Genomic DNA, 138,735 nt, shown 5'->3' on the forward strand with positions numbered 1-138,735 from the left:
CAGCTAAATGTTTGTTATTGCTTGAACATGTTAATATAATATAATTATTTATTTAATGTGGGAAAACAATACATTAAAATGACTGTGACTATAACCTCCTAGTATTTAAGTATAACATATTAATAAATATAATATTTCTTAGGATATAGCCATAAGAATGAGTACTGTAGGATTTTGTACAGCTGCTCAACCAACTCCAGTCACTGTGGCTCTCGAGCACAATAATAAACAGCAGAATCTTCAGTCTTCAGACTGTTCATCTGCAGATACAGCTGCTCTCTGCTGTTGTCTCTGGAGACGGTAAACCGGCCTTGGACTGACTGAGAGTAGTATTTGCCACTACTACCAGCTTCAGTAGCAATCCACTCCAGTCCTTTTCCAGGAGCCTGTCTGATCCAGGCCATCCAGCTGCTACTGAATGACAATCCAGATGTTGTACAGGTCAATCTGTGGGATTCTCCAGGCCTTTTAATCGCTGGTTCAGATTCTGTCAGAGTCTGACCATCAACACCTGTCAAACCAAAAACGATAAGTATGTCATGCATTACCTTGGTACAAAGATCAGAGAAAATCTTCATGTGAAATACGTCAGTAATACAAATGGGAATATCAAATCAACATCAGTGACAATCTTCACCTGCCCAGCAGATAGTTAAAAGCAGCAGTCCTGTCCTATAGTCCATCATGTTAAACTGTGTGTCCACTGTTCTCTGTCCTCCTCTCTGCACTCAGATAAGTAGAGGTGAAGATATCTGAGTTTTGCATTGACTCCTCCTCACAGGGAGGAAACATCTGGACTGGAATATAAAATCTTCTTTGATGAAACTAGAATACATTTTTATTGACTAGGAAGTGTCCATATTAGTTATAAATGCTATTTTAAAATGAGTAACTAGGTTATCAACTTTACCACAACAATAATAAAAAGCATAATTCATATCATCTGATTGACTGAAGCAGTGGTGCCCATCACACCTGGATGTGGCATTGTGATGGTTTATGGTCATTTCATGGCAGAAAAGTTTGTAACAGATTATCATACGGAGGAGAACAGGCGCTGAAAACAATTAAATAAAAGCATACTGCTTTACTTCCCTGTCTTTGTTCCTGTATATGGACGTCACTGGGATGCGTGTTAAAGTCAGTCCTTGTCTGCCCTCTAGAGTTTTAAAACAGGAATGGTAGCTACTTTTAAACAGAGAAAGATTACTCACTTGTGAAACCCAAAGAAATGTTTGTTATTGAAGATCTGTGCTTGTTCCATGCTTACCTTCCTTCCACCCAATGCATGCTGGGATATTGTCAAGCACCAACATGACAGTGAATGAAAAGCAGAAGATGCATTGTTGTAACTGATGTTTAGAGGACTAGAATTACTAAAAATACTTTATTTTTCATCATTACAGCTCAGAATGTTTTTTTTTACCTTTTATATATTTCCAGTTATATCAGTTTTTGACAAAAATCATTCCACCCATCATTTGTTTCTAATTTATTTTCATACATTACATTCATTTTGCACCTTATGAAGGAGTAAATTCTGAAGCATCAAAAGTTGTGAACATTTACTATCAACTTGTAAAGGTTAACCTTCAAAGATTAAGAATGTGAGACAGTTGTGCTCTATAAGTCCAGTAAGAATGAGTACTGTAGGATTTTGTACAGCTGCTCAAACAACTCCAGTCTCTCTGGCTCTCGAGCACAATAACAAACAGCAACTTTAGCCTTCAGACTTTTACGATCCAGCTTCTTCCATAATGGGAAGAGTTTTTGCTAAGATCTGTATACAGACATATAGTATTAAAACAAGTCAGTCAGATTATTCAGAGTAGATTTTAAAAATGACAGAGAAAAAATGGCAACAAGGTTTTGATCTACATGTCTCCTTTTTATGGCTGGAAAATGATTTACTTCCAGGATTTTGTGTAAATTTGGTATGAATAAGAAATTTATTTCATAAAATAACTTGTGTACGATCTGAAAATCATGTGGAAGCTTTTTAATTTTAAATGTTACCAAAATGTAGAATTTTGCATGATCTTCATGCATGTACTTATGAAGTGGACACAGTTTCACCACACTAATACAAGTGATACTAATACGTAGAACGTGTCGACAGTATGGCAAAAAAAAAGTGATACTGAGTCAACTATATGATCCCAGTGGTGATTTTAAATAGAGGAAGTAGTTTTTGTATGACTCTCCTATTATCGTCTCTCACTGTGTCTCTTCTTGCACAGTAATACACTGCTGTGTCCTCGGTCTTCAGACTGTTCATCTGCAGATAGAGTTTACTGCTGGAGTCATCTCTGGAGATGGTGAATCTCCCCTGGACTGACTGGGAGTAATAGATGGGAGAACTGCCTGTGTATATAAAAGCGATCCACTCCAGTCCTTTTCCAGGAGCCTGTCTGACCCAGTTCATAGGGTAGCTGCTGAATGTGAATCCAGATGTTGTACAGGTCAATCTGTGAGATTCTCCAGGTCTTTTAATCGCTGGTTCAGATTCTGTCAGAGTCTGACCATCACCACCTGTCAAGAGGATAAAAAACATCAAGTGAAATAAGCTGATGACACCAAATAAAAGCTATGTTAAATTAAGATCAGTGAAAATCTTCACCTGCCCAGCAGAGAGTTAAAAGCAGCAGTCCTGTCCTATAGTCCATCATGTTAAACTGTGTGTCCACTGTTCTCTGTCCTCCTCTCTGCACTCAGATAAGTAGAGGTGAAGATATCTGAGTTTTGCATCGACTCCTCCTCACAGGGAGGAAACATCTGGACTGGAGATATTTAATGAAACTGAGTCAGAGTCAACCCTCCAAGTCAGCTGTTTTGACCTTTGTCTGACATTTTATAATTTGTGTAAAATGTTTATTAATATGAACACCACAACCACAGTTATTATATTAATACACAAATGAGATCTGACACATTACAGTAAAATACAATGTTAATTCAAACTTCTTGAATCATAATTAATCTTGTTTTCAAGGCTCTGTTTCAATTACTTTATTGTCATTTCACCATTTAATACCATTATAACATCATGGCTTTTACCTATGAATATTACTTTTGCAATTTAGTTTTACAGTAGATAATGCTTTGAACGTTGAAGGAACTCTGTCTATTACTGTGAGGTATGTCACATCATGATGAAAAGAAATATGTACTCGTACAGTAAAATATTATGGAAATCTAATTTGGATATATATAATATATATATATATATATAAGTGCTTAGGTGGTAAAAAACTCAGATGCTTAAGATCACATTGCTGTTTTTTGTCTGTGGAGGTTTTTGTGCAGCTGCTCCACTGTCTTCAGTCACTGTGCCTTCTCGAGCACAGAAGTAAACAGCAGAATCTGCTGCTGTCAGGCTCTGGACCTCGAGGTACTGAGTGCTGCTGGGAACATCTTCAGTCATGATGAAACGGCTTTGAAAGGAGCTGCCATAGCTAGCAGAGTTTGAACCTGCATTCATCCTCCCAATCCACTCCAGAGCTTCTCCTGGTCTCTGTCGGATCCAGTGAATATAGTAGCTTGTCATGCTATAACCAGATATGATACATGACATCTTCACTGTCTCTCCAGGTCTTTTCACCTCAGAGGGAGACTGGTCATGTTTGATCTCACTCCAAACTCCTGTAAGTTGATTTAAAAAAAAGTGATCATCATCTAACAGACTTTTTACTAAGGAAGTATTGCAGAAATGATTTTCTCACCATGAATAGTAACTACAAATAATAAACTCCAGATAACGGTATTTTCCATTCTGTGAGAAACACTGTAGTTCAGTGCTTTCTGATCTGAGTGTTTCAGAAATACATTAAACTGCTCCGGTGTTCTGGCACAAATTGCTGATGGTGTGTTTATAAGAGAGGAAGAGTTTGCATAGACCTCCCTCTACAGGTTTAAAATGGGAACATGTCACACAGATACATTTCCATAAGTAGAGAATCTCTACAACAGAAGAGGAAACTGTGAAATATCAAAGTCCTGAAAACTAATTTCTGGACTGATAGAAAATAATGGGACATAAACTACAATGTTCTACCTTGACAGTCTTTAACCCACGGTTTAGCAGTTCAGAGCGTCTTTCATATTGGCCAAATTCCAGAAGGGAAATGTCTTCCTATTTGTGAAGAGATGTCTAGCTGCTGTTAAAATGTAGTTATCAGATGTTATTTTCTATCACATTGTATTGAACAGGAAAAATATCCCCATCTTTAGGCATCACAATACACAAAAATATACTACTATGAAAATGTGTTATATGCATCTTGTATTGAGAGAAAATCAAATTTCTCTAAGTCTCTTCTATATTGATATCTCCTGCAGTGGAAATCAAATGAGATTGACACTGATACATTAAAATTCTCAACTTTCCCTCCGTCTACCAGTAACAATAAATGCCTCTACCATTCAGGGAACTCCATAAACATACACTCACACAAAGAGAAGGGGGAATCTCTGACAAACACACTGGTAAAGAAAAGATAATTATGTTATTTTTTTGGTTTGACTAATTAACATCACACTGGAGTTGGCCAAAGACCAGTGATTTAGTTACTTATGCAGTTATGATTTCCATTTTTAAATAATATTATGAAGGAGAAACTGACTTTAAGGACTTATTTATACTGTAGTTAGATCACAACCTTTAAGAAGTTGTGAGCTGAATTTATTCCATCACTTGAAGATTATACATATAATGACGTAGCATTGATTGTAATTTCAAGGTATTTAAATTAATTGAAAACTGTGGATGTTAAATTAAATGTAGAACCATTTATAAAATCTAAAGAGATGTTTCTCTCTTTACTGTAACAGTGAGCTGGTGTTGAAACCATTAGTGGTCTGAGTGCTCCTCCTCTGGTGGCTTCATGTTACAAGTGTTCAGGCTCTGAGGGGTTTTTGTTCAGGTCTACTGATGGTTTGTGTTACTGTGGCTCTCTGGCACAGTAATATACAGCAGTGTCTTCAGGCTGCACATTCTGTCCATTTAGAGTCACTGTCTTGCTGGAAGAGTCAAAGCTGATACTGAACGTGTTCTTCAGTGAATCTTTGTAGTATGTGGTGCACCCAGCACAGCCATATCCAATCCACTCCGGTCCTTTCCCTGCAGGCTGTCTAATCCAAGCTGTGTAGTAGCTGCTCAGAGAATAAGAGACCTGACAGGTGATGGTCAGACGTTGACCTGGCTGCACAGTCACAGAGGCTGGCTGGGTCAACTGTTCACACTTCACACCTGTGGAGGAAAACATGTTGAGTATTGAATCAGTGTAATAACAGTGAACAGTGTGCTGTGATCATACTGTCAGTGTCTCTGCCTCAGTGAGACTCACAGGATCCAGCAGCCAGCAGCAGCAGCAGAGCTACAGAGAACATGGTTGCTATTGAAGGTGATCTGATGGGAGCTTCTCTTCTTCTGCTGCAACTGACAGCATGATATCAAGTCTTTATAGCAGACTGTGAGGAAGTTCACTTTGCATAGAGAAGGACACTGACAGGCTATACAAGAAGGATGGACTGTCCTGTCAAAACTTGTCAATGCTTGGAATTGTGTTATGAACATGTATGTTGACACTGTAACTAAATAATTTCCCTGAGTGGATCAATATAGTATTATGATTCTCATTCTGATTCTGGAAGACGAGGCAATTATTATCAAAACTTCTAATACAAGTCAGACATGTAAAACAAACAGAATTACATTTACACTCAGATCAACAGAAAATGTAATGTCTGCTTCAACAACATCTGGGGGAGCTGTAATAAAACATGTCTGAATGAAACAGTGTTATTGAGACTGTTTATCTGAGTGTGGTGATGATGTTGAACTAAAGCTTACTCTGTGAATGAGGTTTATCATAAAAACATCTATTGTTCTTACCTGCCCAGTTAAATGACAGGATGAGAAAAACAACCAAATAATCAGGTCTGATCATTGTTAAAGCCAGTTGTCTCTGTCCAGTCTACAGTGTGTATGTCAGTGATTTAGTGTCTGTCCTTCACTCTGCAACACATATGTAGAGATGGAAGAGGTCAGAGATTTGCATTGACTCCTCCTCCTCAAACAGAAACTCAACACATCTCTGGAAAATATGATTTATGTATCTTTCATAATATTGTTAATTTATGATTTTTCAAGTTATTCAATTCCACTTAGATGTATTCATTTATTCTGCTCAGTAGCATTTGGTGAGCCATCCATATACTGGATATTTCATGCATAAATGTCTAAATATATTCTCAACACCTGCTGTTTAAAAGAAAAAGCAAAAACATTATTAACCATCACAAAACAGGAAGTCACAAACCATGACATCAGCTGCTGCTTCCATTGTGGTCATGTATTTGTGGGTGCAATTGGTAATTAGAGACACTGTCATGTTCTCCTTTGTGTAATCTGACATATTATATTCTACTGCCACCTGGAGGTATTTGTGAAAATATATTGTATGAGGTTTTTGTCAAGCCTCTCTGCATCCTTAACCACTGTGTGTTTTGCACAGTAATACACAGCAGAGTCCTCTGGCTTTAAGTTGGACAGTCTCAGATACACCATGCTGTTGCTGTCATCTCTACTGATTTCTACACGGCCCTGAACACTGTTGGCATAAGTGTTACTACTTGAAGCAGATAAGCCTCTCCCTATCCATTCCAGTGCTTCTCCTGCAGGTTGTCTGATCCAGTGCATGCTGCAGCAGCTAAATGTGAAGCCAGATCCCCTGCAGGAGAGACTGAGAGTCTCCCCAGACATTTTCACTACTGAACTGGAAGGAATGGACTCCATACTCTGACCTGTACAACCTGATGAAATAAAAGGGAGAGAGGAAACACAGAAGATATAAATCATCTGGGAAGTTTTCTGGTGTCACTGACTGACCATCAGTCCATGTTGTCTGAGAAAAGATAACACAGCAAGAAGCAGGAGAACTCACAGGGCAGAGAGAGAGCAACCAGCAGAAGAGTGAGTGTGTTCATCATCCTGAGGCTGGAGATGTGACATCTGATGCTCCACACAAAGTACAAGAGCAGTCAGCAGGACAGAAGTACACTGCACAGACTGAAGATTTGCATCAGGACATAATGGGGAGGGAGTGGCTCCTAAACCAGCACTCTGTTATAGTTTGTATCATTTATTATTTGTTCATTTTTTAATTATAGTTGCTTGTCATTCTATGTTAGATACAATATCACATTCAGGACAAGAGCACTTTTTGTTTTGTATTGTTCTATTGGTTACACTTTATAATTATGGTACATGAATTATCGTGAATTCATGCATGACTTCATGCATGAAAAAGTAGTACTTCAGTAATGTACAAGGATTAATAGTATCTCATGCATGACTTATTGCAGGAACAATAGATTAATTAATGCATCAATTAAGGAATTTGAATCATCAAGATTTCTGATTTATTAATGATGTTCATGTCTTCTTTAAAGAACTGACCAGTCACAGCAGTGTACATATATTCAGAAAACCTGTAGTGTTGTAATTACTTCAACATTACTTCATCATGTTTGTGGCCCTTCAAAAAAAGTGCTGACCTGGTCCATCTTTAACATTGACAAATAATATATGATTAATGGTGGCATAAAATTAAATGTATTAAGAATTTCAGGAGTGGGTTGGCAAAATAATACTGAGGTCACTACATTTCTATGGTTGCTGTAATCACAATAAAATAAGGCCCTTAAACAGTAATTATGTATTGTGTATTGTGTCTTAATTTGTAGAAATTCAAAGTATTTGTAGAAGTTTAATTTCAGAAACCTGATTGTTGGGCTGTCTTTGGACCTCTTATCAAAAGGAGATTTTTTTTTTGGTGTTTTCCGAAATGTGTTTAATTCAGGGAGGATTGTTAATCTATTATATAACATACTGTATTTGAAAATTAGATTACAGAATATTAAACAAATTACCAACCTCAATACAACAAAAGCTAATATAAAAATAAATAAATACATAAATGTTGTGAAAAAAACTTCATGCTTGGGCTCTACCAGCCTGAAAGAATGAGTACTGTAGGATTTTGTACAGCTGCTCAACCAACTCCAGTCACTGTGGCTCTCGAGCACAATAATAAACAGCAGAATCTTCAGTCTTCAGACTGTTCATCTGCAGATACAGCTGCTTTCTGTTGTTGTCTCTGGAGATGGTAAACCGGCCTTGGACTGACTGAGAGTAATAGTTGGTGCTACCACTAGTATCAGTAGCAACCCATAAATAGAGGTGAAGATATCTTAGTTTTGCATTGACTCCTCCTCACAGGGAGGAAACATCTGGACTGGAGATATTTAATGAAACTGAGTCAGAGTCAAACCTCCAAGTCAGCTGTTTTAATGTTTGTCTGACATATTTTAATTTGTGTAAAATGTTAGCCGGCATTACCACCACAACCAGATTCATTCTAATGATACACAAATTACATCTGACACTTTAAAAAACAAGGGTTATTAAAATGACTTAAATTATGATTCATCTTGGAATGAATGCTCTGTTTCTCATTAGTCACTTTGAGCGTAATGGGCACCACATTAGATCATTTACAATAATATAAATAAACAAGTCTGATCACCAACATCTACAAGCATTTCTGAAATTTTTTTAATATCATCTAATTATGTCATTATAATATACATGCTTTGTACTTATGAATATTACTTTGTGTATTTGTGAAGAGATGTAGCTACTGTTTAAATGTAGTTAGTTATCAGATGTAATATGAAAACAGGAAAAATGTGTTTCTCATCTCCTATAGGCTTTACAACATGATAAATACCATTCATTGAATTCCATAAACATTAAATTTATCAACTCATTCAAGAGTGCTGTCTTTATTAATGTTCACATTTAGAACATGTGTGTGTGTGTTTGAGTCTTGCTGGTTGCTGGGTATTTGTGCAGGTCTGTTGGTGGTTTGTATCACTGTGTAGCTTACACGCACACAGTAATACACAGCTGTGTCCTCAGGCTTCACATTCTGTCCTTTTAGAGTCACTGTTAGAGCAGAAGTGTCTCTGCTGTAGCTGAACTTGTTCTTCAGAGCATTATTTTGACGAAGGCCACTTGTTCCCCACTGATGGGAAATCCAGTCCATTGGTTTTCCTTCACTCTGTCTGATCCAACCTGTTGCATAGCTGTCATCAGTCAAAGAATAACCAGAGACCTGACAGCTGATGGTCAGAGACTGTCCAAGCTGCACAACCATTGAGTCTGTCTGGATGAGATCAATACTGTTCACACCTGTGGAAACACAAATCAACATTATCTCCATCATTCATCTGACTATTCAGTGTTTCTAATGTGTGTATTAGAGTGAATCCACTGAAAGCTCCTCACAGGATCCAGCAGCCAGCAGCAGTATCAGAGCTACAGAGAACATGTTGATGTTGAAGCTGAACTGATGTCAGCTCTTCTGTCTCTCACTGACACACACACACTTCACTTCTTTATGAGGCTACGCACAAGGAGGCTGATTTACATACTGATGATAGTAAATCAGCTGACTAAAGTATATTTGAATAAATCAAAATGAAGATGAAATGTTCAGGTGTTCTCACATAAAGAGAAGGTGAAACCTGAATCTCTGACAAACATATGTTTGATTGTTAATGAAAAGTAAATAATGATATGACGGAAGAGACGCGATTCATTTATACCGTAGATAAATCACTGAATTTATTCCATCACTTGAAAAGTTATATATACATTCAATGATGTATCACTGATTGGTATGTAGTATTTAAATCGATTAATTGTACTGTGTTCAATTTAATTTCAGTAAGATTAATTTGTGTTGTGTCTGTTTCTCTCTTTACTGTAACAGTGAGCTGGTGTTGAAACCATTAGTGGTCTGAGGGCTCCTCCTCTGGTGGCTTCATGTTACAAGTGTTCAGGCTCTGAGGGGTTTTTGTTCAGGTCTACTGATGGTTTGTGTTACTGTGGCTCTCTGGCACAGTAATACACAGCAGTGTCTTCAGGCTGCACATTCTGTCCATTTAGAGTCACTGTGTTGCTGGAAGAGTCAAAGCTGATACTGAACTTGTTCTTCAGCGAATCTTTGTAATATGTGGTGTATCCAACACCTCCTATTACAATCCACTCCAGTCCTTTTCCTGCAGGCTGTCTGATCCAAGCTGTGCGATAGCTACCAACAGAATAAGAGACCTGACAGGTGATGGTCAGACGTTGACCTGGCTGCACAGTCACAGAGGCTGGCTGGGTCAGCTGTTCACACTTCACACCTGTGGAGGAAAACATGTTGAGTATTGAATCAGTGTAATAACAGTGAACAGTGTGCTGTGATCATACTGTCAGTGTCTTTGTCTCAGTGAGACTCACAGGATCCAGCAGCCAGCAGCAGCAGCAGAGCTACAGAGAACATGGTTGCTATTGAAGGTGATCTGATGGGAGCTTCTCTTCTTCTGCTGCAACTGACAGCATGATATCAAGTCTTTATAGCAGACTGTGAGGAAGTTCACTTTGCATAGAGAAGGACACTGACAGGCTATAAAATAAAGATGAACTGTCCCATAACACGTAGTCAAGACTATAATGACCATTTATTTTATTAAAGGAAAGAAAATGTAATACAGACACATATTAGAATTACATTTTCTCATCTGATTCTCAAACAAGCACAAAATGTCTATTAACTATTCAGTTAACGTGATAGTCGGCTGATTTTGTGATTGTCTTAATGTGGGTTTTAAATGTTTTCTCTGAGTCCATAAGTCAGACTGTTCTGGGATTGGCATTCTTTACTTAAGTGATTCAAGGTGAGCATTGATCTTTAATTGTTATTTGGCACTAAAAAATATTGTTTTAGATGTGTATTTAGTTATGTATATTTGTCTTGGGCATTTATTTTGCACATCAAGTAATTGATTTGTTCAATGCAATAATTGGCTGTTCGTTATGTACAATTGTGTCGTCCATATATATATATGTTGAGATATTCTATTGTTTCCATAATCTAAGTAGTGTGAGCATGTAAAAGCCCAATAAATTATACCTGGGAAACTTTGTGTCATTTTGATCATTCAAATGTGTGTGAATGACAACAAGTGCTACCCAGTTTACACACTGTATTACACAGTGGGTGATTTCTCACAATATGTTAAATTGAATGTTTGTATTCTTTGCAAACCTTATAACAGAGAAAAAATACATTCAGACTTCTCAATAAAACTATAACTCAGTCAGTTATTCATCATTACATTGTTGGTAAAAATAAAACCCCAAACTCATCTGCTGCTGTCATTGTGTGCCTCTTTGTTTTATACTCGTACTGCCATTATTATATTTTAGGTCTCCTACTGCCTCCTGTTGGTAGTGATGGTCAAATGAAGCTTTGCGAACCAGTGTCTTTACTTTCTGAGCTCACTAGATGGTGCTGTCTGTTCAACAAAGGGTTTGAAAACCCATTGAATTGCCATTCATTTAACCTTTTTCTTTGAACAGAGAGAGCCAACTAGTGAGCTCAGAAAGTAAAGACACTGGTTCGCGAAGCTTCATTCGACCATCACTACCTGTTGGTCTTTGTAAAAAAACATTTGAAACTGACGTGCTGTGAACTCCACTGACAGCCTGATGTGATGTTTTTATAGCTGAGAAACAAGGAAGGTCACTGAGTTTGCATATAATCAAACATATGAAGCATCAATGTTGGTCTAATTGGAGTCAATAGAAGAGTTTGTTCAGTGTTATTATATCTGTAGAGTGAAAATATATGCCTGGAATTTTTCATATCCACATACAGATAACTTTAAACTGTCAATATTATTTCCACATATTTTTCAGACTTTTTTCAAACATTAAAAATCGTTTAATATAAAATAGTTATCTCCATACATGATACAAGTAAATTCACTTTATATGTAAACAATAACGTTAAATGCTGTCACTCATCTCCACTTTCAGCTGTTTTCTCTTAGCAATGATTTTAATGAAACTACAGTACGTGATGGAAAGAGTGACATTTTCTTATATACCTATTGATTTTAGTTTTTCAGTTTTAATTTGAGTATCAGTCAGTTAAGATCAATGAGAACAGCAGATCTGAGTTTCTCCTTTTAGTAACAGAGGAGAGAGAAACTAGACACTGACTGTCCTCTATTGATTTTATGAAAGAAACAGCAACATTATTTGTTAACTCCCATATTATGACTCGCTTTAAGTCCACATCATTTACAGACAGTGTTAAATTTCTGTAGTAGTTTATTTGTAGTAGTTTAATTTCAGCAACCAGATTGTTGTGCTGTCTTTGGACCTTGTATCAATGAGTGATCTTTTTTCAGTTTTTAATGTGTTTTCAGGAATGTGTATAACGCAGGGAGAATTATTACTTTATTTTAAAAACATTTCAAGTAAATAACAGCATATTAGACAAATTAACAACCTCAAAACAACAAAAGCTAATATAAAAATAAATAAATACATAAATGTTATGAAAAATACTTCATGCTTGGGCTCTACCAGCCTGAAGGAATGAGTACTGTAGGATTTTGTACAGCTGCTCAACCAACTCCAGTCACTGTGGCTCTCGAGCACAATAATAAACAGCAGAATCTTCAGTCTTCAGACTGTTCATCTGCAGATACAGCTGCTTTCTGCTGTTGTCTCTGGAGATGGTAAACCGACCTTGGACTGACTGAGAGTAGTACATGTTGCTACTGGTATGAGTGATAGTAGCAACCCACTCCAGTCCTTTTCCAGCAGCCTGTCTGATCCAGTGCAACCAGTAGCCATTAACGTCCAACCCAGAGGCTGTACAGGTCAATCTGTGAGATTCTCCAGGTCTTTTAATCGCTGGTTCAGATTCAGTCAGAGTCTGACCATCAACACCTGTCAAGAGGAAAAAAAACATTGTATGGAAAAAAAAAGAAAAAAAAGATATATCAAGATATAAAAAACATCACATGAATTTAGTTGTTACACAATTCAAAACTATGTTTAATTAAGATCAATGAAAATCTTCACCTGCCCAGCAGAGAGTTAAAAGCAGCAGTCCTGTCCTATAGTCCATCATGTTAAACTGTGTGTCCACTGTTCTTTGTCCTCCTCTCTGCACTCAGATAAGTAGAGGTGGAAGATATCTGAGTTTTGCATCGACTCCTCCTCACAGGGAGGACACCACTAGATTAGGCTTGGCATTCAGTTTTTGTTTGGTGAAAATGTAATGTAAATGAGCCCTGTGATTGATTGGCGACCTGTCCACGATGTACGCCACCTCTCGCCCTAATGTCACCTGGGATTTGCTCCAGCCTCCAATGACTCTCAAGAATAAGAGGCTAGTTAATGGATGAATGAAAAGTGAATGTTTATTTTTTAAGTCAAAACAATGATTTCTTGTCTGACATATTTCAATTAAATTGAATATGTCTTATATTAAGATCCCAGCCATGTTCCTGTCCGAGAAGCAGAAATCATGTCAATATATATCAGCAACTGACAGGGGGTGATTGAATGCTCTAAACAGCTAATCTTTGGTTTTTGTCGGGCAATGCTGACAAGGTAGAGCAGAATTGTACCTTTTGTTGTACAGTAGTACAGTAGTACAGTAGTACAGAGTACAGGCACAATACAGGTACAAATTGTTCAGGTCAATTTTTGTACACCAGATCATTATAAACTAAATTCTAGTCATTATAAAAAAGGTTAGATCTTCTCTATTGGGCCATACTGGATTGCATTATATTAAAGAGATGATCCCAATAAACTGGTAACTATTTGTTGCAGTTTTAAAGTGTTATTATTTCCCAACAATCTGAAGACTTTGCTCCTTCTTCAAAACATGAGAAGTGGTAGCATTGATTTAAAGTTGCCACAGCATTGAAATAATTGGATAATGAATGATTACATGAAATTAGTAAATTGTCTTTGGTTCTTAAAAATCTATTCTAATAGTATGTTTATGCAGTATGTTGGATACACCCATATTATCAACTCAACCCAAAGCTTCTGCAGCTTGTTTCACTTTAAAAAATAAAACAAAATCTAAACGCCCATAATGTTTTAGGAAGAACAAAATACAATTTTATCCAAAATACTATTTTTTGCTGGTCAGCCACACACAAATTGTGTAAACACAGTAAATATTTGCAGACAATGTGTTATAATATATTTAATTTGTCTAAAATATAAACACATGTGATTAGAAAACCCAGATGTTATTATGATCACTATACATATCTGTGGAGGTTTTTGTGCAGCTGCTCCACTGTCTTCAGTCACTGTGTCTGTCGAGCACAGAAGTAAACGGCAGAATCTGCTGCTGTCAGGCTCTGGACCTCGAGGTACTGAGTGCTGCTGGGAACATCTTGAGTAAAACTGAAACGGCTCTGAAAGGAGCTGGCATAGCTCGGAGTGTTTCTATATGGGCTTATTCTCCCAATCCACTCCAGAGCTTCTTCTGGTCTCTGTCGGATCCAGTGAATATTCTTGCTTGTCATGCTATAACCAGATATGATAAATGACATCTTCACTGTCTCTCCAGGTCTTTTCACCTCAGAGGGAGACTGGTCCAGTTTGATCTCACTCCAAACTCCTGTAAGGAAAGAAATGATCATCATCCATCACACTTGAAAATATTAAGCCTTTAAAAAACAAATTGCTTTACTTTGTAACTGCATAAATGATTCCCTCACCATTAATAGCAAATACAAAAAATAAACACCAGACAATCATATTTCCCATCAAACTCTGCAATGAACTGATGTCTGATCAAAGTCTTTCTGATATGTATGAAACTGTCAGTTGTTCTGCCTCTAATGATTCTATAGTTGCTGTTGGTGTTTATAAAGAAGGAAGAGTTTGCATAGACCTCCCTCTACAGGTTTAAAAGGGAACATCATAGATGGACTTCACCTGCTGCTTGTGATGTGTGATTATTTTAAGAACAGAACAATTAAGAAAAATCACGAAAAGAACCATTGAAGGCCTGGAAACAAGGTATTTGACTGTAATCATCCTTCATACAATACATAAAAAATATATATGCGAATATTTCACTCACATTTGCCCCTAAAAATAAATGTGTGATCCAGAGATATCATTTACGAGCAGTGTGCGAGTAACTATTATGACCTACTGTGATCTTTTTTCTTCTCACTGCTCATTGTTCAAAAAAAGTCCCACAATTCCACAAGTCACAATGTCCAATCACAGAAGAGTTTTTTCTGACGGCACTTTCTGCGTGAGTGAGAGAACAACAATGAAGTATTGGTAGGCTGGTGAGTGTTTTCAAAAGTGAGTTTTGGGGACCCACAGGGGTCCATGAGGGTGTTTAAGGGGGTCCCCAGCAAAGAAGAAAGAAGTTCATACACAGTGACAGAATGTATGACTATTTGGGTCATGGGTTTAAACACTTTCTGTAGTAAAACATCAAAGAGAAGATCAGATGGGGGATCCGGGAACAAAATCTTATCAAATGGGGGTCAGTGGTCTAATTTGTGTCAGTGTAGGGGTCCTTGATGTGAAAAGGTTTGGGAACCACTGCAATAAGCCATAAGTTAACGTTATACATGTAGAAGTCACTAAAACTGAAGCCCATTCATTTTATTTGGATTGAGTGAAGATGTTTTTAAATACACTTAAATAAACCCTAAGAAATACAAAAACCCTACATTCTTTTTTGTAAGCTGTTCCAACATTTCAGCTGCTCAATGTGTCAAAAACTCTGTTACTTGAAAATTTTTCACGCATGCTCCTAATTGATTTTCATATTCCACTGCATGCAACAAAAAATTGTCTTTTCCCAGTGTACATCTTTTCAAAGCATTAGTCCCCAGAAAAAGAGGAATATATCTTTAAAAGGATGTATTTATTTATCATGACATCCTCCTTTCCTCAGATTCTGGTCATGTCAGCATTCTCATCCTTCTTGACCTCAATGCTGCTTTTGACACCATCAACCAAACCATTGGAGTAATCTTTGACACTGACTTCTTTAATTCCAATTCACATCTCCAACTGTTTAACATAGCGTGTTTCTGCTCATCTCTCTCCTTCTCTGCTGCTGAAACTCTAAACCATGCCTTCATCACATCCAGACTCCACTGCTGCAGTATAAGTCATTATAGTACACTGTAAACCTAGATGTAGTTGTAATTAAACAAAATTAGTGGTCACTACTTATACTTTCATGTTTTGTTAAAAACCCTATTCATTACTAAATCACATTAGTTGTTTGTAATAATCCGCTTAAGTATGCAGTGCACACAGATCATATCAAGCAGAGATAACTAAGGATGTTAAGTTCCTGTATGGGAGGGGCAGTTCATTTGAACTTCTCTGCACTGAAGCGATGCAAAGGCTCATGGGAGAAAAAAGAATTCTGAACTGTTTCTGTCCTAGTTTAGTAGATGCTAGTACTGTGGATACTCGCAACCCACTCCAGTCCTTTTCCAGGAGCCTGTCTGATCCAGGCCATAAAGTAGCTACTAAGTGACAATCCAGATGTTGTACAGGTCAATCTGTGGGATTCTCCAGGTCTTTTAACCGCTGGTTCAGATTCTGTCAGAGTCTGACCATCAACACCTGCCAAATAAAGAAATTAAAGGAATATTTCACTGCTGGAAAGCTGAATATATCTTTAAATTGGGTCACTTATGTAGTAGAAATGTGAAAAAAAAATTGAAATTGGTGCCTTTTAGGCCGAGAAAAGCCAGAAAATGTGTTTTGGTCTTATATGGATGAAAAACACCAAATCCCAGAATGCACCTGCTTCGTTGCTTTGAGTCCACTCCCAAGCCACGCCTACCGCTTGACAGACCGACAGAGGCATTCAACTCAACTCAAGCGTGTTTTATTGTCATTTCAACCATATACACGAAACAACATTTCATCGTGACTCAAGTGGTGTTACACATTTAACATATATAAAAACGACATACGAAACAGGCTACATTTAGTACACACACTTTATAGGCTCCGTAAGTTCAGCTAACCATACTAGCATTAGCGCTTGGTGGGCTGTAAACACCGAGCATAAAACACAGCGTTCATTTTTACGCCTAATTGCTCGTTAACACAGCCCACCTCTTTTACCTGGCGACAGAGCATCTCTAGCTCGGAGGGCTAGCAGGCCTGGTAGCTGGACAGTCCGGTACACTATTCAGGCAGGTTTCCACAACAACAAAAACACGGCAGTCTCAGAACTCACGTTGGGAGTGTCGTTGAAGTTGGATGTAGTCCAGTTTGTGGTCTAAATGAGCGGACACTTGCAAGCAGGATCCGTAAAGTTCAGCTAACACATACTAGCATTGGTGTAGCTAAACACAGAGTATAAACACAGCCGTGAATTAGCGTGGAATGTCGAATGGTCGGCATTTAACAGTCACAAGCTCCACCAGCAGTTAGCAGTAGCTAGTTGGATTTTATTTCTACACCAGTCCGTTTAACACAGCCCACCTCCACGGGCCGGCGAGAGCAGCCTGGTAGCTGGATAGTCCCGGTGCCGGTACACTGTTGTTCAGGCATGTTTCCACAACAACAAAAACACAGCAGTCACTGAACTCACGTTGGGATTTTCGTTGAAGGAGGATGTAGTCCAGCTTGTTGTTTAATGAGCAGACACTTGCAAGCAGGATGGCTGGGACAGGTGGACAGCTAGCGTTAGCTTTCCACCTAGCCGATGAGGATGTCCCCTAGCCGGCTAGCGGCATTGAGCAACACCGCTGGTCTCCGTGCAGGCGAAGCTCACGTAGTGTGCCGAGTATTGCGTCTGTAATAACGTTTCCTCCATATTCTCCGATCTGTACCGATGTATCCCGGTGGTAAACACGTCCGGTAGTTTGAATGCAGATAATTGTTGTAAATGTTTTCTGCTGAAAACCAAAAGCCTGTTTAGCGAAGATTCAAGATGGCTGACAGTCGTTTTCATTCGGAATACCTCGGCCAGACTCGGCAGTCCAACCCCCTGTGGGCGTGTTGAAAACATACGGAAGTAGATCCTACTACTGGCTGTAGTCCTTTGCCTCTGGCCCAAAAATCTTCCGATGACGCAAAAATCGTCATTTTACGTCATCGGAAGATTTTTTCCAGGCCCCAAATGCAGAGATCTCTCGTCTCAGGGGGACATGAGGGAGGGAAGCACGGTCATTCAGAAATACTATCGGGTTTCTACTGATACAAAGCTGAATGCTAAATCGGTGAAGTATCCCTTTAATCAGTTCCTTTTTTGTTTTGGTAATGTTTTAAAGACAACTTCAAATTAAGATCAGTGAAAATCTTCACCTGCCCAGCAGAGAGTTAAAAGCAGCAGTCCTGTCCTATAGTCCATCATGTTAAACTGTGTGTCCACTGTTCTCTGTCCTCCTCTCTGCACTCAGATAAGTAGAGGTGGAAGATATCTGAGTTTTGCATTGACTCCTCCTTATTTGGCTTTCTCCTAACTGTATTTTGTGTTTGCACAAATCATCTCACCATATCTCTTACCATTTTGATTTTGTTTCACATTTTTAACCAGATATTACCTAATCCTTTATTTTTATTTATTTTTACTTTAAGTCACTTTGTAACATTTGAATGTGTTTATTTGAGGATTAATTCATACTGTACTGTAGATAAATTACCATTTAAAAAAAATCTAAAGACTGTTTCATCCTTTACTGTAACAGTGAGCTGGTGTTGAAACCATTAGTGGTCTGAGGGCTCCTCCTCTGGTGGCTTCATGTTACAAGTGTTCAGGCTCTGAGGGGTTTTTGTTCAGGTCTACTGATGAGTCACTGGGAGAGTCTTAATTCGATACTGAACTTGTTCTTCAGTGAATCTTTGTAGTTTGGTGGATGCAACACCACCATGTACAATCACTCCAGTCCTTTCCCTGCATGCTGTCTGATCCAAGCGGTGTAGTAGCTGCTACCTGCATTTATTTTTTTGTATTTGCTGCAAATATAAATACATTGACAGCAGCCAGAATCATGTGAATAGTAATATATTTTGCAGCTTTTAATAAAAGACTTGTAATGGTTTTAGTGTTGGCAGATGTTTAAAGAAACAGACATACAGAGAAACTTGGAGCCTTTTAGAGGAAAACAGCTGCTCAGGAACTGAAACGTGACAAAATGCAAAAAACTATGTCCTTTAACATAGATAAAAACTATTGTAGTTCATCCATTTACAAGTCACTGTTGTGTAATACACAACATATTTTACCTTCATATGTGTGTAGTTATGTCAGAAATAAAATCTTATATCAAATATCATGCAGCATGATTTTTACTTGTTTTTATTCAGAGTTCTTAAAAGCCAGTCGTACAACAATCATACTCAAATGTCTGTGTTGTCTCATTTTGAATGACTTGACCTGAGGAGATTAGTCATGTGAGACAGTGCAGAGTTTATCAGCCCAGGGAGGATGAGGAAAGACAAGAAATGTTTCTTACTGCAGGAGTTGAGGTAGTTTAATTTAAGCAACCAGATCGTTTTGGCAATTTTGCCAACAAGTGATCTTTATTGTGTTTTGTGTGTTTAATGTTGAGTAATAATATTTCTCAGGAAAGCAGGATGTAATATAATATAGAGACAAAGGGTAATTTATTATCTAAAAATGATACATAATGTGAAATTTAGGGGAAAAAAACTTATAAACTATATAAAATATATGATATACATATTACATTCATATATCATACATCATCATATATCATCCTACTACTGTAGGATTTTGTACAGCTGCTCAACCAACTCCAGTCACTGTGGGTGTCGAGCACAATAATAAACAGCAGAATCTTCAGTCTTCAGACTGTTCATCTGCAGATACAGCTGCTCTCTGCTGTTGTCTCTGGAGACGGTAACCCGGCCTTGAACTGACTGAGAGTAGTAGATGCTACTGTGGATAATCGCAAGCCACTCCAGTCCTTTTCCAGGAGCCTGTCTGATCCAGTGCATCCTGTAGCTACTGAATATAAACCCAGAGGCTGTGCAGGTCAATCTGTGGGATTCTCCAGCTCCTTCTGCTGTGTGCTGCCATGTTCTAGATCCAGAAGAACACCAATATGAAACTATATGTGAAATAACAACTGTGCACCATACAGCTAAACAAAATAGGTACACAAATACATTTGAACTGTATCTCGTATTTCTGTACTCTGCATGTCTTGCATTTGCTGTTCTATTGTTTGATGAGCTTATGAAATTCTGTGTATTTGATATCTCTGCTGTACAGTGGCCGACAGGGGCAAACGCCCTGCAACTTAAGAAAACACATGCAAATAGACAAAACACAACCAAATACACAAACGCGCTGTAAATAAAAAACAATGCACTAAGAAAAGCACACAAAACCCGAAAAAAAAATCCAACAAAAAAAAGATGCATCCAGATTACACAACGGAAGTTCTCCAGACCTCTATAGGGAGCAGCTAGGTGGAACAGCTGGATTTTCGACCCCACGGGGAGAGAGCACGCTGCCTTTTTATTAGAGTCGGGTATGGCTGCATAGTAAAAAGAGAACTCCCGTCCATAGACTGTATATTAAATTATTATTATTATTATTATTATTATTATTATTATTATTATTATTATTATTAATAACATAATATAATATATTAGTAATATACAGTCTATGCTTCCGTCTCATGCCCGAGCTTCGACTTTTCTAAATAAAAGCTTGCGTCTGGTCTGCTCTTCTTCCTTTGGTGTTTTGGATGTTTTTGAACTAAACAGCACAGCAATCATGCTAATGAATAAAATAACTTTTTCAGCAGATGTCTTACTTACAACACGATGGAGCAAGCAAAGCAGTTTTGAGTTTATGTGCGGGTGGGATTTATTCAGTTTGATAAATCCAACGGTAAATTGGCTGGTTTACTAAACAGGGAGGGACTATAAATCCTGTCTGTTTTTTGTATATCAAGAGCGAATTGCTCCACAATATGAATACAGATTGGTCACTTTTTTTTGTTGTATAATCCCAATATTACACTTGAGGAGGCCTACACTTCAGTGATGCGCCTTCGGACCTGGAAATTAAACCCTCTCATGTAATGTGGCTTAAACAAACGTCAACGTTAAACGCTGATGCAGTTTTAAATGTTTTATTATCACGAGTTTACAGACGTCTCTGCTGATTGAGTATCACCTGTGACCTGAGCCGAGACACACCCACCAAACGAGAGAAAACATATCTCAAACATAGACTTAATATTTACAGTCTATGATCTCACCGTTGCACACCGTTCTGAGATTGAACGTTTCTCTCTCTCTCTCTCTCTCTCTCTCTCTCTCTCTCTCTCTCTCTCTCTCTCTGTAATCTGGATGCAGCGTTTTTTTGTTGCATTTGTTTTCGGGGTTTGTGTGCTTTTCTTTTTGCATCATTTTTTATTCGCAGCACGTTTGTGTATTTGGTTGTGTTGTGTGTATTTGCATGACGTTTACTGAATGCTGCACGTGTTGTCAAATTAATGAAGTTGTTTTCTTAATTTGCTTGTGTTTTGTCTATTTGCACGTGTTTTCTTAAGTTGCAGGTCGTTTGCCCCTGTCGGCCACCGTACTACTGTATGCATGTTAGCCGCTTCACGCCTGGACACGTGCTGATATGCAAATGTTCACAGAAAGATGGGCCTCTTGTTTTGAGGAAGTTTATTTGTAGCTCTGACGGTTTCCACCAAGTTTCACTACCACAGGTGTGGTCCCAAAGGTGCAGAGAGAGGGGGAAGTGACTCGCCAAAGATTATATGTTTAGAAACTGAAAAACCTACAGAGCTTAACTGCTAACAGAAGTTTCCATTATGTTGACTTGATGCGTTATTAGGGCTCGAGCGCCGACAGCGGCAAAGGCCCTATTGAAACTTAAGGAATTATTATTCCTTATTTTTCTTCCACGCAATTAATCGCCTTTTTGAGGGGCTTAACATTCTCAAAAACTACGTATTTTAAGGGTTTTGTGAATCGGAGCACAAAAATGGCTCACTAGCACCCCATACAAAATAAAAAAAATTGAGACCCTGCAGTACGTTTTATGTAGACTCACGAAACTTGGTACACATATGTAGCATGTCAAGACGTACAAAGAAGCTCATTGGAGCGGTCGGTACACGATCCGTGCTGCCTGCAAGATCCGTTCTGCGCATGTGCAAGACGTTAAGCGCATGCGCAGATGAAAAATCCTGTTTTACGAGGATTTACGACATTGCACTAGCGGTTAGCCGAATTAGCTGTTAGCTATATAAACTAACGTTAGCTTCCTAGTGGAGGGTAGCGGCAGACCGCTACAACTACGACCGGAAGCGTGGAACAAATCGTGCAGTGTCCACTATCCTCGGTAAAACCACGTGTAAAACAGGATTACACTGCACGATCTGTTCCACGCTTCCGGTCATTGGTTTAACCGTTAGTTTAGCTAGCTAGCTAACAGCTAATTCAGCTAACCGCTAGCTGAGACAGCATGTAATAATTTTAAAAGACCCTCAAAATAAAAACCTGAAAATACCCATTAAAATATATAACAGCTGTAACGTCAGTTCTACTTTACTTGTGCGCATTCATTTAAAATACAATCAAATCAATACTTGTCTTTATTGTTATTACTGTAAAGTCTTAATTTAGCTGTTGCCTGCTTTTCCCAGTGTTAAGCTTGAGTTAACGTTATTTTAGACTACGTTTAGCTTCCCGGTGGAGGCTAGCATGGAACAGATCATGAAGTTTAATCCTGTTTTACCGAGGATACTCAAGAGGATACTGGACACGATTTGTTCCACGCTTCCGGACGTAGTTGTAGCGGCCAGCCGTTAGTTTATATAGCTAACAGCTAATGTCTAATGTCGTAAATCCTCGTAAAACAGGATTTTCATCTGCGCATGCACTTAACGTCTTGCGCATGCACTTAACGTCTTGCACATGCGCAGAGTGGATCGTGCAGGCAGCACGGATCATGTACCGACAGGAGCCATACCCTAAACCCAACAGGAAGTCCACTATTTTGAATTGAATGTTCGAAATTAGTGTGATTTTTTCCATTTCCACATGTCGAACTTTAACGAACTCCTCCTAGAGATTTCATCCGCTCAACTTCAAATTCGGTCTGTGCCATCTTAAGACCTTAGAGATGAAAAGTTATTAAAAGAAAAACTTTTCGTCATATGGCATGGCCGTGGCGGGGCGGCCATTTTGTGTGTTTTCTAAGGAAAATTTCTGGGCAAAACTGACTCAAAAGCTTGCAGCTTTCATTATTTTAGATGTTCATAGATCCCTGTGTTGTGACTCTTAATGACAAAAAATTCCTCAAAGCTTTCCATGTTTATCACAAGCACATCACAATCCCTCATAGTCATTCTCCCTTTAATTTAATAATGTGACTGTCCAAATTTGATTTACTGTAATGTTACATTTATTGAATTAAAGATGAAAGCAAATATGATCAACAAATCTGACTTAAAGATGAAAGCAAATATGATCAACAAATCTGACTTAAAGATGAAAGCAAATATGATCAACAAAATGACCAAACATGAAAAGTGAAGATTTATTGTCAAACTACGAAATGCAAAGCCACATACAGAATGTCTATTTGTATATATTTGTTATTCACCTGTCAATGAAAAATCAATCACTACACTTCAATAATACATTTTAAGGACACTAAAAGTTTGAAAAAAAGTCAATAACTTCCTAATCATAATGAAACAACAGTACCCAATGCTGGAACATGTTTTCATGCAACGCATTCTAATGAACGTGTTCGTAGGATATCGTACAAAAATGTATGCACACCATGACATCCTATGAAATTAGGCGAGACACCGGCTACAGAGCTCTGTGAGCTGTCGCTCATATCAGTGGCCGCTGCTAGTTGAGTTTAGCCCATAGTCAAATATAATAGGGGACGTACCATCTGTGCCGTTATCCATTGGTTTATGAAGCCTCGAGTTTGGAGACACAAGCTCTTGTGTTTTTTGCAACCGGATGTGACAATTTTTGACAAGAGGGTAAGCGGGGAAGGATGACGCGGCCCAGCCAGTGATTTTTATTGTTGCAAGGGCGCTGCGCTAAGCTAAACACTAAAGAGGGAAAGTTGCTGATTTCCAACCCTTCTGAAGTGAGTCATCCAGTGGAGATCTACCAGCAGGTAAACAAGGACATCTGGGTAGGCAACTGCCGCCATCCATCTGCATGTAAGGCAGTACAGAAAACCGGCAAACTTTCCCTTAAGTTACTCCCTTAAGTAGATAGAATGCAGGTTTAAGGCACTTCTGCATTGGCTTCATTTTTTAGGCCTAGACAGTTTGTCCATTATTATTATAGAATATATGGTTTAGCCAACAAAAGGTTACTGGGAGCCAGCTACAGGGCACGCGAGATGATGGTCCTTTAAGGGGCCGTGGAAGTTAAGTTTAGCCAACAACAAGTGAGCTTAATGTGGCATCCACATTTAAGTTTGGGCAACAAAACCACTTGTTAAGTTTAGGAAAAAGATTCACATCCACTGGTTCCACAGCGCTCTTATACAGCAGCAGTCAATGTGGTGCATACAGCAAAACGTACGTGGAATACATTACAGTGTGTTACTTTTCGTAGCGAATGGTTCATGAGCCTGATTCATACACAGTAAATGATTAAGAGTTGCAATTGTAGCTATATATTATTTTTTCTACAGGTTACAGAGAAATCCATTTTCAATGACTTAATCATTATATATGACGACCATTTTATTTTGCAAATATACGGTAGATTATTGATTATGTACATGGTTTTAAAAATTAGATAAAAAAAGACAAAAAAACCAAGAAGACCTGTCGTCATCATGCTGTGCATCCATCTCATCCTTTATGTTCTCTTCATCTGAAAAAACAAACACACAAACAATTAAAAAATATGTATTCACTGCTCAAATACAGATAAATAGTGGTATGGTTTGATTGATCACTTCAATCTGGAGTTTAACCCAGCCTGAGAATTGACACTCATGATTTCTGTGTTTTCAATACTTCAATAATAATAGATAGTTGGCCAGCAGATTTGGTTACAGCATATAAACTATTGGACTAGATTATTGGTTCTCAATAAAATAAATTTAACAACTTTAACAGTAGCATAAAAAGGTTTATCCTCATACCAGTACCATTACCGGTATATAACTATGTACTTAAACTTACTTAAAGATGGCATTTCTTTTAATTTAATAAATTGCTAATATACTAGTATGGTTATTGCAGCATTTAAAAACACAGAAACCATTCTGTGTTTGGTGGGGCTCTTCATTCAGCTGATGCTCATTGTGATCAGTCACACCTGAGCTCATTGGCCATGCCTATTCTCTCCAATAAACTCTAAAAGGGATGCAGTTTTTACAGTGTAATTGTGTCCATTAAAATCAACACAATAAACCTTTAATATTACAGGTTTGTTATAGTCAGAGCAATTCACCAGCCAAAAAGAATCATTTGGTGTCCATTAACTTTCCAGATATTGCCTATAATTGATTACATATTTTATTTTATTTTTCTTTCTTATGTCCTATTTTATTTAGCAAAATGAGCGGACTCATTTGTATTACAGAGGAATCAAATATACTGATAATATCTGGGCAATTTAGAGTCTTTTCTTCTCTTGCACATTATTGTTTGTGAAGATGGAAATTAGCTACCGCAACCACAGAAAAACTGTTCAAAGATGAGTAGGTCAAAACTATTCTTTCCTTTATGTGCTTGAGTTTTATTTACATGACTGGGCTTTAACTTGTAAAGTACTTGGTCAAACTGTAATGTATAAATCCTGTATTACATTCAGTCTTTAGTCCTTGCAGAGGAAACCTGCATGTTTACCTTGACCAGGCTGGATAAAATGCTATAGAGAAGAGAGGATATGAAGAGGATTATGAAGGAGAAGGCTGTGGACCAAAGGCTGCTGTACTCTTCCTCCTCAAAGGCATCATCGGTGCAGCTCAAAGCAAAACTCAGATTTGATTCTGGAGTAAAATCTAAGAAGAGGAAGGCATAGGCAGTTAGGTGTGTGTGTGTGTGTGTGTGTGTGTGTGTGTGTGTGTGTGTGTGTGTGTGTGTGTGTGTGTGTGTGTGTGTGTGTGTGTGTGTGTGTGTGTGTGTGTGTGTGTGTGTGTGTGTGTGTGTGTGTGTGTGTGAGTGTGAGAGAGAAAGGTTTTTAATAAGATAGCACATAAGACATATTTTTCTCTCTTGAATTGTGCTCAGTAACTGAAATCAAGCATTATTCACCTTGATCACATATAAAGTGTGGATCCTAATCCACTTGAGCAGTGGAGCAGTGTAGTGTACAGTACTACTGTGAGATATTATTGAAAACTACTCGTACATAGATTGTTTTAAAATATTGAAGTCATTCATAAACGTGTAACAAAAGTGTCTCCATGCAACATTTATTTGAAACAGTCAGCACACTAGACAATGTGACGTAGACAGATTGAAACACAATATGACAAACAATAGTAAATTGACCGTTTTACAATCACAAAGACAGGTTCTCATGGCAGAGAGTACACACAGAGACAGAACAACACATTAGCACAAACTGCCACATTTAAAGCTGAATCTACTATTTCTCACATTCAATGGGGCTACTCATGGCCTTAGACACATCTCTGGATTTAATAGGCGTTTCGCCTCTACCAGGCCATACGTGGCAGGAGAACATGGTGGAGTTGTTCCACTTGTCTTTGGTGGTGGTGTAAATACTTGCAACTGAGTAGCCTTGTTGGGTCTTCACTTGGCTGAAGTTAATGCCATCAGTATAGATGGGGGGGTTTGTTCCAATATGTTCTGACCAGGCGATGTAGTAATCTTGCTGCACCGGATTGGACACCAGGCACACCAGAGTGACCTCATCGATGATGTCCTCATCTGGGAGGATGTGGACTGTTACTTTTGGCTCGCTCCCATCTGAAAGAGATACTTCATATTTAGGCTTTTACATTTGCTATACATCGATTATGACATGTGTGTAAATTGGGGCCACCCCAGACTTACAGGTCACTGTTCTACTAATCTGTCTCCATCAAAGACACTCAGTAACATACCTCCTTTGCGGAAAGTCAGATCTTGAATAACTGGTGTCATATCGTCTTTTGTGGCAGAACAGCCCACGTTGTTGACTTTGTACCACTCAGTGCGGGTAAGAGTCATTGTGCTGACTCCCGACTGTGTTGGTGTGATGTTGTTGGTCACAGGGGATCCATCGATATTCCAAGTGATTTGAATTTGATCTACAACATTCTGGTCCAGTCCAGTAACGATACACTTCAACTTTGCCTGGTTGTTGCTAAAGATTTCTTTGGGACTTGGTTGGTTCAGTTCCATTTTGACAGGCAATGAGGCCTCTGTGGGTGTGGAAGAAAGAGTTGAAATAAACATACCCATTTTCAAGCATCAGTCTAATTATTCATTTTAGAATTTTGAATGTAAAATACCGGATTGATGAGGGTAAACATGAGAAAAAGACATTATTATTGAACATTTTGTTATAAAAACAAGATTAATAAGATGATGCAGGTGGACCCATAGACATAAGAGAGTCATGATAAGTATAAAAAAAATCACATACTTTTTAACAGTGTCACGGGGGGGGGCGTTCCAGGGTGAGTCACAGAACAAGTAAAAGAGCTCCATGAATCCCATTCAGATTTTGATACAGTGAGCAAACTGACTCCTGTATATTTGTTGTTTTTCTCAGCTGGAGGATATTGTACAGCTGTAGCAAGGCTTTTCCCACTGGCATCGGTCCACTGTAAAGTAAGACTCTTTGGGTAGAAGTCTTGAGCAAGACAGCCAACAGTGATTGTATCTGCAGCCCCAGGTTTGCACTGAACCAAAGGGAACAGAGTCGGTGCAGTTGTAGTATCTGTGAAAAAGTAAAAAAACATGTAAATACCAATAAAGGTCAATTAAAGAACACAGAAGATCAAAATACTAAAGGTTAATTTTAAATATATTGCACAATATTGCATGATGAAACTGAGGACAAGAACAGCTGCCTAAAAAAATTATTTCAATGATTAAATGTTTTAATAAAATGTTAGGTTACCCGTCATATAGCTGACGCTTTTATCCAAAGCGACTTACAATTGCTATATATGTCAGAGGTCGCACGCCTCTGGAGCAACTAGGGGTTAAGTGTCTTGCTCAGGGACACTGGTTGATGTATCGCAGTGGGAATCAAACCCAGAGCTCCCACACCAAAGGCATGTGTCATATCCACTACACCATCACCACCCCCATAAATACATAAATTAATAATAAATAATAAATAATGTCCTATTGATTTTTTTTCTTTTTTGTGTTCAGCGCACAGACAAACAGGCTGGATCGGAGCTTATACAATGGCACTAATGTTTAATACCACACTGTTTGTGAAATTTAATGTATCAATTTAAAGCATTTTTGCCATGGCTGGTATACTCTTTGGGTGGAAGGTGTGTGCAACACAACCAACAGTTAATTGTTTTGCATAGAACCAAAGGGAACCGTTTTGAAATCTTTCAAATAGGAGATTTTTTAAGTTTAAAATCCACCACATAACTGAAATATAGAGACCCAAAGCTAAATCAATAAATATTAAACAAATAATGAAACAAATAACTTTAACTGGTGATATAACCATGAAATTGTAAACTAACTCAATACCTTTTTAAAACTCAGGTCTAATATTAAAATGCTTTTTGTTATCGTTACAACTACCACCTGCGACTAAAAAAATCAGCATTATTGTGAATATTAAAATGCCGCTCATTGTTGGAGAATTTGAGCATTTCTCAAACTGGAACCTAATAGTTCTTTACCATTGTGTCTGGTTTATCTTAATCTTTTAAAAATATATATTTAATAGTAACTTATAAAGGAATAAATAATGATTAAATAATAATGTTAACACAATGCACACTAGCAACTATGACTGTTCACAGTTTGCACAAGAAAGATAAAGACAATTCTATCTTCTTTTTTTCAAAAGCAAAACATGATCTGTTCAGACAGACGAGCTGAGTGGGTTAATACAACATATCAAATAAAAACCACTACACTGTTTTTTGGAATCAAGACTTTTAGAATAGTAAAATTATTAACATAAAATATGATTTTTGATGAGCATTATTCACTCCTTTTGGTTTAACGCTAAATCTGAAAACCTAGAAAAGTTGTCTGGAAGAATTAAAAATCACTCGAAGAAAAAAAATTCCTCTAAAACTAAAAGAGATTACTAACATTTGAACCTACAATGCAAATGAAGCATACGGTCTTTTAAAAGTCAGTCGTTGCTTTGGTGTTTCAAATGAAACTATAAATAGATACTACATACTATGTAATAGTATGTACTTAAATACATATTTGTTCAGTTGTTTAATTGAAACACATACTGACCCAGTAATTAAATGCATGAATAAAATATTTTCGCCTATGTTCAGATTTACGGTAACTCTTTCTCTAAGAAATTCAGGTACGGTATGGTGATTAATATCCACGGTAATACAACATGTATTGAATAATAATGTGAATAAAAAGATGCAAACATTCATCAACACCAATTACAATCCAGCTGAATCAATTACAAGATTAACTCAAACCACCACCTGAATTAAGAACTTTTTCAAATGTTTTCTAAGAAACAGCTGCATTAAAAACATCTGTCTGCTGTTTTCTAGTGTGTCCAACATCAATATAAACCTAAATATAGGACTATAACTTAAACTTCTCTAGCACCAATAGTCACATTATAAAGTTAAAAAATAATCTTCTGACTAATAATATATTGTTCAAATGTGACTTACCTGTTACTGTGACTACAGTCCCACGGCCCAAGTAGTCGAAAGCATCACAGTGTTGCATCTCCACTCACTGCTGGAACAAAAACCTGACATACCAAAAATAATGTGTGAAAACCTCATAACGTGACTAAAGAACACATACATCCTGATCAGCATTATCCTCTGATGTCATCCTGGGAGCATGTGTTTTGTGCTGATTCTTAATCAGTTCTTAAAGTTAAAATTTACTGCAAGATGACAATTACGTCTGTGCACCAACTCTGACTTTAAACTACTAATTTATTAACTTTTAACCACAAATCTCTCATTAAAAATGATAAACATAGTAGTTACCTCATATTTCAGTAGGAAATATTCAGTCCTGAGCTTTTTTTTTCATCACAAGAATGGGAGAGCGTTAGATTATTGCTCTTAGGTTTTTGTATGGATCTATATGTCAGTGCATACCCACCCACCCATGTATCACTATGATAAACCCTAATACAAAAACCAAACAATTCTTCACTTCTTTCCTGCACTGGAGGGAAGGGGGGCTGTATTATCAGCAGTGGGTAAGAATAAAAGAAAATATTCTAATCAACATAACTATATTTAAGGTTGAAAGTTGGTTAGATTGCGTTTTCCATTAAACATTTTTTTTTCAGTTGATCAAAGTTTTAAATTCAATTTTGTTTTGTTTTATCATTGATATACCATGACATGACTTATATATGTATTTGAATATGAAAAACTGTAATTTTAACATTTAAAAAAAAACATTTAAAAAGTTGGCCAGCATCCTTTTATTCAGACCATAATATTGGATAAAACTGTTCATGAAAATGTGTTGAACTGTGGCACTGAATAATCTATAATAGTAAAGAAAAAAAAAGGTATATTGGTTCTAAATGTTTGCTGTAAAAAATATTAAAATGTTTTGTAAGATATTTGAGAACTACAGGGAGCTTGTAAACGTACAGCTTGTTACGGGACTTGAAGAGCCCAGAACACAACACAGTTAAATGAAAAAAAACAATAGATTATTTAATGATTGTCATGTGGTGAAATGAAATGAACGCTGTTGTAAAATTGATGAATACAAATTTTAACATCAAAGCACTGATGAATTATTTTTTATTATTTGGACCTTTTGGCAAGCCATCAGTAGTGAGGGATCAGGAAAGACTTAAATATTTTTTTTGTTATTGTTCTTACAGCTCAGCCTCATATGAGAGATGATAATCCTGATGTGTGTGAACTCCACTTTTTGTTTCTGTTTAGGGCAAGTTGTGACAAAAGCATAGTGTGGGGAAATGCATCACATGTGAATTATGGGGTATTTAAACTTGCACTCTCTATCAATTCAATTCAATTTTATTTATAGAGTCAAATTATAACAAGAGTTATCTCGAGACACTTTACAGATAGAGTAAGTCTAGACCACACTCTATAATTTACAAAGACCCAACAATTTTAGTAATAAATTCTTTAGGAAGAAACCTCGGCAGACCCAGGCTCTTGGTAGGTGGTGTCTGACGGTGTATGGTTGGGGGTGTGATGAACAGTGGCAATAATAGTCATAATAAAGATAATGGAACAGTGATTACAAATGGTAGTCGTAGTAGTTCATGTCATGTCAGGGCACTGCAGGGCATTACAGGATGTTGCGTGGCACAGCAGAGCATAGGTGGATGTAGCAGGACGCAGCAGGACGCAGCAGGACACTACAGAGCGTAGCAGGGTGTAGCAGGGAATGCAGCAGGACCATGGACCAAGCTGCAACCAAGATCTTGGTGCCATCCTAATTCAAGGAAATAAGCTTTGCGAAAAAAAAACATAAGGACCAGAGTTGGGTTATTAACAAGCATTTCTGGTAGAAGGATGCACACAAATGGAAACAAATGAAAAGGGAGAGGAGAGAGAAGCTCAGTGTGTCAAAGGAAGTCCCCCGTCTAAAACTATGACAGCATAATTAAAAGAAACAGGTTAAGGAGAGGAGCCTGGTCGGGCTAGAACTCTCCCCAACTGGATCGGGCTGTACTGGCCTGCCTCTCTCTACTTTTATTATATTATTGATTATCTGGTAGATGAATCTGACGACTACGAAGAGAAGCTGTCAGGTCTTTTGCGACTTGAACGCAAAAGCAGACAAAACAGACAGTTTGGAGATTTGTAACAGCTTGTTTGAAAAGTGGAAAAAACAACAAAAAACTCCTCTCAGGCAACAGAGCAGGCAGTGGACACAGGCAGGGGTGACGTGGCACGAATGGCATAAGTGGAAGCTGAAGTGTGGCGTCAACAGGCAGGTCCAGAACACAACGAAAAAACACAGGCGATCCATGACATTACTTAACAATCCGGCACCGAACAGTGCACTGATGAGCCACGGGAAACAGGTGAGTAATTAGGAATTGCCTCCAGCTGCGCGTCATCCCAGGAGAGGCCGGCCCACACACTGCACTGTGAGGGAAAAACAAGACGAGCAGAGGAGAGAGAGAGAGAGAAAAAGAAAGAGAAACATCCAAAAACCCCATTCACCCACAGACTTGTCACTTCCCCACTTGTGGCTTTGTGACAGGCGAACGCTGCAACTCCTCACTCCCTAACTATAAGTCAGTGACTGTCACAGTGACATCTGCAGTGGTTTGTGTACAGCTCCATGGCTTCCTGTATCACTGTGGCTCTCGAGCACAATAATAAACAGCAGAGTCTTCAGTCGTCAGGCTGTTCATCCGCAGATACAGCTGGTCCACGTCATTGTCTCTGGATATGGTGATGCGATTCTGCACCGATGTTGAATAAGCTTTATTGCCTCCACTTCCAGCAGAAATGTAGGCAACCCACTCAAGTCCTTTTCCTTCAGCTTGTCTGATCCAGCTGATATCAGCATTGCTATCTGCTATTCCTGCACATGTACAGATCAGTTTGTGGGATTCTCCAGGGCGCTTTACCACTGGTTCAGACTCAGTCAGAGTCTGGCTGCAAACACCTGGAGAGAAAAGCAGTTTGATCAGAACAGAGCCAAACAACATACCAAGATATATACATATTTTTACAACTAAATTAGCCTCAAAAGAAAGGTGGTAAAAGTCTTCACCTGCCCAGCAGATAGTTAAAAGCAGCAGTACTGTCCATCATGTTAAATTGTGTGTCCACTGTTCTCTGTCCTCCTCTCTGCACTCAGATAAGTAGAGGTGGAAGATATCTGAGTTTTGCATCGATTCCTCCTCACAGGGCGGAAACATCTGGACTGGACTAAATCTAACATCTTCTTTGGTGAAACTAGAATGAATGTTTACTGACCAGGAAGTGTCCATATTAGTTTGCACATTTTTAAATGCTGTTTAATAATGAGTAACTTGGGTATCAACATTACCACAACAATAATATAAGCACAATGTCATCTGATTGATTATATTTAAACGATAAGCTACAATCAGTGGATCAGTGGTGCCCAGTCTGGCCACACACACCTGGACGTAGCATTGTGACGGTCATATGGCAGAAAAGTTGGTAGCAGATTATCATTAGGAGAACATCAATATATGGCAGGGAAAAAAGGCAACACAGCTTCTCTCACAGCTGGTCTGCTGACAGTTTTAGTCCAGCTCTGCAAAGTTGCAGATCTTTTAGCTGCTTCTTCGACCTCTTCCTCTCTCTCTCCTTCAGTCGTCTTTGTTGTGAAGGGCCATACTTAAGCACACAAAACTAACATTAGGCTATACATTTTTTTGAAATGCAAAGTTTATTACATTAACCAATTGGGACATTAATTTATGATCTAATAACAAAGTAAGGCGACTTTCACTAACGTCACATCTTATTGTTGGTTGAAAACTTACGGAACATATTGACTGTAAACAACGTATAACCTAGCATGATTCAAGAGCCCAAACCATCCCATCATTGAGCCTCTCTCTTCTCTACAGAACGCACACTAATGTAACGGACGTAACGTAGCTATGTTAGCCTGCTGCTGCTACATATGTTGTGTCATTAGCTTTGGTTGATAACGTAGCATTTTACGTTAATATAAGGCAATGCTGCGCAACATGATGCAAAAGTTACAAGCTGAAGCTGCACTTTATTCAAAGCTCAAGTGGATTTTTTGGTTACTATTCACAGGGCATTTGTCATAATCTCCATGACTTTAAAAACTCACGTGAAGGCAGAAGGGCTTGCCGTGCTCCATGTGTGAGAATATAAACAAAGTCACGTGACTGGGGTCAGAGGGCATTGCTGAGGGCAAGATTGAATGATATAGCAAATTTAATTTGATTTAACTTAAGAAATGATGGGTGTATTATCGTATTAATGCAGCCACAACAACAAAAAAAGAAGAAAAAAGAAAGAAAGAAAGAAAAGTTTATTTAGGCTTTTTCGCCAGAGGGGCAGCTAATCCAATCAGGGCAAAAGGGCCATTGCCCGGGCAACAATAGCCCATATCTGTGCACGTCCCTGATATCTGGAGCATTAGGGGCTGAAAACAATTAAATATAACATTTACTGCTTTACTTCGCTGTCTTTTGTTCCTGTATATGGACATCACTGGGATAAGTGTTAAAGTCAGTCCTTGTCTGCCCTCCAGAGTTTTAAAACAGGAATGGTAGCTACTTTTAACATTCAAGAAGATAACTCACTTGTGACATCCAATAAGATTTGTTTGTTATTGAAGCTCTGTGCTTTTTCCCTGTTTCCCTTCCTTCCACCATTGCATGCTGGGATACTCTCAAGCACCAACATGATAGTGAATGAAAAGCAGAAGATGTATAGTTGTAACTGATGTTTAGAGGATTATAATTTACTTAATTTTTACATTACAGCTCAGTGTTTTTTATTAGCTTCAGATTTTTTATTGAAAACAAAACAAATGGCATTTCATCCTTATGTACACTGTAAACCTGAATAAGTAAGCAATACTCAAAAAAATTCAGGCAATCAGTTGCCACAATTTTTTTTTGAGTTCATTAACTAAAAAGTCTGAGGTTTTTAGAGCTTAAATATGTGGAGTAATATAAACTTGCATTGTTAAATTAAAGTACTAATTAAGCCAACTCAAATATATTTATATGCAACTCTAAAGTATTAAATTAACATAACTGAATCATTTTAAGTATAAAAACTCATTATTTAATGTTAACTAAACTCAATATTTAGTTTCTTGTTCAATCGTTTTAATTAACCGTAACTCAACAATACCTTTTAAGTAAATAGAACTTCTTAACAAACTAAGTTTACGGTACTTACTCCAATTAGATAATGTGAGCCAGGGATGTCATTAGGCCTATTTTAGGGGTGCTGAAGCTACCCCAAAATTTTCCTAAGCTCCCCCAAATAATAATATGTTTATATTTCACGAACTGTCAGCTGGTGGAAAAGGCAGAGACGGAGGCTCAACGAGCGCCCGCATGCATGTAACGGTATGTTGACGAGCGAGGTAGAGTGAATGAAGAGAGAGAGCACCTGGCGGCATTAAAACAAAGCAGTAAATCAGAGAAATAAAATGTTTTCGCCGATTTCTCACTCGAAATGCCACTCTAGCAATCATCTTACTATCGCTAACATTATCCACATTCATATTTAGAAACAACAAATAATATATCCAGCTACAAAAAGACGGAAAGTCGAAAGTTAGACAGAAGTACAAAGAGTCGATGGCTATGAAGATGATACACCGTCTCGTCTCGTCTCATTGGTGTAAACTGGCAGCTTTCAGAACGTTGCGTTGCAAGTAGCTGCAGGATTCATCTCGTCGCAAATCTTTGGTCTGAACTTGCTACAGCACACACAGTGAGTGACACAGAGTGAATATGTAATGACTTTTACTTGCTTAACTTTAGCTATGTTTACTTGAGGTAAAGATAAAGGGAGATTTTAGTTGGCTATCGTAAACAATAGTCTAGCTAGAGTGAATGAATGAAATAAAAGAACTAACCTAGTTAGCTATCCGAAGTTCTCTATTCTTTGCCATTAATATAGCATGCTATCTCTATAGTATTAAAAACAATATCAGTCCCCACAGAATTAAATTTCAGTGTCACTGTTAATGCTATTGTACGGTTCCTATTGTACCCTTATATCCTTCAACTCATTCAGCAGATGGACACTGGAATATATTTAGAGAGAGAGAGAGAGAGCGAGAGAGAGAGATGGCAGGGCAGCTGATTCTGAAGGAAGCGGCTTGATTGAGGTCAGTAACGTTAGTGGCTTTACTGTTTCTGCACTCATTCCACTGTTATCAGCTGCCATTATTTTACTATGTATTGAACGCTTGTAGATCACCTTCAAATAAAGTGGATATCATCGAGTTTGCTGTGCGGTTTGCCCTGTGGGAGCTGCCTCCTTCGGGTTGACGTAAACGCTGCTTGATCGGTATGTAGGCTAAATGGTGTAGGATTTATTCTTCAGTATTATTTTGTGTTATTAACTATTATTTTCTATAAATAATAGGAACCGGGCTGGTACAGCTGGAGATCGTAATAGCCGCATAGCGGCCACCCACTGGCTGCTGTTTTGCCTAGAAATTAAATGCCTTAAAAATTACAATTCTGAGTATTGTAGCAATTTTAATTGATTGCTGTACGCCTGTCTTGTCTTCATGGCTACTGGGCCAATGTGTGAGCCACCTGTTTCATATGAGCTATTGTTTTGAACGGGTGAATGTAGCGGAGGGGTTTGGCTCCCTACATCAATTTGGTTGATTACGTTTTTTCTTTTCCCTTGTGTTATTTTGTTTTCAATTTAGTTAAAGGGGTGATAGAATGCAAAACCGATTTTACCTTGTCATAGTTGAAAAACGACAGTTTGGAGTGTAAATAGGACATACATAGAACCTCAAAATCTCATTGACACCCCTTTCCTCTGCAAATCTCACAATTTGAAACTGCTGCTGAAAACGGGCAAATCTCAACAAAGCTAAAAGTTGACGTCAACTCCTCAACTCCTAGTCTTTGTCATGCCCCAACATTTGCTGTGGCTACACCACTGACCTGAGGTCAAGTTAGTCTTCTGAATCTAGCTAGGTCATGCAGATCTCCAGGGGTCTATTTAATTACTAAATTCACTTCTGAGACTTTATTTATGCAAGACATGGCCGGGACAAACGCCCTGCAACTTAAGAAAACATGCAAATAGCAAATTAAGAAAAACCACTTCATTAATTTGACAACACGTGCAGCATTCAGCAAATGCTCTGCAAATACACACATCACAACCAAATACACTGCAAATAAAAAACGAGACAGACAGACAGACAGTATTAAGTCTATGTTTGAGATGTTTTCTCTCGTTTATTTATTTATTTTAGGTTTATTTAACAGGGACAATGCACACTAATAATACATAAAGAAAATGTACAGTGTGCCAGAATTAGCCAAAAGGCTACTTTACATCTGCTGTCCCTGGACAGATTGTACGATGTCACACCTACAAAGATAACAGGATTATAAAAGTACATATAAGTTTAGTCCAGTACAAATAAAATTGACTATCAATGTTAAAAGAAATAATCAAGCATATAAACAAAAACAGTTGATCAATATCAACATCAACACCAACACACACAAGCCACACTGTCAGCCCAACAACCTCATAGGCATAGCACAATTGACACAAACACAAACCGGCAGGTTTGGTGGGTGTGTCTCAGCTCAGGTCACTGGTGATACAAAAACAATGCTGAAAAAACTAGTCCATGCATTTGTTACTTCCAGGCTGGACTATTGTAATTCCCTACTGTCAGGTTGCTCAAATAAGTCTCTTAAGACTCTCCAGCTGATCCAGAATGCTGCAGCACGTGTTCTCACAAGAACTAAGAAAAGAGATCATATTTCTCCTGTATTAGCTTCTCTGCATTGGCTTCCTGTAAAATACAGGATTGAATTTAAAATCCTTCTCCTGACCTACAAAGCTCTAAATGGTCAAGCACCATCATATATAGAAGAGCTCCTAATACCTTATTGTCCCACTAGAGCACTGTGCTCCCAGAATGCAGAGTTACTTGTGGTACCTAGAGTCTCTAAAAGTAGAATGGGACCAAGAGCCTTTAGTTATCAGGCTCCTCTCTTATGGAACCAGCTCCCAATCTGGGTTCGGGGGGCAGAAACTGTCACCTCATTCAAAATGAACTTAAAACTCTCCTATTTGATGAAGCTTATAGTTAGGGAGTGAGGAGTTGCAGTGTCCACCTAACTGGCCCACCTGCTTCTCTTCATAATTGTTAGATTAATAATATATAACAAAAGTATAATAATAATAATAATCCATTTTATTTGTAAAGCACTTTTCATAAAAGAATCTCAAAGTGCTACAGAAACCACATTAAAACGCATTACAAAAAAAAGAAAAATACATATGTAAAATACGCATAAAAACAGCTAAAAGAGCAGTTTAGTGCAAAAAAATAATATCTGCAAAGCCTAAGGACAACTTAAGAATGCCTGCCTGAACAAAACAGTTTTAAGCTCTTTTTTAAAGGTGTCCACAGACTGGGGTTTTCTCAGATGTTCAGGGAGGGAATTCCAAATGCGAGGAGCAGCGATGGAGAAGGCTCGATCTCCCATGGTGCGGAGTCTTGAGCGGGGCTGATAGAGGAGGTTTGTACTTTGGGACCGGAGGTTACGGGTAGATGCGTGAGGGATAATGAGGTCTTTGAGGTATTGCGGGGCGTTGTTGTAGATGTAATGGTGGGTGATGAGGGCAATCTTGTATTGAATTCTTGAGGTTATGGGTAGCCAATGAAGGTTCTGAAGAATGGGAGTGATGTGGTCGTATTTGCGAGCTTTCATCAGAGTTCGGGCAGCACAGTTCTGAATGAATTGGAGTTTCTGAAGGTTTTTATTTGGTATACCGATAAGCAGGCTGTTACAGTAATCAAGCCTGGAGGAGATTAATGCGTGGACGAGTTTTTCAGCGTCAGAAAAACTTAGGAATGGGCGAAGTTTAGAAATGTTTTTGATATGAAAAAAGCAGGTTTTGTACAGATGTTTGATATGGTTTGCAAAGGTCAGTTGTGGGTCCAGCTTCACACCAAGGTTGGTGACAGTAGTTGAGAGGGGGATGTCTTGACCAGAGAAAGAGATAGTGGTTATTAGTGATGACTGGACCTGATGAGGGGTGCCAATTTGTATGGCTTCAGTTTTAGAAGTGTTCAACTGGAGGAAATTTTGACTCATCCAAGCCCTAATCTCCTCCAGGCAGTTAGAGAGGACAAGAGCTGATGGTGAAGAGGAAACGGCTGATGACGAGGGAGCCGATGATGCTGAAGGGACCGGGGTGGAGCATGAATCGGTTCGCAGGTATAACTGAGTGTCATCAGCGTAACAATGAAAGGAGATGCCGTGTCGGCTGATGACACGACCCAGTGGCAACATGTATAGAATAAAAAGCAGGGGTCCCACTATAGATCCTTGGGGAACACCACAAGTGACAGGGGCTGTTCGGGACCTGGTAGATCCCAAGCTGACATACTCTGTCCTGTCAGCGAGGTATGAGATGAACCAGTCCAGTGCGGAGTGACGGAGACCAATGTCAGTGTGGAGGCGGCTTAAGAGAATATGGTGATCGACGGTATCAAAAGCGGCTGAAAGGTCGAGTAGGATGAGCACAGAAGGGGATCCAGAATCTGCAGAGATAAGAAGGTCATTGATAACCCTCAACAGTGCTGTCTCTGTACTATGGGCAGGTCGAAAACCAGATTGGAATGTTTCAAACAATGAATGACGTTGTAGATGTTCCTGTAGCTGTGCAGCAACAGTTTTTTCAAGCACCTTGGACAAGAATGGAAGATGTGAGATAGGCCGATAGTTAGAGAGGCATTCTGGGTCAAGGTTGTGGTTCTTCAGGAGAGGTTTGATAACGGCAGTTTTAAGTGGGGGTGGAACAAAACCAGAGTTTAACGACTGGTTTATAATTTGTGTAATAAGAGGACTAATGGCCGACAGGTTTGATTTGATGAGTGCTGTAGGGAGAGGGTCCAGGGGAGAGGTGGAAGGCTTCATCTTTTTGATGAGACCCTCGACTTTGTTCTGTGTGACTGTCTTGAAAGAGCTGAAAAGAGGAGGTTGTGAGCAGACAGATGGTAGAGACGGATCTGGGGAACCAGAAAGCTGAGACCGTATGGAGTTGATCTTATATTTGAAAAATAGAAGAAAACTGTTGCATTGTTCTGCTGTGGGTTCGAAGTGAGTTTGATTTTTGGGATTTAAGAGTTGATTTATGGTGGAAAAAAGCTGTTTGGAATTTCCAGGACTGTTATTGATAATGTTGGAGTAGTAGATGGACCTAGCTTGTTTTAGAGCCGCTGCATAGGCTTTCTGGTGATGTTTATAGGCCAGCTTGTGTACCACCAGGCCTGATGATTTGATACGCCTCTCAATAGCACGGCCACCAGCCTTCATCTTGCGCAGTTCATCCGTGAACCAGGGGGCAGAACGAGAGAAAGACACGGTTCTTGTTTTGAGGGGGGCATGTGTATCCAGGAGGCAGTGAAGAGAAAAATTGTAGTGCTCAACTGATTTATTGACTGATGGATGGTTGACCGAGGCCAGTAGTTTGATATCAGAGTACAAAATGGCAGGGTTGATGTTTTTTATATTGCGAAAATGGATATGACGTTTTGACTTAGGAAGGGGGGACGGGCAGGAGACGTCCATGGAGATGATGCTGTGATCGGAAACGCCCAGGTCATATACCAACAGATTTTTTACGGAAGGAGAGTCAGAAATAACCAGATCTAAAGTGCGCCCCCTGGTGTGAGTAGGAGTATCAACATGCTGTATGAGGTTAAGACAGTCCAATACATTTAAAAAATCAGCTGTTAACGGGGAGGAGGAATTTTCAATATGAATGTTCATGTCGCCAAGTATAATATTATTGGAAGATAAAGAGCAGAAAGAGGTGAAAAGGTCATGAATCTCTGTGATAAAGGATGGATGAGGTTTGGGCTGCCGGTAGATCAGTACTGCATTTATCTTGGAGAGGGGTTTTGATTTAAAAGCCAGATATTCAAAAGAGGATACATCAGGTAGAGACAGAGGAGAAAGCTTGAAAGTGTCGCGGTAAATTACCGCCAGGCCAACACCTCGACCAGTGCAGCGCGCCCTGTGCAGGTAACTATATCCAGGAGGACAGGCTTCATTTAATGATGAAAAAACCTCAGGTTTGTGCCAGGTCTCAGTGAGGCACATCATGTCAATATCTTTCTCAAGAATATGATCATGTATCAGACTAGATTTATTTGACAGGGACTGGACATTAAAAAGTTCAGTCTTAATGTGAGATTTATGGTCAGTAGACCTCTGGATGGGGCGGAGTAGGCTGAGATCCACTCCACGCCTTCTATCATACGCAGCATGCCGTAGTCTCACGATGTTCCCGGTGATATTTCTTTCCATGATGGCTGCACTCTGATGACATATCCGCGATGCGACAGGAAGGGCAGCCGACCAGACAGGCGAGACGGGGCCGGCGTGGAGAGGCTGGATGTAAGTAATCCTTCTCAGCGATTTTCCAGCTTTAAGTTGCGTTAAGGTAGTGTGTCCATTCATTGGAGCAAGCATAGGCGATGGCTCCGGGAAAACAGGACGGATCCATCGGTTGCATACAAACCGGGCAGCGGGAGAAAGTCCGGGGCGCGATTCAGCCAAGGAAAAGTTCCTCAAATGAGCTTTTAGTCGGGCAATCATACCGGCACGTTTCCCACGTCTTCTAGAACGCTTTCTCAGGGGTGGTGGGCATGATAGCCATCGTCGGTGTTCAGATCCATAAGATCCATTTGATCCGTTTGAGCGAGACTTTTGGTCGCGGCCCCACCGAGGATAGACTGTAGGCATACGGCGCAGGTGATCGGGAATATCCGCCAGCACCGGTGTTAGTTGGTTGAACACTAGGCGATCAGATGGCAGCAGGGTCTCTGACCAAACCCTGAGGTCGAGGAGGGTTTGGCGATCATATGCCAGCAGAGCGGATACATATCGGAAAGCGAAAAATAGTAAAAGCAAAACAGAGTCAACAGCAAAGGAGCGAGGCGGACGGCTTGCCAACACGGGCGCCATCTTGCTACTCTTAGTAGTAGTAGAGGGAGGCAGGCCAGCACAGCCCGATCCGGCAGGGGAGAGTTCAAAGCCCGAACAGGCTACCTCTCCTTATGACCTGTCTCTCTTAGTTACGCTGTTATAGTTTTAGACTGCCGGGGGACTTCCTTCCTTCCTTTGACACACTGAGCTGCTCTCTCCTTTTCCTTTCTATTACCATTTGTGTGCATCCCGTCCCAGAAATGCTTGTTACTAATCCTAGCTTCTGGGGAGTTTACTCCCCGGAGTCCTTATGTTTTTTCACCCAGCATATTTCCTTGGAGGACGTTGGCACCAAGATCCTGGTTGCAGCTGTCGCCGTGGTCCTGCTGCACTCCCTGCTGAGCTCAGCGGTGCCCTGCAATGTCATGCTGCGTCCTGCTGAACCCTGCTGCATCCTGCTACGTCCATCCATGCTCTGCTGGGCCACGCTACATCCTGTAACGCTCTGCAGCGCCCTCATATTACATGAACTACTACGACTACCATTTGAAGTCACTGTTCCATTATCAATTTGACTATTATCGCCACTGTTCATCATATCCCCAACCGGCCCGTCAGACACCACCTACCAAGAGCCTGGGTCTGTCCGAGGTTTCTTCCCAAGAGGGAGTTTTTCCTCGCCACTGTCGCACTGCTTGTTCTTGAGGGAATTACTGGAATTGTTGGAATTGTTGGGGCTTTGTAAATTATAGAGTGTGGTCTAGACCTACTCTGTAAAGTGTCTCGAGATAACTCTTGTTATGATTTGATACTATAAATAAAATAGAATTGAACTGAATTGAAACTCATCAGCAGAGACGCATCAGCGTTTAACGTTGACGTTTGTTTAAGCCACATTACATGAGAGGGTTTAATTTCCAGGTCCGAAGGCGCATCATTGAAGTGTAGGCCTCCTCAAGTTGCGACCGGGGAGCCACGGGAGAGGTACTGGGGCTGGATACACAGGGGAACGCGGGGAAGCCGTAGCAGAGAAGCCAAGAGGGAGACACTGGGACTGGAGAGCAGAGGAGGCGAGGAGAAGCTGGAGCAGGGTGCCGGGGGAGGGGGTCCGTGAGGTGAAGCCAGCTGACTGGAGACAACGGCCAGAGATGGAGATGGTAACTGCGGAAAGAGACACAGAGAGTGAGTGAGCGTTTAGGCAGCAGATCAGAAAATAACATGAGCTTCAGAAAGAGTGTGTTAGCATAGAGTTTCACCAGGGTGACTGGAGCAATGATCAAGTGGAGATGGTCTGTTGAGCCGGGGTAGAAATACAGGTCTTGATTGCAGATGAGAGGCAGGTGTGTGCAGCGGGAGAAGGTGATGATGGGATGGTAACCAGGGGCGCTCAATCAGCTGGCAGCAGCAGTGGGAGGGGGAGAGTAGAGTAGGCACAGAGAGAGGCAGGCCAACAGAAAAACACAGAGGAGGCGAAACCAACCGACAAACAAAATAGAGAATAGTGAACAAAACAGAAAACTCACAGCCAGCCGACCCCAACCACCACAGTCATTCTGTCATTTTAATGAAAGAAACTTGTGGAAGCTTTTTATTTTTAAATGCTACCAAAATGTTGATTTTTGCATGATCTTCATGCATTAGTTTGTGGTACTTGTGTACTTATCAGCAGTATGACTGAAAAGTAATACTGAGTCAACTATATGATCCCAGTGGTGATTGTAAATAGAGGAAGTAGTTTTTGTATGTCATATTATCGTCTCTCACTGTGTCTGTCGGTGACAGTAATACACTACTGTGTCCTCGGTCTTCAGACTGTTCATTTGCAGATAGACTTTACTGCTGGAGTCATCTCTGGAGATGGTGAATCTCCCCTGGACTGACTGGGAGTAATAGAGATGAGAACTGCCTGTGTATACAAAAGCGATCCACTCCAGTCCTTTTCCAGGAGCCTGTCTGACCCAGTTCAGCAGGTAGATGCTGAATGTGAATCCAGATTTTGTATAGGTTAATCTGTGAGATTCTCCAGGCCTTTTAATCGCTGGTTCAGATTCTGACCATCATCACCTGTCAAGAGGATAAAAAACATCAATTGAAATAAACTGATGACATAAATAAAAGCTATGTTAAATCAAGATCAGTGAAAATCTTCACTAAGCTTTTTGTACAGCTTAGTAGTGTTGTGTGTCACTGTGGCTCTCGTGCATAATAATAAACTGCAGAGTCTTCTTGTTTCAGACTCTTAACATCTAAGTGCACACAATTTTGGGACGTGTCTTTGGTGATGGAAAACTGGCCTTGGACAATTTGGGCAAATATTGTGCCAGTTCCGCTACCGATGCGTCCAATCCATTCCAGTCCTTATCCTGGTTTCTGAATAATCCAGTGCAGCCAAGCTAGAGTCTGTCCATGTGACGGGGCGCATAGCTGCCGTCATGGTAGCGATGCGCTACCTATAGGCACTGACACACCAACCCAACAGCAGACCATCAGGAGGAAAGGCAATCGGACTGATCAGTCTCCCCGAGTTGGTCAAAAAAGTGCCTCGGAACTCACCGAAGCGACCTCGACCTGAGCGTATGTTCTGCGTGTGCGCGAGATGTAATACATCTCCATAACAGCAGGCGGCGCTAATCTGTATTGCCGCCCAAAAAATTGAAACCAGCAGCTGATTGGATGAACACATCACGTGGGTCTGGCTGCTCCCGGACTTTACAACCAAGCATAATGTACGTCTCATACAGAATACAATCTCATATTTTACGAAGATAGTTCACCAAAACATGTTTATGAAAACATTTTAAGCGAGAAATAGGCCATGCAGTTGCTGAATCTGTTTTAATTTCAGATCGACAAAGGTCAGTTTGAAAGATTTTTGTCAGATTTTGAGAGGCTGTTTGTCACGCTAACATAAGTGCACTGATTCGCTAGTCAAGGGCTAGCACTCCACCAATCAGATTTGTCATTGAGTCCGACTGCCCGCCCTCCGACCAAGCAAGTCAGGTCAGCCAAAATGAAGGCCGACGGCTCTTCCGACGAACAACGGCAAGGAACACACCGAACAGATTTGAGTCACTGACCTCACCAGAGTGTCTGACAGCCGATTATTGGATTGGTGTGTCAGGGCCTTAAGTCATTTCTCAAAGACAGTGCAAAGGTTACCTGTATATGTTTGTTTTGCGTGTCAATATGTTCTTTTAATTATCACACTGTTTTCAAATCATCTGTTAACCTAGCCATTCATCAAATTCCACACAGTTATCCCCTAGCTTTCTTGTGCACATATTTAACATCCAATACTGCAGTGATTTATAGGCTATAGCTACATCAATACATAATTCTCTTATTGTTTAAAACCATGCCATTTACTTCACAAACATGACAGCTTATAATAACCACACAACACATAAGTCTTTGTTAACCACGTGTCTGTTTATTGAGTTTAAAAGGTAACAGAGGGTAACATATAATCTTTGTGTCTTACCGGCGTCTGCTCTTTGTTGTATAAAGGAAAGTTTGCAGCGATCGTCGGGTTTAAATGACGCTATGACTTCCGGGGCAACAGGAAGTTACCCGGAGTTTGAGTAATTAATTTATTAGCCGTCAATATATTGTGTGGCTTTGTCAAAAATTATAGTGTGAATCATATAAATAGTGATCTGCACATTTCTAGCTTTATAGATATATACATTTTGGCTGTATTAAGCTTTTATTGTCTACTCACCTGAGTCACCCCTGTATTGTACTGTCGTACTAGTATGTTCAAAGAATTTCTAATAAGGGAAGAAGTTCCACTCTCTCGATTCTTCCAGCTTCTGAACTGGTTGCAGTTCCAGGGTGCGAACTACGGGGGAGCTAGGGGGAGCTCGGCTCCCCTTATTAAGACATGGGCTCCCCTGAAAATGTGATTTGTGAAATTTTGGGGGGTCTCTAAAAATATTGACAATGTGTCATTTTGACGTTCAATTTCAGTTTTGTGTAATGTGATCATCGTGGATTATAATGTGTAAAACTGCAAAAATATAATTCATTCATGCATGATGGCGATTTGAACCTAATTCACTTCAATAAAGATAACTATAAATGCTATTCTTGGTATGAGCATCAAGGCGTGGCGGCACTGCGGTGCAAATTCAACTAATGTTTAGTTCATGTTAACTCAAAGATTCGCAGAAAAAATATAAACGTTGGAGGCCATTAATCGGCGCGCAAAATCCATTCTACAGTAAGCATCATATAGCCATGGCAAAAAGAAAACAAGGCAGTTTAATTCATTTTGGTTTTACTAAGAAATTGTGTAGCGATGACGTTAATAGCACGACTAATTCACCTGTTGCAAGCCCTGTTAGCACATCTCCCACCGGGGTGACAACGCAAGAAGAAGCTGAAGAAATAATGTCCTCTCTGGCTGAAGAAGATCCTAACCCCTCTCGCTCCTCTCTCTCCCGTTAAATTGGAACAGCCAGCAGTGGAGAGACTGGAAGAGCCGATATACATGGCTGTTTGTTAAGGATGGAAGCTTGGGGTGCGTCGCTAAGGTCTAATTGAACGGAGGAATTATGGTGTTCTTCAGTAGCCTGAGTAACTTTAACCATTGTTCATGTGAAATCTCAAAGACAGACTGATGCTTTGTTTATAGACTATTTGTGGCTGGCTGTTGACCTATCTATTCCTGTTGATAAAGTATAATAGGGTAAATCCTGTAGTACATAGCTACTCTTGTAGCTGTTATGTATCTTTGTAAGTCATTGTAAGTCGCAATCGCACTAAAATTTCAGAATTGGCCTCCATTCAATTCATGAATTTGAATTGAAATGACTCTGCCCCACGGGAAGTTGAATTTGAATTGGAATTGGAATGACAGGAAGTGGAATTAAATTCATGGCAATTCAAAGAAATTCCACACAGTAACAGAAAGAATGTGTTGAATCTCACATACCTTCAGTGTTAGGAAGGTTACTTTGGAAATGTAATTGCTTACTGTTATAAGTTACCCGTTATAAATGTGGTTTGGATTAATTTATTTGGATTACTTTATCAATGCAAAGCAATTTCCATTTAATTTGATTATTAACTAATTGAATTACACATTTTACCTCAGTAATACAACTAAATACAATTACATCAATTTTGTAATTTAATAATATAATTTCATTACACGTAACTAGTCACTCCTCAACCCTGCATACATTTTGTTCCAAAATATAGATCACTCTTTAAGAGAACAAATATTTCTATTAATTCCACAATTGACAAGAATTGTTTTCTTGATTTATAATAAGTAATAAGTAAAAAGTGTGCTTGCAGGCTTTTAAACACATATGATATCCAGTGTTGGGGGTAACTCCTTACGAAGTAATGCCATAATATAATCACAATTGGCTATAACTGAGTAATGTATCACATTAATGTTAATGAAAAAAAGACTGTCTGTTAACTTACTTGTAGATGCCTTTTGAAATGTGAAGTGGCCTTGATGGAGTGACTGGAGCACTGCAGTGCTTGCATATGGCTCTGTGGTTTCCAGGTGTTCTTGTTGGAATTGGTTCTTCAAAATGAACTAGTACAGATGACCTTTTAGGCCTGCTATTATTTTCCATGTCGCTGTTATTACAGGTGTCACATCTATAAATGTTTGTAATCTGAAGTTGTAAGGGACTTCTGAAACTTAAAATGTCCAGTGTTGACCATCAAATTGTGCAGAAAAGAAGCTTTCAAACAAATGTCCACCTCAAATTGTTTGGGAACCATTTTAAATACTTGGTTAAAGTAAAGCATTCTGGGAAATGGAGTCATGTTCCATCATGTTCCACAAAATTACAATTACAATAAATCAAACTTAATTATTTATTCTGTGACTAGAGCTTTTAACATTCATTGCTGGGGGAAAACATTTCCTGTTAATGTAATCTGTACAAGTAGTTCAAACTAATATCATTTATAGAATATGTAATGCAATCATATCTGAAATATATTGTAAAGCTTCATTGCTAATTGCAAACACTTCACTTAAGTTATGTATATGAATTTCTTTGAATTTGTATTGAATTACAGTTCTGCTTCCTTTAATTCAAATTTGAATTGTAATTCTAGATCCTGTTTTTGACATAAATTTGAATTGAATTTAGGAGTCATTCTCAATTAAATTCTGAATTGTGCACAAGCCTGTTAGAAAGAGGTTTGCTAATGTTTTAAAGACCACACCGAAATATTCACTCTGACATTCTGGTTCCGCTTCGGATACCATCAAGCGGGATGTCTGGTCGTAATCAATCCTTCACTGACCAATCAGCATTCATTAGCAGAATGCTAGCCTGTTATGGGCAACAACAACTCAACCTGTAAGAAATCAAAAGGACATAAGTACTCGTTCATTCAACTTGCAACCTATAAACCATGTTGAACTTGCAAAAACTACAATCAAATCTGAGATTTGTCAACGGCAATCAGGCGAAAGAGACACATTTAGCCGTCTAGCTCCATAGAGTCCAATTCAGTGAATTTCACCCCAGTGAAACTCTGGTGGAACTGCAACCAAATTTGGTACAATGGGGCTAAATAGGGAGTGAAAATGCTTTCCGTAGACGGGCTTTGGTATTTTCCAATTTCAGTGGCGGGCTTCAGACTTATATAGACTAGCAGTGTCATTGGCTAGGGAGGAAGGCTGGAGTGAGGAGGACGTAAGTCTGTTGCTCTCAGTTTAGTGTCGAATAGTGACCTGTTCAAAGGTCAACCTGTAAACAGCTGTAAGATTGTATAAATGTGACTGTTTTTGACTCTCAGGTCAATTTACTTTATTTTCTTGAAATTTTTTTTGGTTAATTTCTATATGATTACCGGTATTCTTGCCTCAGTGGCTGTAATTGGGGTAAATAATAGAATCCCATCTTTTCAACCTCATCTTCGAACTTCTCCTGAGTACTTACACCTGCTCACAACTTCTCATCCACATCTTACCCTCAACAGTCCACCTTACAAGACAGAGTGACTGGTTGTCCAGCTCTGCTCACCACTGGCTCTGAGGAGGTGAGGGACTGGCCCTGAGCAGCTGGAAGAGACAGAGTTTAGATTACAGGGAGCCAGCCGACATCCAAAGCTCCTTTTCTCCTCCTTCGCTCAACACCGACTTCACTCACCTGAAATGAGAGCCAAGAGGAGGACGCTTTGTACAAATGTCATGGTGGGAACTTGACTCAGTCTGCAACTGAAGAGGCTGTTATGGGGATTATATATTGTGTTGACATAATGGGTGGGGATTATGCATCAATGTGTGAATTTACATTTTAGCAGTGGGAGATACAGTTTTCTGTTAGAAAAGGAGGAGTGCTGGACTCTGAAAGAGAAAGAGAGAGAGAGAGAGAGAGAGAGAGAAAGAGAGAGAGAGATATGTTCATTGTTTCTCTTGTTTTCAGTGTGTTTGGACAGTTTTGGTCACATGTATGTGTGTGTGTGTGTGTGTGTGTGTGTATATGTATATATATATATATATATATATATATATATGTATGTATGTATGTATATCCCAGTGAGGAGACAAGAGACGGAGATGCGTTGAGTCAACTTTACTCTCCACTTCAATAAGTATATAACACTGTACAGCGAGTGAGAACAACAGTGGCCACACACCACGTTAATCCGTAACTCCTATATCATAACACCTCTCCCTTAAACGTACAGTCCCTTGGTGAATGTCTCTTTCAGTCTTACTTGTGGGTCACCACAGTATAGTTAATGGATGAATTTTTTCAAGTCAAAACAATACAGTTTTGTCTGACGTTTCAATTAAGTTGAATATGTCTTATATTAAGATCCCAGCCATGTTTTTGTAATTGAAGCAGAAATCATGTCAATATATATCAGCAACTAACAGGGGGTGATTGAATGCTCTAAACGGCTAATCTTCGGGCAATGCTGACAAGGTAGAGCAGAATTGTACTTTTTGTTGTACAGGTACAAATTATTCTGTTAAGCTTGGTGGGGACTCAGGCGCAGAGACGGAGCCAAGTTACCACAGGTGGTGTAGGAACGAACTGGCGCTGGAGAGGTGGCCAGCCTGGGTAGATAACTGCTGGTTGATTGGTGACAATGAGCTGCAGCTGGAGGTAATGGCCACGCCCCCTGACCTAGATCCTCTGACTGGGCTGCACAGCAGGAGGAGACAGACACAGACAACACACACAGGGAAAAAGGGAAAAGGAAAACAAACGGGGACAGGAACAACAGTGCCGGACCGTAACAGTACCCCCCCCTCAACGGGCGCCACCCGGCGACCCACCCGGCTTGTCAGGGTGGTCCCTATGGAAGTCAGCCACCAGCTGCGGGTCCAGTATAAACCGCCGGGGAATCCAGGACCTCTCCTCGGGACCGTATCCCTCCCAGTCCACCAGGTACTGAAGCCCTCTACCACGCATCCGGACATCCAGCAGTCTCCTCACCGTACGGCTGGATGGTCCGTTACCATACGCGTGGCGGAGGGGGATCCACAGGCGGACACAAAGGGCTGGAGGAGACCAGCTTCAGCTGGGACACGTGAAATGTAGGATGGACTCTCATGGCCTGGGGAAGCTTCAACCGGACAGCCGAAGGGTTGATGATGGAGTCGATCTCGAAAGGACCCAAATACCGGGGCGACAGCTTACGGGAGTCAGTGCGCAGAGGGATGTTGCTGGAAGAGAGCCAGACTCGCTGACCAGGCTGGAACTGGGGAGCGACTACCCTGTGCCTGTCCGCCACTCTCTTGTTACGCTCTGCTGTCCGTAGAAGGGCCTCCCGGGTGTCCAACCACACCTTGCGGCAGCGACGAAGGTTATCCTGAACTGACGGGACGGCTAACTCCTTTTCCTGAGACGGGAACAATGGCGGTTGGTACCCCAACGCCGCCTCGAATGGTGAGAGGCCGGTGGCAGATGAGGTGAGGGAATTGTGGGCATATTCGACCCACGGGAGGTGTTTGGCCCAGGTGGACGGGTTCTGAGATGTCACACAGCGTAGAGCAGCCTCCAGGTCCTGATTGGTCCTCTCAGTCTGGCCATTGGACTGGGGATGGAAACCTGATGAGAGACTGACAGAGGCACCCAGAGCAGAACAAAACACCTTCCATACCCGAGAAATGAACTGTGGGCCTCTATCGGACACTATGTCCACAGGTATTCCATGGGGACGGAATACATGTAGGACAAAGAGGTCGGCCGTCTCACTGGCAGACGGTAATTTTGGTAATGCAACAAAATGGGCAGATTTAGAGAATCTGTCCACGATGGTGAGTATGGTGTCATTACCTTCAGACATAGGAAGTCCAGTGACGAAGTCCAAGGCCACGTGAGACCAAGGACGACTCGGGATTGGGAGAGGCTGCAGCAGGCCCGAAGGAGCCCGGTGGGAAGCCTTATTTTGGGCACAGATGGAACAGGCCGCCACGTATTCCCGGACGTCAGCCTCGGCGGATGGCCACCAAAAATGCCTCTTCAGTAGCGACAGTGTACGGTTCATACCAGGGTGGCAGGAGAAGCGAGAGGTGTGGATCCAGTTGAGCACTTGCGGCCGCACAGCTGCGGGAACATAGAGAAGGTCGGGGGGGCCATCGGCCGGTCCAGGTTCCGACTCTTGTGCCGATCGGACGAGGGACTCGATTTCCCGGTGAACAGCCGCCACCAAACAGGAAGCGGGCAGAACGGGTTCAGGATTGCTGGAGTCGTCATTGTCTGTAAACTGGCGAGAGAGAGCATCAGGCTTGACATTACGTGTGCCAGGACGATATGTTAAGATAAACTTGAACCTGCTGAAGAACAGAGCCCATCTGGCCTGACGGGAGTTTAGCCTCTTGGATGACTGGATGTAAGCCAGATTCTTGTGGTCTGTCCAGACTATGAAGGGTTGCTCTGCTCCATCTAGCCAGTGCCTCCACTCCTCCAACGCCAACTTGACAGCTAGCAACTCCCGGTTACCCACGTCATAGTTTTTCTCAGCAGGGGTCAATCTCCTGGAGAAAAAGGCCACAGGATGGAGCTTCTGGTCCGTGGGGGAACGTTGTGACAGGACAGCCCCCACCCCCGAATCAGAGGCGTCCACTTCCACAATAAACTGCAAACTGGAGTCTGGGTGAATAAGAACAGGTGAGGTGGAGAACAGTTCCTTCAGTGTACTCACGGCTGACTTCGGCCTCAGGCGTCCACAGGAATGGCACCTTTGGGGAGGTGAGCTTGGTCAGGGGGCAACCACTCGACTGAAACCCCTGATGAAGCGGCGGGAAGTTGGGGACGCCCAGGAAGCGTTGTAGCTGCTTCCGAGGCGTGACGGGTGTGGGCCACCGCGCAACTGCTTTGATTTTGTCAGGGTCTGGTGACACCTGTCCCTGCTCGATAATAAAACCCAAAAGGGGACGGACTGCCGGTGGAACTCACATTTTTCTGCTTTCACATACAGTTTATTTTCCATGAGGCGTTGGAGAACCAGACGGACGTGGGAGACGTGTTCATCCTGTGACTTAGAAAATATCAGAATGTCATCCAAATAAACAAACACAAACGGTGAAGAAAATCCCTCAACACATCGTTGACCATGGCCTGAAAAACTGCTGGGGCGTTAGTGAGACCGAATGGCATGACTAGGTATTGAAGTGTCCGAGAGGGTATTGAACGCAGTTTTCCATTCGTCTCCTGCCTGATCCTAACGAGGTGGTAAGCGTTACGCAGGTCGAGTTTGGTAAACACGGTGGCACCATGAAGGGGTTCAAATGCTGAGTTGATGAGAGGCAGGGGGACGCATTTCTGACTGTGATGTTATTTAGTCCTCTGTAGTCAATGCAGGGCGTAATGTTTTGTCCTTCTTCTCCACAAAAAAGAACCCAGCACCAACAGCGGAAGATGAGGGACGAATGATGCCAGAGGCTAGGGAGTCGCCTATGTAGGATTCCATAGCTTCTCTCTCAGTACGGGACAGATTGAAAAACCGACTGGACGGCAAAGGGGCTCCAGGCAGCAATTCTATAGCGCAATCGTATGGCCTATGAGGTGGTAGTGAAAGTGCTTTGGACTTACTGAATACCTCGGCTAGGTCCAGATATTCTTCAGGGACTGAGGAGAGGTCTGGGGGTTTGACAGGGGAAGCAGGGGAACCTACAGAGGGCGGAATAGCCGACCCAAGGCAAGCAGAATGGCAGTGAGTGCTCCAACTGTGTATTTTGTGGTTTTGCCAGTCAATATGGGGGTTGTGAAGGCTAAGCCAAGGGAAACCGAGGATAAGAGGGGAGGCAGAGGAGGAGACTACCTTAAACTGGATGGTTTCTTTGTGATTGCCGGACAGCATGAGAGAAACGGGAACAGTTTGGTGGGTGATATTGGCAAACTGATGGCCGTCTATAGCGGTTACTGTTATAGGCTTAGGCAGGGGCTTAACAGGGATCTCAGCCTGTGTGACCAGGTTAACGTCAAGGAAACTATCCTCAGCACCAGAGTCAATGAGAGCAGCTAATGGGAGAGACAGATTCCTGAACTGGACTGTAGCTGGGATAACTAGACGGGGTGCTGTGGGCATTGAGTCAGGTGTAGCACTCGCAAGTACGCCCACTTTTACCTGCGAGCTTTGTCTTTTGGGCGAACCGGACAGTTAACAAGGAAATGAGTGCGGTCCCCACAGTACATGCACTCACCAGCCCGCATGCGCCGTTCCTTTTCGGCAGGGGACAGACGAGCACGGCCCAGCTGCATGGGCTCGTCTAGTTCCGTGGTGGGAACCGCTGAGGTGTGTGGGCGGTGTCCGAGTGGTGGTGTTGCTCGGGTTGCAGAAAGCGAGGGGGCCCCGCCTGCGGTGCGGACCCGACCGCCCCTCTCCTGTCTCCTCTCCCGTAGCCTGCTGTCTATTCGTGTAGCAAGGGAAACGAGAGAATGAAGGTTAGCAGGCTCATCACGAACAGCTAGTTCATCCTTAATCGTGTCACTCAAACCGTTAACAAACGCTCCCTGAAGAACTTCGTCATTCCACTTGGAATCGGCTGCCAAGGTCCAAAAATCAATGGCGTATTCAGCCACGCTACCCGTGCCCTGTCGTAGCTTCAACAGTCTCTTTGTGGCGGTCCCGGCATGGTCCGGGTGATCAAACACAATTTCCAATTGAGAGGAAAAATCGTCAAACGACAGGCTGGCAATCTGCTGAGTAGAACAAGCCGCTTCTGCCCAAATCAACGCTTTGCCCCTCAGTAACCCCAGAGCGTAATGTACCTTTGAGGATTCCGTGGAGAAGGACAGGGGCTTCTGTTGGAACACCAAGCGGCACTGAAGCAGGAAACCACGGCATTTGTTCAGTTCCCCGGTGAAAGGTTCGGGTGAGGTTGTAGGGGGTTCCCGAAGGGCAGGAGCGGCTGCAGAGCCTGGAGCAACTGTAGGAGGAACAGGCGGAGGAGAAGCAGAGGGAGGAAGAGTAGTGAGTGTTACCAGGTTAGCTACCTGAGAGGTGAGCTGAGATACTTGATCCAACAACCGCTGGTTGTTATACAATAGAGACCGGATGTGTTGGTCGTGTTGTCCCAATAACATTCCCTGTGAGTGGAGGGCGCGTTGTACGCCATCACCCGTTGTTTCATGTGGCATCTCTGCTGAGTTCATGTATGGCCAGTTCGTTCTGTTAAGCTTGGTGGGGACTCAGGCGCAGAGACGGAGCCAAGTTACCACAGGTGGTGTAGGAACGAACTGGCGCTGGAGAGGTGGCCAGCCCGGGTAGATAACTGCTGGTTGATTGGTGACAATGAGCTGCAGCTGGAGGTAATGGCCACGCCCCCTGACCTAGATCCTCTGACTGGGCTGCACAGCAGGAGGAGACAGACACAGACAACACACACAGGGAAAAAGGGAAAAGGAAAACAAACGGGGACAGGAACAACAGTGCCGGACCGTAACATATTCAGGTCAATATTTGTAGACCAGATCATTATAAACTACATTATAACCAGTCATACAAAATATTGGGTCATACTAGATTGCATTGTATTAAAGACACAAGACCAATAAACTGGTAACTATTTGTTGCAGTTTTACATTATTTCCCAACAAACTGAAGACTTTGCTCCTTCAAAACATGAGAAGTGGTTGCATTGATTTAAAGAAGCAACAGCCTCCCAATAATTGGATAATGAATGATTACATCAAATGAGTAAATTGTCTTTGATTCTTAATCTATTCTAATAGTATGTTTATACAGTATGTTGCAACACAGTAGGTATTTGCAGACAATGTATATATAATATATTTAATTTGTCTAAAATATAAACACCTGTGTATGCTGCTGATTAGAAAACTCATGTTATTATGATCACTACACATATCTGTTGAGGTTTTTGTGCAGCTGCTCCACTCTCTTCAGTCACTGTGTGTTCGAGCACAGAAGTAAACGGCAGAATCTGCTGCTGTCAGGCTCTGGACCTCGAGGTACTGAGTGCTGCTGGGAACATCTTCAGTCATGACGAAACGGCTTTGAAAGGAGCTGGCATAGCTAGCAGAGTTTGAACCTGTGTTCATCCTCCCAATCCACTCCAAAGCTTCTCCTGGTCTCTGTCGTATCCAGTGAATATATTCGCTATAACCAGAAGTAATACATGACATCTTCACTGTCTCTCCAGGTCTTTTCACCTCAGAGGAAGACTGGTCCAGTTTGATCTCACTCCGAACTCCTGTAAGGAAAGAAATGATTATCATCCATCACACTTGAAAATATTAAGCATTTAAAAAAAATTATTGTTTTGCGTTGTAACTGCAAAAATGATTTCCTCACCATTAACAGCAACTACAAAAAATAAACCCCAGACAATCATATTTCCCATCAAACTCTGCAATGAACTGATTTCTGATCAAAGTCTTTCTGATATGTATGAAGCTGTCAGCTGTTCTGCCTCTAATGATTCTACAGTTGCTGTTGGTGTGTTTATAAAGAAGGAAGAGTTTGCATAGACCTCCCTCTACAGGTTTAAAAGGGAACATCATAGATGAACTTTCCCTGCTGCTTGTGATGTGTGATTATTTTAAGAACAGAACAATTAAGACAAAATCACGAAAAGAAACATTGAAGGCCTGGAAACAAGGTATTTTACTGTAAACATCCTGCATACAATACATAAAAAATATAAATTACACATACAGGCAGAGCTTTACAGTGCAAGTATTTCACTCACATTTGCCCCTAAAAATAAATGTGTGATCCAGAGATATCATTTACGAGTAGTGTGCGAGTAACTATTATGACCTACTGTGATCTTTTTTCGTCTCACTGCTCATTGTTAAAAAAAAAAGTCCCGCAATTCCACAAGCCGCAATGTCCAATCACAGAAGACTTTTTTCGCTTTTGGCGCGAGTGAGAGAACAACAATGAAGTATTGACCCACAGGGGTCCTTGAGGGTGTTTAAGGGGGTCCCCAGCAAAAGGGGGATTCGTTTATTTTTAATATATTTTCATCCCAGTACAGACAATGACAGAAGTTCATACACAATGACAGAATGTATGACTATTTGGGTCATGGGTTTAAACACTTTCTGTAGTAAAACATCAAAGAGAAGAAGATCAGATGGGGGATCCGGGAACAAAATCTTATCAAATGGGGGTCAGTGGTCTAATTTGTGTCAGTGTAGGGGACCTTGATGTGAAAAAGTTTGGGAACTACTGAAAAGTTACACACTAAAGCTTTAACTTAACATGCTTATTTTAGACAACATTCCTCCAGAAAAAAATAATTTATGTTTACTAATGATTTTTATTAATGACGACTAATGTAGACTTGATTTGTCTACTGCATCAACTTACCGCTCTGTGTTAATACAACTTGACCTGTTAAGTTTCACCTTGTGTAAAAACTTAAATGGTTTAAGGCGACAGGTTTCCAAACAAATTTCTAGTAAAGTCAACTAATTCAGGATAGCAGTGTACACCCCTCTGAAGTCTGTAACAGACTTTGAGAACTCAGCTGCTCGCTGATTTAAATAGTTTTCTCTTTGCTCACTTTTCCTCTATATGACCAGGCCCCCTCTTAGCTCACCAACCTTCTTCATCTCCACACTCATTCCCACAGTTGACTGATTCTGATAATAGTGTGTGTTGTTGTTGTTTTTAAGTCATGATGAAACTGACTTACAGTTTTCTTTTTTAGGTCCATGGGCATGCTCCCCTGTAAGAAAATGAAAATAATACAATTTGAGAGATGTTTACATGCAATTATATTTAGGATAGTGTTAATGTTACTAAAGTTCCATACAACTTGATTTAGAAATGCATTGTTTGTATAAAGGTTGCCTATTAATATAAACGTGCTTTTGGTACATGAAAGGGATTTATATACGTTTGATACCTAAGAGAAGAAATTTAAGAACGGTTGTACAAACTGAATAGAGGTTTAGATATTTCAATAGGGGTTAACTGAAATATGACCTCATTTTATTTTCATTGTAGCCTAAGCAATTGATTTTATTACTGAATAGTAATTGAGAGACATTTTTTGGCCTTATCTACAGGTGGAGGAGGTGAAAAGCCTACGCAGGGGAGGCCCAGTCCACAGAGGGATATTGAATCACATCGATTTTTCACATCCCAGAGACTTCCAGGGTTTAGAGATTCACAGTTCAGTGGGCTGGGTGGCGAGCTACAGGATCGAGACTCTGAACGTAGACGGATTTCCCTTGATTCATTCTTCATGGTGGAAGGACAAACGGAAACCAAACTCATATGGGCCCCAATGTTGAACATCTCTGAACTCTTGTCATCAAAGAACAATTCAGCTCATAGAACTGAAAAGGGTTTCTTTTGTGTGCACACTTTATTTTTTCAGTTAGTTTATCTGTATGTATACCATATTTCTGTGTATATTAATACCACTTTACTTGAGGTCAAAATATTTATTAGTTACACTGTTATAATGTTGTCATGACAGCAAGTCTTATCTATGATATCTTAATGACAAATACAATTGGTACCACTTTACTTGAGGTCAAAATATGTATTAGTTACACTGTCATAATGTCCTGACAGCAAGTCTTATCCATGATATCTTAATGACAAATACAATTGGTACCACTTTACTTGAGGTCAATGAATTTATTCGTTACACTGTCATAATGTGGTAATGACAGCAAGTCTTATCCATGATATCTTAATGACAAATACAATTGGTACCACTTTACTTGAGGTCAAAATATGTATTAGTTACACTGTCATAATGTTGTCATGACAGCAAGTCCTATCAATGATATCTTAATGACAAATACAATTGGTACCACTTTACTTGAGGTCAAAATATTTATTAGTTATACTGTCATAACAGTGTCATGACACCCAGTTTTGTGAAATTTCCTGTCAGACATCTATCTGAAAAAGTGCTAGAATTGGTCTCTAATCTTGCACATCTAATGTGCAAGATTAGTGATGAATTATGTCATGAATACAAAAAGAGGTGAATTTCTGTTTATGTCAAGTTGTCATGGCAAAGACATCCTCTGGTAATGTCATCCTGGTTAATGTCAAGTTGTCATTACTAGGTATTTGACAGGAGTTAACCATAAATAAAGGCCGTTTGTATGGTAAATGTTAAGTTGAACTGAAGAATTAATGATTGCATTACACTTCATGCTTTTATTCATAGCAATCTCATGTAAATTTGTGTTTGAGTCACATGCTATTTGCTGGGTATTTGTGCAGGTCTGTTGGTGGTTTGCATCACTGTGTAGCTTACACGCACACATTAATACACAGCTGTGTCCTCAGGTTGCAGATTCTGTCCTGTTAATGTCACCGAGCTAGTAGACGTGTGTGTGTGGTAAAGGAACTTGTTCTTCAGAGCATTATTTTGGTAAAAGTCTCCTCCACCCCACCGATGGGAAATCCAGTCCATTGGTTTTCCTTCACTCTGTCTAATCCAACCTGTTGCATAGCTGCTATCAGTCAAAGAATAACCAGAGACCTGACAGCTGATGGTCAGAGACTGTCCAGGCTGCACAACCATTGAGTCTGTCTGGATGAGATCAATACTGTTCACATCTGTGGAAACACAAATCAACATTATCTCCATCATTCATCTGACTATTCAGGGTTTCTAATGTGTGTATTAGAGTGAATCCACTGAAAGCTCCTCACAGGATCACAGCAGGCCAGCAGCAGAAATATCAAGCAAAAAAGTTGATGTTGAAGCTGAACTGATGTCAGCTCTTCTGTCTTGCACTGACACACACACTTCACTTCTTTATGAGGCCACACACAAGGATGCTGATTTACATACTGATGATAGTAAATCACCTGACTAAAGTAAATCTGAATAAATCAAAATGAAGATGAAATGTTCAGGTGTTCTCACATAAAGAGAAGGTGAAACCTGAATCTCTGACAAACATGTTAATGAAAAGTAAATAATGATATGATAGAAGAGAAACGATTAATTTATACTGTAGTTAAATCACTGAATTTATTCCATCACTTGAAGGGTATTATATATATATCAATTATGTATCACTGATTATTATGTCAGAGTATTTAAATTGATTGATTTTACTGTTAATGTTACATTTACTTAAGAACCTAAGACTGTTTCTCTCCTTGCTGTAACAGTGAGCTGGTGTTGAAACCATTAGTGGTCTGAGGGCTCCTCCTCTGGTGGCTTCATGTTACAAGTGTTCAGGCTCTGAGGGGTTTTTGTTCAGGTCTACTGATGGTTTGTGTTACTGTGGCTCTCTGGCACAGTAATACACAGCAGTGTCTTCAGGCTGCACATTCTGTCCATTTAGAGTCACTGTCTTGCTGGAAGTCTCTAAGTCGATACTGAACTTGTTCTTCAGGGAATCTTTGTAGTATGAAGCTCCAGTATTTTTCACTCCAATCCACTCCAGTCCTTTCCCTGCAGGCTGTCTGATCCAAGCTGTGTAGTAGCCAAGAGAATAAGAGACCTGACAGGTGATGGTCAGACGTTGACCTGGCTGCACAGTCACAGAGGCTGGCTGGGTCAACTGTTCACACTTCACACCTGTTAAAAAAGAAAATGTTTTGTAACAAATGATCAAGTTATACTGCAAAAGAAGAACTGTTTACTTTAACAAATCCAGAGAGACTCACATCCAGCTGCCAACAGCAGCAGCAGAGCTCCAGAGAACATGGTTTATGTCGAAACTGACGTGCTGTGAACTCCACTGACAGCCTGATGTGATGTTTTTATAGCTGAGAAACAAGGAAGGTCACTGAGTTTGCATAAAATCAAACATATGAAGCATCAATGTTGGTCTAACTGGAGTCAATAGAAGAGTTTGTTCAGTGTTATTATATCTGCAGAGTGAAAATATGCGTGTCATGTTTTATTTCTTCATATCTAGGTACAGATAACTTTATTGCATTAAACTGTCAATATTGTCTCCACTTATTTTCTAGACTTTTATTTGTGTTAATACACAACAATAATTCCTTAATGACTGTATTATTATTCTATCTTCAAACATTAATAATCTTTTTTATATAAAATAGTTATCTCCATACACAATACAAGTAAATTCACTATAAACAATAACAATAAATGCTGTCATCACTCATCTCTAATTTCAGCTGTTTTCTCTTAATAATGTAATAATTCAAATGAAATTACAGTATGTGATGGAAAGAGAGACATATTATTATTTAACTATTGATTTTATTACAGAGCTATATTAATCATTTCAAAGTTTGAGTATCAGTCAGTTAAGATCAATGACAACAGCAGATCTGAGTTTCTCCTTTTAGTAACAGAGGAGAGAGAAACTAGACACTGACTGTCCTCTAGTGATTTTATAACAGAAACAGTAACATTATTTTTCATTCTCGTAGATTCCACATCATATCATTTACAGACAGTATTGTGTCTTACTTTGTAGAAATGTAAAGTATTTGTAGAAGTTTAATTTCAGCATCCAGATTGTTGGGCTGTCTTTGGACCTTGTAGCAAGGAGTGATCTTTATTGTGTTTTTAATGTGTTTTCAAGTCCTCTCTGCACTCAGATAAGTAGAGGTGAAGATATCTGAGTTTTGCATTGACTCCTCCTTTTCTTTGAACAGTGTTCTTTGTTCAATCTCTCCCCAAACATAATTTCATGTTATGGCTTTCTCCTTAACATAATTTGTGTTATTCTCACAGTAAGAATAATCTTACCGTATCTTAGAATTCAGATTATATTTACATTTTAACGTAATGTCATTATTATCCATGTTGTACTGTAAGTCACTGTGTAACACTTGAACACATTTATTTACTTGGCAGATGTTTTTGGTAAATGTAACAAATAATTACAAATAATGTAATAGTGTTATTGTTCATATATAAAAGCTATCAAGATAGTTATCATTAGACAAATGTTTTTTTGTTTATTAAATCACCTTGTATGCTTGGTTTGAGATCGACAAACATTATCTTATGTCTCCTTTTTTTCAAATTTGGAATTTTGAGTCCTGATAATAAGAACAGGGTTTCATGCATTTGTTCCAGGAAAACTCTGACATCCAACATGTTTCAGTTGTGTGCATTTAACAATGTAAACATGTTATTCAGTTTTTGTTGTGGGAGAAAAGACAATGATCAGTGATTGAAACCCCAAATTATTTAATGTCAAGCAAGAGTGCAGGCTGTGTGCTGGTGTTGAAACCATTAGTGGTCTGAGGGCTCCTCCTCTGGTGGCTTCATGTTACAAGTGTTCAGGCTCTGAGGGGTTTTTGTTCAGGTCTACTGATGGTTTGTGTTACTGTGGCTCTCTGGCACAGTAATACACAGCAGTGTCTTCAGGCTGCACATTCTGTCCATTTAGAGTCACTGTGTTACTGGATGAGTCCAAGCTGATACTGAACTTGTTCTTCAGTGAATCTTTGTAGTATGTGGTGGATCCAACTGCCATTCCAATCCACTCCAGTCCTTTCCCTGCAGGCTGTCTGATCCAACCTGTGTAGTAGCTGCTAACAGAGTAAGAGACCTGACAGGTGATGGTCAGACGTTGACCTGGCTGCACAGTCACAGAGGCTGGCTGGGTCAACTGTTCACACTTCACACCTGTGGAGGAAAACATGTTGAGTATTGAATCAGTGTAATAACAGTGAACAGTGTGCTGTGATCATACTGTCAGTGTCTCTGCCTCAGTGAGACTCACAGGATCCAGCAGCCAGCAGCAGCAGCAGAGCTACAGAGAACATGGTTGCTATTGAAGGTGATCTGATGGGAGCTTCTGTTCTTCTGCTGCAACTGACAGCATGATATCAAGTCTTTATAGCAGACTGTGAGGAAGTTCACTTTGCATAGAGAAGGACACTGACAGGCTATAAAAGAAGGATGGACTGTCCTGTCAAAAGTTGTCAATGCTTGGAATTGTGTTATGAACATGTATTTTGACACTGCAACTAAATAATTTCCCTGAGTGGATCAATAAAGTATTCTGATTCTGATTCTGAAAGACAGTGTAATTATTATCCCGGCAAAGTTAACACAAATTGAAATTTATTTTTATTAATTCTTCACAAAACTTCTAATACACGTCAGACATGTAAAACAAACAGATTTACATTTACACTCAGATCAACAGAATATTTAATGTCTGCTTCAACAACATCTGGGGGAGCTGTAATAAAACATGTCTGATTGAAACAGTGTTATTGAGACTGTTTCTCTGAGTGTGGTGATGATGTTGAACTGAAGCTTGCTCTGTGAATGAGGTTTATCATAAATACATCTATTGTTCTTACCTGCCCAGTTAAATGACAGGATGAGAAAAACAACCAAATAATCAGGTCTGATCATTGTTAAAGCCAGTTGTCTCTGTCCAGTCTACAGTGTGTATGTCAGTGATTTAGTGTCTGTCCTTCACTCTGCAACACATATGTAGAGATGGAAGAGGTCAGAGATTTGCATTGACTCCTCCTCCTCAAACAGAAACTCAACACATCTCTGGAAAAATATGATTTATGTATCTTTCATAATATTGTTAATTTATGATTTTGTTTAATGATGAAGATTATTTTCAAGTTATTCAATTCCACTTAGATGTATTCATTTATTCTGCTCAGCAGCATTTGGTGGGCCATCCATATACTTGATATATCATGCATAAATATCTAAATATATTCTCAACACCTGCTGTTCAAAATAAAAGGCAAAAACATTATTAACCATCACAAAACAGGAAGTCACAAACCATGACATCAGCTGTTGCTTCCATTGTGGTCATGTATTTGTGTGTGTGATTAGAGACACTGTCATAGTCTCCTTTGTGTAATCTGACATATTATCTTCTACTGCCACCTGGAGGTATTTGTGAAAATAAATTGTGTGAGGTTTATTTCAAGCCTCTCTGCTTCCTTTAACCAGTGTGTGTTTCTCTGGCACAGTAATACACAGCAGAGTCCTCTGGCTTTAAGTTGGACAGTCTCAGATACACCATGCTGTTGCTGTTATCTCTGGTGAGTGCTACTCGTCCTTGCACACTGCTGGCATAATGTGTTCCACTAGAATCGCTGTAAATACGCCCTATCCATTCCAGTGCTTCTCCTGCAGGTTGTCTGATCCAGCTCATGCTGCAGCAGCTAAATGTGAAGCCAGATCCCCTGCAGCAGAGACTGAGAGTCTCCCCAGGCTTTTTCACTACTGAACTGGAAGGAATGGACTCCATACTCTGACCTGTACAACCTGATGAGATGAAAGGAGAGAAGAACCACAGACGAAAGTCAGACAGTCATCTGGGAAGTGTTCTGGTGTCACTGACTGACCATCAGTCCATGTTGTCTGAGAAAAGATAACACAGCAAGAAGCAGGAGAACTCACAGGGCAGAGAGAGAGAGCAACCAGCAGAAGAGTGAGTGTGTTCATCATCCTGAGGCTGGAGATGTGACATCTGAGGCTCCACACAAAGTACAAGAGCAGTCAGCAGGACAGAAGTACACTGCACAGACTGAAGATTTGCATCAGGACATAATGGGGAGGGAGTGGCTCCTAAACCAGCACTCTGTTATAGTTTGTATCATTTATTATTTGTTCATTTTGTAATTATAGTTGCTTGTCATTCTATGTTAGAAACAATATCACATTCAGAGACAAGAGCTCATTTTGTTTTGTATTGTTCTATCAGTTACACTTTATAATTATGGTAGGTGAATTGTCGTGAATTCATGCTTGACTTAATGCAGGAACAATATAATAATTAATGCATCAATTAAGGTATTTGAAACATCAAGATTTCTGATTTATTAATGATGTTCATGTCTTCTTCAAAGAACTGACCAGTCACAGCAATGTACATATATTCAGAAAACCTGTAGTGTTGTAATCATGGTTAAATCCATCTTTAAAATTGACAAATAAAATATAATTAATGGTGGCATTAAATTAAATGTATTAAGAGTTTAAGGAGTGGGTTGGCAAAATAATACTGAGGTCACTACATTGACAAAACATACAGTATACTGCAGATGCATTTTTATGGTTGCTGTATTCACAACTTCATAAGGCACTTAAACAGTAATGCCTGAGAACAATGCACACCCAAGTAGGATATTTATGAATTTTACTTTTTACTAACTTACTACTTGACAATATTTTTTATTTGACGGGTCACAAAGAATTCCAGTCCCATTGTTATGAAGTGTTACCGTTCTATCATTTAACCATAAATAAAGGCTGTTTGTATGGTACATGTTAAGTTGAACTCAAGAATTAGTGATTACATTACATTTGACGCTTTTATCCATAGCAATCTCATGTAAATTCGTGTTTGAGTCACATGCTGGTTGCTGGGTATTTGTGCAGGTCTGTTGGTGGTTTGCATCACTGTGTAGCTTACACGCACACAGTAATACACAGCTGTGTCCTCAGGCTGCAGATTCTGTCCTGTTAATGTCACCGAGCTAGTAGACGTGAGTGTGTGGTAAAGGAACTTGTTCTTCAGAGCATTATTTTGATCAAAGCCTCCTCCACCCCACCGATTGCAAATCCAGTCCATTGGTTTTCCTTCACTCTGTCTGATCCAACCTGTTGCATAGCTGTTATCAGTCAGAGAATAACCAGAGACCTGACAGCTGATGGTCAGAGACTGTCCAGGCTGCACAACCATTGAGTCTGTCTGGATGAGATCAATACTGTTCACACCTGTGGGAACACAAATCAACATTATCTCCATCATTCATCTGACTACCCAGTGTTTCTAATGTGTGTATTAGAGTGAATCCACTGAAAGCTCCTCACAGGATCCAGCAGCCAGCAGCAGCAGAGCTACAGAGAACATGGTTGCTATTGAAGGTGATCTGATGGGAGCTTCTCTTCTTCTGCTGCAACTGACAGCATGATATCAAGTCTTTATAGCAGACTGTGAGGAGGTTCACTTTGCATAGAGAAGGACACTGACAGGCTATAAAAGAAGGATGGACTGTCCTGTAACACATAGTCAAGACTATTGTAACCATATCATTTATTATAGGAAAAGAAATGTAAACCAGACACATATTAGAATTACAATGATCTTCTCATCTGACTCTCATGCAATAACAAAAATTCTATTAACTATTCTGTTAACGTGACAGTTGGCTGATTTTGTGATTGTCTTAATGTAGGTTTTGCTTATCAAATAATTGATTTCCTCAATGCAGTAATTAATGGTTATGTAAAAATGTGTGTCCACATATGATATGTTAAGATAATCTGTTGCTTTACAGAATCTAAGTAGTGTGAGCATGTAGAAACCCAAAAAAGGATACTTGGGAAACTTTGTGTCATTTTTATCACTCAAATGTGTAATTACTGAATGACGAAAAGTGCTACCCAGTTTTACAGTCTGCATTACAGTATGTGATTATTATTTCACAATAGCTTAAAATCAATGTTCTCATTCTCGACAAACCTTATAACCCAGAGGAAAACACATTTAGACACCAATAGTCTCAATAAAGCTGAGACTCAGTCAGTTGTTCATCATGACATTGGTCGGTAAAAAATAAAACAGAAAGTCAAAAACCACAAAATCATCTGCTGCTGTTATTGTGTGTCTCTTCTTTAATAATCTTACATCATATTTAAGGTCTCTTTGCAAAAAATTTACACATATCGAGCATCAATGTTGGTCTTACTGGAGCATAGAAGACTCTGTTCAGTGTTATTATATCTGCAGAGTGAAAATATGCCTGTATTTTATTTTCTTCATATCCAGATACAGATAACTTCATGGCATTAAACTGTCAATGTTGTCTCCACATATATTCTAGATATTTCTCTGCAGTTAAAACAGAAGAACAATTCCTTATGCCTATATTATTATTCTTTCTTCAAACAATAATTATAATTTTATATGAAATAGTTATCTCCATACACGATACAAGTAAATTTACTTTGTAACGTAACGTAAAATGTTGTCATCACTCATCTCCACTTTCAGCAGTTTTCTCTTAAAAATGATTTTAATGAAATTACAATATGTGAAGGAAAGAGTGACATATTCTTATTTACCTATTGATTTTATTACAGAGCAATATGAATCATTTTAGAGTTTGAGTATGAGTCAGTTAAGATCAATGAGAACAGCAGATCTGAGTTTCTCCTTTTAGTAACAGAGGAGAGAGAAACTAGACACTGACTGTCCTCTAGTGATTTTATAACAAAAACAGTAACATTATTTTTCATTCTCATAGATTCCACATCATATCATTTCCAGACAGTATTGTGTCTTAATTTGTAGAACTTTAAAGTATTTGTAGTAGTTTAACTTCAGCAACCAGATTGTTGGGCTGTCTTTGGACCTTGTATCAACAAGAGATCTTTTTTGTGTTTTTAACGTGTTTTCCGAAATGTGTATAATGCAGGGAGGATTTTTTGTTTATTATAAAAACATATATGGAAATTAGATTACAGAATATAAAACAACTAAACAACCTCAAAACAAAAATAACTGTAATATAAACATTAAAATATATAAATGTTACAAAAAAAATCTTCAAACTTCGCTCTACCAACCTGAAAGAATGAGTACTGTAGGATTTTGTACAGCTGCTCAACCAACTCCAGTCACTGTGGCTCTCGAGCACAATAATAAACAGCAGAATCTTCAGTCTTCAGACTGTTCATCTGCAGATACAGCTGCTGTCTGCTGTCATCTCTGGAGATGGTAAACCGGCCTTGGACTGACTGAGAGTAGTATTTTGTGCCACCGTTACTATTCCAGGCAATCCACTCCAGTCCTTTTCCAGGAGCCTGTCTGATCCAGGCCATGTGATAGCTGCCTAAATTGAACCCAGAGGCTGTACAGGTCAATCTGTGAGATTCTCCAGGTCTTTTAATCGCTGGTTCAGATTCTGTCAGAGTCTGACCATCAACACCTGTCAAGATAAACAAGAAAACAGTCACTTCATGTATGATAGCAACTTTTTGAAGACAAATTCAAATCAAGATCACTGAAAATCTTCACCTGCCCAGCAGAGAGTTAAAAGCAGCAGTCCTGTCCTATAGTCCATCATGTTAAACTGTGTGTCCACTGTTCTCTGTCCTCCTCTCTGCACTCAGATAAGTAGAGATTCATTTATACTGTAGTTAAATCACAGATTTTTTTTCCAGCACTTGAAAGGTTATATATGCATACAATGATGTATCACTGATTGTTAAGTCAGAGTATTTCAATTGATTGATTGTACTGTTAATGTTACATTTATTTAAAAAACTTTTGAGTTGTGCCTGTTTCTCTCTTTACTGTAAGAGTGAGCTGGTGTTGAAACCATTAGTGGTCTGAGGGCTCCTCCTCTGGTGGCTTCATGTTACAAGTGTTCAGGCTCTGAGGGGTTTTTGTTCAGGTCTACTGATGGTTTGTGTTACTGTGGCTCTCTGGCACAGTAATACACAGCAGTGTCTTCAGTCTGCACATTCTGTCCATTTAGAGATACTGTCTTGCTGGAAGAGTCCAAGCTGATACTGAACTTGTTCTTCAGTGAATCTTTATCGTATGTTGTGTATCCAAAACCTCCTATTACAATCTACTCCAGTCCTTTCCCTGCAGGCTGTCTGATCCAAGCTGTGTTGGAGATGCTGAGAGAATAAGAGACCTGACAGGTGATGGTCAGACGTTGACCTGGCTGCCCAGACACAGAGGCTGGCTGGGTCAACTGAACACACTTCACACCTGTGGAGGAAAACATGTTGAGTATTGAATCAGTGTAATAACAGTGAACAGTGTGCTGTGATCATACTGTCAGTGTCTCTGCCTCAGTGAGACTCACAGGATCCAGCAGCCAGCAGCAGCAGCAGAGCTACAGAGAACATGGTTGCTATTGAAGGTGATCTGATGGGAGCTTCTCTTCTTCTGCTGCAACTGACAGCATGATATCAAGTTTTTAGCACACTGTGAGGAAGTTCACTTTGCATAGAGAAGGACACTGACAGGCAATAAAAGAAGGATGAACTGTCCCATACCACGTAGTCAAGACTATAATGACCATTTATTTTATTAAAGGAAAGAAAATGTAATAAAGACACATATTAAAATTACATTTTCTCATCTGATTCTCAAACAAGCACAAAATGTCTATTAACTGTTAATGTGCTATAGTGATTGTCTTAATGTGGGTGTTAAATGTTTTCTCTGAGTCCATAAGTCAGACTGTTCTGGGATTGGCATTCTTTACTTAAGTGATTCAAGGTAAGCATTGATCTTTAATTGTTATTTGGCACTAAAAAAAATTGTTTTAGATATGTATTTATGTATATTTGTCTTGGGCATTTATTGTTCAATGCACTAATTGGCTGTTACGTTGTACATTTGTAGTCGTCGTCAGATATATATATATATATATATATATATATATATATATATATATATATATATATATATATATATATATGTTGAGATATTCTATTGTTTCCATAATCTAAGTTGTGTGACCATGTAAAAGCCCAATAAATTATACTTGGCAAACTTTGTGTCATTTTGATCATTCAAATGTGTGTGAATGACAACAAGTGCTACCCAGTTTTACACAGTGTGTGATTTCTCACAATATCTTAAATTGAATTTTCGTATTTTTTACAAACCTTATAACAGAGAAAAAATACATTCAGACTTCTCAATAAAACTATAACTCAGTCAGTTATTCATCATTACATTGTTGGTAAAAATAAAACAGGAAGTCAAAAACCCCCAAATCATCTGCTGCTGTCATTGTGTGCCTCCTTGTTTTATACTCGTACTGCCATTATTATATTTTAGGTCTCCTACTGCCTCCTGTTGGTCTTTGTAAAAAAAATTTTAACTGACGTGCTGTGAACTCCACTGACAACCTGATGTGATGTTTTTATAGCTGAGAAACAAGGAAGGTCACTGAGTTTGCATAAAATCAAACATATGAAGCATCAATGTTGGTCTAACTGGAGTCAATAGAAGAGTTTGTTCCATGTTATTATATCTGCAGAGTGAAAATATGTGCCTGGAATTTTTGTTTTCTTCATATCCAGATACAGATTTTTAATATTATTTTCACACATTTTCCAGACTTTCTTCAAACATTAAAAATCGTTTAATATAAAATAGTTATCTCCATACATGATACAAGTAAATTCACTTTATATGTAAACAATAACATTAAATGCTGTCATCACTCATCTCCACTTTCAGCTGTTTTCTCTTAGAAATAATTTTAATGAAACTACAGTACGTAAAGGAAAGAGTGACATTTTCTTATATACCTATTGATTTTAGTTTTTTAGTTTTAATTTGAGTATCAGTCAGTTAGGATCAATGAGAACAGCAGATCTGAGTTTCTCCTTTAAGTAACAGAGGAGAGAGAAACTAGACACTGACTGTCCTCTAGTGATTTTATGAAAGAAACAGCAACATAATTTGTTAACGCCCATATTATGACTCGCTTTAAGTCCACATCATTTACAGACAGTGTTCAATTTCTGTAGTAGTTTATTTGTAGTAGTTTAATTTCAGCAACCAGATTGTTGTGCTGTCTTTGGACCTTGTATCAATGAGTGATCTTTTTCAGTTTGTAATGTGTTTTCAGGAATGTATATAATGCAGGAGGATTATTACTTCATTTTAAAAACATTTCAAGTAAATAACAGCATATTAAACAAATTAACCTCAAAACAACAAAAACTAATATAAAAATAAATAAATACATACATGTTGTGAAAAATACTTCATGCTTGGGCACTACCAGCCTGAAAGAATGAGTACTGTAGGACTTTGTACAGCTGCTCAACCAACTCCAGTCACTGTGGCTCTCGAGCACAATAATAAACAGCAGAATCTTCAGTCTTCAGACTGTTCATCTGCAGATACAGCTGCTCTCTGCTGTTGTCTCTGGAGATGGTAAACCGGCCTCGGACTGACTGAGAGTAGTATTTGCTACTACCATCAGTATTAGTATAAGCAATCCACTCCAGTCCTTTTCCAGCAGCCTGTCTGATCCAGGCCAACCAGTAGCCATTAACGTCCAACCCAGATGTTGTACAGGTCAATCTGTGGGATTCTCCAGGTCTTTTAATCGCTGGTTCAGATTCAGTCAGAGTCTGACATCAACACCTGTCAAGAGGATTAAAAACATTGTATGAAAAAAAAAAAAGAAGATATATAAGATTAAGAACAGTGAAAATCTTCACCTGCCCAGCAGATAGTTAAAAGCAGCAGTCCTGTCCTATAGTCCATCATGTTAAACTGTGTGTCCACTGTTCTCTGTCCTCCTCTCTGCACTCAGATAAGTAGAGGTGGAAGATATCTGAGTTTTGCATTGACTCCTCCTTTTTTGGATTTCTCCTAACTGTATTTTGTGTTTTCACAAATCATCTCACCATATCTCTTACCATTTTGACTTTGTTTCATATTTTTAACCTGATGTTACCTAATCCTTTATTTTTATTTATTTTTACTTTAAGTCACTTTGTAACATTTGAATGTGTTTATTTACTCTCACTTTTGTCCAATGCAACATACAAATAATGGAATAATGTTACTGTTCATGAATAAAAGTTATTAATAATATTTTCATTCAAAGAATTGCTTTCAGTTCATGTAGTAGATAAATCACCTTGCAGCTTGAGATAGGTAATGTAATGAAATCTCTAAAAGACGTGTTACTAACATTTCTGGAGGAGGAAGGAGAGGCTGGGGTCGAATTGAAAGTTAAGCAAAAGGTTTAATGAACAAGACGATGAAAACAACAGTCAAAACACAATCAAACATAAAACATAAAACACGGCCAGTAGCAGACTGCAAAACATGCTTCCTCTTGTGGGGACACAGATTGCAGCCATGCGACATGACAAAACAAATGTTACTCTGCAGCTGACAGCGGACTGAATCTATGATTCTCCTTGTGGAGTCACATAAAAACAGTCATGTGACATGACAAACAATACACTGTAAACAGCAGACTACAGAACCTTGTGCCCTTGTCGGGTCCCAGGCTTGAAGTCCTGAGACATTCCCCGGATCACACATTTATTCCCTAAACCTGGGTGGTTCCTCAAATGAAATCTTCCCCTATTGGTCAGATGTCTCTCAAAAGAAAGGTGTACGTTCCCAATCAATCCAACTATATGAATACACATTCTTTGTTCTAATCACGTCTGGCCTAGCAGGGGGTGGCTCCCCGAAAAGAGACAACAGTTAGCCTACTTTTCCTGTGGGGACAATGAGTTTTTTACAGCATCTACTTTCATGCTAAATAACCGACATGACCTAATTAATTCTATTAGAAGCTGGAGATGGTGTGAGCCAAACAAATGCTGATTAGGCTTAATCAGTATTGAAACATTCCTTCACTCAGTCACACAACAGTTTACATTTTTAGTTACCTAAAAGTATATTGTACTAAAACATAAGCATATTTTTAACTTTTTTAAACCTAAAAGTAAACAACATCTCATGTCTCCTAAAGTTATATTTGATCAAATTGCTGTTTTTCATGTGAACAAAGCTTATGTACAATATTATTAGACCAAACATCGATTTTTAAACTAGTAAAATTCAGAGCACAAAATTCAACTTTTGAAGAAAATACAGCTGCATTCTACATAATCACTACATAATAAGGTAAATTCATGTTAAACGATTTCTAAAAGTCTAATTCAGTCTGTCTTGTGGGAGTACAGACAATGATGTATCAGTGATTGAAACCTCCAACTATTTAAACTAGGGCTGTCAAAATGAATTCAAACACTTTTAACACCACTAGTTGTTTTAGATGTAGGATTAATGCACGCACGTTTTGTGATTTGGTCCTCGGGACGCTCTTTAGTTTTGGGAAACCAGGAAGCGATGCACAGTAATGTTGTGGGTGGCTAGCAGAAACAAGGCTTGAGCAGAAATGGATAAAGAAAAGAGTTTTGAATGGCAAGTTCAGTTTCAAAGCCCTTCCAGATGGTTCTCTTTACAAGACTAGGGGTAGTGGTGGAATTGTGGAAATTGGTTCTCTGACAAACACATTTTAGATTGTTAATGAAAAGAAATAATGATGTTATGAAAGAGAAACTGACTTTTTGAGGATTCATGTATACTGTACTGTAGATAAATCACCATTTAAAATAAAATCTAAAGACTGTTTCTCTCTTTACTGTAAGAGTGAGCTGGTGTTGAAACCATTAGTGGTCTGAGGGCTCCTCCTCTGGTGGCTTCATGTTACAAGTGTTCAGGCTCTGAGGGGTTTTTGTTCAGGTCTACTGATGAGTCACTGGGAGAGTCTTAATTTGATACTGAACTTGTTCTTCAGTGAATCTTTGTAGTTTGGTGGATGCAACACCACCATGTACAATCACTCCAGTCCTTTCCCTGCATGCTGTCTGATCCAAGCTGTGTAATAGCTGCTACCTGTATTTTTTTTTATTTGCTGCAAACATAAATACATTGACAGCAGCCAGAATCATGTGAATAGTAATATATTTTGCAGCTTTTAATAAAAGTCTTTTAATGGTTTCAGTGTTTGCAGATGTTTAAAGAAACAGACATACAGAGAAACTTGGAGCCTTTTAGAGGAAAACAGCTGCTCAGGAACTGAAAGGTGACACAATGCAACAAACTAAATCCTTTACAGTAACAGAGATGAAAACTATTGTAGTTCATCCGTTTACAAGTTACTCTTCTGTAATAAACAACATATTTTACCTCATATATAAATATGTAAATCATATATCAAATATCATGCAGCATGATTTTTACTTGCTTTTATTCAGAATTCTTAAAAGCCAGTCATACAACAATCATACTCACATGTCTGTGTTGTCTCATTTTGAATGACTTGACCTGAGGAAATTTCAATCAGGAGAGATTTCCTTGCAATTATGAACATATTTATTGTACAGACAAACATGTAAAAATAGCGAGTCTCTGGAGATTGGACTCCATCGAAGCCAAATGTCATAAAGGGTTAATGAAACCCAAACATATCCCCCGATGGAGTCCAGACCCTGTGGTGGTGATGAAGGTGCACAGGAACCACCGACAGCCAAGCGCAGACGACACCCGAGACCGTGGGCGTGACCACCGGTGGTCTATTTCCTGAAATGACAACTGCCAACCGTGACAAATGGCTGACTCTGATTGGTTTAACAAACAACTACACAGCTGGATCTGATTTACTACTGACAAGTGACACACCATGAAACAGCTGGTCATTATGAGCGATGGAAAAGGAATATGAAGTCTTCCTTTAAGAACTTACGCTGAGCTTCATTAGTCATGTGAGACAGTGCAGAGTTTATCAGCCCAGGGAGGATGAGGAAAGACAAGAAATGTTTCTTACTGCAGGAGTTGAAGTAGTTTCATATAAGCAACCAGATCGTTTTGGCAATTTTACCAACAAGTTATCTTAATTGTGTTTTTGTGTATTTAATGTTGAGTAATAATATTTCTCAGGAAAGCAGGACGTAGTATAACATAGAGACAAAGGGTCATTTATTATCTAAAAATGATACATAATTTTAAATTTAGGGAAAAAATCGTATAACTATATAAAATATATGATATACATATTACATTCATATATCATTTTCATTATTTGGCTTCTTCAGCCCAGTAAGAATACTGTAGGCTTTTTGTACAGCTGCTCAACCAACTCCAGTCACTGTGGGTGTCGAGCACAATAATAAACAGCAGAATCTTCACTCTTCAGACTGTTCATCTGCAGATACAGCTGCTCTCTGCTCTCGTCTCTGGAGATGGTAACCCGGCCTTGAACTGACTGAGAGTAGTAGATGCTACTGTGGATAATCGCACGCTACTCCAGTCCTTTTCCAGGAGCCTGTCTGATCCAGTGCATCCTGTAGCTACTGAATATAAACCCAGAGGCTGTGCAGGTCAATCTGTGGGATTCTCCAGCTCCTTCTGCTGTGTGCTGCCATGTTCTAGATCCAGAAGAACACCAATATGAAACTATATGTGAAATAACAACTGTGCACCATACAGCTAAACAAAATAGGTACACAAATATATTTGAACTGTATCTGGTATTTCTGTACTCTGCATGTCTTGCATTTGCTGTTATATTGTTTGATGAGCTTATGAAATTCTGTGTATTTGATGTCTCTGCTGTATGCATGTTAGCCGCTTCCGGCCTGGACACGTGCTGATATGCAAAGGTTCAAAGAAAGATGAGTCTCTTGTTTCGAGGAACTTTATTTGTAGCTCTGACGGTTTCCATAAGTTTCACTATGACAGGTGTGGTCCCAAAGGTGCAGAGAGAGGGGGAAGTGACTCGCCAAAGATTATATGTTTAGAAACTGAAAAACCTACAGAGCTTAACAGCCAGAAGTTTCCATTACGTTGACTTGACGCGTTATTATTTTACATGTTCATAGATCCCTGTGTTGTGACTCTTAATGACAACAAATCCCTCAAAAGCTTTCCATGTTTATCACAAGCACATCACAATCACTCATATTTATTCTCCCTTTAATTTAATAATGTGGCTGTCCAAATTTGATTTATTTTATATTATATTTATTGAATTAAAGATGAAAGCAAAATATGATCAACAAAATTACCAAACATAAAAAGTGAAGATTTATAGTCAAACTATGAAATGCAAAGCCACATACAGAATGTCTATTTCTACAACATTTTAAGGACACTAAAAGTTTTCAAAAAAAGTAATCAATAACTTCCTAATCATAATGAAAAAACAGTACCCAACGCTGGAACATGTATTCATGCAACACGTTCTAATGAATGGGTTCGTAGGATATTATACAAAAATGAATGCACACCATGACATCAGTAACAATGCAACTGAACCAGCTACCGATAAGAGGACCCTTAAGCACCCTCAAGGACCGCAATGTCCCCAGAACCCACTTTTGAAAACACTCACCAGCCTACCAATCGTCATTGTTATTCACTTTCGCACCAAAAAGCACCATCAGAAAAATCTGCTGTGATTGGACATTCTTGGCTTGTGGAATTACATTGGGACTTTTTGAACAATGAGCAGTTAGGCGAAAAAGATCTGATGGGTCATAATAGTTATTCACACACTAAATGATATCTCTGGATCACACATTTTATTTTTAGGGAGACGAAAATGTGAATTACAAAATACTACGCAATGTAAACTCTGCCTGTATGTGTAATTTATATATTTTTTATTATTGTATGCAGGATTTTTTACAGTAAAATACTGCTTGTTTCCAGGCCTTCAACGTTTCTTTTTCGTGATTTTGTCTTAATTGTTCTGTTCTTAAAATAATCACACATCCGCCAGCTTGTGGTAAAGTCCATCTATGATGTTCCTTTAGAGGGGTCTGTACAAACTCTTCCTTCTTTATAAACACACCAACAGCAACTGTAGAATCATTAGAGGCCAGAACAGCTGACAGTTTCATACATATCAGAAAGACTTTTGATCAGACGTCAGTTCATTACTGCAGGATTTGATGATATGATTATCTGGTGTTTATTTTTATGGATTACTTATTAGTGGGTGAAATCATTTTTGTAATTACAAAGAGTAAAAGCAATTTGTTTTTAAATGCTTAATATTTTCAAAGTGTGATGGATGATGATCATTTCTTTCCTTACAGGAGTTTGGAGTGAGATCAAACTGGACCAGTCTCCCTCTGAGGGTGAAAAGACCTGGAGGACTTCGTGAAGATGTGCATGTATCATATCTGACTCTTTGACATGACAAGGCACTATATTCACTGGATACAACAGAGACCAGGAGAAGCTCTGGAGTGGATTGGGAGGATGGATGCAGGTTCAAACTCTGCTAGCTATGGCAGCTCCTTTCAAAGCCGTTTCATCATGACTGAAGATGTTCCCAGCAGCTCTCAGTTACCTCGAGGTCCAGAGCCTGACAGCAGCAGATTCTGCTGTTTACTTTGTGCTTTCCGCAGAGACACAGTGACTGAAGACAGTGGAGCAGCTGCACAAAACCTCCACAGACAACAAACAGCAATGTGATCTTAATGACATCTGAGCTCCCCAACCCCCTTACATAAAGGACTTTGATATATCTACATTACATTTCTATATATTTAAAGATTATTTTTTTGGGGCATTTTGGCCCTATTAATTCCACAGGACGAGATAAAGACATGAAAGGGGAGAGAAAGGGGAATGAAATGCAGCAAAGGGCCGCAGGCCTGAGTCAAACCTCGGCAGCTGCGTCGACAAGCAAACTCCTATCTACGTACACCGCTCCACTAACTGAGCCAACTCGGCCACTTACATTTCTATATATTTCACTTTATACTTATATAAGTAAATATTTATTTACTTTATAATGTTAAATCACTTAAATTATTAGACAGAGTTTCTACAATTGTCAAAGCATTATCTACTGTAAAAGTAAATTGCCAAAGTGATGAAAATAAGTTATATATAATTAGTCATGAAAATGTGTTAATGGTATAAATGGTGAAATGACAATAACGTTAATTGTCATAAATACTAGTAGCTGTTGATCAGAATGAAATGTTATGATTATAAATGCTCTCATTTGCAGTCTATTATTCTCAAACTGACTAATGAGAAACAGAGCTTTGATAACAAGATTGATAATGGAATTAACACATTTGAAAAACCCTTGAATCTTAATGTGTCAAAATGTCATTTGTGTATTATTAGAATTAATTTGGTTGTGGTGTTAATACTGGAAATATTTTAGACAAATTAATGTCAGACGAAGGTCAAAACAGCTCACTTGGAGGCTTGAAGATTTTCATTGATCTTGACTAAACATAGTTCTGAATTGTGTAACAACTAAATTCATGTGATCTTGACAGGTGTGGATGGTCAGACTCTGACGGAATCTGAACCAGTGGTTAAAAGACCTGGAGAATCCCACAGATTGACCTGTACAGCCTCTGGATTAACATTTAGTAGCTACAGGATGGCCTGGATCAGACAGGCTCATGGAAAAGGACTGGAGTGGATTGCAAGGTTCTACACTACTGACATCTACTACTCTCAGTCAGTCCAAAGGCGGGTTTACCATCTCCAGAGACGACAGCAGAGAGCAGCTGTATCTGCAGATGAACAGACTGAAAACTGAAGATTCTGCTGTTTATTATTGTGCTCGAGAGCCACAGTGACTGGAGTTGGTTGAGCAGCTGTACAAAAATCCTACAGTATTCTACTGGATTGATGAAGCCAAATAATGAAGATAATATATTAATGTAATTTATATCATATATTTTATACATTATATTTTTAATATTACTACTTTTTTCTACGTTTTTCCCTAAATTTTACATTAGATATCATTTTTAGATACTAAATTATCATGCTTTCCTGAGAAATATTATTACTCAACATTAAACACACAAAAACACAATAAAGATGACTTGTTGGTAAAAGTGCCAAAAACATCACAATGATCTGGTTGCTTAAATGAAACTACTTCAACTCCTGCAGTAAGAAACATTTCTTGTCTTTCCTCATCCTCCCTGGCTGATAAACTCTGCACTGTCTCACATGACTAATGTCCTCAGGTCAAGTCATTCAAAATGAGACAACACAGACATTTGAGTATGATTGTTGTATGACTGGCTTTTAGGAATTCTGAATAAAAAACAAGTAAAACATCATGCTGCATGATATTTGATATATGATTTTATTTATGACATAACCACACACATATGAAGGTAAAACTATGTTGTTTATTACAGAAGATTAACTTGTAAAATGGATGAACTACAATAGTTTTCATCTTTATTAAAGGATTTAGTTTTTGCATTTTGTCACATTTCAGTTCCTGAGCAGCTGTTTTCCCTCTAAAGGCTCCAAGTTTCTCTGTATGTCTGTTTCTTTAAACATCTGCAAGCACTGAAACCATTAAAAGTCTTTTATTAAAAGCTGCAAAATATATTACTATTCACATGATTCTGGCTCCTGTCAATGTATTTATGTTTGCACTAAATACAGTCAGTAAGCAAATATATGAAAAAATAAATGCAGGTAGCAGCTACTACACAGCTTGGATCAGACAGCATGCAGGGAAAGGACTGGAGTGATTGTACATGGTGGTGTTACATCCACCAAACTACAAAGATTCACTGAAGAACAAGTTCAGTATCGACTTAAGACCTCTCCCAGTGACTCATCAGTAGACCTGAACAAAAACCCCTCAGAGCCTGAACACTTGTAACATGAAGCCACCAGAGGAGGAGCCCTCAGACCACTAATGGTTTCAACACCAGCTCACTGTTACAGTAACTATCTAAAATGTGTTTGTCAGAGAACCAATTCCCACAATTCCACCACTACCCCTAGTCTTGTCAAGAGAACCATCTGGAAGGGCTTTGAAACTGAACTTGCCATTCAAAACTCTTTTCTTTATCCATTTCTGCTCAAGGCTTGTTTCTGCTAGCCACCCACAACATTACTGTGCATCGCTTCCTGGTTTCCCCAAAACTAAAGAGTCCCGGAGACCCAATTCACAAAACGTGCGTGCATTAATCCTACATCAAAAAAAAATAGTGGTGTTAAAAGCGTTTACGTTAACTCTTTATCATGGTGTTAATTTTGACAGCCCTAGTTTAAATACTTGGAGGTTTCAATCACTGATACATCATTGTCTGTACTCCCACAAGACAGACTGAATTAGACTTTTAGAAATCGGTTAACATTAATTTACCTTAATGAAGTTAATATGTATGAATGCAACTGAATTTTCTTCAAAGGTTGAATTTTGTGAAAGAATTGATGTTTGGTCTAATAATATTGTACATGAGTGTTATTCACATGTAGGACGGCAATTTGATCAAAAATAACTTTAGGAGACATGAGATGTTGTTTACCTATCTCAAGCCAACCTTTTACCTACTACATGAACTGAAAGCAATTTTTTGACTGAAAATATTGTCAAAAACTTTTATTTATGGACAGTAACATTATTCCATTATTTGTACTTTGCATTGATCAAAAGTGAGAGTAAATACATACATTCAAATGTTACAAAGTGACTTAAAGTAAAAATAAATAAAAATAAAGGATTAGGTAACATCAGGTTAAAAATGTGAAACAAAGTCAAAATGGTAAGAGATACGATGAGATGATTTGTGAAAACACAAAATACAGTTAAGAGAAAGCCAAAAAAGGAGGAGTCAATGCAAAACTCAGATATCTTCACCTCTACTTATCTGAGTGCAGAGAGGAGGACAGAGAACAGTGGACACACAGTTTAACATGATGGACTATAGGACAGGACTGCTGCTTTTAACTCTCTGCTGGGCAGGTGAAGATTTTCACTGATCTAGATTAAACATAGTTTTGAATTGTGTAACAACTAAATTCATGTGATGTTTTTTTGTACCTTGACAGGTGTTGATGGTCAGACTCTGACAGAATCTGAACCAGTGGTTAAAAGACCTGGAGAATCCCACAGATTGACCTGTTCAGCCTCTGGGTTTAACTTTGGTAGATCTTGGATGGCCTGGGTCAGACAGGCTCCTGGAAAAGGACTGGAATGGGTAGCAACTATTGAATATGATAGTGACAGCATCTACTACTCTCAGTCAGTTCAGGGCCGGTTTACCGTCTCCAGAGACAACAGCAGAGAGCAGCTGTATCTGCAGATGAACAGTCTGAAGACTGAAGATTCTGCTGTTTATTATTGTGCTCGAGAGCCACAGTGACTGGAGTTGGTTGAGCAGCTGTACAAAATCCTAGTACTCATTCTTTCAGGCTGGTAGAACCCAAGCATGAAGAATGTTTCATAACATTTATGTATTTGTTTATTTTTATATTAGCTTTTGTTGTTTTGAGGTTGTTAATTTCTTTCATATGCTGTGATTTACTTGAAATGTTTTTAAAATAAAGTAATAATCCTCCTTACATTATACACATTCCTGAAAACGGATTAAAAACAGAAAAAAGATAACTCATTAATAAAACGTCCAAAGACAGCCCAATAATCTGGTTGCTGAAATTAAACTACTACAAATTCTTTACATTTCTACAAAGTAAGACACAATTCTCTCTGTAAATGATACGATGTGGAATCTATGAGAATGAAAAATAATGTTACTGTTTCTTTTATAAAATCACTAGAGGACAGTCAGTGTCTAGTTTCTCTCTCTTCTGTTACTAAAAGGAGAAACTCAGATCTGCTGTTCTCATTGATCTTAACTGACTGATACTCAAACTCTAAAATGATTAATATTGCTCTGTAATAAAATTAATAGGTAAATAAGAATATGTCACTCTTTCCATCACATACTGTAATTTCATTAAAATCATTTCTAAGAGAAAACAGCTGAAAGTGGAGATGAGTGATGACAGCATTTAATGTTTATTTAGAGTGAATTTACTTGTATCGTGTATGGAGATAACTATTTTATATACAAAACATTATTAATTTTTAAAGATAGAATAATAATACAGTCATTAAGGAATTATTGTTGTGTATTAATGCAAATTAAAGTCTAGAAAATAAGTGGAGACAATATTGTCAGTTTAATTCCATAAAGTTATCTGTACCTAGATATGAAGAAATCAAAAATGAAACGCATATTTTCACTCTGCAGATATAATAACACTGAACAAACTCTTCTATTGACTCCAGTTAGACCAACATTGATGCTTCATATGTTTGATTTTATGCAAACTCAGTGACCTTCCTTGTTTCTCAGCTATAAAAACATCACATCAGGCTGTCAGTGGAGTTCACAGCACGTCAGTTTCAACATAAACCATGTTCTCTGGAGCTCTGCTGCTGCTGTTGGCAGCTGGATGTGAGTCTCTCTGGATTTGTTAAAGTCAACAGTTCTTCTTTTGCATTATAACTTGATCATTTGTTACAAAACCTTTTCTTTTTTAACAGGTGTGAAGTGTGAACAGTTGACCCAGCCAGCCTCTGTGACTGTGCAGCCAGGTCAACGTCTGACCATCACCTGTCAGGTCTCTTATTCTCTCAGCAGCTACTACACAGCTTGGATCAGACAGCCTGCAGGGAAAGGACTGGAGTGGATTGGATGGAAATATACTGGAGGTTCACACTACAAAGATTCACTGAAGAACAAGTTCAGTATTGACTTAGAGACTTCCAGCAAGACAGTGACTCTAAATGGACAGAATGTGCAGCCTGAAGACACTGCTGTGTATTACTGTGCCAGAGAGCCACAGTAACACAAACCATCAGTAGACCTGAACAAAAACCCCTCAGAGCCTGAACACTTGTAACATGAAGCCACCAGAGGAGGAGCCCTCAGACCACTAATGGTTTCAACACCAGCTCACTGTTACAGCAAGGAGAGAAACAGTCTTAGGTTCTTAATTAAATGTAACATTAACAGTAAAATCAATCAATTTAAACACTCTGACATAATAATCAGTGATACATCATTGAATGTATATATTGTAGAAATATATTGGGTTTAGAATAAGAATGTCCTGTAGCCAGGGATGGCCTCGCAGTCTCCTCCTGTCTGGCATGTGTAAGATAAGAAAAAAATAAATTTAGTGGAGTACAAGTGTTCTGATTTGTTTAATAAACATTTGGAACAGAATGCACCTAATGAAATCTCTTAAAGGAACAGACAATCTTTAGGCCGTGAGAGAAGAAGAGAATGAGAGCGATCCCAAGGCTAGCGCGCAACTTCTCTATCTTCTCGGAGACAGAAAGTCTGAGTGATATCCAACCAATTGGCGGCCCAGACGCAATGGCGGGAGGAGGAACCTGAAGATGAATAAAAGAATAGGGAAAAGGAAGGTCCGGTGTCAGACCCGGAAAGACTTTGTTGGTGGTTAGGGAGAGAAAGTCTTGAAGGAGCGGCTGATCCATATGCATATGAAATATCTGTTTGCAATATCATTTTACTAAAGACTGTTATAGTTTAACTAAACGAATCATGAGTATTCATTTCCTGGTCTGTCTTTCAACGAACACAACAATTTATAAGGGAAACTTTGAGAAGTGACCGTGGGAGTCAAAAGACTTTTGAGCCAGAGCAATCGGTTGAATCTTTTCCAACAATATATAACCCTTCAAGTGATAGAATAAATTGAGTGATTTAACTACAGTATAAATGAATAGTTTATCCTCTATCATATAAATATATACTTTTCATTAACATGTTTGTCAGATATTCAGGTTTCACCTTCTCTTTATGTGAGAACACCTGAACATTTCATCTTCATTTTGATTTATTCAAATATACTTTAGTCAGCTGATTTACTATCATCAGTATGTAAATCAGCCTCCTTTTGTGTGGCCTCATAAAGAAGTGAGGTGTGTGTGTGTCAGTGAGAGACAGAAGAGCTGACATCAGTTCAGCTTCAACATCAACATGTTCTCTGTAGCTCTGATACTGCTGCTGGCTGCTGGATCCTGTGAGGAGCTTTCAGTGGATTCACTCTAATACACACATTAGAAACCCTGAATAGTCAGATGAATGATGGAGATAATGTTGATTTGTGTTTCCACAGGTGTGAACAGTATTGATCTCATCCAGACAGACTCAATGGTTGTGCAGCCTGGACAGTCTCTGACCATCAGCTGTCAGGTCTCTGGTTATTCTTTGACTGATGACAGCTATGCAACAGGTTGGATCAGAGAGAGTGAAGGAAAACAAATGGACTGGATATCCCATCAGTGGGGAACAAGTGGCCTTTACCAAAATGATGCTCTGAAAAACAAGTTCAGCTACAGCAGAGACACTTCTGCTCTAACAGTGACTCTAAAAGGACAGAATGTGCAGCCTGAGGACACAGCTGTGTATTACTGTGTACGTCAGCCCACAGTGATACAAACCACCAACAGACCTACACAAATACCCAGCAACCAGCAAGACTCAACCAAACACACATGTTCTAAATGTGAACATTAATAAACACAGCACTCTCTAATGACTTAATACAATTAATGTTTATGGAATTCAATGAATGGTATTAATTGAGTTGTAAAGCCTATAAAAGATGAGAATTATTTTTTTTCTTCCTGTTTTCATGTAACATCTGATAACTAACTACATTTAAACAGAAGCTACATCTCTTCACAAATACACAAAGTCATATTCATAAGTACAAAGCATGTACATATGTTATGACATAGTGAGATGATATTAAAGCAATTTTCAGAAATGCTTGTAGATGTTGGTGATTATGAATGATCTAATGTGCTGCCCTATTGCTCAAAGTGACTAATGAGAAACAGAGCCTTAATACCAAGATGAATCATAATTTAACAAATTTTAATAACCCTTGTTTTTAACGTGTCAGATGTCATTTGTGTATCATTAGAATTAATGTGGTTGTGGTGTTAACGGCTAACGAACATTTTTACAAATAAAACATGTCAGACAAATATTAAAAACAGCTGACTTGCAGGGATGACTCTGACTCAGTTTCATTAAATATCTCCAGTCCAGATGTTTCCTACCTTTGAGGAGGTGTCGATGCAAAACTCAGATATCTTCACCTCTACTTATCTGAGTGCAGAGAGGAGGACAGAGAACAGTGGACACACAGTTTAACATGATGGACTATAGGACAGGACTGCTGCTTTTAACTCTCTGCTGGGCAGGTGAAGATTTTCACTGATATTTATTTGACACAGTTTTAATTTCTATAACTGACATATTTCACATTTTCGTTTTGATGGTGTTGATGGTCAGACTCTAATAGAATCTGAACCAGTGGTTAAAAGACCTGGAGAATCCCACAGATTGACCTGTTCAGCCTCTGGGTTTAACTTTGGTAGCTCTTGGATGGCCTGGGTCAGACAGACTCCTGGAAATGGACTGGAATGGGTAGCAACTATCGAATATGATAATTACAGAATCTACTACTCTCAGTAAGTCCAAGGCCGGTTTACCATATCTAGAGACAACAACAGACAGCAGCTGTATCTGCAGATGAAAGGTCTGAAGACTGAAGATTCTGCTGTTTATTATTGTGCTCAACGGCAACAGTGACTGATTCAGTTGAGCAGCTGTACAAAATCCTGCAGATCCCATTCTTATAGATGTATTCTTATTCATTTATTTTTTAGCTTTTTGTTTTTTTAATAAAATCATGAAAATGTGGCCTGAAAAGACGGACATTAACCACCAACAAAAGTATCTTAATTAATCTTTAACTTCAATTTATTGAATTTATTTAAAGATAGCCCCTTGCGATGTAGCATATCATTTTAGAGGGGGTCCTATCAATTATCACTTCCTTACAGAACAGCCAAATACAGCAAAACAATCCTTGTCCAGGTATGAATAAAATAAATACTACATACACATTTCAGCCATGTGGCATCTAAAGTGGGAGTGACAAGTAATATAAATAATACATTTTCTTTCATAAAAGCCCTAGAAGCAGCCAGTCTCAAGTTTCTCTGTCCTCTATATGGAAACACTTAGTTATGCTTATCTCTTTGATTTTGACTGACTGCCACTCAAAACTACAATTTTATACTCAGAGCCTTTGAGAGCTTTCTTCACCCCAACAAAAATAGAACATTTAGGTGCTGGATCAGCAGTGACTGATTCTTAATGTATTCATTTAGTTGTATAGTTCTCCATTTCATCATTTCAAATCAATTTCTATATAAACAGCTAGAAGACTGAAGGAGCTGCTGTTAATTCTTGTGTATGTAAGCCATTGGGTTGGAAGCTGAATGGATACTGTAGTAATACTGTAATAAGGCAAACTTTTACTTCCTTGGCTCTCGGAGGAAAAACTATGTATTCATTTGTCACATTGTTTTCTCTATTAGCAGTAATCCACCTCACTTAGGTGAACAATAACCTTTTAAATTAATGTCTTAGACTGACATTACAGCTTGTACTGTATACATTGAACTACACACCACACAATCTTACCCTCTTAGAAATGCACACAGTTGAAAAACTGTCCAAACACACTGAAAATAAGAGAAAACGAAAACCTCTCTCTCGCTCTCTCTCTCTCTCTCTCTCTCTCTCTCTCTCTCTCTCTCTCTCAGAGTCCAGCACTCCTCCTTTTCAGACAGAAAACTGTATCTCCCACTGCTAAAATGTAAATCCACACACTGATGCATAATCCCCACCCATTCTGTCAACACAATATATAATCCCCATAACAGCCTCTGCAGGTGCAGACTGAGTCAAGTTCCCACCATGACAGTTGTACAGAGTGTCCTCCTCTTGGCTCTCATTTCAGGTGAGTGAAGTCGGTGTTGAGCGAAGGAGGAGAAAAGGAGCTTTGGATGTCGGCTGGCTCCCTGTAATCTAAACTCTGTATCTTCCAGCTGCTCAGGGCCAGTCCCTCACCTCCTCAGAGCCAGTGGTGAGCAGAGCTGGACAACCAGTCACTCTGTCCTGTAAGGTGGACGGACTGTCTCTAGCTTGGCTGCACTGGATTCGTCAGAAACCAGGGAAAGGACTGGAATGGATCGGACGCATTGATAGCGGAACTGGCACAATATTTGCAAAGGTGTCCAAGGCCAGTTTTCCATCACCAAAGACACCTCTCAAAATCTTGTGCACTTAGAGGTTAAGAGTCTGAAACAAGAAGACTCTGCAGTTTATTATTGTGCACGAGAGCCACAGTGACACACAACACTACTAAGCTGTACAAAAACTGAATAACACTGATCTCTGTGTGAGAAGCACTGAAGCATGTCAGGGCTGTGAAAACACATGTTCCACTGAATGATTGACAATTTATAATGAAAGATATGTCATCAATAAAAACTGTATTTGTCCGCATGTTGGGACAGTTTATCATGACTCAGAGCCTGCATTTGTAAAAATATTATTGAAATTTGAAAATGAATTCAATATATTATTATACATATAAGCTATTTCCTAAAAATAGCTCTACAGTGATGCAAACCACCAACAGACCTGCACAAATACCCAGCAACCATGTGACTTTTTACATGACATCATTCATTTGTGAGTTTATTTAACATAAACCTTACAGATAATCTACAAAACTACAAAAAAAGCGCTCTTGTTTCTGGATGTGATATTGTATATAGCATAGAAGGAAAAGCAATTATAATTAAAAAATGAAAGAATAATAAATTCTACAAATATATTTATTATTGTACAAATTACACAGAGTGCTGGTTTATGAGCCACTCCCTCCCCATGATATCCTGATGCAAATCTCCAGTCTGTGCAGTGTACTTCTGTCCTGCTGACTGCTCTTGTACTTTGTGTGGAGCATCAGATGTCACATCTCCAGCCTCAGGATGATGAACACACTCACTCTTCTGCTGGTTGCTCTCTCTCTGCCCTGTGAGTTCTCCTGCTTCTTGCTGTGTTATCTTTTCTCAGACAACATGGACTGATGGTCAGTCAGTGACACCAGAAAACTTCCCAGATGATTAATTTCTTCTGTGTTTCCTCTCTCCCTTTTATTTCATCAGGTTGTACAGGTCAGAGGATGGAGTCCATTCCTTCCAGTTCAGTAGTGAAAAAGCCTGGGGAGACTCTCAGTCTCTCCTGCAGGGGATCTGGCTTCATATTTAGCTGCTGTGTTATGAGCTGGATCAGACAACCTGCAGGAGAAGCAAATTGATATGGAAGGAGCGGCTTCTCTACTGCAAGTAAAAACACTTATGCCAGCAGTGCCGTGCGAGGGGCGGTAGAATTCAGTAGAGATGACAGCAACAGCATGGTGTATCTGAGACTGTCCAACTTAAAGCCAGAGGACTCTGCTGTGTATTACTGTGCCAGAGAAACACACTGGTTAAAGGAAGCAGAGAGGCTTGACAAAACCTCATACAAATTATTTCCCCAATACCTACAGGTGGCAGTAGAAGATAAGACGTCAGATGATACTAAGGAGAATATGACAGTGTCTCTAAACACACACACACAAATTTCATGACCACAAAGGAAGCAACAGCTGATGTCATGGTTTGTGAATTCCTGTTTTGTAGTTTTACATTTGAAATTTGCTTTTCCACAAACAAATGGTAATAATGTTCCTTTTTTGATTTTGAACAGCAGATGTATATATAATAATATATTTGGACATTTATGCGATATATCCAGTATATGGATGGCCATATCAAATACTGCTGAGCAAAGTATATAAATACATCTAATTTGAGTATAAATAAATGTATCTTCTTTATTGAGAAAATCATAGCGATAATCATATATAATGTAAGAATGATATAAATCATATTTTCCAGAGATGTGTTGAGTTTCTGTTTGAGGAGGAGGAGTCAATGCAAATCTCTGACCTCTTCCATCTCTACATATGTGTTGCAGAGTGAAGGACAGTCACTAAATCACTGACATACACACTGTAGACTGGACAGAGACAACTGGCTTTAACAATGATCAGACCTGATTATTTGGTTGTTTTTCTCATCCTGTCATTTAACTGGGCAGGTAAGAACAATCGTTTTTCTGACAAACTTCCTGGTATAAGACAACATGGCTGCATTACAGAAACTAATGAGCTGTTTAAATGTCTGTAGGTACTGAGGGTCAAACACTGACTGAGTCTGAACCAGTGGTTAAAAGACCTGGAGAATCCCACAGACTGACCTGCACATATTCTGGGTTTGGTGGGGATTATGATAATGCTTGGATCAGACAGGCTGCTGGAAAAGGACTGGAATGGATCGCTTACATCAGCAGTGGCAGTGGCGGCATCTACTACTCTCAGTCAGTCAAAGGCCGGTTTACCATCTCCAGAGAAAACAGCAGACAGCAGGTGTATCTGCAGATGAACAGTCTGAAGACTGAAGATTCTGCTGTTTATTATTGTGCTCGAGAGCCACAGTGACACAGGAAGGAGCAACGGCTTGCACAAAACTCAACATGTCAAAACAAGTCAAATCTTTGCTTTCTTATTTTGTCATTAATAATAATAATAAACATAATAAGCTTCAGTTCAACATCATCAACACATTCAGAGAAATAGTCTCAATAAATGTGTTCCATTCAGACATGTTTTATTGTAGATCCCCCATATATAGTTGAAGCACACAATAACTATTCTGTTAAACTGTTGATTCTGTTGTGAATATAAATCTATTTGTCTGACATGTTTGACTTGTGTTAGATAATATGTAATTAAAAAAAATGGAATTTAAGTTTGTAATAATAACTACATGTTCTTTCATGTGTCAAAAATATAATTCAGAACACAATTTAAAGCTTTACTTGTGACAGGACAGTTCATCCTTCTTTTATAGCATGTCAGTGTCCTTCTCTATGCAAAGTGAACTTCCTCACAGTCTGCTATAAAGACTTGATATCATGCTGTCAGTTGCAGCAGAAGAAGAGAAGCTCCCATCAGATCACCTTCAATAGCAACCATGTTCTCTGTAGCTCTGCTGCTGCTGCTGGCTGCTGGATCCTGTGAGTCTCACTGAGGCAGAGACACTGACAGTATGATCACAGCACACTGTTCACTGTTATTACACTGATTCAATACTCAACATGTTTTCCTCCACAGGTGTGAAGTGTGAAGGGTTGACCCAGCCAGCTTCTGTGACTGTGCAGCCAGGTCAACGTCTGACCATCACCTGTCAGGTCTCTTATTCTCTCAGCAGCTACTACACAGCTTGGATCAGACAGCCTGCAGGGAAAGGACTGGATTGGATTGGAATGGCAGCAGTTGGATCCACCACATACTACAAAGATTCACTGAAGAACAAGTTCAGTATCAGCTTGGACTCATCCAGCAACACAGTGACTCTAAATGGACAGAATGTGCAGCCTGAAGACACTGCTGTGTATTACTGTGCCAGAGAGCCACAGTAACACAAACCATCAGTAGACCTGAACAAAAACCCCTCAGAGCCTGAACACTTGTAACATGAAGCCACCAGAGGAGGAGCCCTCAGACCACTAATGGTTTCAACACCAGCTCACTGTTACAGTAAAGAGAGAAACAGACACAACACAAATGTGTTTTAATTCAATTTAACAGCTACAATTTTCATATTTATCATGTTATATGTTTTCCATAATATTATTTAATAATTATGTAAATCATAACTGTATCAGTAACGGTAACAGTACTGGGCTGATGAAGCCAAATAATGAAGATGATATATGAATGTAATATTTATAGCATATATTTTACACATTATATTTTCAATATTAAGTAATATTATTAAGTTAATATTAAGTTTTTTCCCTAAATTTTACATTAGATATTTTTAGATAATAAATTACCCTTTGTCTCTTCATTATATAACGTACTGCTTTCTTGAGAAATATTATTACTCAACATTAAACTCACAAAAACACAATGAAGATCACTTGAGGGTAAAAGTTCCAAAAACATCACAACGATCTGGTTGCTTAAATGAAACTACTTCAACTCCTGCAGTAAGAAACATTTCTTGTCTTTCCTCATCCTCCCTGGGCTGATAAACTCTGCACTGTCTCACATGACTAATGTCCTCAGGTCAAGTCATTCAAAATGAGACAACACAGACATTTGAGTATGATTGTTGTATGACTGGCTTTTAAGAATTCTGAATAAAACAAGTAAACATCATGCTGCATGATATTTGATATATGATTTTATTTCTGACATAACCACACACATATGAAGGTAAAATATGCTGCTTATTACAGAAGAGTAACTTGTAAATGGATGAACTACAATAGTTTTCATCTTTGTTAAAGGATTTAGTTTTTTGCATTTTGTCACGTTTCAGTTCCTGAGCAGCTGTTTTCCTCTAAAAGGCTCCAAGTTTCTCTGTATGTCTGTTTCTTTAAACATCTGCAAACACTGAAACCATTAAAAGTCTTTTATTAGAAGCTGCAAAATGTATTACTGTTCATATAATTCTGGCTGCTGTCAATGTATTTATGTTTGCAGCAAATACAGTCAGCAACCAAATATATGAAAAAATAAATGCAGGTAGCAGCTACTACACAGCTTGGATCAGACAGCATGCAGGGAAACAACCCAGTCTCACAGCAGTTCGTCAAATGATCACGTTATTCAATCTATTGATTTGTGTTCACAGGGACGTTTTTGTCGTTTTTTTCGTGGTGGCCAGCACGAAAATGTAAAGTAATGTATTTAAATGGGAAGCATATGTCGTGGTCACAGCACGTCACGGTGTAGTAGTATGAAATGCCGATCCGCGTAAGGAGGTTGGTTGGGGTGGTGGATGGGTCACACTGGAAAAGAGAATCACAACCAAGGGGACAATTTTTTTTTTTTTACATTTTGGTAGCTTTTTTCCTCATTTTTGTTGTTTTAGTGGCTTTCTCAGACACCTTTTTGTAAATTAGTTGCTTTTTCTGACATGTTTGTATGCTTTTTGTTGACATTAAGCCCTATAAAAGTCATCAAGGGAGTTCCTTAGCCCTCAAAGAATTTAGCAAATCAAGCAAAAACAATGATACATTTTTTTAACAACAACCTGTTTCTCCGCCTGAATATGAAAACTCTTTGCTTCTTCTGGGAGAATTTCTGAGTGTCAGAGTCGTCAAATCTGCCATATATCTGCTTTGTTTGTCAGGTAATTGCAGTTTAAAAAACACTCTCCAGTGTTTTGATTTTGGCGCACAACTAGGCGGGCCAAAGTGTAGTACGGGCCGGATCTAAATCTGCAAGGGGCCGGATTTGGCCCGCGGGCCTTGAGTTTGACACATGGCACTAAAGGATGAAACAGTCTTTAGATTTTATTTTAAATGGTGATTTATCTACAGTACAGTATAAATGAATCCTCAACAAGTCAGTTTCTCTTTCATAACATCGTTATTTCTTTTCGTTAACAATCTAAAATGTGTTTGTCAGAGAACCAATTCCCACAATTCCACCACTACCCCTAGTCTTGTCAAGAGAACCATCTGGAAGGGCTTTGAAACTGAACTTGCCATTCAAAACTCTTTTCTTTATCCATTTCTGATCAAGGCTTGTTTCTGCTAGCCACCCACAACATTACTGTGCATCACTTCCTGGTTTCCCAAAACTAAAGAGCGTCCCGAGGCCCAAATCACAAAAGCGCGTGCATTAATCCTACATCAAAAACAACTAGTGGTGTTAAAAGCGTTTGCGTTAACTCTTTATTATGGTGTTAATTTTGACAGCCCTAGTTTAAATACTTGGAAGTTTCAATCACTGATACATCATTGTCTGTACTCCCACAAGACAGACTGAATTACACTTTTAGAAACTGTTTAAAGGTCCCATGACATGGTGCTCTTTGGATGCTTTTATATAGACCTTAGTGGTCCCCTAATACTGTATCTGAAGTCTCTTTCCCGAAATTCAGCCTTGGTGCAGTATTAAAGCCACTAGAGCTTTCAATGAGCTTTCGTTAGTATGTGCCATTTCTGTGTCTGTAGCTATTGAGGAGGAGAGAGGGGGGTGCAAGGTGGAGGGTGGGGGTGTGGCCTTGACCAACTGCCACTTTGCTCGTTTGAAAGCCATGATGTCTCTCTCTCATGGGTGGGCCAAATTCTCTGGGCGGGCAAAGCAGAGAAAGTAAATAAACATATTCAAATGTTACAAAACCACTACTGTAATAAAAAAAAGGGATTAGTAACATCAGGTTAAAAATGTGAAACAAAGTCAAAATGTTAAGAGATACAGTGAGATGATTTGTGAAAACACAAAATACAGTTAGGAGAAAGCCAAAAAAGGAGGAGTCAATGCAAAACTCAGATATCTTCCACCTCTACTTATCTGAGTGCAGAGAGGAGGACAGAGAACAGTGGACACACAGTTTAACATGATGGACTATAGGACAGGACTGCTGCTTTTAACTCTCTGCTGGGCAGGTGAAGATTTTCACTGATCTTGATTTGAAGTTGTCTTTAAAACATTACCAAAATTGAAAGCAGCTAATGATTATATTCTTTATTTGACAGGTGTTGATAGTCAAACTCTGACAGAATCTGAACCAGCGGTTAAAAGACCTGGAGAATCCCACAGATTGACCTGTACAACATCTGGATTGTAATTCAGTAGCTACTGGATGGCCTGGATCAGACAGGCTCCTGGAAAAGGACTGGAGTGGGTTGCGAGTAGCTATGACAGTAATAACATCTACTATTCTCAGTCAGTCCAAGGCCGGTTTACCATCTCCAGAGACAACAGCAGAGAGCAGCTGTATCTGCAGATGAACAGTCTGAAGACTGAAGATTCTGCTGTTTATTATTGTGCTCGAGACCCACAGTGACTGGAGTTGGTTGAGCAGCTGTACAAAATCCTACAGTACTCATTCTTTCAGGCTGGCAGTACACAAGTTTGAAATATTTTTCATAAAATGTATATATTTAAAAATGTTACATTACATTTTTCTCATTTTCATGTTGTTAAATTGTTTTATAATCTGTAATTTTATTTTCATATATGTTTTGATTATAAATGAATAATCCCCCCTGCATTATACAGAAACTTGAAAACACATTAAAAACACAATAAAGATCACTCATTGAGTGACTGGAGTTAGTTGAGCAGCTCTACAAAATCCTACAGTATTCTTACTGTGCTGATGAAGCCAAATAATGAAGATGATGTATGAATGTAATATTTATATTATATATTTTATACATTATATTTTTAAAATTAGTACTTTGTTTCCCCCTAAATTTTACATTAAATATCATTTTTAGATAACAAATTACCCTTTGTCTCTTCATTATATAATATCCCATTTTCCTGAGAAATAATTTGACTTAACATTAAACTCACAAAAACACAATGAAGATCACTTGTTGGTAAAAGTGCCAAAAACATCACAACGATCTGGTTGCTTAAATGAAACTACTTCAACTCCTGCAGTAAGAAACATTTCTTGTCTTTCCTCATCCTCCCTGGGCTGATAAACTCTGCACTGTCTCACATGACTAATGTCCTCAGGTCAAGTCATTCAAAATGAGACAACACAGACATTTGAGTATGATTGTTGTATGACTGGCTTTTAAGAGTTCTGAATAAGAACAAGTAAAAATCATGCTAAAATATGTTGTTTATTACAGAAGAGTAACTTGAAAATAGATGAACTACAATAGTTTTCATCTTTGTTAAAGGATTTAATTTTTTTTGCATTTTGTCACGTTTCAGTTCCTGAGCAGCTGTTTTCCTCTAAAAGGCTCCAAGTTTCTCTGTACGTCTGTTTCTTTAAACATCTGCAAACACTGAAACCATTAAAAGTCTTTTATTAAAAGCTGCAAAATATGTTATTATTCACATGATTCTGCCTGAATCTGATCTCATCCAGACAGACTCAATGGTTGTGCAGCCTGGACAGTCTCTGACCATCAGCTGTCAGGTCTCTGGTTATTCTTTGACTGATAACAGCTATGCAACAGGTTGGATCAGACAGAGTGAAGGAAAACCAATGGACTGGATTTCCCATCAGTGGGGTGGAGGAGACTTTTACCAAAATAATGCTCTGAAGAACAAGTTCAGCTATAGCAGAGACACTTCTGCTCTAATAATGTCTCTAAAAGGACAGAATGTGCAGCCTGAGGACACAGCTGTGTATTACTGTGTACGTTACCCCACAGTGATACAAACCACCAACAGACCTGCACAAATACCCAGCAAGCAGCAAGACTCAACCAGACACATGTTCAAAATGTGAACATTAATAAAGACAGCACTCTTTGCAGCGTTAATAAACATGAACGGTTATGGAGTTATTTTTTCCCGTCCAATGCAAAGGGATAGAAAATAATATAATAATTTTAAACAGCAGCTATATAGCTTCACAAATAGGATGTAAATGTCCCTTCTGGTATTTGGCCTAGATGAACAAGCTCTAAACATTGTAGTTTATTTCCCATTATTTTCTATCAGTCCAGAAATCAGTTTCATATTTCACAGTTTCCTCTGCTGTTGTAGAGATACTCTACTTATGGAAATGTATCTGTGTGACATGTTCCCATTTTAAACCTGTAGAGGGAGGTCTATGCAAACTCTTCCTCTCTTATAAACACACAACTGGGACAATTTGATATATTTCTGACACTCAGATCAGAGCACTGAACGACGACTGCTTCTCCCAGAATGGAAAATACCATTATCTGGAGTTTATTAATTGTAGTTACTATTCATGGTGAGAAAAAAACTTATTCTGCTTTACTTCTGCTTTAGTAAATGTCCAACCTGTGTTTTACAAGTTTGTTGGATGATTATCACAATTTATTTCCTTCCAGGAGTTTGGAGTGAGATCAAACTGGACCAGTCTCCCTCTGAGGTGAAAAGACCTGGAGAGACAGTGAAGATGTCATGTATCATATCTGGTTATAGCATGACAAGCTACAATATTCACTGGATAAGACAAAGACCAGGAGAAGCTCTGGAGTGGATTGGGTGGATGAACACAGGTAGAAACTCTGCTAGCTATGGCAGCTCCTTTCAAAGCCGTTTCATCATGACTGAAGATGTTCCCAGCAGCACTCAGTACCTCGAGGTCCAGAGCCTGACAGCAGCAGATTCTGCTGTTTACTTCTGTGCTCGAGAGACACAGTGACTGAAGACAGTGGAGCAGCTGCACAAAAACCTCCACAGACAACAAACAGCAATGTGATCTTACTGTAATGACATCTGAGTTTTCTCACTGCCTGAAAAGCACTTAGATATATCCACATAAAAGTTCCATATATTTTAAACTCACAAGTACATAATTATTTTTATAATGATGGTACGTCCTCTACAGTAATAGACATAGTTATTTCAATTGTCAAACCATTATCTAAATTGCCAAAGTCTTATTCATAAGTACTAACCATGAATGGTATAATAGTATGACACAGTGAGATCAATACAAAGCACTTGTCATAAATGATACTAGATGTTGGTGATCAGAATGAAACTGATTATTTATATTATTGTGAATGCTCTCATGTGCTGCTCATTCTGCTCACAGAGACCAATGAGAAACAGAGCCTTGATACCAAGATTAAACATAATTTAACAAATTTGAATAAACCTTGAAAAAAACAGATGTAATTTGTGTATTATTAGAATACATGTGGCTAGAGTGTTAATACTGATAAACATGTTACACAAATGAAGACTCTCTCACATTAATTTCCCACTTTCATTAAATATCTCCAGTCCAGATGTTTCCTCCCTGTGAGGAGGTGTCAATGCAAAACTCAAATATCTTCACCTCTACTTATCTGAGTGCAGAGAGGAGGACAGAGAACAGTGGACACACAGTTTAACATGATGGACTATAGGACAGGACTGCTGCTTTTAACTCTCTGCTGGACAGGTGAAGATTTTCACTGATATTGATTTGACACAGTTTTAATTTCTATAACTGACATATTTCACATTTTCTTTTTGTCCTTACAGGTGTTAATGGTCAGACTCTAATAGAATCTGAACCAGTGGTTAAAGACCTTAAAGATCTTTAATTTCAATTTATTGAATTTATTTAAATGATAAACACTGTGGTTTTCCAAAAAGACAGCAAAACAATCCTTGTCCAGCTATGAATAAAATAAATACTACATACACATTTCAGCCATGTGGCATCTAAAGTGGGAGTCACAAATAATGTTACATTTTCTTTCATAAAAACCATAGAATGCTTCTGTCTCAAGTTTCTCTGTCCTCTATATGGAAACACTTAGTTCTGCTTATCTCTTTGATTTTGACTGACTGCCACTCAAAACTACAATTTTATACTCAGACCCTTTGAGAGCTTGCTTCACCCCAACACAAATAGAACATTTAGGTGCTGGATCAGCAGTGACTGCTTCTTCATGTATTCATTTAGTTATATAGTTCTCCATTTTATCATTTCAAATCAATTTCAATAAAACAGCTAGAAGACTGAAGGAGCTGCTGTTTATTCTTGTGTATGTAAGCCATTGGGTTGGAAGCTGAATGGATACTGTAGTAATACTGCAATAAGGATAACTTTTACTTCCTTGGCTCTTGGAGGAAAAACTATATTTTAAATTAAATTAAACTTTCAAATTAACGTGTTAGACTGACATTACAGCTTGTACTGTATACATTGAACTACAGACCACACAATCTTACCCTCTTAGAAATGCACACAGCTGAAAAACTGTCCAAACACACTAAAAACAAGAGAAACAATAAACATCTTTAATGTTGTATCTCATTCTGTTTCAAAAAACCTCTCTCTCTCTCTCTCTCTCTCTCTCTCTCTCTCAGAGTCCAGCACTCCTCCTTTTCTGACAGAAAACTGTATCTCCCACTGCTAAAATGTAAATTCACACATTGATGCATAATCACCACCCACTCTGTCAACACAATATATAATCCCCATAACAGCCTCTGCAGGTGCAGACTGAGTCAAGTTCCCACCATGACAGTTGTACAGAGTGTCCTCCTCTTGGCTCTCATTTCAGGTGAGTGAAGTCGGTGTTGAGCGAAGGAGGAGAAAAGGAGCTTTGGATGTCGGCTGGCTCCCTGTAATCTAAACTCTGTCTCTTCCAGCTGCTCGGGGCCAGTCCCTCACCTCCTCAGAGCCAGTGGTGAGCAGAGCTGGACAACCAGTCACTCTGTCCTGTAAGGTGGACGGACTGTCTCTAGCCTGGCTGCACTGGATTCGTCAGAAACCAGGGAAAGGACTAGAATGGATCGGACGCATCGATGGCGGAACTGGCAAAATATTTGCTCCAAGTGTCCAAGGCCAGTTTTCCATCACCAAAGACACTTCCCAAAATCGTGTGCACTTAGAGGTTAAAAGTCTGAAACAAGAAGATTCTGCAGTTTATTATTGTGCACGAGAGCCACAGTGACACACAACACTACTAAGCTGTACAACAACTGAATAACACTGATCTCTGTGTGAGAAGCACTGAAGCATGTCAGGGCTGTGAAAACACATGTTCCACTGAATGATTGACAATTTATAATGAAAACATGTCATTAATAAAAAACTGTATTTGTCAGCATGTTTATCATGACTCAGAGCCTGCATTTGTAAAAAGATTATTGAAATTAGAAAATAAATTCAATATATTATTATATAACTCTTTCCTAAAAATAGCTCTACAGTGATGCAAACCAGCAACAGACCTGCACAAATACCCAGCCCCCATGTGACTCAACCACACATTTTACATGACATCATTCATTTGTGAGTTTATTTAACATAAACCTTACAGATTAACCTTATTTTTTTAAACTTTTTGGTTACATGATAAAACACTACAAAAAAGTGCTCATGTCTCTGGATGTGATATTGTATTTAGCATAGAAGGAAAAGCAATTATAATAAAAAAATGAAAGAATTATAAATTCTACAAATATATTATTGTGTATTATTACAAATTATACAGAGTGCTGGTTTAGGAGCCACTCCCTCCCCATTATGTCCTGATGCAAATCTTCAGTCTGTGCAGTGTACTTCTGTCCTGCTGACTGCTCTTGTACTTTGTGTGGAGCATCAGATGTCACATCTCCAGCCTCAGGATGATGAACACACTCACTCTTCTGCTGGTTGCTCTCTCTCTGCCCTGTGAGTTCTCTTGCTTCTTGCTGTTTTATCTTTTCTCAGACAACATGGACTGATGGTCAGTCAGTGACACCAGAAAACTTCCCAGATGATTAATTTCTTCTGTGTTTCCTCTCTCCCTTTTATTTCATCAGGTTGTACAGGTCAGAGTATGGAGTCCATTCCTTCCAGTTCAGTAGTGAAAAAGCCTGGGGAGACTCTCAGTCTCTCCTGCAGGGGATCTGGCTTCACATTTAGCTGCTGCAGCATGCACTGGATCAGACAACCTGCAGGAGAAGCACTGGAATGGATAGGGAGCGGATACTCTTCTGCAAGTAGTAACACTTATGCCAGCAGTGTGCAGGGCCGTGTAGAAATCAGTAGAGATGACAGCAACAGCATGGTGTATCTGAGACTGTCCAACTTAAAGCCAGAGGACTCTGCTGTGTATTACTGTGCAAAACACACACTGGTTAAAGGAAGCAGAGAGGCTTGACAAAAACCTCATACACATTATTTTCCCAAGAACCTACAGGTGGCAGTAGAAGATAAGACGTCAGGATGATACAAAGGAGAATATGACAGTGTCTCTAAACACACACACACATTCATGACCACAATGGAAGCAACAGCTGATGTCGTGGTTTGTGACTTCCTGTTTTTTTAGTGTTATTTTTATTTTATTTTAATAGTTTATTTAGATAGGGACATTGCATATTAATGGACATCAGAATCAGAATCAGAAAGGGTTTTATTGCCAAGTATATTTTTTAACACATACAAGGAATTTGTTTTGGTGTTGTTGGTGCACATCACACATTCTCTAAATGGAATATTAAACAATATAAGTATAGGTATAAACAATATAAGTATAAGTATATGTACATAGTATGTATTCAATTAAAAATAAAGCAAGTACAAGTAGAACAATGTAGATATGCTAGAGTTAGCACCATAGCTAATTTTCATCTATTGTCCCTAGGCAGATACATAAAAATAAAAACATGAAGACAGTAACAAGCATGCAACACCCTCATCGTTTGAGAGGCAAGACAAACACTAACAACAACAGTCAAGACAAAATACAACAGAACATACATTGTTACACATAGTGAAACGTGTGAGGCAGTTAAAAGTTAAAAGTGAGTGCATCTTTGGTTTTCTAAAAGCCAGAATTTTAAATGAGTTTTAAAATTGTTGTATGTGGGACGGCCCCTTATTGTGGAGGATAGGCTATTCCAATATTTATTTCTCTTTACTGACAAAACAGTGTGTCCAAAAGTGGTGCGCCTAAAAGGTATTACACAGTCCCCCTTGGTGGAGGCCCTTGTACTACCACCACTCTCAAATCTTTGAAAGAAATCATTTAATGGGGGACGGGGCACGATGATGTACAGCCCAAAACAGGCATAATTAAAAAAATTTAAATTCTCAAAACTCAATAGTTGTTTTCCAGTATGCTACAGTGATGAAATGAAACGGCTTTTTGTTACATTTGACATTTGCTTTTCCACAAAAATGGTAAAATGGTAATAATGTTCCCTTTATTGATTTTGAACAACAGGTGTTGAGAATATATTTGGACATTTATGCATAAATGATATATCCAGAATATGGATGGCCAGCAAATGCTGCTGATATATAAATACATCTAATTTGAGCATAAATTAATCTATCTTCCTTATTGAGAAAATCATATGTATAATAATATTATGAAAGAATGATATAAATCATATTTTCCAGAGAAGTGTTGAGTTTCTGTTTGAGGAGGAGGAGTCAATGCAAATCTCTGATCTCTTCCATCTCTACATATGTGTTGCAGAGTGAAGGACAGACACTAAATCACTGACATACACACTGTAGACTGGACAGAGACAACTGGCTTTAACAATGATCAGACCTGATTATTTGGTTGTTTTTCTCATCCTGTCATTTAACTGGGCAGGTAAGAACAATAGATGTTTTTCTGACAAACTTCCTAGTACAAAGACAACATGGCTGCATTACAGAAACTAATGAGCTGTTTAAATATCTGTAGGTACTGAGGGTCAAACACTGACTGAGTCTGAACCAGTGGTTAAAAGACCTGGAGAATCCCACAGACTGACCTGTACATATTCTGGGTTTGGTGGTAATATTGATAGCGCTTGGATCAGACAGGCTGCTGGAAAAGGACTGGAATGGATCGCTTACATCAGCAGTGGCAGTGGCAGCATCTACTACTCTCAGTCAGTCAAAGGCCGGTTTACCATCTCCAGAGAAAACAGCAGACAGCAGGTGTATCTGCAGATGAACAGTCTGAAGACTGAAGATTCTGCTGTTTATTATTGTGCTCGAGAGCCACAGTGACACAGGAAGGAGCAACGCTGTACAAAAACTCAAAGACATCAGTCTGCAGTCTCAATAAAACAGTTTAAGGTTGTATTGCAGCTCCCCTATGTGTACTTAAAGCAGACATTACATATTCTGTTGATCTGAGTTTAACAGAATTTCAAGTTTTCTGAAGAATTATTAAACATGAATGTAACTTTGTGTGAACTTTGCTGTGATAATAAATACAATTTATTTCATGTGTCATAATACATGTTCTTAACATAATTCCAGTCTTTGACTACATGTGATAGGACAGTCCACCTTTCTTTTATAGCCTGTCAGTGTCCTTCTCTATGCAAAGTGAACTTCCTCACAGTCTGCTATAAAGACTTGATATCATGCTGTCAGTTGCAGCAGAAGAAGAGAAGCTCCCATCAGATCACCTTCAATAGCAACCATGTTCTCTGTAGCTCTGCTGCTGCTGCTGGCTGCTGGATCCTGTGAGTCTCACTGAGGCAGAGACACTGACAGTATGATCACAGCACACTGTTCACTGTTATTACACTGATTCAATACTCAACATGTTTTCCTCCACAGGTGTGAAGTGTGTTATTGGTTTAATGTGTGTTTTTGCATTCTTTCCCTGAATCACTATTTTATCTATCTTTTAAAACATTCTTTGTTTTTCCTGTACTCAGTAGCTTTAAATTATCTGTCTTAATTTTGTCTTTTTTCATTAGTTTCCATTCTACTTCTTCTAAATCTTGTTTTAACATCCTTAGCTTTACTGGACTCAGAGATCAATTTTTAGGAAAGCCAAAGCTTTTTTACCAATATGACAGACATCGCAAACAATCCGGTCCATATTTCTGACACATCTCACCCACAATGGGTCCAGACGCTTCACACGGTCGGGATGTTTCGTTTCCCATGATGACAGAAGCTTTTATTTTTCAATGTAGTCGTCACCACAAAGCTAGGTTGTTTCTTCGGCAAACCTTCGTAAAAACCCGGTACAGCCCTGCAGACAAAAATCTCTTAACAGTCAAGAACTCGCTTAGGGTGTCACAGACTATTTACTATTTTATTTCTTCTGCAGTCTGTCTCTAAATAGTCCAGAGCTCCTTCAAAGTGTCACAGACTATTTTTTTTTATAAGTAGTCCAGAACTTTCTTTTAGAGTGTCATAGGGTATTCCATAAATAATCCAGAGCTTCATTTAAAGTGTCATAGACTATATTACTATATATACATTGTTCACTGTTATTAAACTGATTCAATACTCAACATGTTTTCCTCCACAGGTGTGAAGTGTGAACAGTTGACCCAGCCAGCCTCTGTGGCTGTGCAGCCAGGTCAAACTGTGTGGAAGTTTTCCTTGAAGCAGCAAAGTTAGTGATATTCATGATAAAATCAAAACGAACAACAACTGTCTGAGAATTAAACCAAAGTTTGGTCTTTGAGTATTTATTTACATTTGCAAATGGAGAAAACACAGTTTCAAAGGTACACACAGCACAACTGAAAATGTCTTTCTGTGCAGCCAGGTCAACATCTGACCATCACCTGTCAGGTCTCTTATTCTGTTGGTAGCTATCGCACAGCTTGGGTCAGACAGCCTGCAGGGAAAGGACTGGAGTGGATTGTAAGTGGACATGTTGGATACTCAACATACTACAACGATTGTAGAAACCAATAAGGAAACTCCAAGGCACTCTCTTTTAGAAAAATACTAAGCCTTTATTTATGGCTTGGTCATCATAAATCTTAAAGTACTCTGACGCGTTTCGGCATACAAGCCTTCGTCAGGGAGTCAAAAGTTAGGGAATGACTCCCTGACGAAGGCTTGTATGCCGTAAGCCACGCCCACTTTCATGACTGGTGACCCATTTAAGGTAGAGTCTTTTGTGAGGTATCATTGAACTCAGCAGAGAGTTCCTTCGTCATTGGTGATGGTTTGAACCGCCCTCTAAGCTTAAGCCACGCCCCTTTCATAACTAGTGACGCGTTTATCCTAGATTCTTGTGTGAGGTATCATTGAACTCAGCAGAGAGTTCCTTTGTCATTGATTATGGTTATCCCCACCCCCTACACTTGGTACAACTTTTGAAATGCATCATCTCAAACAGCGCACACTCCACCGTGCGTGCTGTGTCCGACGGTTGCGCAAATGCAGGGTCGCGTGGATTGGTGTGCGACAGTAACGCGGACAGAGGAGCGAGGGCCTGTCCGATGCTGCTTGTAGCTTTAATTTTTTATGTTCTTCACTGAAAATGAGCCAAGGCCAATGAGTTTGAGTTAGAAGAAATAATAATAGCATAATTTTTCTTTCAGCAAACACTGAAAACGGGTCCCACAGACCAGAACACCATACAAGGGTTAAAAATCTACAGCTAATAAAGAACATTGTGAGCTGTAAAGATGAAAAATGAAAAAAAATGAAAACATCAGTTACAACAATGCATCTTCTGCTTTTCATTCACTGTCATGTTGGTGCTTGAGTGTATCCCAGCATGCAATGGGTGGAAGGGAAACAGTGAAAAAGCACAGGGCTTGAATAACAAACTAATCTTATTGGGTGTCACAAGTGAGTTATCTTCTTGATGTTAAAAGTAGCTACCGTTCCTGTTTTAAAACTCTAGACAGCAACTTGTGCCAGAACACCGGGGGCAGTTTAATATACAGTACTATGCAAAAGTTTTAGGCAGGTATGAAAAATGCTGAAAAGTAAGAATGCTCTCAGAAATGAAAGCTTTCAGACTCAATCATGCTTAGATTAGGGCTCTGTGGGTGCCATGCCATCACTTCCAGGACTTCTTGTTCTACTTTATGCTGAAGATAGTTCTTAAAGACCTTTGGGGTCGTTGTCCTGCTGCAGAATAAATTTGGGGCCAACCATATGCCTCCCTGATGGTATTGCAAGTATATTCCTGTATTTCTCAGCATTGAGGACACCATTAATCCTGACCAAATCTCCAACTCCATTCGCAGAAAAGCAGCCCCAAACTTGCACAGAACCACCACCATGCTTCACTGTTGCCTGCAGACACTCATTATTGTACTGCTCTACAGCCCTTCGGCGTACAACCTGCCTTCAGTCCAGAGCACCTGCTGCCATTTTGCTGCACCCCAGTTCCTATGTTTTGGTGAAACAGTTGAGTCGCTTGGCCTTGTTTCTATGTCGGCAGTATGGCTTTTTGGCTGTGACTCTTCCATGAAGACCACTTCTGGCCAGACTTCTCGAGACAGTAGATGGGTGTACCTGGGTTCCACTGGTTTCCAGTTCTGAGCCGATGGCACTGCTGGACATCTTCCGATTTCGAAGGGAAATAAGCTTGATGTGTTTTTCATCTGCTGCACTAAGTTTCCTTGGCCGACCACTGCCTCTACGATCCCCAACGTTGCTTCGTTTCTTTGTGCTCTTTGAAAAGAGCTTGAACAGCACATCTTGAAACACCAGTCTGCTTTGAAATATTTGTCTGGGAGAGACCTTGCTGATGCAGTATAACTACCTATATACTATAATTGGTTGATCATACACCTGACTACAATCATATAAAATCCCTGACTTTTTGCAAGTACCTATAAGAATTGATGATGGTTTGAAGGCAAAGCGTAGTAACATCAAATATTGATGTGATTTAGATTTTTCTTCGTTCGCTCACTGTGCATTTTGTAAATTTATAAAATAAAGCAATCATTATTTATATTTTTGAAAGCATTCTTAGTTTACAGCATTTTTTTCACACCTGCCTAAGACTTTTGCACAGTACTGTATTTTTGAAACACTCAGATCAGAAAGCAGTGAACTACAGTGTTTCTCACAGAATGGAAAATACCGTTATCTGGAGTTTATTATTTCTAGTTACTATTCATGTTGAGAAAATCAATTCTGTAATACTTCCTTAGTAAATGTCCAACCTGTGATTTACAAGTCTGTTAAATGATGATCACTTTTTTCTATCAACTTACAGGAGTTTGGAGTGAGATCAAACATGACCAGTCTTCCTCTGAGGTGAAAAGACCTGGAGAGACAGTGAAGATGTCATGTATCATATCTGGTTATAGCATGACAAGCTACTATATTCACTGGATACGACAGAGACCAGGGGAAGCTCTGGAGTGGATTGGGAGGATGAATGCAGGTTCAAACTCTGCTATCTATGGCAGCTCCTTTCAAAGCCGTTTCATCATGACTGAAGATGTTCCCAGCAGCTCTCAGTACCTCGAGGTCCAGAGCCTGACAGCAGCAGATTTTGCTGTTTACTTCTGTGCTCGCAGAGACACAGTGACTGAAGACAGTGGAGAAGCTGCACAAAAAACCTCCCCACAAAGCACTTTGATAGATCTACATTATATTTCTATATATTTTAAGTTTTACTAAACTGATAAAGTAAAGTAAAGTGAGTAAATATTTATTCAGTTCATGATGTTACATTACTAAAGTATTAGACAGAGTTTCTTCAATTGTCAAAGCATTATCTACTGTAATACTAAATTGCCAAAGTCAAGTACAAACCATGATGTTATTATAGAACTAAATGGTTAAATGACAATAACTTAATTGTCAAAAAACAAAACGATATGTTGATCTGAATGAAATTGTATATGATTGTAAATACTCCATGTGCTGCCTATTACTCTCAAATTGACTAATGAGAAACAGCCTTGATAACAAGATTAATTATGATTTATCACATTTTAATAACACTTATATATACTGTATGTCAATGTGTCAGATGTCATTTGTATATTATTATAATAAATTTGGTTGTGGTGTTAATACTGAAAATGTTTACACAAATTAAAACATGATAGACAAAGGTCAAAACAGCTGACTTGGAGGGTTGACTCTGACCCACTTTCATTAAATATCTCCAGTCCAGATGTTTCCTCCCTGTGAGGAGGAGTCGATGCAAAACTGAGATATCTTCACCTCTACTTATCTGAGTGCAGAGAGGAGGACAGAGAACAGTGGACACACAGTTTAACATGATGGACTATAGGACAGGACTGCTGCTTTTAACTCTCTGCTGGGCAGGTGAAGATTTTGACTGATCTTGATTTGACATTCCCATTTGTATTACTGACATATTTCACATGAAGATTTTCTCTGATCTTTGTACCAAGGTAATGCATGACATGCTTATCGTTTTTGGTTTGACAGGTGTTGATTGTCAGACTCTGACAGAATCTGAACCAGCAGTTAAAAGACCTGGAGAATCTCACAGATTGACCTGTACAACATCTGGATTGTCATTCAGTAGCTACTGGATGGCCTGGATCAGACAGGCTCCTGGAAAAGGACTGGAGTGGATTGCGATTATAAGATATGACAGTGCTAGCATCTACTACTCTCAGTCAGTTCAAGGCCGGTTTACCATCTCCAGAGACAACAGCAGAGAGCAGCTGTATCTGCAGATGAACAGTCTGAAGACTGAAGATTCTGCTGTTTATTATTGTGCTCGAGACCCACAGTGACTGGAGTTGGTTGAGCAGCTGTACAAAATCCTACAGTACTCTTACTGGGCTGATGAAGCCAAATAATGAAGATGATGTATGAATGTAATATTTATATTATATATTTTATACATTATATTTTTAAAATTACTACTTTGTTTCCCCCTAAATTGTACATTAAATATAATTTTTAGATAACAAATTACCCTTTGTCTCTTCAATGGCCCATTTTCCTGAGAAATAATTTTACTTAACATTAAACACACAAAAACACAATAAAGATCACTTGTTGGTAAAAGTGCCAAAAACATCACAACGATCTGGTTGCTTAAATGAAACTACTTCAACTCCTGCAGTAAGAAACATTTCTTGTCTTTCCTCATCCTCCCTGGGCTGATAAACTCTGCACTGTCTCACATGACTAATGTCCTCAGGTCAAGTCATTCAAAATGAGACAACACAGACATTTGAGTATGATTGTTGTATGACTGGCTTTTTACAATTCTGAAAAAAGTAAAAATCAGGCTGCATGGTATTTGATATATGATTTTATTTCTGACATAACTACACACATATGAAGATAAATATGTTGTTTATTACAGAAGAGTGACTTGTAAATGGATGAACTACAATAGTTTTCATCTTTTTTAAAGGATTTAGTTTTTTTGCATTTTGTCACGTTTCAGTTCCTGAGCAGCTGTTTTCCTCTAAAAGGCTCCAAGTTTCTCTGTATGTCTGTTTCTTTAAACATCTGCAAACACTGAAACCATTAAAAGTTTTTTATTAAATTACTATATTACTATTCACATGATTCTGGCTGCTGTCAATGTATTTATGTTTGCAGCAAATACAGTCAGTAACCAAATATGTGAAAAAATAAATGCAGGTAGCAGCTACTACACAGCTTGGATCAGACAGCATGCAGGGAAAGGACTGGAGTGATTGTACATGGTGGTGTTACATCCACAAAACTACAAAGATTCACTGAAGAACAAGTTCAGTATCGAATTAAGACTCTCCCAGTGACTCATCAGTAGACCTGAACAAAAACCCCTCAGAGCCTGAACACTTGTAACATGAAGCCACCAGAGGAGGAGCCCTCAGACCACTAATGGTTTCAACACCAGCTCACTGTTACAGTAACAATCTAAAATGTGTTTGTCAGAGAACCAATTTCCACAATTCCACCACTACCCCTAGTCTTGTCAAGAGAACCATCTGGAAGGGCTTTGAAACTGAACTTGCCATTCAAAACACTTTTCTTTATCCATTTCTGCTCAAGGCTTGTTTCTGCTAGCCACCCACAACATTACTGTACATCGCTTCCTGATTTCCCAAAACTAAAGAGCATACCGAGGCCCAAATCACAATCCTCAACAAAAACAACTAATGGTGTTAAAAGTGTTTGAATTAATTTTGACAGCCCTAGTTTAAATACTTGGAGGTTTCAATCACTGATACATCATTGTCTGTACTCCCACAAGATAGACTGAATTAGACTTTTTGAAAGTGTTTAACATTAACCTTATTTAAGTAATTCAAAATAAATACAGCTGAATTTTCATCAGAAGTTGAATTTTTTGCTCTGAATTTTACTAGTTTAAAAATCGATCTTTGGTCTAATAATATTATACATAAGCTTAATTCACATGAAAAACAGCAATTTTGTCAAAAATAACTTTAGGAGACATGAGATGTTGTTTACTTATCTCAAGCCACCAAGGTGATTTACCTACTACATCAGGGGTGTCAAACTCAACTTCCCAGAGGGCCACACTGGAAAAGGAGAATTGCATCAAGGACCAGAAATGTAGAGTTTATTTTCATGCTTTTATTTAGAAAAAGTCAAATATCTTTGACTGTATTATTCCATGTCCCATATAATCTTCTCACTTACAGTTTGGTCCACATAAAGTCCTAAAAAAGGCAGCAAATAGTTCCTTCGAAATCTTAGAATTTAGCAAATCAAGCAAAACAAAGATTACATTTTAAAAGTCGACTCACAGCAACCTGTTTCCCAGCTTTAATTTCGAAAACTCTCTGCTTCTGTGGGAATTTCTGGTAGTTTCAAAGTCGGCAAATCTACCAAATTCTGCTCTAAATGTGGTTTAGTCGCCACTTTTGTTTTGGTGCCCAAAATGCGGGCCAATATTTATCGTGAACCTAAATTGATTTGCGGGCCGGATCAAAACCTGCCAGTGGCCGGGTTCTGCCCACGGGCCTTGAGTTTGACACCTGACATGAACTGAAAGCAATTTATATTATACATATTCCATTATTCCATAATTGGTACATTGCATTGGACAAACCTGAGCATAAATAAACACATTCAAATGTTACAAAGTGACTTAAAGTAAAGAAAAAAAGGATTAGTAACATCAGGTTAAACATGTGAAACAAAGTCAAAATGGTAAGAGATATGGTGAGATAATTTGTGAAAACACAAAATACAGTTAGGAGAAAGTCAGAAAAGGAGGAGTCAATGCAAAACTCAGATATCTTCACCTCTACTTATCTGAGTGCAGAGAGGAGGACAGAGAACAGTGGACACACAGTTTAACATGATGGACTATAGGACAGGACTGCTGCTTTTAACTCTCTGCTGGGCAGGTGAAGATTTTCACTGATGTTGATTTGACATTCCCATTTGTATTACTGACATATTTCACGTGAAGATTTTCTCTGATCTTTGTACCAAGGTAATGAATGACATGCTTATCGTTTTTGGTTTGACAGGTGTTGATGGTCAGACTCTGACAGAATCTGAACCAGCGGTTAAAAGACCTGGAGAATCTCACAGATTGACCTGTACAACATCTGGATTGTCATTCAGTAGCTACTGGATGGCCTGGATCAGACAGGCTCCTGGAAAAGGACTGGAGTGGATTGCTACTGAAGCTGGTAGTAGTGGCAAATACTACTCTCAGTCAGTCCAAGGCCGGTTTACCGTCTCCAGAGACAACAGCAGAGAGCAGCTGTATCTGCAGATGAACAGTCTGAAGACTGAAGATTCTGCTGTTTATTATTGTGCTCGAGACCCACAGTGACTGGAGTTGGTTGAGCAGCTGTACAAAATCCTACAGTACTCATTCTTTCAGACTGGTAGTGCACAAGTTTGAAATATATTTCATAAAATGTATATATTTAAACATTTTATATTACATTTGTGTTGTTTTCAGTTTGTTAAGTTGTTTTATATTCTGTAATTCTACTTTCATAAATGTTTTCATTATAAATTAATAATCCTCCCTGCATTATATACAAACTCGAAAACACATTAAAAACACAATAAAGATCACTCCTTGATACAAGGTCCAAAGACAAGGCCGGTTTACCATCTCCAGAGACAACAGCAGAGAGCAGCTGTATCTGCAGATGAACAGTCTGAAGACTGAAGATTCTGCTGTTTATTATTGTGCTCGACACCCACAGTGACTGGAGTTGGTTGAGCAGCTGTACAAAAATCCTACAGTATTCTTACTGAGCTGATTAAGCCAAATAATGGAGATGATATATTAATGTAATATTTATATCATATATTTTATACATTATAAGATTTTTCCCTAAATTTTAAATTAGATTTCATTTTTAGATAATAAATTACCCTTTGTTTCTTCATTATTATTATCTTCCTGCTTTCCTGAGATATATTACGACTCAACTTTAAACACACAAAAACACAATAAAGATCACATAAAAGTGCCAAAAACATCACAACGATCTGGTTGCTTAAATGAAACTACTTCAACTCCTGCAGTAAGAAACATTTCTTGTCTTTCCTCATCCTCCCTGGGCTGATAAACTCTGCACTGTCTCACATGACTAATGTCCTCAGGTCAAGTCATTCAAAATGAGACAACACAGACATTTGAGTATGATTGTTGTATGACTGGCTTTTAAGAACTCTGAATAAAAACAAGTAAAAATCATGCTGCATGATATTAGATATATGATTTGATTTCTGACATGACCACATACATATCAAGGTAAAATATGTTGTTTATTACAGAAGAGTAACTTGTAAATGGATGAACTACAATAGTTTTCATCTTTGTTAAAGGATTTATTTATTTTCATTTTGTCACGTTTCAGTTCCTGAGCAGCTGTTTTCCTCTAAAAGGCTCCAAGTTTCTCTGTATGTCTGTTTCTTTAAACATCTGCAAACACTGAGACCATTAAAAGAATTTTATTAAAAGCTGCAAAATATATTATTATTCAAATGATTGTGGCTGCTGTCAATGTTTTTATGTTTCCTCGAAATACAGTCAGTAAGCAAATATATGAAAAAATAAATGCAGGTAGCAGCTACTACACAGCTTGGATCAGACAGCATGCAGGGAAAGGACTGGAGTGATTGTACATGGTGGTGTTACATCCACCAAACTACAAAGATTCACTGAAGAACAAGTTCAGTATCGAATTAAGACTCTCCCAGTGACTCATCAGTAGACCTGAACAAAAACCCCTCAGAGCCTGAACACTTGTAACATGAAGCCACCAGAGGAGGACCCTCAGACCACTAATGGTTTCAACACCAGCTCACTGTTACAGTAACAATCTAAAATGTGTTTATCAATCAATCAATTTCCACAATTCCACCACTACCCCTCGTCTTGTCAAGAGAACCATCTGGAAGGGCTTTGAAACTGAACTTGCCATTCAAAACTCTTTTCTTCATCCATTTCTGCTCAAGACTTGTTTCTGCTAGCCAACCACAACATTACTGTGCATCGCTTCCTGGTTTCCCAAAACTAAAGAGCGTCCCGAGGTCCCACCCAATCCCCCCCCCATTAATCCGCATACATTACATCATACACCAACACGATACGTGGTGTTTAAGCGTTAACTCTCTATTATGGCGTTAATTTTGACAGCCCTAGTTTAAATACTTGGAAGTTTCAATCACTGATACATCATTGTCTGTACTCCCACAAGACACACTGAATTAGACGTTTAGAAATTGTTTAACATTAATTTACCTTATTTTACCGATTATGTAGAAATGCAGCTGAATTTTCTTCAAAAGTAGAATTTTGTGCTCTGAATTTTACTAGTTTAAAAATCGATGTTTGGTCTAATGATATTGTACATAAGCTTTATTCACATGAAAAACAAAAATTTGATCAAAAATAACTTGAGGCGACATGAGATGTTGTTTACCTATCTCAATCTGACAAGGTGATTTACCTACTACATAAACTGAAAGCAATTTTTGGAATGAAAATATTATTAATAACTGTTATTCAGGAACAATAACATTATTCCATTCTTTGTACTTTGCATTGGACAAAAGTGAGAGTAAATAAATACATTAAAATGTTACAAAGTGACAGAGGATTAGGTAACATCAGGTTAAAAATGTGAAACAAAGTAAAAATGGTAAGAGATACGGTGAGATGATTTGTGAAAACACAAAATTCAGTTAGGCGAAAGCCAAAAAAGGAGGAGTCAATGCAAAACTCAGATATCTTCCACCTCTACTTATCTGAGTGCAGAGAGGAGGACAGAGAACAGTGGACACACAGTTTAACATGATGGACTATAGGACAGGACTGCTGCTTTTAACTCTCTGCTGGGCAGGTGAAGATTTTCACTGATCTTGACTTGACATTCCCATTTGTATTACTGACATATTTCACATGAAGATTTTCTCTGATCTTTGTACCAAGGTAATGCATGATATGCTTATCGTTTTTGGTTTGACAGGTGTTGATGGTCAGACTCTGACAGAATCTGAACCAGCTGTTAAAAGACCTGGAGAATCCCACAGATTGACCTGTACAACATCTGGATTCACACTTAGTAGCTACTGGATAGCCTGGATCAGACAGGCTCCTGGAAAAGGACTGGAGTGGATTGCTACTGATGGTGGTAGTAGCAAATACTACTCTCAGTCAGTCCAAGGCCGGTTTACCATCTCCAGAGACAACAGCAGAGAGCAGCTGTATCTGCAGATGAACAGTCTGAAGACTGAAGATTCTGCTGTTTATTATTGTGCTCGAGAGCCACAGTGACTGGAGTTGGTTGAGCAGCTGTACAAAATCCTACAGTACTCATTCTTTCAGGCTGGTAGTGCACAATTCTGAAATAGTTTTCATAAAATGTAGATATTTAAACATTTAATATTAAATTTTTGTTGTTTTCAGGTTGTTGTTATTTTATATTCTGTAATTTTATTTTCATATATGTTTTTATTATAAATTAATAATCCTCCCTGCATTATACACAAACTTGAAAACACATTAAAAACACAATACAGATCACTCATTGATAAAAGGTCCAAAGAGAGCCCAACAATCTGGTTGCTGAAATTAAACTTCTACAAATACTTTACATTTCTACAAAGTAAGACACAATACTGTCTGTAAATGATATGATGTGGAATCTATGAGAATGAAAAATAATGTTACTGTTTCTTTTATAAAATCACTAGAGGACAGTCAGTGTCTAGTTTCTCTCTCCTCTGTTACTAAAAGGAGAAACTCAGATCTGCTGTTCTCATTGATCTTAACTGACTGATACTCAAACTCTGAAATGATTCATATTGCTCTGTAATAAAATCAATAGGTAAATAAGAATATGCCACTCTTTTCATCACATACTGTAATATCATTAAAATTATTTCTAAGAGAAAACAGCTGAAAGTGGAGATCAGTGATGCCAGCATTTAACGTTATAGTTTAGAGTGAATTTACTTGTATCGTGTATAGAGCTAACTATTTTATATAAAAAAGCTTATTTTATTATTTTTTATGGTCCTTAATTCAATTTATCAGCCACAGTTTTCATCAATTTAAAGAATTAAAAATTACAATCAATGATACATCATAATATGTATATACTGTATAATCTTCAAGTGATGGAATAAATTCATCTCACATCTCAATTTTAAAAGAATGTAATCTAACAGTCGAAATGAATCCTCAAAGTCAGTGTCTCTTCCATAATTTTATCTAATAATTATGTAAATCATAACTGCATCAGAAACGGAATAATCTTTAGGAAACATCATTGTGATGTTAATTAGTCAAACTACAAAAACTATCTTTTCATTAACTATCAAAAATATTTTTGTCAGAGATTCAAGTTACACCCTTTCTTTGTGTGAGATGAAGACCTGAACATTTCATCTTCATTTTGATTAATTCAAATATACTTTAGTCAGCTGATTTACTATCATCAGTATGTAAATCAGCCTCCTTGTGTGTTGCCTCATAAAGAAGTGAAGTGTGTGTGTGTGTGTCAGTGAGAGACAGAAGAGCTGACATCAGTTCAGCTTCAACATCAACATGTTCTCTGTAGCTCTGATACTGCTGCTGGCTGCTGGATCCTGTGAGGAGCTTTCAGTGGATTCACTCTAATACACACATTAGAAACCCTGAATAGTCAGATGAATGATGGAGATAATGTTGATTTGTGTTTCCACAGGTGCGAACAGTATTGATCTCATCCAGACAGACTCAATGGTTGTGCAGCCTGGACAGTCTCTGACCATCAGCTGTCAGGTCTCTGGTTATTCTTTGACTGATAACAGCTATGCAACAGGTTGGATCAGACAGAGTGAAGGAAAACCAATGGACTGGATTTCCCATCAGTGGGGTGGAGGTAGCCTTATTCAAAATGATGCTCTGAAGAACAAGTTCAGCTACAGCAGAGACACTTCTGCTCTAACAGTGACTCTAAAAGGACAGAATGTGCAGCCTGAGGACACAGCTGTGTATTACTGTGTGCGTGTAAGCTACACAGTGATACAAACCACCAACAGACCTGCACAAATACCCAGCAACCAGCAAGACTCAACCAATGGACTGGATTTCCCATCAGTGGGGTGGAGGAAACTTCAAGGATAGACCCTTGAGATGTAGCATATCACTTTAGAGGGGATCCTATCAATTATCACTTCCTTACAAAACAGCCAAGGACAGAAAAACAATCCTTGTATGAATAAAATAAATATTACATACACATTTCAGCCATGTAACACCTAAAGTGAGAGTGACAAATAATGTTACATTTTCTTTCATAAAAACCATAGAATGCTTCAGTCTCAAGTTTCTCTGTCCTCTATATGGAAACACTTAGTTCTGCTTATCTCATTGATTTTGACTGACTGCCACTCAAAACTACAATTTTATACTCAGACCCTTTGAGAGCTTGCTTCACCCCAACAAAAATAGAACATTTAGGTGCTGGATCAGCAGTGACTGATTCTTCATGTATTCATTTAGTTGTATGGTTCTCCATTTCATCATTTCAAATCAATTTCAATATAAACAGCTAGAAGACTGAAGGAGCTGCTGTTTATTCTTGGGTATGTAAGCCATTGGGTTGGAAGCTGAATGGATACTGTAGTAATACTGCAATAAGGCAAACTTTTACTTCCTTGGCTCTTGGAGGAAAAACTATGTATTCATTTGTCACATTGTTTTCTCTATTAGCAGTAATCCACCTCACTTAGGTGAACAATAACCTTTTAAATTAACGTCTTAGACTGACATTACAGCTTGTACTGTATACATTGAACTACACACCACACAATCTTACCCTCTTAGAAATGCACACAGTTGAAAAACTGTCCAAACACACTGAAAATAAGAGAAACAATGAACATCTTTATGTATCTCACTCTGTTTTGAAAACCTCTCTCTCGGACTCCTCTTTTCTGACAGAAAACTGTATCTCCTACTGCTAAAATGTAAATCCACATACTGATGTATAATCCCCACCCATTCTGTCAACACAATATATAATCCCATAACAGCCTCTGCAGGTGCAGACTGAGTCAAGTTCCCACCATGACAGTTGTACAGAGTGTCCTCCTCTTGGCTCTCATTTCAGGTGAGTGAAGTCGGTGTTGAGCGAAGGAGGAGAAAAGGAGCTTTGGATGTCGGCTGGCTCCCTGTAATCTAAACTCTGTCTCTTCCAGCTGCTCAGGGCCAGTCCCTCACCTCCTCAGAGCCAGTGGTGAGCAGAGCTGGACAACAAGTCACTCTGTCCTGTAAGGTGGACGGGACTGTCTCTAGCTTGGCTGCACTGGATTCGTCAGAAACCAGGGAAAGGACTGGAATGGATCGGACGTCGATAGGCGGAACTGGCACAATATTTGCCCAAAGTGTCCAAGGCCAGTTTTCCATCACCAAAGACACTTCCCAAAATCTTGTGCATTTAGAGGTTAAGAGTCTGAAACAAGAAGACTCTGCAGTTTATTATTGTGCACGAGAGCCACAGTGACACACAACACTACTAAGCTGTACAACAACTGAATAACACTGATCTCTGTGTGAGAATCACTGAAGCATGTCAGGGCTGTGAAAACACATGTTCCACTGAATGATCGACAATTTATAATGAAAGATATGTCATCAATAAAAACTGTATTTGTCAGCATGTTGGGACAGTTTATCATGACTCAGAGCCTACATTTGAAAAATATTATTGGAATTAGAAAATAAATTCAATATATTATAATATATATAAGCTCTTTCCTAAAAAATATAAGCTCTACAGTGATGCAAACCACCAAAGTCCTGCAAAATGCCCAGCACCCATGTGACTCAACCATACATTTTACATGACATCTTTTTTTAATTTGGGTTTTTTTTTTATTTTTTTTTTTAATTTTTTTTTTTTTTTTTTTTTTTTTTTGGTTATATGATAAAACACTACAAAAAGGAACCACTCCCTCCCATGATATCCTAATGCAAATCTTGAGTCTGTGCAGTGTACTTCTGTCCTGCTGACTGCTCTTGTACTTTGTGTGGAGCATCAGATGTCACATCTCCAGCCTCAGGATGATGAACACACTCACTCTTCTGCTGGTTGCTCTCTCTCTGCCCTGTGAGTTCTCCTGCTTCTTGCTGTGTTATCTTTTCTCAGACAACATGGACTGATGGTCAGTCAGTGACACCAGAAAACATCCCAGATGATTAATTTCTTCCGTGTTTCCTCTCTCCCTTTTATTTCATCAGGTTGTACAGTGTAGGATTCACGTAGGGTACAGATTTGATCATTGGCAAATTATCAAATATGTTTTATCAATATTAATAAAGTTATGAATAACTTTATCAAATCGACAAACAATCAAAACGGGGCACCACCCTGCAAGTCAGGGACCAATAATCAAACTGTGGAACAGTCTCATTTCTGTAAAAATCCTTTAAAAGGAATTAAAGGAAGGGGTGATTTCGAGCGCGGACCCGTTCAACCAGCAATTATCAAAAACAAATACACAAATAATCACCAGCAACTGCTAATTAAGTATAATCGAATTTATTAACGTCACTATTATCAGTAGCCAATCAATAATCCTTCAATAATAAAACGTATATACCTTTTTCAGTATCACAACCCAAAACAAAGAAAAAAAACAAAACAGCATGTGTTGTGGACACATCTGTGTGTGTGTGTGTGTGTGTGTGTGTGTGTGTGTGTGTGTGTGTGTGTGTGTGTGTGTGTGTGTGTGTGTGTGAGTGAGAGAGTGAAAGAGGAGGGGCGGTGTCGAAGTGTAGTTCTAACACAAAACAACTCCCAAAATGGCTACTCCTGTGAGCTGCACAAAACTATTCAGCCTCAAGAGGGCGATAGTGGTGCTGGGTGCACGAGGAGGGGGTTGAACAGGTCGAGGGGGGGGTTGCTAGGCAACCCCAGGTGGTTAAGCTAGCAGCGTTAGCTCGGGAGCTACGTGGCTAGCTTGTGTCCGTGTGTGTGTTAGTAAAAGGAACAGAATAAAGGAGGAAAACAAAAGAGACACTCTGATCTTAGTTATCGATAACGGCCAGCTCAGTGGCTAACAGCTGATTTCCGCGATTGTCTCGCAGACAGTAACTAAACTCCGTGAAAGGAGTGGTTTAGCAGGCAGCGCTTACGGTTTTTAACCAGCTACTTAACACAACAAAATCAAACAGTATAGTGATCAATTTATACATTCACAGAAAACAGATTAATAATCACGTATAGACCAGTACATAATTAAAATCACAGATCACATTACTGGAAAAAAGTGGTAGCGAACCCTTTGCTCATTAATAAACACACTACTTATCTCTGCCCAGACGTCAGCCTTTTTACGGTGTGTTCAGTCCGTTTGTTCCTGTCCATAGGTTTCCACAGAAATGAAACAGAACGGGTCCTTGGCGCTCGTCAGCGGCCACGGAGAAACTTCCCTCCAAAAAGGCAGCAAGGGGGAAAGTTTGGTCGACTTTGAGAAGGAAAACGTCGTTTCCTTCTCACTGCAGTTATGAAAAACACTGGTGCGTTTTTCATAGGATCCTCCGAAATTAAATCCACTTTCTCCAGAAAATGGAAGTTCAGCACAAGCGCTTGCGTGCCTCCTGTCAGCAACGTGAGTTGCAAGTGAAGACAACAGGATTTTGGGTGATCAGGCTTATTTATAGGTCAAGACTCCATGCTGTGTTTATGGTCCCGCTGACCCAATAGGAAGACTCAAAACTCTCGAAAGTGTCGAGACTACAATCTTGTAGTTCTTTGACTTCCTGCCAGTTGTGAGGCTTGTCCCTTCTGGCTGGGACTTTAGCATAGAGGTGTTAATTAACCAGGCTTTGGGGTTTACATACAGGCCACGATTCCTTTGTCTCTCTGGTCAGCTCAATCTGAGGCCTTTTTGGTTAAATCAGGTTTAACCAGCTTCTTGGTCCCCAACAACAGGTCAGAGTATGGAGTCCATTCCTTCCAGTTCAGTAGTGAAAAAGCCTGGGGAGACTCTCAGTCTCTCCTGCAGGGGATCTGGCTTCACATTTAGCTGCTGTGATATGAGCTGGATCAGACAACCTGCAGGAGAAGGAATGGAATGGATAGGGAGCGGCTTCTCTACTGCAAGCAGAAACACTTATGCCAGCAGTGTGCAGGGCCGTGTAGAAATCAGTAGAGATGACAGCAACAGCATGGTGTATTTGAGACTGTCCAACTTAAAGCCAGAGGACTCTGCTGTGTATTACTGTGCCAGAGAAACACACTGGTTAGAGGAAGCAGAGAGGCTTGACAAAAATCTCAGACAAATTATTTTCCAAAGAACCAACAGATGGCAGTAGAAGATAAGACGTCAGGATGATACTAAGTAGAATATGACAGTGGCTCTAAACACACACAAACAAATTCATGACCACAATGGAAGCAACAGCTGATGTCGTGGTTTGTGACTTCCTGTTTTTTAGTGTTGCATTTGACATTGGCTTTTCCAAAGAAAAAATGGTAATAAGGTTACTTTTTTTGATTTTGAACAGCAGGTTTGTTTGTTTGTTTGTTTATTTATTTGATTAGGACAATGCACATTAATGAACATTTCTGTAAATGCGCCAGTGTTAGCCAGTCGGCTAATTTTCAACTGTAGTCCTAGTTGCCTGGCATGCATGTCTTTATGGTGGGAAGAAACCGGAGCACCCGGAGGAAACCCACGCAAGCACGGGGAGAACATGCAAAGGTGTTGAGAATATATTTGGACATTTATGTATGATATATCCAGTATATGGACGGCCATCAAATGCTGCTGAGCATAGTATATAAATACTTCTAATTAGAGTATAAATAAATGTATCTTCATTATTGAGAAAATCATTCGTATGATCATATAATGAAAGAATTATATAAATCATATTTTCCAGAGATATGTTGAGTTTCTGTTTGAGGAGGAGGAGTCAATGCAAATCTCTGACCTCTTCCATCTCTACATATGTGTTGCAGAGTGAAGGACAGACACTAAATCACTGACATACACACTGTAGACTGGACAGAGACAACTGGCTTTAACAATGATCAGACCTGATTATTTGGTTGTTTTTCTCATCCTGTCATTTAACTGGTCAGGTAAGAACAATAGATGTTTTTCTGAGAAACTTCCTGGTACATAGACAACATGGCTGCATTACAGAAACTAATGAGCTGTTTAAATGTCTGTAGGTACTGAGGGTCAAACACTGACTGAGTCTGAACCAGTGGTTAAAAGACCTGGAGAATCCCACAGACTGACCTGCACATATTCTGGGTTTGGTGGGGATTATACTAATGCTTGGATCAGACAGGCTGCTGGAAAAGGACTGGAATGGATCGCTCGCATCAGCAGTGCTAGTAGCAACATCTACTACTCTCAGTCAGTTCAAGGCCGGTTTACCATCTCCAGAGAAAACAGCAGACAGCAGGTGTATCTGCAGATGAATAGTCTGAAGACTGAAGATTCTGCTGTTTATTATTGTGCTCGAGACCCACAGTGACTGAAGACAGTGGAGCAGCTGCACAAAAACCTCCAAAGACAACTAACAATGTGATCTTAATGATATCTGAGTTCCCCCCCCGCCCCAAATTACAAAGCACTTTGATATATCTACATTATATTCCTATATATTTTACTTTATACTTATGAGTAAATATGTATTCTCTTCATGATGTTACATCACTTAGATTATTAGACAGAGTTTCTTCATTTATCAAAGCATTATCTAGTGAAAAACTAAAGTTAAGCACAAACCATAATGTTACAATAGTATAAAATGATGAAATGACAATAATGTAACTGTCAAAAATTATAGTAGATGTTGATCAGAATGAAATTGTAAATGCTTGTTAATACTCCATGTGGTGCCTATTGTTCTCAAAATGACTAATGAGAAACAGAGTCTTGATAACAAGATTAATTATGATTTAACATATTTGAAAAACCCTTGTATCTTATTGTGTCAGATGTCATTTGTATATTATTAGAATAAATGTGGTTGTGGTGTTAATACTGAAACATTTTACACGAATTAAAACATTTCAGATAAAGGTCAAACAGCTGACTTGGAGGGTTGACTCTGACTCAGTTTCATTAAATATCTCCAGTCCAGATGTTTCCTCCCTGTGAGGAGGAGTCGATGCAAAACTCAGATATCTTCCACCTCTACTTATCTGAGTGCAGAGAGGAGGACAGAGAACAGTGGACACACAGTTTAACATGATGGACTATAGGACAGGACTGCTGCTTTTAACTCTCTGCTGTGCAGGTGAAGATTTTCACTTATCTAGATTAAACATAGTTTTGAATTGTGTAACAACTAAATTCATGTGATTGTTTGTATATCTTGACAGGTGTTGATGGTCAGACTCTGACAGAATCTAAACCAGCGATTAAAAGACCTGGAGAATCCCACAGATTGACCTGTACAGCATCTGGATTAACAATCAGCGGCTACGGGATGGCCTGGATCAGACAGGCTCCTGGAAAAGGACTGGAGTGGATTGCGATTATCTACACTACTAGCATCTACTACTCTCAGTCAGTCCAAGGCCGGTTTACCATCTCCAGAGACGACAGCAGAAAGCAGCTGTATCTGCAGATGAACAGTCTGAAGACTGAAGATTCTGCTGTTTATTATTGTGCTCGAGAGCCACATTGACTGGAGTTGGTTGAGCAGCTGTACAAAATCCTACAGTATTCTTACTGGCCTGATGAAGCCTAATAATGAAGATGATATATGAATGTAATATTTATATCATATATTTTATACATTATATTTTTAATATTACTTTTTTCCCCCTAAATTTTAGATTAGATATAATTTTTAGATAATAAATTACTCTTTATCACTTCGTTATACAACATCCTGCTTTCCTGAGAAATATTATGACTCAACATTAAACACACAAAACACAATAAAGATCACTTGTTGGTAAAAGTGCCAAAAACAGCACAACGATCTGGTTGCTTAAATGAAACTACTTCAACTCCTGCAGTAAGAAACATTTCTTGTCTTTCCTCATCCTCCCTGGGCTGATAAACTCTGCACTGTCTCACATGACTAATGTCCTCAGGTCAAGTCATTCAAAATGAGACAACACAGACATTTGAGTATGATTGTTGTATGACTGGCTTTTAAGAATTCTGAATAAAAACAAGTAAAAATCATGCTGCATGATATTTGATATCTGATGTTATTTCTGACATAACCACACACATATGAAGGTAAAATATGTTGTTTATTAAAGAAGAGTAACTTGTAAATGGATGAACTACAATAGTTTTCATCTTTGTTAAAGGATTTAGTTTTTTGCATTTTGTCACGTTTCAGTTCCTGAGCAGCTGTTTTCCTCTAAAAGGCTCCAAGTTTCTCTGTATGTCTGTTCTTTAAACATCTGCTCACACTGAAACCATTAAAAGCCTTTTATTAATAGTTGCAAAATATATTACTATTCACATGATTCTGGCTACTGTCAATGTATTTATGTTTGCAGCAAATACAGTCAGTAACCAAATATATGAAAAAATAAATGCAGGTAGCAGCTACTACACAGCTTGGATCAGACAGCATGCAGGCAAAGGACTGGAGTGATTGTACATGGTGGTGTTGCATCCACCAAACTACAAAGATTCACTGAAGAACAAGTTCAGTATTGAATTAAGACTCTCCCAGTGACTCATCAGTAGACCTGAACAAAAACCCCTCAGAGCCTGAACACTTGTAACATGAAGCCACCAGAGGAGGAGCCCTCAGACCACTAATGGTTTCAACACCAGCTCACTGTTACACTAAAGGATGAAACAGTCTTCAGATATTTTTTTAAATGGTGATTTATCTACAGCACAGTATAAATTAATCCTCAAAAGGCAGTTTCTCTTTCATAACATCGTTATTTCTTTTTGTTAACAATCTAAAATGTGTTTGTCAGAGAACCAATTTCCACAATTCCACCACTACCCCTAGTCTTGTCAAGAGAACCATCTGGAAGGGCTTTGAATTTGAACTTGCCATTCAAAACTCTTTTCTTTATCCATTTCTATTCAAGGCTTGTTTCTGCTAGCCACCCACAACATTGCTGTGCATCACTTCCTGGTTTCCCAAAACTAAAGAGCGTCCCGAGGCCCAAATCACAAAACGTGCGTACATTAATCCTACATCAAAAACAACTAGAGGTGTTTAAACGCTATGCGTTAACTCTTTATTATGGACTCTTTGACGTCCTAGCCCTCGTTTTAAATTCTTGGAGGTTTCAATCACTGGTACATCATTGTCTGTACTCCCACAAGACAGACTGAATTAGACTTTTAGAAATCGGTTAACATTAACCTCATTTAAATAATTAAAAACAAATACAGCTGAAATTTCACATGAAAAACAGCAAGTATAATAACTTTAGGAAACATGAGCTGTTGTTTACCTATCTCAAGCCAACAAGGTGATTTACCTGCTACATGAACTGGAAGCGATGTATATTATACATATTACATTATTCCAGTGTTCGAACTATACCGTGGCCTTCGGGGGAGCCCACTTTTTTTCCACGCGGGGGGGCGGGGGGGTCGTGCGCTTGCGACTTACAATGACTTACAAAGATACATAACAGCTAGTGTATGCACTACATGATTTAAATTTTACCCTATCATACTTTATCGACAGGAATAGATAGGTCAAATAGCAAACAACCAGCCAGAAATAGTCTATAAACAAAGCATCAGGCTGTTTTTGAGATAACGGTTAAAGTTACTCAGGCTACCGAAGAATAGCCTACCATAATTCCTCCGTTCAATTAGACCTTAGCGACGCACCCCAAGCTGCTGTTCCACTGCTGCCTGTTCCAATTTAACGGGAGAGAGAGGAGCAAGAAGGTTAGGACCATCTTCATCCAGAGAGGACATTATTTCTTCAGCTTCTTGCGTTGTCACCCCGGTGGGAGGTTTGCAACAGGTGAATTAGTCGCGCTATTAACGTCATCGCTACACAATTTCTTAGTAAAACCAAAATTAATTAAACTGCCTTTGTTTTCTTTTTGCCATGGCTATATGCTTACTGCAGAATGGATTTCAAGGATTTTGCGCGCCGATTAATGGCCTCCAACGTTTATATTTTTTCTGCAAATCTTTGAGTTAACATGTAGTAAACATGAGTTGAATTTGCACCGCAGCGCCGCCACGCCTTGATGCTCATAACACGAATAGCATGTATAGTTATCTTTTTTGAAGTGAATTAGGTTCAAATCGCCGACATGCATGAATGATATTTTTGCAGTTTTACACATAATAATCCACGATGATCACATTACACAAAACTGAAATTGCACGTCAAAATGACACATTGTCAATATTTTTAGAGACCCCCCAAAATTTCACAAATCACGTTTTCAGGGGAGCCCATGTCTTATTAAGGGGAGCCGAGCTCCCCCTAGCTCCCCCGTAGTTCGCACCCTGCATTATTCCATAATTGGTACATTGCATTGGACAAACCTGAGAGTAAGTAAATCCATTCAAATTTTACAAAGTGACATACTGTAAAAAAAAAAAAAATGGTGAGATGATTTGTGAAAACACAAAATACAGTTAGGAGAAAGACAAAAAAGGAGTCAGTGCAAAACTCAGATATCTTCCACCTCTACTTATCTGAGTGCAGAGAGGAGGACAGAGAACAGTGGACACACAGTTTAACATGATGGACTAGACAGGACTGCTGCTTTTAACTCTCTGCTGGACAGGTGAAGATTTTCACTGACCTTGATTTGACATTGCTTTTATTCATGTCATCAACTTATTTCACTTGATGTTTTTTATATCTTGACAGGTGTTGATGGTCAGACTCTGACAGAATCTGAACCAGCGATTAAAAGGCCTGGAGAATCCCACAGATTGACCCGTACAACATCTGGATTCACATTTAGTAGCTACCATATGAACTGGATCAGACAGGCTCCTGGAAAAGGACTGGAGTGGATCGCTTTTGTACACACAGGCAGTGCTTCTACCTATTACTCCCAGTCAGTCTAGGGGAGATTCACCATCTCCAGAGATGACTCCAGCAGTAAACTCTATCTGCAGATGAACAGTCTGAAGACCGAGGACACAGCAGTGTATTACTGTGCAAGAAGAGACACAGTGAGAGACGATATTAGGAGAGTCATACAAAAACTACTTCCTCTATTTACAATCACAGTGGGAACATTCAGTTGACTCAGTATCACTTGTTTTGCCATACTGTCGACACGTTCTATGTATTAATGTGGTGAAACTGTGTCCACTTCATAAGTACATGCATGAAGATCATGCAAAAATCAACATTTTGGCAACATTTAAAATTAAAAAGCTTCCACATGATTTTCAGATTGTACACAAGTTTTTTCATGAAATAAATTTTTTATTCATACCAAATTTACACAAAATCCATCCATCCATCCATCCATCGTCAACCACTTATCCCGCGCACAGGGTTGTGGGGGGGCTGGAGCCAATCCCAGCATACGTCGGGCAAAAGGCGGGGTACACCCCGGACAGGTCGCCAGTCCATCGCAGGGCCACACATAGACGAACAACCACTCACTCACACATGCACACCTACGGACAATTTAGGGACACCAATAAACCTAGCCCACATGTCTTTGGTCGGCGGGAGGAAGCCGGAGTACCTGGAGAGAACCCACACAGACACGGGGAGAACATGCAAACTCCACACAGAAAGGCCGGGCCAACCGGGGTACGAACCCACAACCTTCTTGCTGTGAGGCAACAGTGCTAACCACCGCACCACCGTGTCCCCAATTTACACAAAATCCTGGAATTAAATCATTTTCCAGCCATAAAAAGGAAGGAATTCAAAACCTTGTTGTCATTTTTAAAATATACTCTGATTTGACAGATTGTTTTAATACTGTATGTCTGTATACAGATCTTAGCAAAAACTCTTCCCATTATGAAAGAAGCTGGATCGGAAAAGTCTGAAGACTAAAGTTGCTGTTTATTATTGTGCTCGAGACCCACAGTGACTGGAGTTGGTTGAGCAGCTGTACAAAATCCTACAGTACTTATTCTTTCAGGCTGGCAGTGCACAAGTTTGAAATATTTTTCATAAAATGTAGATATTTAAAGATGTTATATTAAAATGTTGTTGTTTTGAGATTGTTAAGTTGTTTTATATTCTGTAATTTTATTTCCATATGTTGAAAACACATTAAAGGTACAATATGTAACATTTCTGCTTTAAAATGTCTAAAAATGACCATAGCTATGTTATATATTTTTATGAGTTGTGTTCTTACACTATCCCAAATGTTTCCACCAAATGTCAAACCCAGAGAAATCTGTTATTTTATTTTCAGACACGGCACGTTTCCTTTAGTCGCCCGTCAGTGGCGTCATATAACCTTTCACCCTCCAGTTACTCTATCTTCCGTCAGAACACTGGCACCAAGATGATACGTTCAGGAGCAATTGTAAATCATACAATGTCACAGAAAAATAATACTTGTAACCGTGATACTGCTTTTTTTTGCCATACAGCATCATTTTGTGATTAATTACATCCCACTTTTTATCACAGTAATACAACAGAGACCTTATCTATTTTTATAGTTCAATATCGATACCAGCTTGACGTTACTACAATGTGCTAACTTAAAGCTTTGTGGGTAACATTATGAGGTTACAACATTGTTCAACACGCTAATAAAGTTATTTTTAGTATGACTGTTTCGACCACAGCTAACAGGACTGAGCTAACCCACGAATAACTTCACTAGTAATGTTAACGTTAGCTGTAGATAGACGATTAATCTAATGCTTATTTAGCCAAAGTAGCACACCCCGGTCTGTCTGCCTCACTCCCCCGGCGCAGAGAGACTCAGTCGGGATGACAGCTGACAACAGCCCCAGGACATATAGCTAGCTAGTTACCGTTAGCCCCCAGTCAGCTATCAGCCAGCTACATTCATTACAGCAACCCCCGGCAAGAACTTATCTCCAGTGCCTGGTGCTTACGACGCTAACGGCAGTTTAATTAAATGTCGGGAAACAGACCATATCAGACCCAGCACCGAGTCACAACAGCGGCCATCCATGGCGGTAGCTAGCTACATCTCTGTAGCGCTACCGGTGTATGTGCCGAAAATCTCCTCCCTGCCGAATTTCTCCCCCCTTCGCGTTTAGCTGTCTTTACGGTTAGCTAAATTAACCCGACAGAAGGTCGGTTAAGCACCAAAACGACAATTTAAGATTACTGAAAAGTGAAGGGGAGATAATTCCGGGCAGCTGAGAGATGTTCTGCTGCTGCACAACAGGCATTGAACGTCCTGGCTCCCTGTCGCGGAGATTTCCCCAACAATCCCTATCCACACCCATCTCTCAGCCTCGTTTAGTAGCTAGCTAGCGTTACAACAAACCCCGTCCACCCCGGTGTTGAAACCATCCAAAGGGGGCCATTGATATGTGAAATATTTTGTGTTTTATCTGCTGGCTACTGTTAGCTTGCTGGCTCACTAGCTAACTGGCCAGCTACAAATAACAATCTAATCAAGAAAAACGTAATTATGTTGGGGAAACTGCAGCTATTTTATTACAATAACATGAAAAAACGTTACTAAACATAACGTGAATAAACTTGGGTAAACTCGTCCGTGAACTGATGCATTCTAACTGGCAGCGAAGGTGTTTAACACAAAAAACTCCCATAATTCCACACAACTTCCAAACGTCATCAAAAGTCCAGTTTTACCGTCCATTGTTTTGGTTAAGAGACCCCTAGCGGCAGAAAGTTACATATTGTATGTTTAAAAATACAATAAAGATCACTCATTGATACAAGGTCCAAAGACAGCCCAACAATCTGGTTGCTGAAATTAAACTTCTACAAATACTTTACATTTCTACAAAGTAAGACACAATACTGTCTGTAAATGATATGATGTGGAATCTATGAGAATGAAAAATAATGTTACTGTTTCTTTTATAAAATCACTAGAGGACAGTCAGTGTCTAGTTTCTCTCTCCTCTGTTACTAAAAGGAGAAACTCAGATCTGCTGTTCTCATTGATCTTAACTGACTGATACTCAAACTCTAAAATGATTCATATTGCTCTGTAATAAAATCAATAGGTAAATAAGAATATGTCACTCTTTCCATCACATACTGTAATTTCATCAAAATCATTTCTAAGAGAAAACTGCTGAAAGTGGAGATGATGATGACAGCATTTAACGGTATTGTTTACATACAAAGTGAATTTACTTTTATCATGTATGGAGATAACTATTTTATATTAAACGGTTTTTAATGTTTGAAGAAAGTCTGGAAAATATGTGGAAGTAATATTTACAGTTTAAAGTTATCTGTACGTGGATATGAAGAAATAAAAAAATGACATGCATATTTTCACTCTGCAGATATATAACTGAACAAACTCTTCTATTGACTCCAGTTAGACCAACGCTGATGCTTCATGTTTGATTTTATGCAAACTCAGTGACCTTCCTTGTTTCTCAGCTATAAAAACATCACATCAGGCTGTCAGTGGAGTTCACAGCACGTCAGTTTCAACATAAACCATGTTCTCTGTAGCTCTGCTGCTGCTTTGGCAGCTGGATGTGAGTCTCTCTGGATTTGTTAATGTCAACAGTTTTTCTTTTGCATTATAACTTGATCATTTGTTACAAAAACCTTTTTCTTTTTTAACAGGTGTGAAGTGTGAACAGTTGACCCAGCCAGCCTCTGTGACTGTGCAGCCAGGTCAACGTCTGACCATCACCTGTCAGGTCTCTTATTCTCTTGGCTACTACACAGCTTGGATCAGACAGCCTGCAGGGAAAGGACTGGAGTGGATTGGAATGAAATATACTGGAGGTTCATACTACAAAGATTCACTGAAGAACAAGTTCAGTATTGACTTAGAGACTTCCAGCAAGACAGTGACTCTAAATGGACAGAATGTGCAGCCTGAAGACACTGCTGTGTATTACTGTGCCAGAGAGCCACAGTAACACAAACCATCAGTAGACCTGAACAAAAACCCCTCAGAGCCTCAACACTTGTAACATGAAGCCACCAGAGGAGGAGCCCTCAGACCACTAATGGTTTCAACACCAGCTCAGGGTGCGAACTACGGGGGAGCTAGGGGGAGCTAGGCTCCCCTTAATAAGACATGGGCTCCCCTGGAAACGTGATTTGTGAAATGTTGGGGGGTCTCTAAAAATATTGACAATGTGTCGTTTTGACGTGCAATTTCAGTTTTGTGTAATGTGATCATCGTGGATTATTATGTGTAAAACTGCAAAAATATCATTCATGCATGTCGGCGATTTGAACCTAATTCACTTCAATAAAGATAACTATAAATGCTATTCTTGGTATGAGCATCAAGGCGTGGCGGCGCTGCGGTGCAAATTCAACTCATGTTTAGTACATGTTAACTCAAAGATTCGTAGAAAAAATATAAACGTTGGAGGCCATTAATCGGGGAAGAAATCGGGAAGAAATAATGTCCTCTCTGGCTGAAGATGATCCTAACCCCTCTTGCTCCTCTCTCCCGTTAAAATGGAACAGCCAGCAGTGGAGAGACTGGAAGAGCCGATATACATGGCTGTTTGTTAAGGATGGAAGTTTGGGGTGCGTTGCAAAGGTCTAATTGAACGGAGGAATTATGGTATTCTTCGGTAGCCTGAGTAACCTTAACCATTGTTCACGTAAAATCTCAAAAATAGCCTGATGCTTTGTTTATAGACTATTTGTGGCTGGCTGTTTGCTATTTGACCTATCTACTCCTGTCGATAAAGTATGATAGGGTAAATCCTGTATAGTGCATACACTTAGCTGTTATGTATCTTTGTAAGTCATTGTAAGTCGCAATCGCACGACTACGGCCACGGTATAGTTCGAACACTGCAACAGCTCACTGTTACAGCAAGGAGAGAAACAGTTTTAGGTTCTTAATTAAAGGTAACATTAACAGTACAATCAATGAATTTAAATAGTCTGACATAACAGACTAGTGATACTTAATTGAATGTACAGTATATATAACCTTTCAAGTGATGGAATGAATTCAGTTTCTCTTCTATCATATCATTTTTTACTTTTCATTAACATGTTTGTCAGAGATTCAGGTTTCACCTTCTCTTTATGTGAGAACACCTGAACATTTCATCTTCATTTTGATTTATTCAAAAATACTGATTTACTATCACCAGTATGTAAATCAGCCTCCTTTTGTGTGGCCTCATAAAGAAGTGAAGTGTGTGTGTGTCAGTGAGAGACAGAAGAACTGACATCAGTTCAGCTTCAACATCAACATGTTCTCTGTAGCTCTGATACTGCTGCTGGCTGCTGGATCCTGTGAGGAGCTTTCAGTGGATTCACTCTAATACACACATTAGAAACACTGAATAGTCAGATGAATGATGAAGATAATGTTGATTTGTGTTTCCACAGGTGTGAACAGTATTGATCTCATCCAGACAGACTCAATGGTTGTACAGCCTGGACAGTCTCTGACCATCAGCTGTCAGGTCTCTGGTTATTCTTTGACTGATGACAGTTATGCAATCCTATCAGTGGGGAACAAGTGGCCTTTACCAAAATGATGCTCTGAAAAACAAGTTCAGCTACAGCAGAGACACTTCTGCTCTAACAGTGACTCTAAAAGGACAGAATGTGCAACTTGAGGACACAGCTGTGTATTACTGTGTACGTTACCCCACAGTGATACAAACCACCAACAGACCTGCACAAATACCCAGCAACCAGCAAGACTCAACCACACACACATGTTCTAAATGTGAACATTAATAAAGACAGCACTCTCTAATGACTTAATACAATTAATGTTTATGGAATTCAATGAATGGTATTAATCGAGTTGTAAAGCCTATAAAAGATGAGAATTTTTTTTTCTTCCTGTTTTCATGTAACATCTGATAACTAACTACATTTAAACAGTAGCTACATCTCTTCACAAATACACAAAGTCATATTCATAAGTACAAAGCATGTACATATGTTATGACATAGTGAGATGATATTAAAGCAATTTTCAGAAATGCTTGTAGATGTTGGTGATCTGACTAAAACATTTGTTTATTTATATTATTATGAATGATCTAATGTGCTGCCCATTACGCTCAAAGTGACTAATGAGAAGCAGAGCCTTAATACCAAGATGAATCATAATTTAACAAATTTTAATAACCCTTGTTTTTTTAACGTGTCAGATGTCATTTGTGTATCATTAGAATTAATGTGGTTGTGGTGTTAATGCCGACGAACATTTTACACAAATTAAAACATGTCAGACAAATATTAAAACAGCTGACTTGGAGGGTTGACTCTGACTTAGTTTCATTAAATATCTCCAGTCCAGATGTTTCCTCCCTGTGAGGAGGAGTCGATGCAAAACTCAAATATCTTCCACCTCTACTTATCTGAGTGCAGAGAGGAGGACAGAGAACAGTGGACACACAGTTTAACATGATGGACTATAGGACAGGACTGCTGCTTTTAACTCTCTGCTGGGCAGGTGAAGATTTTCACTGATATTTATTTGACACAGTTTTAATTTCTATAACTGACATATTTCACATTTTTGTTTTGTCTTGACAGGTGTTGATGGTCAGACTCTAATAGAATCTGAACCAGTGGTTAAAAGACCTGGACAATCCCACAGATTGACCTGTTCAGCCTCTGGGTTTAACTTTGGTAGCTCTTGGATGGCCTGGGTCAGACAGACTCCTGTAAATGGACTGGAATGGGTAGCAACTATCGAATATGATAATTACAGAATCTACTACTCTCAGTAAGTCCAAGGCCGGTTTACCATATCTAGAGACAACAACAGACAGCAGCTGTATCTGCAGATGAACAGTCTGAAGACTGAAGATTCTGCTGTTTATTATTGTGCTCAACGGCCACAGTGACTGATTCAGTTGAGCAGCTGTACAAAATCCTGCAGATCCCATTCTTATAGATGTATTCTTATTCATTTATTTTTTAGCTTTTGTTGTTTTTAATAAAATCATGAAAATGTGGCCTGAAAAAGACAGACATTAACCACCAACAAAAGTATCTTAATTAATCTTTAATTTCAATTTATTGAATTTATTTAAAGATAGCCCCTTGAGATTTAGCATATCACTTTAGGGGGGTCCTATCAATTATCACTTCCTTACAGAACAGCCAAATACAGCAAAACAATCCTTGTCCAGGTATGAATAAAATAAATACTACATACACATTTCAGCCATGTGGCATCTAAAGTGGAAGTCACAAATAATATAAATAATACATTTTCTTTCATAAAAGCCCTAGAAGCAGCCAGTCTCAAGTTTCTCTGTCCTCTATATGGAAACACTTAGTTCTGCTTATCTCTTTGATTTTAACTGACTGCCACTCAAAACTACAATTTTATACTCAGACCCTTTGAGAGCTTGCTTCACCCCAACAAAAATAGAACATTTAGGTGCTGGATCAGCAGTGATTCTGACTGATTCTTCATGTATTCATTTAGTTGTATAGTTCTCCATTTCATCATTTCAAATCAATTTCAATATAAACAGCTAGAAGACTGAAGGAGCTGCTGTTTATTCTTGTGTATGTAAGCCATTGGGTTGGAAGCTGAATGGATACTGTAGTAATACTGTAATAAGGCAAACTTTTACTTCCTTGGCTCTTGGAGGAAAAACTATGTATTCATTTTTCACATTGTTTTCAATATTAGCAGTAATCCACCTCACTTAGGTGAATAATAACCTTTTAAATTAACGTCTTAGACTGACATTACAGCTTGTACTGTATACATTAAACTACACACCACACAATCTTACCCTCTTAGAAATGCACACAGTTGAAAAACTGTCCAAACACACTGAAAATAAGAGAAAACGAAAACCTCTCTCTTGCTCTCTCTCTCTCTCTCTCTCTCTCAGAGTCCAGCACTCCTCCTTTTCAGACAGAAAACTGTATCTCCCACTGCTAAAATGTAAATCCACACACTGATGCATAATCCCCACCCATTCTGTCAACACAATATATAATCCCCATAACAGCCTCTGCAGGTGCAGACTGAGTCAAGTTCCCACCATGACAGTTGTACAGAGTGTCCTCCTCTTGGCTCTCATTTCAGGTGAGTGAAGTCGGTGTTGAGCGAAGGAGGAGAAAAGGAGCTTTGGATGTCGGCTGGCTCCCTGTAATCTAAACTCTGTCTCTTCCAGCTGCTCGGGGCCAGTCCCTCACCTCCTCAGAGCCAGTGGTGAGCAGAGCTGGACAACCAGTCACTCTGTCCTGTAAGGTGGACGGACTGTCTCTAGCTTGGCTGCACTGGATTCGTCAGAAAGCAGGGAAAGGACTGGAATGGATCGGACGCATCGATGGCGGAACTGGCACAATATTTCCAAAGGTGTCCAAGGCCATTTTTCCATCACCAGACACCTCTCAAAATCTTGTGCACTTAGAGGTTAAGAGTCTGAAACAAGAAGACTCTGCAGTTTATTATTGTGCACGAGAGCCACAGTGACACACAACACTACTAAGCTGTACAACAACTGAATAACACTGATCTCTGTGTGAGAATCACTGAAGCATGTCAGGGCTGTGAAAACACATGTTCCACTGAATGATTGACAATTTATAATGAAAGATATGTCATCAATAAAAACTGTATTTGTCCGCATGTTGGGACAGTTTATCATGACTCAGAGCCTGCATTTGTAAAAATATTATTGAAATTTGAAAATTAATTCAATATATTATTATACATATAAGCTATTTCCTAAAAATAGCTCTACAGTGATGCAAACCACCAACAGACCTGCACAAATACCCAGCACCCATGTAACTCAACCATACATTTTTCATGACATCATTCATTTGTGAGTTTATTTAACATAAACCTTACAGATAATCTACAACACTACAAAAAAAGTGCTCATGTTTCTGGATGTGATATTGTATATAGCATAGAAGGAAAAGCAATTATAATTAAAAAATGAAAGAATAATAAATTCTACAAATATATTTATTATTGTACAAATTACACAGTGCTGGTTTATGAGCCACTCCCTCCCCATGATATCCTGATGCAAATCTTGAGTCTGTGCAGTGTACTTCTGTCCTGCTGACTGCTCTTGTACTTTGTGTGGAGCATCAGATGTCACATCTCCAGCCTCAGGATGATAAACACACTCACTCTTCTCCTGGTTGCTCTCTATCTGCCCTGTGAGTTCTCCTGCTTCTTGCTGTTTTATCTTTTCTCAGACAACATGGACTGATGGTCAGTCAGTGACACCAGAAAACTTCCCAGATGATTCATTTCTTCTGTGTTTCCTCTCTCCCTTTTATTTCATCAGGTTGTACAAGTCAGAGTATGGAGTCCATTCCTTCCAGTTCAGTAGTGAAAAAGCCTGGGGAGACTCTCAGTCTCTCCTGCAGGGGATCTGGCTTCACATTTAGCTGCTGTGTTATGAGCTGGATCAGACAACCTGCAGGAGAAGGAATGGAATTGATAGGGAACGGATACTCTTCTGCAAGCAGTAACACTTATGCCAGCAGTGTGCAGGGCCGTGTAGAAATCAGTAGAGAAGACAGCAACAGCATGGTGTATCTGAGACTGTCCAACTTAAAGCCAGAGGACTCTGCTGTGTATTACTGTGCGAGAAACACACTGGTTAAAGGAAGCAGAGAGGCTTGACAAAAACCTCATACAAATTATTTCCCCAAGAACCTACAGGTGGCAGTAGAAGATAAGACGTCACATGATACTAAGGAGAATATGACATGTGTCTCTAAACACACACACACAAATTCATGACCACAAAGGAAGCAAAAGCTGATGTCATGGTTTGTGAATTCCTGTTTTGTAGTTTTACATTTGAAATTTGCTTTTCCACAAAAAAATGGTAATAATGTTCCTTTTTTTGATTTTGAACAGCAGATGTATATATAATAATATATTTGGACATTTATGCGTGATATATCCAGTATATGGATGGCCATCAAATGCTGCTGAGCAAAGTATATAAATACATCTAATTTGAGTATAAATAAATGTATCTTCATTATTGAGAAAATCATACGTATAATCATATAATGAAAGAATGATATAAATCATATTTTCCAGAGATGTGTTGAGTTTCTGTTTGAGGAGGAGGAGTCAATGCAAATCTCTGACCTCTTCCATCTCTACATATGTGTTGCAGAGTGAAGGACAGACACTAAATCACTGACATACACACTGTAGACTGGACAGAGACAACTGGCTTTAACAATGATCAGACCTGATTATTTGGTTGTTTTTCTCATTCTGTCATTTAACTGGGCAGGTAAGAACAATAGTTTTTCTTACAAACTTCCTGGTATAAAGACAACATGGCTGCATTACAGAAACTAATGAGCTGTTTAAATGTCTGTAGGTACGGAGGGTCAAACACTGACTGAGTCTGAACCAGTGGTTAAAAGACCTGGAGAATCCCACAGACTGACCTGCACATATTCTGGGTTTGGTGGGGATTATGATAATGCTTGGATCAGACAGGCTGCTGGAAAAGGACTGGAATGGATCGCTTACATCAGCAGTGGCAGTGGCAGCATCTACTACTCTCAGTCAGTCAAAGGCCGGTTTACCATCCCCAGAGAAAACAGTAGACAGCAGGTGTATCTGCAGGTGAACAGTCTGAAGACTGAAGATTCTGCTGTTTATTATTGTGCTAGAGACCCACAGTGACACAGGAAGGAGCAACGCTGTACAAAAACTCAACGTGTCAAAACAAGTCAAATCTTTGCGTTCTTATTTTGTCATTCACATAATAAGCTTTAGTTCAACATCATCAACACATTCAGAGAAATAGTCTCAATAAAAGTGTTCCATTCAGACATGTTTTATTGTAGATCCCCCATATATAGTTGAAGCACACAATAACTATTCTGTTAAACTGTTGATTCTGTTGTGAATATAAATCTATTTGTCTGACATGTTTGACTTGTGTTAGATAATTTGTAATTAAAAAAAATGGAATTTAAGTTTGTAATAATAAATACATGTTCTTTCATTCATTCAATATATTTCATAACACAATTTAAAGCTTTACTTGTGACAGGACAGTTCATCCTTCTTTTATAGCCTGTCAGTGTCCTTCTCTATGCAAAGTGAACTTCCTCACAGTCTGCTATAAAGACTTGATATCATGCTGTCAGTTGCAGCAGAAGAAGAGAAGCTCCCATCAGATCACCTAAAACCATTTTCCATGTAGCTCGACCTGACTGCCTGCTGCGCTGCTGGATCCTTTGAGTCTCACTGAGGCAGAGACACTGACAGTATGATCACAGCACACTGTTCACTGTTATTACACTGATTCAATACTCAACATGTTTTCCTCCACAGGTGTGAAGTGTGAACAGTTGACCCAGCCAGCCTCTGTGACTGTGCAGCCAGGTCAAGCCGTACCATCACCTGTCAGGTCTCTTATTCTGTTAGCGGCTACTACACAGCTTGGATCAGACAGCCTGCAGGGAAAGGACTGGAGTGGATTGGAATGGCAGCAGTTGGATCCACCACATACTACAAAGATTCACTGAAGAACAAGTTCAGTATCAGCTTGGACTCATCCAGCAAGACAGTGACTCTAAATGGACAGACTGTGCAGCCTGAAGACACTGCTGTGTATTACTGTGCCAGAGAGCCACAGTAACACAAACCATCAGTAGACCTGAACAAAAACCCCTCAGAGCCTGAACACTTGTAACATGAAGCCACCAGAGGAGGAGCCCTCAGACCACTAATGGTTTCAACACCAGCTCACTGTTACAGTAAAGAGAGAAACATACACAACACAAATGTTTTTAATTCAATTTAACAGCTACAGTTTTCATATTTATCATGTTATATGTTTTCCATAATATTATTTAATAATGATGTAAATCATAACTGTATCAGTAACGGTAACAGTACTGGGCTGATGAAGCCAAATAATGAAGATGATATATGAATGTAATATTTATATCATATATTTTATACATTATATTTTCAATATTAAGTAATATTATTAAGTTAATATTAAGTTTTTTCCCTAAATTTTAGATTAGATATCATTTTTAGATAATAAATTAACCTATTCTCTTCATTATACAACGTCCCATTTTCCTGAGAAATATTATGACTCAACATTAGACACACAAAAACACAATAAAGATCACTTGTTAGTAAAAGTGCCAAAAACATCACAACGATCTGGTTGCTTAAATGAAACTACTTCAGCTCCTGCAGTAAGAAACATTTCTTGTCTTTCCTCATCCTCCCTGGGCTGATAAACTCTGCACTGTCTCACATGACTAATGTCCTCAGGTCAAGTCATTCAAAATGAGACAACACAGACATTTGAGTATGATTGTTGTATGACTGGCTTTTAAGAATTCTGAATAAAAACAAGAAAAATTAGTTGATATATGATTTAATTTCTGACATAACCACACAAATATGAAGGTAAAATATGCTGCTTATTACAGGAGAGTAACTTGTAAATGGATGAACTACAATAGTTTTCATCTTTGTTAAAGGATTTAGTTTTTTGCATTTTGTCACGTTTCAGTTCCTGAGCAGCTGTTTTCTTCTAAAAGGCTCCAAGTTTCTCTGTATGTCTGTTTCTTTAAACATCTGCAAACACTGAAACCATTAAAAGTCTTTTATTAAAAACTGCAAAATATATTACTACTTACATGATTCTGGCTGCTGTCAATGTATTTATGTTTGCAGCAAATACAGTCAGCAACCAAATATATGAAAAAATAAATGCAGGTAGCAGCTACTACACAGCTTGGATCAGACAGCATGCAGGGAAACAACCCAGTCTCACAGCAGTTCATCAAATGGTCACGTTATTTAATCTATTGATTTGTGTCCACAGGGACGTTTTTGTAGTTTTTTTCGTGGTGGACAGCACGAAAATGTAAACTAATGAATTTAAATGGGAAGCATATGTCGTGGTCACAGCACGATTACGGTAGCGAGTAGTATGAAATGCCGATCCGCGTAAGGAGGTTGGTTGGGGTGGTGGATGGTCACACTGGAAAAGAGAATCACACCAAGGGCCAGACATGTAGAGTTTATTGATGTGCTTTTGTTACTGCATGTCAATTTTTTTTTTTTTTACATTTTGGTAGCTTTTTTTCCTCATTTTTGTTGTTTTAGTGGCTTTCTCAGACATTTGTCACCTTTTTGTAAATGTGTTGCTTTTTCTGACATGTTTGTACGCTTTTTGTTGACATGAAGCCCTATAAAAGTCATCAAGGGACTTCCCTAGCTATCACAGAATTTAGCAAATCAAGCAAAAACAATGATACATTTTTTTAACAACAACCTGTTTCTCAGCCTGAATATGAAAACTCTTTGCTTCTTCTGGGGGAATTTCTGAGTCTCAGAGTCGGCAAATCTGCCGTATGTCTGCTTTGTTTGTCAGGTAATTGCAGTTTAAAAAACACTCTCCAGTGTTTTTATTTTGGCGCACAACTAGGCGGGTCTAGTGAACCCAAATTGATACACGGGCCGGATCTAAATCTGCAAGGGGCCGGTTTTGGCCCGCGGGCCTTGAGTTTGACACATGGCACTAAAGGATGAAACAGTCTTTAGATTTTATTTTAAATGGTGATTTATCTACAGTACAGTATAAATGAATCCTCAACAAGTCAGTTTCTCTTTCATAACATCATTATTTCTTTTCGTTAACAATCTAAAATGTGTTTGTCAGAGAACCAATTTCCACAATTCCACCACTACCCCTAGTCTTGTCAAGAGAACCATCTGGAAGGGCTTTGAAACTGAACTTGCCATTCAAAACTCTTTTCTTCATCCATTTCTGATCAAGGCTTGTTTCTGCTAGCCACCCACAACATTACTGTGCATCACTTCCTGGTTTCCCAAAACTAAAGAGCGTCCCGAAGCCCAAATCACAAAACGCGCATGCCTTAATCCTACATCAAAAACATCTAGTGGTGTTAAAAGCGTTTGCGTTAACTCTTTATTATGGTGTTAATTTTGACAGCCCTAGTTTAAATATTTGGAAGTTTTGATCACTGATACATCATTGTCTGTACTCCCACAAGACAGACTGAATTACACTTTTAGAAACCGTTTAAAGGTCCCATGACATGGTGCTCTTAGGATGCTTTTATATAGACCTTAGTGGTCCCCTAATACTGTATCTGAAGTCTCTTTCCCGAAGTTCAGCCTTGGTGCAGTATTACAGCCACTATAGCTTTCAATGAGCTTTCGTTAGTATGTGCCATTTCTGTGTCTGTAGCAATTGAGGAGGAGAGAGGGGGGTGCAAGGTGGAGAGTGGGGGTGTGGCCTTGACCAATTGCCACTTTGCTCGTTTGAACGCCATGATGTCTCTCTCTCATGGGTGGGCCAAATTCTCTGGGCGGGTAAAGCAGAGAAAGTAAATAAACATATTCAAATGTTACAAAACGACTACTGTAATAAAAAAAGGGATTAGTAACATCAGGTTAAAAATGTGAAACAAAGTCAAAATGTTAAGAGATACAGTGAGATGTTTTGTGAAAACACAAAATACAGTTAGGAGAAAGCCAAAAAAGGAGGAGTCAATGCAAAACTCAGATATCTTCCACCTCTACTTATCTGAGTGCAGAGAGGAGGACAGAGAACAGTGGACACACAGTTTAACATGATGGACTATAGGACAGGACTGCTGCTTTTAACTCTCTGCTGGGCAGGTGAAGATTTTCACTGATCTTAATTTAACATAGCTTTTATTTATGTCATTAGCTTATTTCATTTGATGTTTTTTATCCTCTTGACAGGTGATGGTCAGACTCTGACAGAATCTGAACCAGCAATTAAAAGACCTGGAGAATCTCACAGATTGACCTGTACAACATCTGGATTCACATTCAGCAGCTACGAAATGAGCTGGATCAGACAGACTCCTGGAAAAGGACTGGAGTGGATCGCTTTCATAAGCACAGCTAGTACTCCTATCTCTTACTCCCAGTCAGTCCGGGGGAGATTCACCATCTCCAGAGATGACTCCAGCAGTAAACTCTATCTGCAGATGAACAGTCTGAAGACCGAGGACACAGCAGTGTATTACTGTGCAAGAAGAGACACAGTGAGAGACGATATTAGGAGAGTCATACAAAAACTACTTCCTCTATTTACAATCACCACTGGGATCATATAGCTGACTCAGTATCATCTCTTTTGCAATTCTGTCGACACGTTCTATGTATTAGAACTGTGTGAAACTGTGTCCACTTCATAAGTACATGCACGAAGATCATGAAAAAATCAACATTTTAGCAACATTTAAAATTAAAAAGCTTCCACATGATTTTCAGATTGTACACAAGTTTTTTGTGAAATAATTTTCTTATTCATACCAAATTTACACAAAATCCTGGAATTAAATCATTTTCCAGCCATAAAAAGGAAACATGTAGATATTTAACAAATCAAAACCTTGTTGCCATTTTTTCTCTGTCATTTTTAAAATATACTCTGACTTGACAGATCGTTTTAATACTGTATGTCTGTATACAGATCTTAGCAAAAACTCTTCCTATTATGAAAGAAGCTGGATCGGAAAAGTCTGAAGATTAAAGTTGCTGTTTGTTATTGTGCTCGAGAGCCAGAGAGACTGAAGTTGTTTGAGCAGCTGTACAAAATCCTACAGAACTCATTCTTTCTGGACTTATAGAGCACAACTGTCTCACATT

General features: G+C 39.0%; 1 protein-coding gene, 3 pseudogenes and 14 gene segments (V, D, J or C); 9 read left to right on the top strand and 9 right to left on the bottom strand.

Annotated features, from left to right (window-relative positions):
- Positions 1-2,149: 2,149 nt before the first annotated feature.
- Positions 2,150-2,669, bottom strand: LOC120574393. The segment is given in 2 exon segments: positions 2,150-2,532; positions 2,621-2,669. Coding segments are annotated over 2 exon segments (432 nt in total).
- A 2,202-nt stretch (positions 2,670-4,871) lies between these two features.
- On the bottom strand, positions 4,872-5,455 carry LOC120574604. The segment is given in 2 exon segments: positions 4,872-5,248; positions 5,346-5,455. Coding segments are annotated over 2 exon segments (351 nt in total).
- A 3,373-nt stretch (positions 5,456-8,828) lies between these two features.
- LOC120574394 lies at positions 8,829-9,395 on the bottom strand. The segment is given in 2 exon segments: positions 8,829-9,256; positions 9,353-9,395. Coding segments are annotated over 2 exon segments (471 nt in total).
- A 164-nt stretch (positions 9,396-9,559) lies between these two features.
- On the bottom strand, positions 9,560-10,492 carry LOC120574395. The segment is given in 3 exon segments: positions 9,560-9,599; positions 9,960-10,257; positions 10,355-10,492. Coding segments are annotated over 3 exon segments (381 nt in total).
- A 3,631-nt stretch (positions 10,493-14,123) lies between these two features.
- LOC120574592 lies at positions 14,124-14,776 on the bottom strand. The segment is given in 2 exon segments: positions 14,124-14,561; positions 14,662-14,776. Coding segments are annotated over 2 exon segments (366 nt in total).
- Positions 14,777-26,370: 11,594 nt separating this feature from the next.
- On the bottom strand, positions 26,371-68,033 carry LOC120574579 (immunoglobulin alpha-2 heavy chain-like). Its single transcript, XM_039825001.1, has 7 exons — positions 67,943-68,033; positions 66,745-67,051; positions 45,462-45,469; positions 29,748-29,792; positions 27,530-27,826; positions 27,006-27,305; positions 26,371-26,868 (listed from the first exon to the last, which is right to left on the bottom strand). Exons 1-7 carry the CDS (start codon positions 67,983-67,985, stop codon positions 26,525-26,527), a joined length of 1,344 nt encoding a protein of 447 aa, XP_039680935.1. The 5' UTR covers positions 67,986-68,033; the 3' UTR covers positions 26,371-26,524.
- LOC120574633 lies at positions 59,380-59,871 on the bottom strand. The segment is given in 2 exon segments: positions 59,380-59,717; positions 59,807-59,871. Coding segments are annotated over 2 exon segments (342 nt in total).
- LOC120574609 lies at positions 61,414-61,923 on the bottom strand. The segment is given in 2 exon segments: positions 61,414-61,754; positions 61,852-61,923. Coding segments are annotated over 2 exon segments (348 nt in total).
- LOC120574583 lies at positions 64,354-65,562 on the bottom strand. The segment is given in 2 exon segments: positions 64,354-64,835; positions 64,932-65,562. Coding segments are annotated over 2 exon segments (465 nt in total).
- An 11,312-nt stretch (positions 68,034-79,345) lies between the features above and the next one.
- LOC120574616 lies at positions 79,346-79,784 on the top strand (the record flags this gene model as incomplete). The annotated part of the segment is given in 2 exon segments: positions 79,346-79,399; positions 79,486-79,784. Coding segments are annotated over 2 exon segments (348 nt in total), but the record flags the coding sequence as incomplete, so codon positions are not given.
- Positions 79,785-80,666: 882 nt separating this feature from the next.
- LOC120574628 lies at positions 80,667-81,329 on the top strand. The segment is given in 2 exon segments: positions 80,667-80,897; positions 80,987-81,329. Coding segments are annotated over 2 exon segments (345 nt in total).
- Positions 81,330-82,444: 1,115 nt separating this feature from the next.
- Positions 82,445-82,991, top strand: LOC120574396. The segment is given in 2 exon segments: positions 82,445-82,494; positions 82,591-82,991. Coding segments are annotated over 2 exon segments (444 nt in total).
- Positions 82,992-85,216: 2,225 nt separating this feature from the next.
- On the top strand, positions 85,217-85,636 carry LOC120574655. The segment is given in 2 exon segments: positions 85,217-85,296; positions 85,385-85,636. Coding segments are annotated over 2 exon segments (285 nt in total).
- Positions 85,637-87,394: 1,758 nt separating this feature from the next.
- LOC120574397 lies at positions 87,395-99,862 on the top strand. The segment is given in 3 exon segments: positions 87,395-87,488; positions 87,578-87,667; positions 99,642-99,862. Coding segments are annotated over 3 exon segments (366 nt in total).
- Positions 88,353-88,908, top strand: LOC120574606. The segment is given in 2 exon segments: positions 88,353-88,466; positions 88,564-88,908. Coding segments are annotated over 2 exon segments (351 nt in total).
- Positions 99,863-114,043: 14,181 nt separating the features above from the next.
- On the top strand, positions 114,044-114,516 carry LOC120574402 (annotated as a pseudogene).
- A 3,407-nt stretch (positions 114,517-117,923) lies between these two features.
- Positions 117,924-122,843, top strand: LOC120574403 (annotated as a pseudogene).
- A 3,728-nt stretch (positions 122,844-126,571) lies between these two features.
- Positions 126,572-127,027, top strand: LOC120574636 (annotated as a pseudogene).
- Positions 127,028-138,735: the final 11,708 nt, after the last annotated feature.

The sequence above is a fragment of the Perca fluviatilis genome, chromosome 15 (assembly GCF_010015445.1).
Source record: "Perca fluviatilis chromosome 15, GENO_Pfluv_1.0, whole genome shotgun sequence".
Taxonomy (NCBI): Eukaryota; Metazoa; Chordata; class Actinopteri; order Perciformes; family Percidae; genus Perca; species Perca fluviatilis.

Bases quoted from the DNA above. Each gene is read 5' to 3' on its own strand.
- LOC120574579 (XM_039825001.1), bottom strand. From the start codon at position 67,985: ATGTTCTCTGTAGCTCTGCTGCTGCTGCTGGCTGCTGGATCCT. The intron at 27,827-29,747 runs GTAAGTCACATT...ACTTTTTCACAG, and splicing joins GACTGTAGTCACAGTAACAG to ATACTACAACTGCACCGACT. The intron at 27,306-27,529 runs GTATGTGATTTT...CCACACCCACAG, and splicing joins CCCCGTGACACTGTTAAAAA to AGGCCTCATTGCCTGTCAAA.